Source organism: Zingiber officinale, chromosome 2B (assembly GCF_018446385.1).
Source record: "Zingiber officinale cultivar Zhangliang chromosome 2B, Zo_v1.1, whole genome shotgun sequence".
Classification (NCBI taxonomy): Eukaryota; Viridiplantae; Streptophyta; class Magnoliopsida; order Zingiberales; family Zingiberaceae; genus Zingiber; species Zingiber officinale.
The window spans coordinates 107,067,992-107,212,170 of NC_055989.1; the positions used below are offsets into that span (position 1 = coordinate 107,067,992).

Sequence of the window (144,179 nt, forward strand, 5' to 3'; positions counted from 1 at the left end):
TATCTAACTTTTATATTTATCAAAAAAACATAAAAAGAATATATTGATGGTGAAGAATAAATGATCTGTTCAGTGGATGCCAATTGTAAAAGGTATGACAGTGATGAGAGGGCAGTGGGTGGGCGTTGGGGTCCGCACGCAATTAAGTGGGTTACGGTTCGCTATCGTAAATTTAATTGAGTGGCGAGGCGAATCCAACCCGTAAAGCTTCTCGATCACAGCATGCATTCATGGGTATTCGCGTCGCTCCCCACCAAAACTAACCGAGAATCCAGGTTCTAATTAATATTTTTATTATATTAATATTATAAAAAATAAAATCTATAATTTTAATAATAATAATAATAATAACCATTGAAAAAAATATATATTCTACAATGCATCATAATGGACTCAAGTCATGAATGCTTAATATAAAATAAGTTACATACAATTAATTTTATTTCATAAAATTATCTTATATTTTAATTTCATTATATTTTTTTTACTTTTAGGTTAGTTAAATAATCACCAGAAATAACAACTATCTAACAAATAATACCTACGACTACAATTAAATTGAATATATACTAAAAGAGAATGAAGTTGGATAGATTGACTTTATCAAAGTCAATTGTAAAATAATAATAAGAGGGAGTCAGTGGCTAACTTTTAATCAACAAAGGTGATAAAATAATGATTAATTTTGTTGAAATGTCACACTGATTTCTGAATTAGTCAGATTGTTTTTTAAATAGCAGAAGATATAAAAGAAACAGAGATTGGTCTATCGTTCTGGACTGACTTATGAACAAACAAATGCTGCCAAAATAAACTAAAAAACTAATTTACATTTAAATATACACGCCGCATAAGTCATAGTTCCTAGAAACGTTGTTAATATCCTGAACAAAAGGACAAATAAATAAATAGATAGAGTAGGAGGACTGAAGCACAAACTTAAAACACTGAGACTAAGTTTGAGGTGGAATGCAACTGGATGAGAACTCTGATGAATTTCATATAAGTCGGATTATCTTAGGTCGACTATCAAAATCTCATATTTTATCATGTTATTTGTGACTCGATGGTCTAACGACATGGATAGTTTTATTCTATCCTCATAAAAATAATGTGGAATCATCACATCAGCGGCCCCTTTAGAGTCGGTCCCACGAATATGGAGGGAGGTAAATGCAGGTACACAGGTGGAAAGTGCATGGCGGAGACGTTAACTCCAGGCAGTGACACCCCGGGGATCGATCTCTGGACCTTTCAGCCACAGAACCATATATTCCCCATCTGTGCTACGCCCTGGGGACAATTTATTCTATCCTCATGCTAAGAGGATACCTATTCCGCTGTCTTACCAAGTGCACGAGCCGCTCACATATATCCTCCAAGTCACGTTCGGCTCAGTGTTTTGTACCTCAACGATGAAATCCGCTAAGGCTCGAGTCTTTGTCGTTGTTTAGGTTTGATACTGTATGTCAAACTCATTTACCTCGATGGTCTATTTGATCAGCCGTCTAGATGCTTCTGGATTAAGGAGAACTTTTCCCAACGTGCTGTTAGTTAGCACCATTATAGGATGCGAGAGGAAGTATGGACGAAGCCTCCGGGCGACGAGGACCAGTCCATACACCAATTTTTCAAGACAGGTGTAGCAGAATTCTGCATCTTTCAATATATGACTAAAGAAATATATCAGCTGTTGTTCAACGTCGTTCTGCCGCACCAACGCCGAGTCGACCGCTCGTTCTGTGGACGACAAGTATATCTAGAGTGGCTCATCGGTGATGGGCTTAGCCAGTAAAAGTAAGGAGGTTAGGTATTTCTTAAGCTCTTCTTGTGCCTTATCGCATTCCGCATCTCACTAAACTTTGTCGCTCGACACAAAATCTTGAAGAATGGATAACTCTGATCAAACGACTTAGATATAAATCTTGATAGTGTTATGATCCGTCCGGTCAATCGCTAGGCCTCCATCAAATTACGGAGCGGAGGCATGTCCTGCAACGCCTTCACCTTGCTTGGATTTGTTTCTATCCCCACTCAGTCACAATGTAGCCGAGGAAGTGTCTGCTATTCGCCCCAAACAGACACTTACTCGAGTTAAGCTAAATCCCGTACGTCCTCAAGGTCCGATAGGTCTCTTAAATGTCTACACAAAGGTCAGTTGCTCAGAGCGATTTTATTAATATATCGTCGACGTATACGTCCATATTGTTGGTGCGGGTAGCACTAACGGTCTAACCCAGATTTTGATGAATGACAAATAGGTTAAGTTAGTTGTGTTGTTGTCTGACACTTTGATCAAGTGTGCAGGAAAAGTCCAGCTAGGTCGACGGGCTGACCGGATAGCTGGCGAGAAGTCCAAGCGGGTCGACGGGCTGACCGGACGCTTGGCGAGAAGTCCAGACGGGTCGACGGGCTGACCGGACGTCTGGTAGGTAAGCAAGGTAAGTCACTGGAAGGGAGTGACTGTGAGGACGCGTTCCCGGGAAGGGAACATTAGGCGTCGATCCGGCTTAGATCCATTTCGGATATCTAAGTCGAGATCGTGACTAGATTCCGGTCTCGGAAAGACGGAATCTAAGTCATACTCTTTTTAATTATCTGTTGAACCTTAACTGTGCTGACTCTATTTTCAGGATATACATTTGCCTCGGACTAACTTTGTTTTGCGGGAAAAGGAGTTTTCTGGAACAGGTGCTCGGAAGGCGAATTTTATCCAGCCAAGTCGTCGCCACGTGGAGCATCTTGGTTTGGCGATTCGTCACACTCCGCGTCCGGAAGGAATCCAGCGAAATAGCATATAAAGAAGCGGAGCTTGAAATCAATCAAGCGAGAACTCTTCTCTGCTGGTCTTGCTTTCGGCCTCGGACGCCAACAAAGCTCCGACACTACGCTCCGTTCTTTTCCCTTTTGTCGGTATTTGTTTTTCAGTTTCATTAGCATTCCCTGTACGGTTCTTTTGTAATTATTATTCCGAATTGCTAGTGATTGCCCAACGAAAGTGGTCAAGGACCACGGGCCTTCGAGTAGGAGTCGTCACAGGCTCCGAACGAAGTAAAACCATTGTGTCTATTTTACTTTTCCGCTGCGCTTAATCTCTTATTTTTTCGAATCGATATTCACCCCCCCTCTATCGAATCTAACGGTCCTACAAGTGGTATCAGAGCAGGTACCGCTCTGATTTGGTGCAACCACCAATCAGGCAAAGAGGGGATTTTTTTAAAGAAAAATTAGGTATCGTTTGTCTTTTGAATAAAACGGTTTTTGAAAACGGTTTTTGAAAAATACATCGCCATCTTTTCACCATTGTTTAGTATTTAAAAAATATTACATTTTCAAAATTTTGAAATAATATTTTTTTAAAATATTTTAATAATATTTTATTATTTTTTCCGAAAATAGTGAAATATTATTTTTTCAGCACTGCTAATCCAAGACCAAGTCTTGGGATTTTTTTTTCTGTTTCTGTGTGTGCAAGAATAATGACTCTTCAAGAAGGACGGAACCCCCACGAACCACCACCATACGATCAAGATTTCAACTATTGGAAGCGATTAATGGAATGCTTCTTAGGAAGCGTAAACTTTGATTATTGGCTGATATTGAGAAAACCTTCTCAGAACTCAGAACTAAACACAAATGTAAGTAAAATCATTTGTAATGTTTTACCAAACAATGTTTTATGCGGAGTAAAAAAGTACAAAGATGCACATGAGCTTTGGACCCAATTGATCAAACTTCACGAGGAGCCGATTGAGCTTGAGGATCAAGTAAAAATCGAATCTGAACTCGGGTTAGATCCAATCGAAAAGCCTACTGAATTAGGGGTTGCGCTCAAGATTAGTGATATTTACCAAAATACCCCTGCTAATAGTAGTTTAGAAAATATGAGCATTAATCTGGTTATTTCTGAAAATATATGTGAAAATAATGTAGTTGACAATAATTACAAAAATACCCCTAGGATATTATCTGATAAAACAAATCCAATTAATTTAAAAAATTCAAACTTAAACCTAAATAAATCTGAAAACTCAAATGATAGAGATGACAAGGTCAATATTGATCTAGATGAAATTAATAAATTATTTAATAATCTAGACAATATTAATCTGGAAAATCCTATCCAAACCCAAGATAATTTAATTAATAAAAAATTAAATTTTAATGATAAGAATAATCTAATAAATTCCACTAATTATATCAACTTAAAAAATAAAGAAAATATAAGAATAAAATCAAACACTTTGATGAAATCAAAACTAAATTTAACAAAATTAAAATTAAATGTTAAAAATAACATATTAAATAAAGATAATCCGAAAAATTTAAAATTAACAATTAATAAAAGGTTAAAAGATAAACCTTTAAGGAAACATAATTCAAACAATTTAATTAATTCAAATTTAAAAATGAATAAAAACTTAAACTTTAAAAATAAGCTAGTAAAGAAAGATAATTCAATTAACCTAATAAAAGTGAAATTGAAAGAAAATTTAAATATTAAATACATTCCCCTAAAGAAAGATAATTTGACTAATTTAATTAATTCAAAATTAAAAACTTGAATCTAAATTACAAATTAAACATTAGATTTTAACCAAAACTTAACTATAATAAACCCAGAACTAAAAACTAAATTAATGACCAATAATTCAAGGGGAGGTTCCAGAATAGCTGGCACCTCCAAAACTAACCTACCCGACAGGGTAACCCAAATAAACTAACCCAGCAGGGTAATTAGGACTAGTTATAGAGGGTTCAAGTTTAACTTGAATCATGGTACTGGTGAAGTTTTTTGATGATAGTACGTTGGGGAAGCTTGGGCATCGCATGTCTAGAAAGATATGGCTTCAATCTGGTGCATTTGGCCAAGTGGAACCGACCGAAGCTACCTTTAAATGAATCCTAACTAGTTAGACCAAGGTTTAGTACTAAGCTCCGTGGATAGGACTATTCGGAAATTCTCGAAAGGTTGGTTACTTCTAATGATGTCCAGGTGACTCACCAAGCTTAGAAGTTTATCCGAAGAATGCCTATTTGTTGAGACCAAAGCTAAACCTGAATCTAACACAAGTTAAACCAAACTCTGTAATTAAATCTAATTCATCTCACAAAATTATAGAATTCCCTGATTGATAATCTAGATCGAGTGAGATGAATAAGGATCAAATTAATTTTCAAATTAAATTAAAATTAATTAAAATTAAATTTCAAATTTTAAATTGAATTACAAATTGAATTTCAAATTAAAATTAAATTTCGAATTAATTAAAAATTAAATTTTGAATTAAAACTAAATTAATTTTTTTTTTTAAAAAAATTAAATTAACTTTAAAAATTATTTTAAAAATTAAATTAACTTTAAAAATTATTTTAAAAATTAAATTAACTTTAAAAAATTATTTTAAAACAAAAATTAACTTTAAAAAATATTTTTAAATTTAACTTTAAAATTTTTAACTTAAAAATTTTATTCTAAACTTAAAAATTATTTTCAAATTTTTTAAAAATTTATTTTAAAAATAATTTTAAAAACTTTAAAAATTCTTTTGAAAATTATTTAAAAAACTCTTTTAAAAATCATTTTAAAAACTTTTAAAAATTCTTTTAAAATTTATTTTAAAAACTCTTTTAAAAATAATTTTAAAAACTTTAAAAAATTCTTTTAAAAATTATTTTAAAATCTCTTTTAAAAAATCATTTTAAAAACTTTAAAAAATTCTTTTAAAAACTCTTTTAAAAATCATTTTAAAAACTTTAAAAAATTCTTTTAAAAAATGCTTTTAAAAATTCTTTTAAAAATCATTTTAAAAACTTAAAAAAAATTCTTTTAAAAATTATTTTAAAAACACTTTTAAAAAATCATTTTAAAAAACTTTAAAACATTATTTTAAAAAATCTTTTAAAAATCATTTTAAAAACTTTAAAAAATTCTTTTAAAAACTCTTTTAAAAATCATTTTAAAAACTTTAAAAAAATTCTTTTAAAAATTATTTTAAAAACACTTTTAAAAAATCATTTTAGAAAAACTTTAAAAAATTCTTTTAAAAATTATTTTAAAAAATCCTTTAAAAATCATTTTAAAAACTTTAAAAAATTCTTTTAAAAAATCTTTTAAAAATCATTTTAAAAACTTTAAAAAATTCTTTTAAAAAATCATTTTAAAAACTTTAAAAAGTTATTTTAAAAACTCTTTTAAAATTTATTTTAAAAACTCTTTTAAAAATCATTTTAAAAACTTTAAAAATTCTTTTAAAACCTTTTAAAAATTATTGTTATTTTAAAAATTATTTTAACATAAAAATTATTTTAACTTAAAAATTATTTCAAAAATTATTTTAAAAACTTTTAAAAATAATTTAAAAACTATTTTAAAAATCATTTTAAAACTATTTTAAAAATTATTCTTATGTTTTCACTATAATAAAATTCTTTTAACTTAAAAAAATAGTAATAATAATAAATTATTTCTATAGACTATTTTCACTTTAAAAATTATTATTTTGACTTTAAACTCATTTTTAATCTTAAACATCAGTTTAACCTTAAAACTATTTTTTAATTTAACTTAACTGAAAATTAAAACTTAAATTAAAACTTAAAAATTTAACTTAAACTTAAAACTTAAACCTAAATTAATCACTGATATTAATTTTAATCTAAAATCAAAACTTAATTGAACGTATATTAATTGTCATTAAATAATTATAAAAATCATTTTAATATCATGTTAGAAATCCCTTAAAAATAATAATAATTATAATTCTTTTAAATTCATTTAAAACTTAGACACCTAACTTAAAAACTTAAATTCCGTTAACTTTAACTTTAAACTTAATTATGTAATTAATAAGTAGAACTTAACTATTTAAGTTTAACATTATTTGAGAACTAAGCTTGATTTGATTAGAACCTAGGTTTAACCTTAGTAAAAATATTAAAATTACTCTTGTCATTTTTTTTAATCAACCTTTAAAATATTAATTATTTTTATTAAAACATAATTAAAGTTTGACTTAAATTGAACCTTACTTAATCTTGTTTAATAACGAGTTTAACTTCAACTTTAAACTAAGTTAATCCAACTTAAAAGGAAGTAAATGAAAAGTTAAATTATAACTAACACCTTCATCAATTAATACAAAATTTCGATTATATTAAATTATTGAATCAAGCAAAATTCAATCAATAAATTGTTAATATTGATCAATTATTGAATTAATAACAACTTATCTTACTTAACATTACACTTATTTCAACTGAATCTAATGTTGGTATAAAACATTGACTTAAATTACGTTTTAAGTCAAATTTAAATGAACAATTTTATAAAGATAATTATACAATCGTCTAAAACACTTAGGTACGAAAATATGTTACCGTAGTAAAATTTTATATTAAGGGGGAGTAGTAAATAAGGAGGATTAATACATTAAAGGAGTATAAAATTCAGGGGGAGGTTTATTTTTTTATCTCCTTAAGCGTTATTTTTTTTAATCTTCTCTTTAAAAATCTCTCTAGAAAATTCTACCTTATTTTTTTTTTAAAAAAAAAATTTACTTTGAATATTTTTAGCAAATATTTTCAAAATTTTATGTTAGGTTCAGGGGGAGGGATTAATTAAAATTTTTTCCTTTATTTAGAATATTTTAAAATTTGTGTTTGAAAATTATTTTCTTAAATATTTCTTAAACCTATTTTTGAAAACTAACTCTTATAAAACTAAGTTGTTTTTAAGAATTGGGTTTTACTTTTGATTGAAAATTGATTTTGAAAATTAGATTTAACTTAGTTTTGAAAATTGAATTTAAAAATCTAGTTCTTAAAAATTTAATTTTACTTAATTTTGACAATTTGACTTGAACGTTAAATTTTACAAAACTTAGTTTTAAAAATTGCTTTGTTATTGAAAGTTGTGGAAATTAGATTTTTCAAAACTTAAGTTTACAAACTAAGCTTCTCAAAATCATTTTCCTTAATTTTGAAAATAGAATCGTTTACAAACTTAGTGTTGAAAAATAAATTCAAACTCAGTCTTGGAATTTTTAAAAACTTATTTGAAAAGCATTTCAAAATTGAAACTTGTGTTGAAAATTTAAAACTTGATCTTGAAATTTAGAACTTATAAACTTATGTTTGAAAGTTGTTTTTCTAAAAAAGCTAAAAGCTAATGCTTCAAACAAGTTTTCAAAAAGTTTAAACTCCCCCAGATTATCTTAACATTTTTTTTCTTTGTCTGAAGTCTATGCTTACTTAATCCATGCTTATTTTTGTTGGCGTCGCACTGAGCGTCGAGCAGCAAGACCAGCAGTAGAAGAGTTCTCAGCTTGATTCATTGATGTGAAGCTCATGTCTGGGGCTTCTTTTATATGCTGTTCCAGGCGCCTGGATCCCTTCCGGGCGCCTGGAATGTGACGTAGCTGCACAAACCATGATGCTCCACGCGGCGACGACTCGGCTGGATAGAATTCGCCTTCCGGGCGCTCAGATCCCTTCCGGGCGCCCGGACCTCCTTGTTCCAGAAAACTCCCTTTTCCTGCAAAACAAAGTTAGTCCGAGGCAAATGTATATCCTGTAAAACAGATTATCAGCACAGATAAGGTTCAACAGATAATTAAAAAGAGTATGACTTAGATTCCGTCTTTCCGAGACCGGAATCTAGTCACGATCTCGACTTAGACATCCGAAATGGACCTAAGCCGGATCGACGCCTAATGTCCCCTTCCCGGGAACGCGTCCTCACAGTCACTCCCCTCCAGTGACTTACCTCACTTACCTGCCAGACGTCCGGTCAGCCCGTCGACCTGTCTGGACTTCTCGCCAAGCGTCCGGTTAGCCCTTCGACCCGCTTGGACTTCTCGCCAGCTATCCGGTCAGCCCGTCGACCTAGCTGGACTTCTCGCCAAGCGTCCGGTCAGCCCGTCGACCCGCTTGGACTTCTTGCCAGACATCCGGTTAGCCCGTCGACCTGTCTGGACTTCTCCTGCACACTCGATCAAAGTGTCAGACAACAACAAGACTAACTTAACCTATTTGTCATTCATCAAAACCTGGGTTAAATCGTTAGTGCTAACCGCACCAACACATATTACGACCAATCTGCGGCCGGAACACTTTGTTCATTAACCTTTGGTAAGTGGCGCCGACGTTCTTCAATCCGAACGGCATAACGGTGTAGCAGTAGGTCCCATCGGTAGTGATGAAACTGACATTCTCTTGATCCTCCTTGGCGAGCGAAATTTGATGGTTGCCTTGGTGCACATCAAGCATACAAATCAGCTCGCAACCTGCCGTGGAGTCCACCATTTGATCGATGCACGGTAGGAGATAGAAATCCTTCGGGCATGCTTTATTCAAGTCACAAAAATTGATGCAGACCCATCACTTGTTGCCTCGTTTGGAGACTAACACCATGTTGGCCAGCCAACTCAGGAATTGGACTTCGCGAATGTGGCTGGTCTCTAGTAATTTTTCTATATCTACTCGGATGATTTGGTTATGTTCCCAGCTAAAGTCCCTCTTGCTTTGCTTCACCGATCGGGTATCCGGTCGGACATGTAGCTTATGTTGTGCCACGCTTGGCGAGATGTCCGGGAGCTTGTGAGTCGATCAAGCAAATACATCATGGTTTTTCCTAAGGCAGGCCACTAGCTCAGCCTTCCTTGCATCTATCAGATCGGCCACAACGAAAGTCGTGGATTCTGGTTGCCTGGGATGGATATGGACCTCCTCTTTTTCATCGTAGACCAGTGCAGGAGGCTCTTCCATAATCACATTTACCTCTAATCGTTGTGTCTTCCGAGCGGCCTTTGACTCGGACTTGACCATCTCGACGTAGCATCTCCGAGCGATCAGTTGGTTACCTTTGACTTTGCCCACCGCATTGTCCACCGAAAACTTGATCTTCTGGCAGAATGTGACACTACTGCCCGAAATCCGTTTAGTGTCAGTCGACCCAATACAACATTGTAGGCGGACGACACATCTACTACGATAAAATTTATGGTCCTAATCCGCCAAAGCGGCTCCTCTCTGAGTGATATGGCCAATCGAGTATGGACGATTGACAATACTTCGTTGCCCATGCACTCGTACAGTGAAGTCATCATGGGCTGCAAGTTGCTTCGGTCGATTTACAGTTGGCCAAATGCCTTCTTGAAGATGATATTCACCGAGCTACCTGTATCTATAAAAGTTCGATGAATATTGTATTTAGCTATTACCGTTTGTATGATCAAGGCGTCGTCATGAAAAACCTCAACCCCCTCTAAGTCCCGAGGACCAAAACTGATCTCCGATCTCTCGAACTTCTCCCCACTGCACTCGACAGTGTGTATCTCTAATCGTCGGACGTGCGATTTCCTCGCCCTGTTAGAATCATCATTGGTCGGTCCTCCAGCGATCATTCAGATGTCTCCCTGAGCGGCGTTCCTCCTATTCTCCTCCTCCCGAGCTGAAGATCGAGCCCGCTCAGTCGAAACTCGGACGAGACTCGCATTACCTTTTCGTTGAGGCTGGTGTTGACGTTGCTCGGCGGCCAGCCTTTCTTCTTCCCTGTTGTCCACCTGATCGGCGTCGATGATGCTAATCAAGAGAGGGTGACCAATGGCGATATCCTGGAGGAGCTGGTCGACTTGAAACTGTCCTTATGTAGTAGCAGTCCCAGGTATTATGTGTCGCCAAGCGATGGTAGGAGCAGAACAATGGTGCCCACAGCCTGCCTTTCGCAGCCTTCGGCGACCTTGCTTCCACATGCTATACAACATGGGCTTGGGGTTCTTGGTGCGACTGAGTCGCTCCCGCTGGGGGGCCCTTTGGTAGTTGATGGGTCTGAGCCGACCAACGCTCAAGGGTGTATGTCGGCTCGAGAATGGCTTCCTTCTTTCGAGTTACATGGACCTCCTCCACGTTGATGTATTCGCTAGCCCTCCGAAGCAGCTGGTCAAAGCCCTTTAGTGGTTTTCGGATGAGTGAGCAAAAGAACTCATCCTCTGTAAGTCCCTGCGAAAAGACACTTACCAAGATTCCTGGGTGGGCGATGGGATGCCCATGACCACCTGGTTGAACCTCTTGATGTAAGCCCTCAATACTTCCTTGGACCCTTGCATCACAGCAAACAAGTTAGCGTTCGACTTCTGGTAACGACAACTACTAGCAAAATGGTATAGAAACACCGCTCCGAAGTCCTTGAAGCTATAGATTGATCTGATCGGCAGACGTTTGAACCACCTCTGCGCTGATCCAGAAAGAGTGGTGAGGAAGACTCAACACTTCACTCCATCGGTGTATTGATGGAGTATGACCATGTTGTCGAACTTGATCAGGTGGTTTTCTGGATCGATAGTCCCATTATACTCTCCGATTGCCAATGACGTGTAATGTTGTGGTATTGGGTCATCCAAGATCTCTTGCGAGAACTATCTATGTATCCCTTCAGGGGAGTCAACAAGCCTAGGTGCTTTACCCTTCCATCCGTCCCGAATAGGCACGTCGTCCGAGGAGGATCCTTGTTCTCTATCCGCTCGACCTTGTTCCTCAGAAAGGGTATGGAATGACGCTCAGTGAAAGGGGATCGACACATTTGGTGCATCTCCAAATGTGTTGGTCGCCTTGTTGTTTGGCCTGTGAGCGGCGGTGTTTTCCACTCAGCCTTGATGGTCGGCCTATCATTCGATTGCTGACACCGCGGGTTCATTTACTTGGCTATCGATTATCGCCTACAGCTGCTCCAACATCTTGGCCGCTCGTGCTTGTATCAGCATGTCAAATTCTTCTTACGTCAACATCACGATCATAAGTCGTTCAACGTCTTCCATCTTTACGTCTCAAATACAGATTAGTTTCCCACAGACGGCGCCAATATGATCCTGTTTGAAAACGGTGAAGACAGCTGGCTGGGAATGTGGCCCTGCGATTAAACGTGTGAAGACTCCGCTCCGCCTTGCAAAACCAAGAACGTCAATGCCGGGCCAGGGAAGGGGTCCTGGCGTTGGCCCTCTGATGCTCATGTCAGTCACCGATAACAATGAAGAGTAAAGAAAACTATAGCAGCAACAAGAGCGTAATCACAAATAACGCATATATCCTTCGGTGTATGAACTCCCTTTATATAGTGGTCCTGTAGTGTACATACACGCTTCTCAAAGCGCGTGCACATTTCCCAATTGTCATATAAAAGGACAAGTTAGGAAAATATCTCTAACACCTTTTCTTAATAGGGGCGTACAAATCCGTGACATAACAATGACAACTTCTGCCGTACGATTTGGCTATTGACCATGCCCTGCTGTTAGCGACATTAACTCCCAAAATGATATGATAAGCTAAGCAAGGGGTCCCGCTGTTTGGCCGAGCGAGGGAGCAGCTCGGCCAGGATCCCTCACCCCGACCGCTCAAGGTTTTTCTCCACGATCGCTCTGCTAATGGGTTGTTTCTTGTACGGTCAGACAGACGATCCGGTCGAACTAGCCCTTATATGGTCGTCACAATTACGAACATCTGTTCTCCTCTCTTTAGTCGTCCGACAATCGGATCGCTGCCTATCATCGGACCGAACGAGTGATATGGTCGAGCAAGCCTCCAGGCGGCACCCTGATACTGGGCCCTCCTTCTGCTAAGTGGGTGGCCATGCTCGATCGGATCCTTTAGGCCCGATTGGTCCGTTACCACCCGCTCGGTTAACTTTGGTGACCCGATGATTCCATACCTTTGATCATTTTGACGTTAATCTTCATATCGACTGATTTTTCCACCTTTAATTTACCTTGTCGGGCTCCTTTTACCACCGCATCAACCATCTTATATGCAACACAGCTATGACAAGGATTGTTGAAAATCATTTGACTTGGGAGAAGAGCAAATCAGAATAACCATCTGAGATGCAACACGGATGAGATAATTATCCATAATCTATTTGTCTTAACATAGAACAACCAGATGAAGTAACAAATTACAGGGAAAAACAGAGCAGCTTGTGACATGAAACACTGAGCAGGATGTAAAATATGAAATGTGGCGTTCAAGCAATAAGTGGGAATAGATTAACTACAAGGTTAAACATCTAAATAAAATATAAAGGTCTCTAGGCTGTCAAAAGTGGACTCTCTACATATATTACACATATCTCTAGGCTGTCAAAAGTTGACTCTCTCCATATATTACACATAAATCACAGCCGACCATTCTTACCACTAAAAAATGATTTCAGCAGCTACTCCAAAATAATTTCAGAATGTAATATACTAATATATAGACAAGCCCACTATCAAGTTAGTGTTTACCACCACAAAACCTTGGCTTTAAATAAATTTCGATCCGGTTCGCACTGATTGGCCCATATTCATAACTCTCTCACACACACACACACGCGCGCGCGCGCACACACACGCGCGCGCGCGCACACACACACACAAAGCGTAGCAAATAACTTGGTTGAATATTTTCTCATGTCTAGGCATTGATGATATATATTTTTGCCCAGATTCATGCTCACACACACACACACACAAACACACAAAGAGTAGCAAATAACTTGGTTGAATATTTTCTCATGTCTAGGCATTGATGATATATATTTTGCCCAGATTCATGCTATTTTGAGACCAGAGCAAACCTTGCATTGAATAGCCAAATTGATGGCATCAGAAGCTCGCAAATCAAAGATATGAATCTCTGTACATTCCCGACCTGCATATGAGGATGATGTTACTTCAGAGCTCATTAGCTGCAAAGTGGATGGCAGGTACCTTATTATGAGATTGACCTTCGAGAGATGTAGCTGAGCAAAGTAAACATGATCCACTCTCTTGGTGATCCTAACAAAGAACCTGAAACGAGGAATATCTTCTTATATATATGGTTCCAAAGAAACAGAAGCTTACAACTACCATTATCAAAATTGGTTGATCAAATAACTTGTTCAATCTCAGCAACTGAATAAACGAGGGGGGAAAACTTTGGTTAAAAGCAAAGGGAACACACATATATGACGTTCTATAAATAGCCCAAGGAACGTTACAGTATGTTCTATGAAGATCTCCTAGAGCAACTTTTCATACTCACAGAAAAGATGAAGGATTTCAAATTCCCTCCCACCCCAGCTCTTCAATCATCACTTTGGTTACTTGATAAATTGTTGGGCTTTCCTGACAAACAAGCATAGATCAGGTATTCATCTATTAGACGATACCAAATAATAATAATGAGAATAATGGTTATTAACAGAGTATGCAATCTTACTATTGGAACATTCCGAATTGTAGCCATCGACAGCAAACTTGGCATTTGCACTGAATATGAAGAATGTCAGATCACTTTGCGGAAGAAAAGACTAGCAGCCGTATAAAGCAAAGATGGAAAAACAAACAAACAACAATAGGAAGCAGAAGACCACTTCTATCTTCCATCTTCAGCACAATTGCAGGGTGAGGAGAATTATCTGAATTTTTCTCTCCTTTGGGATTATTCTGAATGCATCTTAAAGAACTTCCATCAAGCATCTTTATCATAAAAAACCGTCTGACTCACTTATAACCTGAACTTCTTGTACGAGACAAATATCATGTGATCTATTAATCTTACAGTAAATCAGAAGATTACATGATGATCACCATAAAATGTAAAAGAAATTAACTCCACCAACATGTATGATTTACAGAAAAAAAATATAACTTATGACTAGTTTCATCACAACCAAAACAAGATTGCAGGTGGTCATTTAACTACAAATACCATATTCTTTCTGAAAAAATGCATATCAGAAAGGTCATCCACTCTCTTTCTTCTCAGATCAGATGGTTAATTATAACACAAACCTGCAATTGCAGGGTGAGGAGCATAACCTGATAATTTCCTCCTTGAGGTTTACTATGAAACATGCATCTTAAACATCTTGCATCACACATCTTTATCATAAAACGATCTAGTCACTTCTATTTGGAACTGCTTGTACGAGACAAATGTCATGTAATCAATGGATCGTACAATAAATCAGAAGACTATATGATGATTATTATATCAATGTAAAAGAAATCAACTGTGCCAACATGTATGATTTACAGTAAAAAAAATATAATCTATGACTAGTTTCATCACAGCCAAAACAAGATTGCAGGTGGTCTTCTAACTTCTAATACGCTATTCTTTCTGAAGAAAACATATCAGCAGGTCATCCACTCTCGTTCTCCTCAGTTCAGATGGTTGATTATAACGTGAACCTATAAAAGCTTAGATTTGAGCCTGAACTGAAGCTAACACATTAAAAGTGAACAGGAGAATTGTATAATTTAATTATCATATTAACATAGAGATAGGCTACACAGTGACTATGGTAATTGTTATGTTGAGAGAAAATGTAAAAAAATAATACAATATATACATTCAAAAAGTTATGCCAGGTCTAGAACATCAGAAAGGATCGTAGATTCAAAGATATTACTAGCTTCAATTACAGTGGAGTTTACATAGTCCTCATCATTTGCATTGAATTGCCAGCCATGCTTCCATTACCATCAGAAGAGGAATTGAAACTACAATGAACACACCATTGTTTCTTACGATAAGGTTGCGGAGATATGTCACCAAACTGAACGCCAACTTAAAGTATGCTTTTGCATCTATGTTTGTATCCCCATCCTTCACTTTGTAGGCACAAGGTCTTTGTAATGTTATGAGTGATAACTGGAGCAGAAACTCCAATATATTTTGCACAAGTGTCAGGGTGGTAGATACTTGCTCCCTTTAGAATTTCCATCTTAGTTTCCTGGTGAACCTGTATCGTAAATTTTAAGCATAACTTCGAGACTATTCTTCAAAAAGTAAATTTAATAGCCTTAAAAAATGAGAAACAAAAGAAACATGTATATCATTATAAATCAAGAAATGATATCTAATAGGCTGCGACACAGTTTTGTGGCAAGTTGATTTTTGCATTTTAGGCACACGACATTTGGCATTCACATACTAGAGATTTTGAAGAACTTGCGACAGCCTGCTTTAGATGAGAGATTGAGCTTATAGAGCTCCTCTACTAGTTGACAATTCACATGGAGAGACTAAATTGGGGAGCTACAAGTTGAGTATAAATTCAATATCAAACAATTCTTACAAAAAATATATAAGAGTTCCTCAAAATGTGTAACTTGGATCAACATCTCTAAAATCCTCGATCAATGCAAAGAGCAATGAGCAACTTTGATAGACCAAATTTCACGCAGAAAATTCTTTTCTCATTGATTTGTCTAATTTTCTTTAGGATCAAGTTCACTCACTTGTAATTTTTAGCAATCAAACATGTAGCTCATGACTAATGCGACCAGACACCGCATGTCCAGAATGAAAAACAAAAAAAAAACATCGAACAATTGCAACAAGAAGAGCAATGATCGCACTATCTAATAAGAAAACGGAGCCTCTTCATCTTTTCCAAAAATAAACGGGAATGACTGAGAACCCAGCCAAAAGGTTGCCGATTTCGAACAAATCCAGATAACCACATAGAAGAAACTAAACAAATCAGCAGAATCTCAATAGATGACCAGATAAAACAGCGCAAAGAGGTTTTTTCGATCGATGATCAAAGATTTTATACCTGCAATTCCTGCGCCGGACAGACCTTGATCCGAACGATCAAAAAGCTCCTCGCCTCACAAGAATCTGCTTAATCCCAAGACAATAACAAAAACGGAAACAAAATAATGATACTCTATCGAACAACGCAAGAATCTGAATCCCGACTCCTCCATTCCCAATTCTTATCGTTTGCAAGTTGCAATCCGAAGATCCGAAACTACAGCGGTATCGAAATACGATATTACGGATAGACCCTTCTCCTTCCTCCTAATCACGGCTGAATTCTCCGAACTGACCATCTAGACGAGGGCAGTATTGTACTTTCATACTTTTTAGTTTCCGCAGTAGTCATAAATGCATATGCCCTCACAATCTTCCCAAAATTACAAATTTACCTCGAACCAAACTTGCTGTTAGGGAAGTATGGCAGGGGCTGTTTGGTCATTCGATATGGTACGGAAACCCGAAATATTATTTTGCCTAATTATTAATTATTAATTTCAAAGCATGAATTAAATAATTGATTCAGCATCGATGAAATTACAAGCATCAGCAAAATTTGCCTCCAAAAAAAAATCGATAAATTCATAATAAAACTTAAATAGAAGGAACAGTCTGATTTTATGATTTGATTATAAAATAAATAAATAGGGGGAAAATTGAAACAATTTAGTGTTTCTTCTTCATGAAACAGAGTTCAATCCTTGCAGAGGAGATTGATCGGTGGAATCGCCGATCAGTCGGAGCCGTTCCTGACCTCGAAGTCCACCGACAAGGCGAGGCTGTTGCTGATGAGCTTCTTGAGGATGCTGGTGACGTCGGCCACCGGCGAGACCAGGCCGGGGTTCTCGCTGAATCCGTCGTTGCACTTGCCGACTTCGACGACGGCGTTGGCGATCAAGGCGGTGGCCTCGTGGTGCTGCGGCGTCGCCCCCAGCTCCTCGTGCTTCTGCGCCGCGTCCTTCAGGCTCGCCGCCGCGCCGCTGAAGGCCTCCGCGCAGACGCCGAGGTTGTGCTTCAGCCGGTCGTCGAGGTTCTGCGTCTCCTCGACGCGCGACACCGTGTCGTGCGCCGACTGCGCGGTGCTCGCGGCCTCCAGGATGGAGGCCTTGGTGAGCTCGCCCAGCGTGGTGGCGCCCGACTTGGATATGACGTTGGCGCACAGCTGCGGCACCGTGACGCTCTCGCAGTAGCTGCTCAGAGACTGCGTGGCGGCGGCGCGGGGGACCAAGAGGGCGGCGGCGAGGACCAGGGCGGCGGCGACGAGATGTCTGGACGTCGTCATCATGGCTGACGGTATTGATTTAGTTGACCAAGTTGCCTTAAATTTACTTGACCGTGGCTTTCTCGTTTATTGAGCAGAAGAGGGAGAGAGACAGATATAAGACTGAGATTAGGAGACAATTAGAGATAATGAGGTAATTAGGGAGCCTGCCCTTAAATAGGATGGTAGGAAAAGTAATGTGTTTGGTTGTGGTTAATTTGTTGAGCATTTCTTCCGGGATGGATCGATTGGCAGTGTTGAAGTGTTCGTTACAATGTAAGTTTCGTCGAGAGGCAATTCGATATCGAGGGTTAGAAGAAGTATCGATAAGATTAAAGGTGTCAAACGAGTCAAAATTGTATAATTATCGTATGTCATTTTTAAAATATCAATGTTTTAGTGGTTAATTATTATCATAAATTAATACTTTTATGCATTTTATATTAAAGATTATTCGAATGGATGGTAAATGCTAGATTTTTTTTTTATTTGTTTACAATTTATAGTTAAAATTATATATATAGTGTATGAACAATGCTAACCCTAATATCATATGTTCGCATTTGGAAGGTATGCATTAGCGAATTATGTAAGAGGATTATGATTTTACACATCATGATTCGGATAGTAGAATTGTATGATCTTAGGATCCGGAAACAATAAATTGATTCGGAATTAATTAAGATCGGATTTTTCAGTGGAATCGGAGTAGGATCATATAGGATTGACAGGTACAATTTCATTATCCTACAATTTTACATTTTGAGATGTTATAATTTTTTATTCGGATTGAACCACAAGATGATCTACATTTATTACGAGATGTGTCCTACAACCAACCAATTTTATGTCTAAAAATATCATTTAAAGTATTCTCGGGGTTCCGTACAATTTTTGTCATTGTGTTAGAGTTATTTTCATCTTTTGTATTATTAGGGGTTTGATGCTATTTAAAAGATTTGTTTAGTTGATGTGGCATTTTTTATCATCACTCATATTTTTTTTAGTTCCTTTCAAATTCTGGATATTTAATTTTTGATATTCTACTAAAGCAATATGTATTTAGAAGATTATTTTTGATATTCGTATTCGAATCAATCCATTCAAATCTTATGTAGAATCACAATTCTACAAATTATAGATCAAACTATAATTTTACATGTGCAGAGAGATGTCTATTTATAGGAGGATGTTCAAAGTCTTCAAGAGACGTTAGAGAGGAAATCATGGCTCAGGAAGGGTCGACATTTGACAGTTTCATCCAGGATTCATCATATGCTACATGTATATTGAGAGAATGAGATTTGACATAGAGAGAGTGGTTAGATTGATACAACTACATGTATATTGATCCCTAAACATTTATTCTAATCTGATAATTATCATATATAAACACGTTCATTTATCCAATATCAGCTAGAATCAATATGATTTACATTTACAAACTTCTCAAGTTAAGTTTTTGTTCTTGAACTGTCTCAGCAGCCTTTCATTTATCCATTCACTGCCTAGCAACTTGTGAGCCAATTGCTTGAATGAAGCATGCCAAAGAGAAGAAAAAGTCACAAAAAAATTACATATATAAAATCTTAATATGTAATTACTTGAATTAGGTAAATGATCACAAGGGGAAAAGCATATGAAGGCATGTTTAGTTTAATCACGGCCACTGAAATGTTTGTGTATGTACTCGAGAAAGAGCAAATCTTATAAATATAGAACTATTGCAGTAGTTACAGACTGTTGTTGTTGATATATGAATTGGATCCTTCTCTCTTCTCCCCCATGAATGATAAAAGGATGAAATTGTGTACCTCACCTCGAGATTACAAGCTTTACTTATAGTCACACAAGCAACATTTAATAGCTCAACCGAATTCTAGAATCCGGTCCATCCAGAAGGCTGGTTTGTCTCCATTGATTTCACTGCGCCAGCACCATTGAACCGCTGCGAAGTGTTGCCTCCTGATGCTTTTGGCACTTCGGAGGTAAAAGAATCTACCTTGAAATTACTTTGATTGAAGCCCCAGGGCTCAGTGGTAGAACCTGAACTGGGCTGCTTTGTAGTGTTGTTGTTGTGGTTGCTTCCTCGAATCATCCTAACTGATTTTGGATGGATGTTCTTGGGAGTAGTCTGGACTTTCACCTCACCAAAAGCAGACCAGTGAGTAGGATCTGAACTAGGCGTGGCAGGACTATTTGGAAATGCAGCTTGCTGGAGTTCATGCAAGTTTCCCTCTATCTTCTCCTTAGGCTGCAAAATTCATTAATCATATTGAAAGAATCTTGATTTACTTCAAGTAATGATGTTTTTTTTAATAAACAAAAATAGCATGGTACGAGGAAAATAGTACCAGAGTATCTGAAAATGAGCTTCCAGGAGATGACTGAGACATAGGCTCTTTGATTGCAGCAGAGGAGCTTGCAGCAGCAATAGTTCGCTTGAGCTCCTGGATCTCCTGCCGCTGAGAGCGGCAGATGGCAGTCAATTTCTCATATTTAGCAGTCATTTCTTGCTTCTCCAAGTTAACTTGCTTCAGCTCCTGCTTCAACCTACTCAACTCTGATTCCAGGTCCTTATCACTTGCACCAACAACAGCATTGCTGGAGTTGAACTTATTCGTATCAAACTCTGCCACAAATGCATTGAATGCCTGGTCTTGGAAGACAGCTTTACTTTGAGAATTGGATGGTTTATTTTTTTCCGGACCATATTCAGATCCATTTGGAGAAAATCTTATTTCAAAATCCTCACTCGAACCAGCTTCGTAACTTTTGACAGAGTGCCTAGGTGGACTTACAGTTTGTTGATCCCTGGAATTGTTTGCTGGATTGCGCTTGGGCTTTGGTTGGTGGATAGGCTCTTCATCGAACACAGGCCCCTTGTCCCCCGTCGCTTGTGAACTGACTGAATCCTGAGAATGTTGGGTCGACCAAAATGTACCCAAAGGATTCCCGTTTCTGCTCTGGGTAGACCTGGAATTTTCAGTGTCCATGGATGAGACATTTTGGGCAAGTTCTTTAGATGGTGGAGGAGGAGGGCTTCGACGGGGCATCAAATGAGTTTTCCTTTGAGCTGTCAACCATTTCAAATTGTTAGATTATGCAAATGCTTCTTCTATAGTATTTAAGATTACTAATCATAAATTAAATAAACAATATATAGCGAGAACCATATTTGCATTGTTTCTCAAATATAAATCTTTTACCATTGTCTTGTGGACCTGATGAGCTAGATTGCGTTCCTACTATTGAGCTATCAGGTAAATCCTTCTGCAACTCCACAGGCAATAGTTCATTCACCCTGAACCACACCTATCCTCGGAAAATTATCCAACCAGGGTATAAGAGAGTCAGTTTAATTGCATCAAAGCTGTGGTCCGAGCTATATCGAAGATTAATATATATTCATAGAGATAATAGACCAAAAATCAATGTCCTTACCTGAGTTATGTCAGGCCTAGAATCTGGAGGCGCTTGAAGCATATCCTGAATAAGTTTTGTGATAGAACTCCTATACTTTGGTAATTCAGGGATCCTATAATTTCCATTAAGAATCTGAAGTTTTGATTCGCCGTCAAATGCAGATTTGAAATAGCAGATTCTGTACAAAAGGCATCCCAGTGCCTGCAAAATCAGAAACAATTTCAGCTCTAACATCTGAAAGGAAGACATGGAATAACTTATAACATTATTACATGATAATGACGATACACCTTGGTGATATTGTAGCATTAAGTCTCACCGACAGTGAAATTTAAGAAAGTAAAAAAGGTTGATTGTGTTGGCTCACATACCCAAATATCTACTTTCTCACTGATAACTTCCTTTCTGTACAGATCCCACATCTGCAAGAACAACAATGCAGGGAAATTAGTACTTCTTCAAGAAACAAAGAAGACTTTTGTGACAACAAAAAGTAGATCTCGTATCTGCAAGAAGGATAGTTAGAATTGTAGCGATAACATCCATAGATTACCTCCGGTGCTCTATAAGCTGGAGTAGTGTACTTCCGTATATTGTCTTCTTCGATACCCATCTCCTCTGGCCTGTCAAAGCACTTGTGATTTGTTGAAGTGCTGCCAAAGTCACACAACTTCCAAGCTCCATCTGCTCCAAGCAGAACATTTTCAGCTTTTATATCTCTGGAAGTGAAAAACAAAAAACAAAGAGTAAATGATGATGCCAAATCAGGAAGAAAAAACCAAGATTTCAATTAATGTTATTATATTATACTCATAAGTTTCAAAGATGAACTAATAACTCATAAACTTAAAAGTGCAAATTGAGCACTGGCTGGCTAAATCACACTAGATTTAAGGGGAATGAACATAAGAATTCCATGTTGTCTTACCTATGAGCAATAGGTGGCATCTGAGAATGCAAGGCAAAGACAGCATTGCATACATCCCGGAACATCAGAAGGATTTGCTTCTCCTCATAGTAGCCAGCTCCTCTGTTCTCCAACACTGTGGGCAGTGACTTCTCACAGAAATCCATCACAAGAAACACCTCATTCACCCGGCCCATGTCAAAGATAGCATGTGCAACTAGTGCAACCACATTTGGATGTCCTTTTAGCGTTTTCATCACAGATATCTCTTTTTTTGCTAAATTGAGTGACTCCTCGTCTTGACAAATCATGTGCTTCAGAGCATATTGCTTTGTGAGGTTCACAACATCACGAGCTAGGTAAACGCAAGAGAAGCCTCCTTCCGCAATTACATTGCGGACTTGTATCCTTACATTACCAACTTCAATCATGCGGCCTTCTAAGCCATTTGTCTCTTTTGGCATGAACTGCTTCAATTTCCACATGATTGACACAGGCAAATGGTAACCCCAGGAAATGAGACTTGAAAGTTGAAATTACCTACTTGGCTCTACTAGTGCATGAACAAGCCATTCATCTTCCAATACTCTATTCTTATTTCAATGGAATTCTAACGATCTAGATCACTGTTTTCCTCAAAACAAGGCAAACAACCACTTCACAGAAACTACGATACAGGAGGAGGGGGGAGGGGGATTGAAACTGAATAAAAGAAGATTTTTCAGCAATCAGCGAAGAGCAAATATCTTGCTCCCCTAGATTCTAACGATCGAAACTCAAGAGACTATTTTGAAGTAGGATCTCCCGCTGGATCTTAAGCTCAACAGAATCGCAACTTATAAGACTACCCTTGAATCTTTAATCAACGAGGACGAAGCATCTAATCCGGGACAGTGTTAAATAAACCAGCAAAATACTACTTTTTTCAGGTGAAAAGCAAGGAGACTCTTTGAGTATAATAACCACCTTCTTATTCAAGTCCCAGGATTAATCTTCGAAGCAGCTCGATTAGAATAGATCTCCAGTCCTGAGCTCCTGCGGATCTCAACTGGAAGGATCAAAAGGCCCAGAGGAGGCGCCGCTCCCTGAGATCTAAGGCTGCCCCAGGCAGTCAAGGACAGATTACGAGCACAGAGAAGGAACCCGAGGCGGATCTTGGGGCGAGAGCTCTTCAGATCTGAGAGAGCAAAAACGTGAGATTCGAGCAGGAGAATGGAAAGCAAGAGGGAAGATGAAGAAGCAAAGCGCGTTTTTTTTTTTTTTGTGGTTATTTGCGGCAAAAGTGGGCCGACAAATTTCTCATCGATAAAAATAGCCGACCGGATTTATCATTTTTTTAAACAAGAAGCCCCTCAAAAATTAGAAATTTGCAATTTTACTACCCTACCAACTTTGCTTGCGGAAACAAAATTATTGGTAAGGCGACAAATTTCAATTCTAGTAAATCGTCGCTATCGTTTTTTGTCCTTTTTTCGCGATGTCGTTTGTCAAGTAAGCCCAATTAAATATTCATTTACAATTAAATTAACCCTGTCCTATGATTCCTAATACTTTCTTTAACTTTATTATCATACAAATTTTTATTTTTATTTACTTCAACTTTCTATACGTATATTTATCTAATTATTTTTATTTTTTTAAATATCAAAAATAAATTATAATTTATCTAAGTACCAATATATTTAAATTAAAATATAATATATTTTCTATTAAATTGAGTATATTCTTTTTCTATCTAATTAATCAATTAATATACTCGATTCTAATTAAATGATATTAAATTTAAAAAAATTATATCTGATTTTAAATTCTTTATATTTATTAAAAATACCATGAAATTTTCATCTAAAAATAATGGCATAGTTTTTCTTAAATTCAACAATTGCATGTGAAAAAAAAATCATTTTTAATTTAATAGAAATTATATTAGATCCTAATTTAAATATACTAAATTTAGAAATAATTATATCTTATTTTAAATTTTTTTTATTTTTAAAAATAAAGATAATTAATAAAAATTTATATACAGTGAGAGAATAAATTTTTTTATGATTAAAAAACAGAAGTTAAGTTTGTATACAAGAAATTTAGGATAATTTACCCTCAACTTAAGGGTAAACAAGTGCCCAAACTCAGATTTCGAAGGGACATGATTTTCAGAGCTGTGATGGTAGTCCGTGGAAAATTCATCATCTATCATCAGGCAGATCTTAGCGCATTAAAAAAAAAAATCAGTATAATCCAACCCAAACCCAAACTGAGTTACGATTAAACTGATCAATTAATGATGAATTTAAAAACATCGAATCTGGACCATCGATCCAATTTTATAAAAATTTCTCATTAGTTGTTATAGTTGGATTTTCAGTTACAATATATTTATAAAGATTTTTTCTTCAAACGAAACATATAATCATAGATTCATAGGATGTTAGATTTTAAATAGTCTATCGTGGAAGCTTTCCAATTTATTCTAGTGGTCAGTGGAAAATTTTTATGGGTCAGATCGATCGTCCCAGGTTTGGTCCCAACTATGTCATATTTATAGAAATTTTTCTTCTAAATGGACGCACAATCACGGGATGCTCAATTCTTGAGTTGCCCGCTGCGAGCGCTTTTTGATTTACACTAGCGGCTGGTTAGTGGAAAACTTCTGTGGGGCAGGGACAGATTGTTCCCGAGGATACTGTACAATAGAAGATGTCAAGCGATCACTCAGGCATCTACGGTTCGATCCTCACTTATAGTACATTTATATCCAAATGGAATGCACAACCATCAGATGTTAAGCTTCTGGACCGTCCACCGTAAGCACTTCTCAATTTATCCTAGTGATCGATGAAAAATTTATGTGGGACAGGCCAATAGCCCTAAGTTTACTATTATCTAATTCATATTTTATATTAATTAGACTTTGAAAAAAAAATAAGAATTGTAAATTAGGCGGCCAGCCATTGAGTTGTCTCTTTAGTTTAAGTTTTGGATTTTTTTTTCCCTTCTCAGCCCAAGTAAATCATTCATAGACAGATCCTTTAGATAGATCTGGCCATGGTTTAAAATTAATGATTCAACCATTTAGAACTATCAATTTGTCAGTCTAGAATCATCAGTTCGACAATTCTTGATAGGTTGACTTTTGTCCCCTTGAATGGGTCTAGTGGCTAGCACATGAGGTATTACCATCAATGAGGTATGGGGTTTGAATCTCGACAAAGTCGAGGTAAATGCCTCCCTTATGTGCTAGTCACTATTCCAAAGGCTAGTAGTCGCCCGTGATTTACCTCCTCTGTGTTGGTCATGGGACAGGTTTGCGGGGGCGCTAGGGGCGAGCGTATTCGTCTTTTGCCATCAATTGATGGGTCGACCTTTAACCTTAACCATCCAAGATGATTACGATTCACAGTTTAGAGCCCTCATTTTACAATTCGTCGCGGTTCAAGATTATTATATTATAAAATTTAAAACTTAAAATTTATTAAAAAAATAGCTTGTATTTATTTAAGTTGTCTACATATCCCCTTATGATATAAGAGAATCAAATATCAAGTAGTTCTTTTATAATTTTACCCTTTTACATTAGGAAGTGACGTTGTTATTCATTTCTATTTCCCATTCCCGTTGTATTGGTTCTTTCGGTATCAAATTCTTCGACTTCGCCATTAGAAAGTTGCATTCCTTGATATTTTTTTTCGGCTCTGGTCTAATCGTTGAATAATGCTTGAACTTCCTGTTGGGCCGCGTTGGCCGGCTAGAAGGGGGGTTGAATAGTCCTAAAAAACACAAACACAAACACAAACACAAAATACCCTTCTCGAACTTATAACTTAAATACTTGCATAAAATTGAAAGCAATAAACTAAAAGAAGAGGCTCACAGACTTTACTTGGTTACAACCGGGGAGGTTGTTAATCCAAGGAATGAATAGCATACTAAAAAGATCTCCTTCAGGCGGAGAAGCCTCTTACAGCAGTGAAAGCGCAAAAAAGAGAAGATAAACTAGAAATGGAAGCTCACAAGTGTTGTATTGTTAATTCTTGTTCTATTGAAAAGCTTCTGGACCAAAGTTGTATTTATAGCCTTGGTCGGGGCGTCTGGATGGTTCCATGTGCAAACACGGTCAAAAGGAAAATTTAAAAGTTGTAATAAAATTTAAAAGTTGTTTTAAGTGTTGTATTTAAAAGTTGTAATAAAATTTTATCTTTTCGCAATGGATCGCGGTCAAATGCGATCCGATCAAAATCAGGTTCCAGGCACCCGGAATCGCTCTGGGCGCCTGGAATGGGTCCGGGTGCTCGGACCACTAAAGTCGACTTAGTTGACTTTTGATCCGGGCCCTCTGCTACGGTGTTGCTCGCCTCAGTCTGGGTCTTCCGCTCCGACTCTACTTGCTTGGGTGATTTCATCCAACCGAAATAAGGTTCACTCGAACCCAATTTCAGCCTTCTCGAGCAACCTTTCGCTCCGGATTCTCGTCCCTCGGAAACGTCGCGCGCTTCCTTCTCGTCCGCCCATGTACTCTTCCGCAGCACCTCGTCCCTCAGACTCACCGAGCCCGTCGGTTCTCTCCCGTGTCGTCCTTCTCGCTAGCTGCGTCCTTTGCTCAACTCGTTGTGCTCCTAAGCTCCTACACACTTAGACATAAAGTTAAAACACCACAGGACTTAACTTAACTTTGTTGATCACATCAAAATAATCTTAGGGTTTCAACAATTTCTCCTTTTTGATGTGAGCAACCTAAGTTAAGGTAGGGTAAATAGACATAAAGGTAAAACAAATAATATTGCAATAAAGTGCAAAAATAAAAAAATAAAAGATTGTAATCTACCTCCCCTTAGACTTAACCTTTTTCTTCTTTCCCTTTCATCACATAAAAATGGGGTACTAAGAGAAAATCTAAAGATAATAATTTTGAAAACTTTGAAAATTTTGAAACTTATTTCAATACTTTTTAGATAAAAAAAATTCTAAGTACAAGAAAATTTTAAGCAGAGAAAAATATATTTTTTAAGTAAAAAAATTATAAGTTAGACAATTTTGTAAAAAAAAACAAAAATATTCTTGAGAAAATTTTCTAAATTTTTGCAAGCATAAATATTTTTGAGAATTTACAAAAGAATTGAATAACCCTTTAAAGCATTATTTAATTTCAATTTAATGCTTTTTCAGTTAGTAAATTAGACTTTTTATTTCAATACTTGGCTTCCAAGCAGTGGCGAGACATTAGACCTTCTTGGTTATTGGACTAATAACCACTTTCTAGACAAAGCCTCATAAAGAAATTAAATGTTTAATTTTCTCGCTGAAAGCGCTAAGTCTAATTAAAGTTTAAGTTAGACAAGATTTTGGAACTCAATATAGGTCCCAACCAAATGGATTAACTAAGAACTTTTTGGGGACATATTTATTTGAAATATTCCTAATTTGCCCCTTGTGATATTTATAATACTAATTTAAATTAGTGAATTTTCTAAAGCTTGTATTTGATGAACATGTATGATTTTTCAAGTTATCTACTTGTCTTTTCAAATTTTTATTTTCTAATTTTACTTTGTCTAACTCTTCTAATGGACAAGATTTAGCTAGAATTAATTTTAATTTTTTAATCTCTTTTTCAAATTTGCAGTAATCTTAGTTAATAATTTAACAAACTTAAATAATTTATCGGGAGGAAGAGATCGTACCTGACTTACCCATGTCGATCTCGTTATCCGTGTCTCCTCCTAAACTGATGCTTTCTTCCAACGTTGCTCCCCCTTCATTGATGCTCTTGATGCTCATTTCGGACAAGCTTGAATCGTAGTCATCGTCTTGATGACTTGCCATTAATGCAAGTTCGGAAAAAACCTCGACTTCCGATTCGGACGATGTATCGTCTCACGTCGCTTTTAGTGTCTTGAATTTGTTCAATTGGACATGCTTCTTTCCTTTGTCCTTGTTTCTTAGCTTGGGGCAGTTGTCCTTGACGTGCCTACTTCATTGCAGTGGTAGCATCGGATCATCCTTTTTTTTCTACCCTGCGGATGGTTAGTTTTTCTAGATTTACATAATTTCTTAAAGCGCCTTACCATCATTACCAGTTCCTCATCGTCGAGAGAAGACTCTGACTCAGGTTCGTCTCTCGATGCTTTGAGGGCGACGTTGTGCTTCGTCTCCTTCGTACCTGCACATCTCGATTCATGCACTTCAAATGTGGAAAATAATTCTTCTACGGAAATAGTTTCTAAGTCTTTAGATATATAAAAAACATCTACTAGTGATGCTCATTTTGTGTTCCTAGGGAAGGCATTAAGAGCGTACCTTAGCGAATCTCGGTCACTTACCTTTTCTCGGAGATTCGAGAGTCCGATGATGAGCTCCTTAATCCTCGAGTAATAGAGATGCGCAATGGTTTCGTCCTCTCCGAATTGCAGGTTGGTGAGCTGGCTATGAAGTAAATCCCATCTCGCGAGCTTGGCTTCGGACGTCCCTTCGTGTAACTCAAGGAAGTTCTCCCAAAGTTCCTTTGCTGAGTTGTAAGTGTTGGTCCCTTTGGAGGCCGGCAAGAGGGGAGGGGTGAATTGCCCTACAAAATAAAACTTGAACCTTTCTCGGATTTCAACTATATAATGAACACTTGTAATAAATAAATAAAAGAGACTAAGTAAAGAAAAGCAGACACCAGAGTTTTACTTGGTTTGCAATCAGGGGATTGCTAATCCAAAGAATGTAAGCGCACTATCTGATTCTCCTTTGGGCGGAGTAGCCTCTTTACAACGTTGACAGCACAAATGAAAAGAACAGAATTGAAAGTACAGAAGGAATTGATTACAAGTTAGTTGTATTGAATGTACGGATCAGTACTTTATTTATAGTATTGGTCCGGGCGCCTGGAAGGGGTTCCGGGCGCCCCCGGGGGGATAAATTTTATCCCCCAATGGTAAGCTCGCGATCAGCTTCGATCTGGTCAAATATGAACCCCCGGGCGCCCGGACCTGTCAAGTCAACAAAGTTGACTCTGGTCCAGGCTCTCTGCTCCGGTACAGCTCGTCTCAGTTCGCCTCGTCTTGGTCCGGGTCTGTTCGCTCCGGCTCCGCTAGTTTGGGTGATCTCGGCCTTCCGGAATGGGGCTCACCCGAACCCATGTTTCGGCCTTCTCCTCGAGCAGCCTTCCTTCCCGGTTTCTCGTCCCTCGAGCATCGCGCACGCTCTTCTCATCCACCGGTGTACTCTTCCGCGGACACCTCGTCCCTCGGACGCACCGAGCCCGTCGGCTCTCTCCCCGTGCCGTCCTTCTCGCTAGCCGCGTCTTCCGCTCGACTTCCTGTGTTCCTAAGCTCCTGCACGCTTAGACACAAGGGTTAAACAAACGCAGGACCTAACTTAGCTTGTTTGATCACATCAAAACACCTTGGGGTTCCAACAATCTCCCCCTTTTTGATGTGAGCAACCCAAGTTAAGTTAGGGTAACCATATGCAATAAAAACAATTTATATTCAAATAAGTCCAAGTATTTTTCAAATGAAAAAGTATATAACCTCCCCCTAGACTTAACATACTTCTCCCCCTTTGATCACATAAAAATTGGGGTTATAAACAAGTCTAAGGTAAATTCAAAAAAAAAATTTGAGTGTAAAAAATGTCTAAGGAAAGACACTCTTCAGAAATTTTCTTTCGAGAAAAATTTAAGTAAAACATTTTTCAGAAAAAAAACAGTCATAATTGTTAATAAAATTTAAGTTTGAAACTTATTTTAACATTCCCAAAAAAAACTTTTCTAACAAAAAAAATTCTAAGTTAATATTCATAAGAAAAAAATCAATTTTAAGAAAAAATTATAAGGCAATATTATCATAAAAAAAATTCTAAGATTTCTAAGTCAATTTTCATAAAAATTTCTAAGATAAAAAATTTCCAATTTTTTTTTTTTAATATTTTCTAACACAAATTGAATAACTCTTTTAAAGCATAAAGTAATTTAAATTAATGCTTTTTCAGTTAGTCAATTAAACTTTTCATTTCGATACTTGGCTTCCAGGTCGTGGCGAGGCACTAGGCCTTCTTGGTTATTGGAGAAACAACCACTTCCTTAGACAAAGCCTCATAAAGAAATTAGTTGTTTAATGTCCTTACTGAAAATGCTAAGTCTGACTTTAATTTTAAATTAAACATGTTTTTGGAACCCAGTAGAGGTTCCTACCTACAGGATTAACCAAGTATTTCCTAGGTATATAGATTTTTGATATATTTCTAATTTGACTTTGATGAAATCTATAATACCAATTTAAACCTCTATAATTCCTAAAAGTAGAAATATTTGAACCATTAGATTTTTTCAATCTTTCTATTTCTTCTTTTAGTTTTTCATTTTCAATTTTCAATTTTTCAAAATCCTCTATAAGACATGATTTTGCCAAAATTCTCTTTGTTTCTAAAATTTCATTTTCTAATTTGACATTTTTATTTTCTAATTTGTACATGGATTTAGTCATAGCTTTGATACCAAAGTAAAGTTCATCAGGGGGTAAGAGGCATACCTCACTTACCATATCAGACTTGAAGCCTGAATCTCCCCCTGCTTCGCTACTTCCATCTGAGGTCGCTCCCCCTTCATCGATGCTGGGTTCTGATGTACTTTGTCCTTCGTAGCTTGCCATCAGTGCTATCCCGACATATTCTTGAGCTTCTGATTCGGTTGAAGAGGTGTCGTCCCAAGTTGCTTTTAGGTTGTGTTTCTTAGGTGCCTTCATTTTGACCTTCTTGAGTTCTGGGCAGTCTTCCCTTAGGTGTCCCTCCTTCTGACATTGGTAGCACCGTACCTTTCTTCTACCTTTTTGATTCTTTTTATTCTGCATTTTAAGTTTATTAGATCTAAAAAACTTTTTAAAGTTTCTTACCATGTACGCTTCTTGATCGTCTTCGGAGTCTGACTCGGGTTCATCCTTGTTGGTTGCGTTCAGCGCCATAGTCTGGGTTGTGTCCTTTGATATCTCTGCATATCTAGTTTCGTGTAATTCAAGGGTAGAAAACTGTTGGTGCGGTTAGCACTAACGGTCTAACTCAGGTTTTGATGAATGACAAATCAGGTTAAGTTAGGTTTGTTGTTGTCTGACACTTTTATCAAGTGTGCAGGAAAAGTCCAGCTAGGTCGACGGGCTGATCGGATAGCTGGCGAGAAGTCCAAGCGGGTCGACGGGCTGACCGGACGCTTGGCAAGAAGTCCAGTTAGGTCGACGGGCTGACCGGATAGCTGGCGAGAAGTCCAAGCGGGTCGACGGGCTGACCGACAGGAGAAGTCCAGACGGTCAACGGGCCGACCGGACGTCCGCGTGTAGTGAGGTAAGTCACCAAGGGAGGACCGTGAGGACGCTGCCCGGAAGGGACATTAGCGTCGATCCGCTTAGATCCATTTCGGATGTCTAAGTCGAGATCGTGACTAGATTCCGGTCTCGAAAGACGGAATCTAAGTCATACTCTTTCTTATCCATCTATTGAACTTTAATCGTGCTAACACTGTTTTACAGGATACATATTTGCCTCGGACTAACCCCGCTTTGCGGGAAAAAGGAGCTCAAACAAGGTGGTCCCGGGCGCGGAGGTCCGGCGCTAGGATCCGGCGCCCAAGGCAAATTTCATCCACCGAGTCGTCGCCACGTGGAGCATCATGGTTCGTGGCTACGTCACGTTCCGTGCGCCGGAAGGGATCCAGCGCCGGACAAGATATAAAAGAAGCCCCGGTAGGAGCTTCAAATATATCAAGTCTTCACTGAGAACTTACCGCTTGCTCTGCTGCTCTACACTCCTGCGACGCCACGAGGCTATTCCGACAAAGCGCTTTCTTAAAGTCTAACTCTTCTTCTCTTGTCGGTATTTTATTTCTGTCAATTCTTGTACTTATTTGTAATCTTCATTCGAATTGATAGTGATTGCCCAACGAAAGTACTCACGGAGTACGGGCCTTCGAGTAGGAGTCGTCACAGGCTCCGAACGAAGTAAAAAACACCTGTGTCTATTTTAGTTTTTCGCTGCGTTTATACTCATCTTTATCGAATCGATATTCACCCCCCCCCCCCTCTATCGAATCCAACGGTCTTACAAGTGGTATCAGAGCAGGTACCGCTCTGATTTGGTGCAACCACCAATCAGACAAAGAGGGGGTCTTTTTAAAGAAAAATTATATATCGTTCGTTTTTAAAATAAAACCTTACGCCTTTCATTTTTTCCCTCCAAAACTGTTTTTGAAAAATACATCGTCATCTTTTCACTATTATTTAGTATCGACAAAATATTACATTTTCAAAATTTTGAGATAATATTTTTTTTATTAATATTTTAATAATATTTTATTATTTTTTTTTAAAAAAAAAATTAGTGAAATATTATTTTTTCCAGCACTGCTAATCCAAGACCAAGTCTTGGGATTTTGTCTTTGTTTCATTGTGTGCAAGAACAATGTCTTTTCAAGAAGGATGGAACCCCAATGAACCACCACCGTACGATGAAGATTTCAACTATTGGAGGCGAAGAATGGAATGCTTCTTAGGAAGCGTAGATATCGATTATATGCTAATATTGAAAAAACCTTCTCAGAACTCGGAACTGAATAAAAACGTAAGTAAAATTATTTGTAATATTTTACCTAACAATATCATATGCAGACTAGAAAAATACAAGAATGCATATGAGCTGTGGACCCAGTTGATCAAGCTTCACGAGACGCCAATGGAGCTAGAAGATCAAGTTAAAGTCGAATCCGGACTCGAGTCAGATACAACGGAGAAGCCTGCTGAATTAGGGGTTGCGCTCAAGGTTAGTAATATTTACCAAAACACCCTTGCTAGTAGTAGTTTAAAATATGTGCATGTTAATTTGGATATATCTGAAAGTATATGTGAAAATAGTGTACATGACAATACTTGCGAAAATACCCCTAGGACATTTTCTGATAAAACAAATATAATTAATTCAGAAAATACAGAAAATACCCCTAGGATATTTTCTGATAAAACAAATATAATTAATTTAGAAAATACAGAAAATCTGAAAATAATTAATAAATCTAAAAATTCGAATTTAAACCTAAACAAATTTGAAAATTCAAACAAAAAGAATGACAAGGTCAATATCAAATTGTTTAATAATCTAGACAATATCAATCTAGAAAATTCTATCCAAGATAATTTAATTAACAAAAAATTAAATTTTAATGATAAGACTTATTTAATAAATTCCACTAATTATATCAACTTAAAAGGTAAAGAAAATATAAGGATAAAATCAAACACTTTGATAAAATCAAAACGGAAGTTAACAAACTTAAAATTAAATGTTAAAGATAACATATTAAACAAAAATAATCTAGAAAATTCAAAATTAACAATTAATAAAAAGTTAAAAGATAAACCCTTAAAGAAATATAATTCAAACAATTTAATTAACTCAAAAATAAATAAAAACCTAAACTTTAAAAATAAGCTACTAAAGAAAGATAAGTCAATTAACCCAATAAAATTAAAATTGAAAGAAAATTTAAATATTAAATATACTCTTTTAAAGAAAGATAATTTGACCAATTTAATTAATTCAAAATTAAAAACTTAAATTTAAATTACAAATTAAACATTAAAACTTAACTAAAACTAACTTTAATTATACAAGAAATCTTAAAAATAAAAATCAACAATTTAGGGGAAGGCTCCAGAATAGCTGGCACCTCCAAAAATAATTTACCCGACAGGGTAACCAAAACAAACTTACCCGGTAGGGTACCCAAAAACCAACCTACCTGGCAGGGTAGTTAGGAATAGAATAAACTGGGACAAAAGTTTAACCTGACAAGTAGTACTGGTGAAGTTTTGGATGATAGTACGTTGGGGAAGCTTGGGCATCGCATGTCTAGAAAGATATGGCTTCGATCTGGTGCATTTGGCCAAGTGGAACTGACCGAAGCTACCCCTTACGGATCCTAACTAGGTAGACCAAGGTTTAGTACTAAGCTCCGTGGATAGGACTATTCGGAAAACCTCGAAGGGTTGGTTACTTCTAATGATGTCCAGGTGACTCACCAAGCTTAGAAGTTTATCCGAAGAATGCCTATTTGTTGAGACCAAAGCTAAACCTTAATCTAACACAAGTTAAACCAAACTTTGTAATTAAATCTAATTCATCTCACAAAATTATAGAATTCCCTGATTGATAATCTAGATCGGGTGAGATGAATAAGGAACAATTAACTTTCAAATTAAATTAAAATTAATTTTCAAATTTCAAATTAAATTAAAATTGATTAAAATTAAATTTCGAATTTCAAATTGAATTTCAAATTCAAATTATAATAACTTTAAAAACCATTTTAAAAATTCTTTAAAAATCATTTTAAAAACTTTTAAAAATTCTTTAAAAATTATTTTAAAAACTCTTTTAAAAATCATTTTAAAAACTTTAAAAAATTCTTTTAAAAATTCTTTTAAAACATTTTAAAAAATTATTTTAAAAACTCTTTTAAAAATCATTTTAAAAACTTTTAAATTCTTTAAAAATTATTTTAAAAACTCTTTTAAAACATTTTAAAAAATTATTTTAAAAACTCTTTTAAAAATCATTTTAAAAACTTTTAAAAATTCTTTAAAATTTATTTTAAAAACTCTTTTAAAAATCATTTTAAAAACTTTTAAAAATTATTTTAAAAACTCTTTTAAAAATCATTTTAAAAACTTTTAAAAATTCTTTAAAAATTATTTTAAAAACTCTTTTAAAAATCATTTTAAACTTTTAAAAATTCTTTAAAAATTATTTTAAAAACTTTTAAAAATCATTTAAAAAATATTTTAAAAATCATTTTAAAACTATCTAAAAATTCTGTATCATTTTGAAAAATTCTTCTTATTTTTTTCACTATAATGAAATAGTAATAATAAATTGTTTCTATAGATTATTTTCACTTTAAAAATTATTATTTTGACTTTAAACTCATTTTTAATCTTAAACATCATTTTAACCTTAAAATTAATTTTTAATTTGACTTAACTAAAAATTAAATCTTAAAATAAAACTTAATATTGAAATTACAATTAAAATTAAAATTTTTTAACTTAAACTTAAAATTAAACTTAAACTTAAATTAACCACTAATATTAATTTAAATCTAAAATCAAAACTGAATCAAACATATGTTAATTGACATAAAACATATTATAAAAATTATTTTAAATTCCTTTTAAATGCTGTTTTAGAAATCCCTTTAAAAATTTTTTTAATAATAATAATAATTATAACTAACACTTTCATTGACCAGCTCAATCAAGTAATATGAAATTTAAATTATTTCACTAAGTATTAAATTATTAAATCAAGTAAAAACTAATCAATAAATTATTGATAATGCTTAACTGTTATTGAATTAATAAAATCTTATCTTATTTAACCTTAAACTAAAGTTAAGCACCTGAATCTAAAATTAATTAATTAATCAAATTCAAATAAACAGTTATACCAAGGATACAGAGATAATAATATATGTATTAGACAAATGTGTTAGGGCGTTGAAATTTAACACAACCAAACCTTAGTATTAAAGGGGAGATATTAAATTAAGGGGAGTAACCAATTCAGGGGGAGGTTCAATTTCTTTTAAATCCCCTAGAAAAATTAATAAATAAGGAGGATTAATAAATTAAAGGAAGGAATATCAAATTCAGGGGGAGGTTTATTTTTTAATTATCTCCTTAAGCGTTATTTTTTAATCTTCTCTTTAGAAAATTCTACCTCATTAAAAAAAAAAATTACTTTGAACATTTTTAGCAAATATTTTCAAACTTTTAAGTATCAAGTTCAGGGGGAGAAATAAAACTAATTCAGTTTTTCAAATCGAATTTTAAACTTAATTTTGAAAATCAAAGTTTAAAAACAACTTGTTTAAAATTGTGAATTTTTTTACAAAAATTTGAAAGTTTGAAAGGTTTTGAATCTAATACTTTTAAACTTTGAAAATTTGATTTTGAAAAACAAATTTTACAAAAACATTCTAAAAATACGATCTTACTTTTACCAAACTCCTTTGAAAACTAAAAGTAAAGATTTAAATTTAATTTAACTTTACTTTGAAAATTGTCCTGCATCTAGTTCTTAAAATTTGATTTTACTTAGTTTTGACAATTTGATTTGAAGGTTAAAATTTTACAAAAATTATTTTACTAACTAAGCTTCTCATTTTCCTTGATTTTGAAAATTGAATCTTTTACAAACTTCGTGTTGAAAAATAAATTTCAATTAGTTTTGAAAAATAGATTTTTCAAACTTAGCTTTGAAATTTTGGTTTTGAAAACTTATGTTTGAAAAGCGTTTCAAAGTTGAAACCTGTTTCAAAGCGTTTCAAAGTTGAAATTTAATCTTGAAATTTAGACCTTATACACTTATGTTTGAAAATTAAACTTAAAAGTTTTCAAATCTTTATACTCCCCCCAGTCAATTTGATCTTTTCTTGGATTTAAAAACTCAGTTATTTTTCAAGGTCTTATTGTTTTCAGTAATTCTCACTATGTTTGTTTACCCTCGTTTTTTTGATGTATGCCAAAGGGGGAGGGTTAGGTTGGTTAAGTTAGAGCAACTTAATGCAAACTTGAAAAACTAACTTAAACCTTAAAAACCTCAATAATCATGCTTGATTCTTGCATATTTTTTTATCACTAACTTAACCAGGTTGTCATTCCATCAAAAAGGGGGAGATTGTTGGTGCGGTTAGCACTAACGGTCTAACTCAGGTTTTGATGAATGACAAATCAGGTTAAGTTAGGTTTGTTGTTGTCTGACACTTTTATCAAGTGTGCAGGAAAAGTCCAGCTAGGTCGACGGGCTGACCGGATAGCTGGCGAGAAGTCCAAGCGGGTCGACGGGCTGACCGGACGCTTGGCAAGAAGTCCAGTTAGGTCGACGGGCTGACCGGATAGCTGGCGAGAAGTCCAAGCGGGTCGACGGGCTGACCGGACGCTTGGCGAGAAGTCCAGACGGGTCGACGGGCTGACCGGACGTCTGGCAGGTAAGTGAGGTAAGTCACTGGAAGGGAGTGACTGTGAGGACGCGTTCCCGGGAAGGGGACATTAGGCGTCGATCCGCTTAGATCCATTTCGGATGTCTAAGTCGAGATCGTGACTAGATTCCGGTCTCGAAGACGTAATCTAAGTCATACTCTTTCTTATCCATCTATTGAACTTTAACTGTGCTAACTGTTTTACAGGATACATATTTGCCTCGGACTAACCCCTGCTTTTGCGGGAAAAGGAGCTCGAACAGGTGGTCCGGCGCGCTGGAGGTCCGGCGCCGGGATCCGGCGCCCGAAGGCAAATTTCATCCAGCCGAGTCGCCGCCACGTGGAGCATCATGGTTCGTGCAGCTACGTCCGGCGCCCGGAAGGGATCCAGCGCCCGGACAGCATAAAAGAAGCCCCAGGTAGGAGCTTCAAATATATCAAGTCTTCACTGAGAACTTACTGCTTGCTCTGCTGCTCTACGCTCCTGCGACGCCACGAGGCTATTCCGACAAAGCGCTTTCTTAAAGTCTAACTCTTCTTCTCTTGTCGGTATTTTATTTCTGTCAATTCTTGTACTTATTTGTAATCTTCATTCGAATTGATAGTGATTGCCCAACGAAAGTACTCACGGAGTACGGGCCTTCGAGTAGGAGTCGTCACAGGCTCCGAACGAAGTAAAAAACACCTGTGTCTATTTTAGTTTTTCGCTGCGTTTATACTCATCTTTATCGAATCGATATTCACCCCCCCCCTCTATCGAATCCAACGGTCTTACAAAAACAACTCTTCTAAAGTACTTACCTCCAGGTCTTTTGAGATGTAGTAAGCATCGACGATTGATGTCCACTCCGGAGTTCTTGGAAATGCGTTGAGCGCGTAGCGTATAGTGTCCCGGTTTGTTACCGTTTCACCAAGGTTTTCGAGACCAGTAACTAGTTCTTTTACCTTTGCATGTAGACCGGCTACTTTCTCACCTTTCTCCAGACGGATGTTCATCAGTTTGTTGCGGAGGATGTCCCTTCTAGCGAGCTTCGCTTCGGACGTGCCTTCGTGGAGTTCCAAGAACTTCTCCCAAAGTTCTTTAGCAGATAAATAGTTTCCGATGCGGTTGACCTCTTGAGGCGGTAACACGCTCAGCAGGTGATGTTTCGCACGACTGTTTGCTACCGACTCATTATGCTCCTTCTTTGTCCAATCGCTCTCTTCTTTTTCTTTTCCATCTTTATCTATTAGAGCTACAAAATCATATTTCATAATAAACCGAATTTCAAAATCTGTTTTTAGGAATACCTCCATACGACGCTTCCAGTCTGCGAAGTTCCCCTCGAATTTTGGTGGAACAATGCTTGGTCCGATCATCTTTGTTGCTTCGATCGGCGGTTAGTCCTCCTGAAGCGCCTTGCTTTGATACCACTTGTTGGTCCCTTTGGAGGTCGGCAAGAGGGGAGGGGTGAATTGCCCTACAAAATAAAACTTGAACCTTTCTCGGATTTCAACTATATAATGAACACTTGTAATAAATAAATAAAAGAGACTAAGTAAAGAAAAGAAGACACCAGAATTTTACTTGGTTTGCAATCAGGGGATTGCTAATCCAAGGAATGTAAGCGCACTATCTGATTCTCCTTTGGGCGGAGTAGCCTCTTTACAACGTTGACAGCACAAATGAAAAGAACAGAATTGAAAGTACAGAAGGAATTGATTACAAGTTAGTTATATTGAATGTACGGATCAGTACTTTATTTATAGTACTGGTCCGGGCGCCTGGAAGGGGTTCCGGGCGCCCCCGGGGGGATAAATTTTATCCCCCAACGGTCAGCTAGCGATCAGCTTCGATCTGGTCAAATATGAACCCCTGGGCGCCCGGAGGTCCGGTCGCCCCGTCTCAGTTCGCCTCGTCTTGGTCCGGGTCTGTTCGCTCCGGCTCCGCTAGTTTGGGTGATCTCGGCCTTCCGGAATAGGGCTCACTCGAACCCATGTTCCGGCCTTCTCCTCGAGCAGCCTTCCTTCCCGGTTTCTCGTCCCTCGAGCGTCGCGCACGCTCTTCTCGTCCACCGGTGTACTCTTCCGCGGACACCTCGTCCCTCGGACGCACCGAGCCCGTCGACTCTCTCCCCGTGCCGTCCTTCTCTCTTGCCGCATCTTCCGCTCGACTTCCTGTGTTCCTAAGCTCTTGCACGCTTAGACACAAGGGTTAAACAAACGCAGGACCTAACTTAGCTTGTTTGATCACATCAAAACACCTTGGGGTTCCAACAGTAGGTGCCGATTCGGTTGACTTCTTCTGGTGGAAGGACGCTTAACAGATGAAATTCTGCTTTATCGTTTGCCACGTAGTCGGCCTGTTCCTTTTTCGTCCACTGGTATTCCTCCTTACCTTCGGGTGCTACAGAACCGAATTTCATTATTAAAAATAATTCAAAGTCGGGTTTAAAAAATACCTGCATTCGCTTTTTCCAGCTAGAGAATTCCCTTTCGAACTTCGACAGGTATATGCTTGGCCCGACCATTGATTCAGTGCTTCGATCGACGGTTAGCTCTCCTGAAGCGTCCTCACTCTGATACCACTTGTTGGGCCGCATTGGCCAGCTAGAAGGGGGTTGAATAACCCTAAAAAATACAAACACAAAATATCCTTCTCGAACTTATAACTTAAATACTTGTATAAAATTGAAAGCAATAAACTAAAAGAAGAGGCTCACAGACTTGACTTGGTTACAATCGGGGAGGTTGTTAATCTAAGGAATGAATCGCACACTAAAAAGATCTCCTTCAGACGGAGAAGCCTCTTACAGCAGTGAAAGCGCAAAAAGAGAAGCTAAACTAGAAATGGAAGTTCACAAGTGTTGTATTACTAATTCTTGTTTTGTTGAAAAAGCTTCTGGACTAAGACTGTATTTATAGCCTTGGTTGGGGTGCCTGGAGGGTTCTCAGCGCTTGGAAGGGGAATAAAATTTTATCCCCTTCGCAACGGATCGCAATCAAACGCGATCCTGTCAAAATCAGGTTCCGGGCACCCAGACCACTAAAGTCAACTTAGTTGACTTTTGGTCCGGGCCCTCTACTCCGGTGCTGCTCGCCTCGGTCCGGGCCTTCCGCTCCGGCTCCACTCGCTTGGGTGATTTCAACCAACCGAAATAAGGCTCACCCGAACCCAATTTCGACCTTCTTGAGCTAACCTTCCACTCCGGCTTCTCGTCCCTCGGAAATGCCGCGCGCTTTCTTCTCGTCCGCCAGCGTACTCTTTTGCAGTACCTCGTCCCTCGGACGCACCGAGCCCGTCAACTCTCTCCCGTGTCGACCTTCTCGCTAGCTGCGTCTTTTGCTCGACTATCTGTGCTCCTAAGCTCTTGTACACTTAGATACAAGGTTAAAATACCACATGACCTAACTTAACTTTGTTGATCACATCAAAATAACATTGGGGTTCCAACACTTTAAATAAGTCAGGAGACAAATTTGATAGTCGTTCATATAATATGTTGTCGTTGGTACTAAACGTCTGCTCCACAAAACAATTGATACTGGATAAGCTAAAATTTCTTTGGCGATCATAGAGAGAATGAGAAAACTTTGAGCCTTCTGTGACCATCATTTTAGGAAGTGATGTAGTTCTTTTATATTCTTACCCTTTTACATTAGGAAGTGACATTGTTATTAACTTCCATTTCCCATTCCCGTTATATTGGTTCCTTTGGTATCAAATTCTTCGACTTCGTCATTAGAAAGTTGCATTCCTTCCATTCTTTTCTCGGCTCTGGTCTAATCGTCGAGTAATGCTTGAACTTCCAATGAGTCGGGAGACAGTTGACCGTTGATCATCTAATATGTTGACGTCAGCACTGAATGTCAGCTCCACAGAAACAATTGACACTAGACAAGCTAAAATTTCTTTGGCAATCACAGAGAGAACGGGAAAACTTTGAGCCTTCTATGCCCCCCATTTTAGGATAACAAAGTTTTCGCTATCTGCTTCATTAAAATCAAAAGAACTCATAAAATAATGTTCAAGTTTCTATGTGGAACTTGAGGATCCTCGTGGATGTTTCGTCTGTTCTTTTAATAAAAGTTGTCTTTTATAAGTTTTAAATTAATACTAGCAGTTTGTTTATTTCAGAAATAATAGGTTAACTCCATATTTTACATAATATTGATTAGATTATATAAATAAATTCTAACATTATATAAAATATTAATTGGATCATGAAAAGAAGAATTTTTAATTGAAATTAAAACATCATAATACAAAATTAATATTTCTAGTAAACTTCTAATTTAAATATAATCTAAAGCAAATGTAATTTCAGGATTAATATAAAAATAATTTTTGCATTTAGTTTTCATAACTAATATGTAAGAAATGGGATAATAAATACAGAATTTTTTTTTATTGAATCGTTAAATATTTTTAAAATTTTACAAATATTACTATAAATATTCTATTATTATGAAAATAAATATATACTAGTATTAGTATGAGTATTTTGTAAAAAAAATAAATATAATAATTCTTTATATTAATTTTTTTTAAATAATCGATATATTGAATTCTAAAGTGTTGATTGCATTTCTGGTAAACGGTTAAATGATCTTAACCGATAAAAAAATACTTAAAAAAACAATCCCACCCTGCTTCAATGACTATGAACTGCTAGTTAACCAGCGGTTCCAATGGCTAGGAACCGTCGATAACACCAGCCCTTATTAAAAAAAAAACTAACGGGCGGAACCAACTGTTAACCAGCGGTTTGCCGATTTTGGTGCCCTGGAATGCCGGGTTGGTTTTGATTCGACCCGACGACCCAACTGAATGAGTAACCAGTCTGTTGACCCGATTATAAGCCCGGTCTAGATCTGAGCTAGACGCGACCCAGGTCAGGTCCACTCTCATACATAGTGTGCACTTTTAAATAAATTGATAAAATTTTCATAATAACCCATTAATAATTTTAAATCATTTGGACTAGACTTTCTTTTATTATCAAACACAACTAAATATTTAAATATTAGGCAAATGAAAAATAATAATTTCTCATATTTTTTTAAAGTAAAAAAATAAATGAAATGTATTATTATTTTTATTAAAAATTAAGTAACGTTTTTTACAACTGGAAAATAACATAGCATTACAATAATATTAAATATTTCTGTCAAATATTGATGATCTTCATGTTTACATCATCAATCAAATATCTCACTTCTTAAATTTTTCAAATTTCACAATTAAATATTCTATCAATCAATATTTATGAGTTCCATCTATTAAATATATTATTCTTAAATATCTCAAATTATATAATAAAATATCTTAATAAAATAATCATTCCTCCTTATGAGCTCCACTTGCATATCATCTATCATGAAATCAGAACATAGTTGGGAGAGAAATATTTAAAAAAAATATCTTACCCAAATATCTCATTAAAGATGTCTTAATATGTTATTTTTCTTCCGTATGCTTGTTGTATACGGTAGTACTCGTCCAAATTCCAATAATCCCAAACAGTCCCATAATCTAATTGATAGACGTCCTTCTCAATTTACCGATCGCATAAATTTAAAACACAATTTATATTTAGGACTACCTCTAAAATAGACTTCTCCGGATACGGCACGGCACAGCAAACATGAGAGAGCTACTACGTCATAAGTCGTACAATGTACACTAACTGTCAGCTTAATCAAAATTACTACGTCATAAATGAGAACACTGAGTTTATATCAAAATACTGTCTAATAATTTGATAAAAATCATCCAATTTAGTCAAAAATCACTTTTAAACTATTAACATTTTAATCATAGCTCCCAACTGTTCGATAATTAAAGTTAGAAAAATGATATACTCAAAAATAAAAATCTAAGGAAATATTCAAAACTAAACATATAAAATAATGCATCCATAAAATGTGAAATAATGGATCATAAATTTATATATCTATTCTTAAATATTTTCTTAAGATTCTTCATTATGCGCATTATTACTCTTAAAGTTAATAGGTATTATAAGTTATAATAGCCATTGATTAAATTGATAAAAAATATTTTAATATAATACTAATTTATGTATACTAATTTTAAATAAATTAAAATAATTTTACTCTACTATATAACAACTACTATCTACATTCCTATAAAATATTAAAATAAAAATATTTTTAATAGAAAAAAGATTTTTCTTAATGTATCAGACCCAACCCGTATCCCAGCGTCCGACGCGGCAAGAGGTGATTGGCCGGGTGGATTATCCTCGCCCTCTTGTTCCACCCCATCCCGTCTCACGCGACCCGCACCAGTATTCACCGCCGGTCTGTCTGCTCCCGCAGCAAAGCGAAGAAATGGCTGTTCTTGAATTCTCCGTCACTTCGACTCCCAGGTACTCCGGTCAATCCCCCTGTGCCATTCTCCCGATTCGTTCTCCCGGTTTAAGCAGAAGAATCGATCTTCCTCTTTCTCATCTATGGATGCTTCGATTCGGTAGGTTCCGGTTTTTGCAACACCGCAAGAGGGCGCCGGCGGCGGTGAGAGGCGAAGTGAGGTACGTGAACGGCGACGAGGCCAAGAAGCTGGTGAGCGAGGAAGGGTTCAAGATTTTGGATGTCCGCGACAGGATCCAGTACGAGAGGGCGCACGTAGCCGGCCCCTGCTACCACGTCCCGCTCTTCATCGAGAACAAGGACAACGACATCGGTACGTGGTGCCCTAATCGGCTCTGCTGCTGCTCCTCCTTTTTTTTCCTTCCCAATTCATCTCCCGTCTCGATTTCATTTTCTGGTCGCATAGATATGTTTCTGCAGCCGTAGGCATAAAAATGCGAGAGCAGAATAGCAGATGATGATAGTAAAATTTTAGGGCAGAAACTAAAGGACCTTAGTTTCTTTATCCAGTTTATATATATATATATATTAAAAAGGGTGAAATATTATTATTTTAATAATATTATAATAATTTTGGCCAACACTTTTAATTAAATTGAAATAATTTTAAGTAGATTAAAATTGCTTAAAATAATTTTCGATTAAAAATATTTTGTGGATGGAAAAAATAGAAGGGCAAAAATATGAAGGAGTTACATTTTTTTTAAATCATGTATTACTTACATTGTTTTTTCAAATAAAAACGGTGTCTCCTCCTACTATCAACTCATACACAACTATTTAACTGTCTTTCAATATACTATTTTCATTTTTATCTCATGTCTATATCTCTTTCATAAATCATGAATTGGAGGTATGTTGTAATAGCTATAAAATCATAGTATAATAGTTATGATTTCATAGTTACTACAACATGAATGTTAAGTGAATAAGTCGAATCTACGTTGTAGCAGTTATAATTTTAAAATTGTTACAATGTGAATAATAGATAAACAAGGTTGAATTGCGTTATAACAACTATAAAATTGTAACTGCTACAACGTAAATATTTTTGAACAAGTTATGTATTGTAGCAACTAGGATTTCACATATGCTATAACGCGCCCAACCAATTTAAGATTTGGGTAATTGAGTAATTATATATATATTGCTAATAGAGCAGGATACATTTTTTATTAAAAAAATTAAAATGAAACACCCTTGATGATTTCAAGAACTAGTGGTGATGTCTCTGAGTAGCGATATAATGGTTAAATCCTCCAACGGATATCTAAGGGATCTAAGATTTTGATCTATTTTGATAGCCAGTGAGAAATTTTCGTAGGATCAAATTAATCACTTCTAGGATTTGTCGGTTTGAAAAACTAAATATTTAAATTAAAATGATAATAATAATGATGATGATGATGATGATAATGATGTTAGTTTTTACTTCGGCCTAATATAGAATGAGTGCCCTTCTAATATTTTTTTTTTTAAAATGGGATGTTTTTTTTTGTTGGTGATAATAGAAATAAAAGGGTTCTTTTCATTTTACCTAAAATTATACGAAATGCTAAAATAATAATATAAAATTTATTTTATCTCAGATTTTTTTTTCTACTTTTTCATTTTAACTCGTATAGTTTAAAATTTATGTTTTACTTTCCATAATTTGTAAAATCTAAGACCCTTGTTGTTTCATGTAAACCTTATCATATTATTATTATTCCCTTGCATTTCAGATCATGATTTAGCTTTTACTTAAGCTTTGTTGCTCTTGTTTTACCATTAGGCACCATTATAAAGAGGCAAGTGCACAACAATTTCGCCGGCTTGTTCTTCGGGCTCGCGTTCACCAAACCGAACCCGGACTTCATTCAATCAGTAAAGAAACAGCTTCCAGAGGATACTAAACTGTTGGTGGTCTGCCAGGAAGGATTGAGGTTAGCCTCGAAAACTTTCAGAATCAGTGCTAAAACTTAAGGTTTGATGGTATATGAAAATAAGTTTCAATGTTTGTTTAGCACTTTTATTTTAAACTCTCAGGAGCCTAAATTTTCTAACCTGTGAACTTAGTCAGAATTTGAATATATTTAGTTCTTAACAGTGGAATTTTTGTAATTTGATGACAGAAGAGACACTGGTTTCTGAATCAGAGCGGAGATGATTCTTTAACTGATCAAGAAATTACAATCTAAATCTGAATTATAAGAACATACTGTTTAAGCTTTTAACTTTGTTGATTTCATTGAAGGTCAGCAGGAGCAGCCGACAAACTAGATGAGGCAGGCTATGACAATATTGCATGTCTCACATCTGGTCTTCAATCACTAACACCAGGTTCTAATTTTTCTCTCGGATTCAATTAGGGCTCTAAGAACTAACTTTGTGTTAGTTTGATAATGCTCATTTAAATAAGCTTGAATCGATTTGTTAGTAGAGCCTTAATTTGGGTTGGATCCGTTGATTGACCAATCTCATCAAATAATTTAAACAGGTTGAATTAAATTATATAAACTCATTTAAAAATAAGCATAAATTGATCAATCTGCATAACCAATCTCATCAAATAATTTAAACAGGTTGAGTTAAATTATATAAACTCATTTAAAAATAAGCATAAATTGATCAGTCTGCATAACCAACCTCATCAAATAATTTAAACAGATTGAGTTAAATTATATAAACTCATTTAAAAATAAGCATAAATTGATCAGCTTGCATAACCAACTTCATCAAATAATTTAAACAGATTGAGTTAAATTATATAAACTCATTTAAAAATAAGCATAAATTGATCAGCCTGCATGGATTGTTGGTTTAAGCAGGCTAACCCGTGGCGGGTTTGGATTGGCCTACGGGTCGAAAAGAAAAATAAAATAAAATTTAAAATTAAGGTAAAAATTTTAATAGGCTGGTGGACTTACCCACCTAATATGCAACCCACACTTAAAAATTCAAATCTTTTATATATATAATTTTATATTTGTGAGCTCATGGCTGGCCATCTAACCCATAACCTATTTTAGATTGGATTGAAAATTTCCCAACTAGGCTAGTGGGCTTCCCTACCTAACCCCAACCAGCCAGATGATGGATTTTTAACGGGCTAACCCGTCACATCACATGCCAGATTTTTAACAGGCTAACCCATCCCATCTCATGTTGGCCTATTTGACAAACTATTCATTAAGGTTCGTCAATCATGTTTATAAATAATATTTATATACAATATTTTTAAATAATTTATAAATAAAATTTATTTATTAACTTAAATTTAATTATCAAAAATAATATATATGAAAACTATTCGGGAATAATTTCATAAAATTTTTAATGTCCTTTCAGATATAATATTCATAATATATTAAAAATAAAAAATATATAAATTTCATAAATAAAAAAAATTAATGTAAATTATAAGAATAATAAAATTGATAGTTAAGTCCAATTAAAAGCTTGAACAAATGTTTATGAACAATATTCATCAATATACTTGAATTAAACTCAATATATTTTTTATAAACAGACTTCATAAATAAATAAATAAATAAACAAACAAAGTTCGAAAGCAGCTAAGCTTAGCTTGTTTATACCCATAGACTCAATCTAAAACTTCCGGAACAAAGTTTAATTTGCTTCTGATTACTGTGCTCACATCATTGTAGGAACCTTTGAATCTGTTGGTTCCACTGAGCTGCAAAATGCAGGCAAGGCTGGTCTTGTGACCATCCAAGGGAAGATTTCTGCAGTTCTTGGAACTGTGCTAATTTGTAAGCTACCATTTCTCTTAAAAAAAAGAAGAAAACTTAATATGTTACTTTTTCCCCCTATGAACAGTTGGAAATTCAAATGCAGGTGCCTTTCTTTTTATCACATTCTTCCCTGAACAAGCTGAGAAGTTGCTTCAGATGAGCCCTACAAGTTAGGTGCAACAGTTTTGCCATTCAGTTTCTGAATATTGTCTTCATTGTTCAGATACGATAAGTTCTTGAAGGTGGTGCTCTTTTTGGGTAAGGATTCAATGTAACCTCCTAATGTTCTCGAGTCATTACATAACTATGCAGATTAGGGTTTGTGAAAGGATTTGTCTTCCCTTGGTAATGAATGTAGACTACATTGGATCAGCTCGAGTTCGACAAAGTTTTCATCAGCAAATTTGGTGAACAAAATTAACTGATTACTACGAAGATAAACACGGATGAAAAAAAACCACAAATTGCCAAATTAATATTGCATAGAGAGAGAAATTCTCCGGCAGCAAGATGAATGCAGTTAGGTGCCGAATATATCAAAGTTAGATCTACAAGATGAAACCGCACTTGAAACCTATTTCTTTATCTTAGTGCATAGTTTTGCAAGTTTCATCTTTATTTTGTATCTCTAAAATAGCATTCCACATGACTAGATGGTGACTTACTTCAAAGTTGAATGTTAGAACACCCTGATAAACAAGGAATTTTGAACTGATCATGGTACGTGTTGATGAAATTGCTACGATGGTGCGTAACATCCAAGCAATCTTACAGAAGCAGTCGCTTGTTTCCCAACCTAGTAGTATTGTTTTCTCGGATTGTTCTGCATATATGAACAAAAATGTTCACATTTTTAATGCCAACTAATAGTAGATGCATTGCATTCGACGGTTAGCAAGAACCATCCAGAAATTAGAATAAAAAGAGCATGTTACCAGTGGGTTTGGTCTGTGACGATAACCAAGCATCATTCTTTTCTTATACTGCTCGTAGATATCGTCATCCGGGTTAACCTCACCAGGTTTTTGAGCGCCAACACCTAAATTGTCCTTCTTCACTTCTCCTGCCATAACTGGATTTGCACGGCCACGTTTGTCACTGCCGAGACCCTCACCTGCAAGCATCAGAAAGTTCAACAAAGAAATAAAACTTTCTAGCCTGGCAAGAAAAGAAAACTGAAAGAAAAAGGGAAATTCCTACAAATACAGCAGAAAAGAAAAGATTTGGTTAAGAAAATATCGCCATCTCATATTTTGTGCCTGATAAATAAATCATGAACCAGACATTTGATTTTGGCAGTTCCTTTGAAGTTAAAACAAGCAGCCTGGTGATTTTCAAAATGTGAAAGTCTAAGATCAAGGATCATAATTGAAGAGATAGATTAAGGTGTAATCAGTTGATTATAGAATGTGACAATAGGAGGGAGACATGCTAGTCAATATTTTGTTTGGCAATAAGTATAAAATGGAAATCAAAACGATTCAACTGTACCTTCTTTCCAACCCATTTTAGATAAAAGTTTATGACCGATATTGTCAGCCTGAATTTTAGCTTTTTCTGAAGCCTCTCTAGCAGCTTTCGTTACAGCCGCATCATTACAAGAAGACATAAATTTCTCCATCTCTTCTTGCGGAATGAAGTCACCCATGTGATGACCCCTTTTATGAGCTAAAAGACCACACAACAAGAAGAAAGTCATTCGTATTGCCTAAGGTGAAAGAATAGAAGAATAAATATGCGATTCTATAGAACATTAAAGCAAAGACTCGAGTAAATTTTGCTACTGCAGTGAAAATACTGTCAGAAAGAATGACAATTTTCTTAGACAGCCTAGGTAAGAAAACTAATGTATGAGCAGTAGCATAATATAGACTAAATACCTTGAAGAGAAGCCGGTGGTGGCATTTCATCCTTGGATAGTTTTGGCTGCCTCATCCTTTCCTCCTGTGCAGCTTTCTTCATGTAAAACTCCATCATAGTAATAGGATCTGCATCTGAAGCTCCGCTGGATTCTTACAACCAAAATAATAGATTCAGACATATGCTAGAAAAGCTCATGGAAGAATAGCAAACTGCAACGGAAATAGGAAAGTGGGATACAAAATCTATTAGAGAGAGAAAAGTTGTACATAGACTGCAAATGAAAGATGCACCTAAACTAAGAAACAGATTCTAAACTAGTTAGATAGGTAAATGAATGGCCTAGGCTATGAGCAATATAATCAGTGTAACATCTTATTGCTGAGATAAAACAAGCATACCAGATCTCCCATAAGAGCTAGACCCCTCATAAGATCCATATAAAGCCGATGCAGGTGTTTGGTAATTTGGATGCTGTTGGAAAGTGCTTCTTTGAGAACCAGTTGATGTTCTAGAAGTTGAGGTGCTTCCCTTGTCTGCAGAAGTAAAACCTTGGATCTAACATTACTATTCTCACATACAATAGCACATTAATTACCTAGAATTAACGAAAAAGAAACAGGAGAAACTGGTGCACAAATGGCATTTACCAGAATTTGATGTCTTGGACTCCTTCAATTGTGCAAGAGTTTTTTCCTCTTCAAAGAGTCTATGCTCATAGTATTTGTAATCTGAACAATTATGATCAAACAAAAACCTACAAACATTCACATATATCTTAGGCCTGGCTTGCTAAGATATGCAACTATCACATAAAAAACTTCATTTTACTCTGCTCATATATTTATTAGAGAAGGAACATGCCAGTGATAAAATAGAAAGAACACCCCTTATTATTGTTTTCGTTAAAAGGGCAACCTCTTTTCAAAAACCATTATAAGGACGTCCCAACATATTTTCATCCCAAAAATACACTTACTCCAACATTGTTGTAGCAACAATGACAGTAATTGCTACAACATAGAGAAAATTGATCCAATTGGTCAAACTTTATCAAAATCAATTTAACTTGGTCAAAATCAAGCGAATATTATTGTAATGTAACTGCTACACGTCATAGTAGTTATGGTAGTAGCTGCTATAAAAGCGCTGGAATAAGGAATAAGAGTATTTTTGGAATGAGAAATATGCTAAGACACTTTTGAAAAGGCGCACCCTTTTGATTTTTGCCCAAATAAAAAAGTATTTGCATGCACGTGAAACAAAAATAATAGGCACAATAATATTTTTTTGCATTTAAGAGAATAGTTGTGTGCTCGTTATCTGCATATTGAAAGGTCATTTCAATTATTTGGACATGAAAATGATTAAGTTAACCCTTGTGGACATTTACAACATAAAAACATATACATCTTGAAAATGAAAATTCAAGGACACATACTTGTAAGGCGTGTCACCAGGATTCCTTTGGCATGTGACATGCTCGAATTGTCTTCCATTTTTGGCGACAAAACTTGCTAGCTTATCTGCAACTTTCCTGACTGCTGGATCACTAGGAGAAGATGGTGCTGCATGTCACTTAAAGAACTGATTAATACCCAGTGCATGAACAAGTGAATGCAAATTACTGTTGTAGCGGGCCTGCCACATTTTGATTCTTTCAAACAATTCATTCCACCAATGCAGATTGAAGATATTTAAAAGACACAGGCTGCATTAATGACAGAAAACTTTTCAAGAATTTCTAGCAGAAATCATGCATGAGGTAGGAGCACAGTAAGAGTTAGGCATGATACTTATAAACATGCAAGTGAAGCAAAAATTAGTTATTTTTTCTCCTTGCAAACGCTTTAACAATTCCAAATGATTAGATATTTGTTTAACATTAAGAAGTTTCACATAAGTCCATTTACATGGGATAATCTTTATGAAGGTGGAAGCTAAATGATTAAACAGGGGTGTGAAGCACATAGACGAATAACAATTGGACCTACATAAACTCACTTCCTGGGAGATAAAACATGAAGAAATCAATATCTTGATACCCAGAAGAGAATGCAACCAACCCAAATAGAATCATGGCTAGTATGAGAAACATGAGATTTGTTGGGGACTCTGAGCAGTCAGAATCATATTGCATTATCAACAAGAACTGATGGAGTATGCTGTATTGATGATAGATTTGTTTACTGCATCAGTTCATCTCTGTTTCTAAACAAAAATAACCTTATTCTTCAGATATAAGTAGTCTATATAAGCTGCATGATGACGAACCATATGTGATTAAACCTATTGCCTAAGAATATGCAAACATCAAAAAACTATGTTTCACTGCCTTCATGTCCTAGATAATCAATTTGTTGATCAAAAAGTTTGGTCTCGTTCTTCTATATTAGGGGTATGACAATTTACTTGATCATTACAATGAAAGATCCAACCATCAGCTATACAACAAAAAAGAGTTGACATCAAGGGTACAAATTCTACTTAACACAGTGAGAAATTTCAATAAAAGCAACAACATAAGGAAATTTTGTATTAAATATACTCCAATTCTTCTATGTTTGCCAGTAGTTGGTGTAACTAGTAAATCATGGTATATTTCATATTAAAGTTTTCCATGTGAAGCGTGTGCTTGGTGAAAGGTAGAAAAATTGGCATTTTTTTTTCTACGACAAATAACAAAATTCGTATAGTTTACATTTATTAAGAAGAAAAATTGGTATAGATGAAGGTAGCAATACAAAGTAAAAAGAAGGACAAATTACCAACATCCTCCAGTTGTGAGGATGAATGGTGAGTATCACCCTGACCCAACTTCTGACGCTTAATATGTTCATCTCTGGATACAACTGTATCTTCAGCATCTTCTTCCTCATCTGCGATGAATTTAACTGGTGCCAATGCAACTTTTGTCTTCTGCTTCAAGCTAAAAGCAAGCTTGCCACCGGAAGTCTGGGGGGTTCCCTTCTTGATATCATTGAATTTCACTTCTAATGGCCTTTTGCTAACTATCGTTGTAGGTTTCAAGGCAACAGAAGAGCTGGATGAAGTAGTAGATTTAGGCTGATCAGTGGCTGCTGCAACAACTCCTTTCTCTTGCTGGAGTCGCTTGATCCTTTCCATGAAATATCCATCGTTTACAAACAGATCCTTTTCCTTATCCATGGTAGGGCTCTCTTTAAATACTCAATAACAACTTCGAAACCAAAAGCTGCAACCTTTAAGTATCAATTAGAAGGAGACTTGTATGCAGAGCATCATCACATCAAATTTTAAGCGATCGGAAATTCAATCGAGGAAATAAGGAGAAAGTAGAACTACATATAGGATTTTGATTTCTCCTACAGACGCAGAGATAAAGCTCCTGCCTTTTGTGAGAATACAACTTAGATAAGGAAACTCCAATAGAAACCCTATGTCAAAACCGCATGCCAATCGAAGAAAAGACGCAGGTGGAATTCATGATTACGAGAATATCGATCGACACAAGGAGACTCAAACCGAAACCCTAAATCAAAACCGAATGAAAACTTAAGGGAATAATTCCAAAGAGAGGCTCGATCTATTTTGCCCAGAATGATCTAAATACCGGATAATGGGAAAACTAGAGGAAACCAAAAAAGCTAGAAAACGAATAAATACCAGTCGAAAAAAAACATCCTCATACCTCCGATTCGTATTGCCGACAGTCTCCAATCAGAGATGAATCGGGAACGCCGATCGAAATCCAGATCAATGCAGTTTGAGGAAAGAAAGGGCGTGACAATGGCGACCTAGAGGTAGAGAGAGAGGAGAGCATGCTCCTACAAGTAAATTAACATTAATTAATTAGTTAATATAAAATTATTTTTTAGGAAATCCAAATTTAATTTTTTTATATTTAATTATTTATTTTTTTGCCGTTTCTCTTGAGTAAAATAAAGCATAATCTCTGGAGCAAAATGTAAAATGTTATCTTTAAAGATATTGGATGAAAGTATAATTTACCAAAATATGAGCGGTGAAGTGAAAACTAGTAATTCCAGGGATGCGTAAGTAGTATTGGTCCTCTTCTTCGTCTCGCCTCCGGACGAATCAATGTCCGCCGCCGCTCACGTTGCGTCCGCTCCGGCGTGTCCCTTTCTCATTCCGACACAACTCGGCCGCCGCGCGCCTATTGGATTGCAGGCTCCGGGCCAAACCCACCGTGTCCACCGGCTACGGGTGCAGCACTCTGCCCTCGCCTGCCGCCAACTCCGCCTTCACCGCCCTAATTCCCGCATCTTCCTCCTTTCCTGCGCCGCGGGTGATGCTGCTGCCTCCGAGTCACTTCCTGGTTCTTCCTCGTCTCAGGTAGGCTCCGCCCCTAATTTCGTCTTCCCGAGCTCAGTCGGTTGTTCTTATCATCTGTATAACCTACCTCGTACTTGCAAATAGCTTTATTGAGTAAGAAGAAGATTGAGAAGAAATATAATGTGAAGTTTGTAGGACTAGTTGATGGATTGGAGGTGCCCAATTCATCAAGATGAACCCTAACGGATGTGTCGGGAGATCCATCGAAACCCTAACAATTTATAATTAAACACATATCGCAAGAAGAAATTAACGGGAACTCAAGTAAACACCGATGATTACCCGATGTCGCATGAAATACTGATTACTCTACTGATTCGCTAGGTATTACTGAGAAATCGTCACAGTTGCATCATCAATCCTCAAAACTTCTCCCCCAACGTGCTCTGCTTTCATCTCTGGTGCACCACTCTCAGCTTTATCCTACTCACAACACTTTCGGTCTTCATCTTCATTCAAGTGATTCACAACCTCCATCCTGACCATTTACAGAGTCTACATCTCTAAGAAAGGGGAAAGTCTGCTTGCAACAAAGAGGAAATGTGCAGATACTTCTTGAAAACTATTGAATCCTGTATTCTGCAAGATAAATTTTCTATAAAGATGCCCTTTACTAGGAAATGTTTTATATAATTCCTATATCTCTATATTGTTAACAGGCAAGCTACATCAGTATGGGGATTGTAGGTGATGAAATGTTTGGTTATGGAGAGATAGGATTATTAATATCGGAGAGCAATTTGGTGTTCAGTATATTAAGATGATATCAATATATAAGATCACCAAATTCCATAGTTAGATATGCAAAGTAATTAAAGATGTGAAGGGAAGAGGCATGCCAAAAACCTAATTTATACATATCTGGGTAATGTCAACAATAGTGTTGCACGCAAATGGACTTTGTTGTTTGTGTTCAATGCGCTAGTTCAGCATATAGAACCAATATGAGGTTTCATAAATCCTTTCATGTTTGATTGGCAACTGAACTACTGCAATTCTCATTATTCTGTTTTCTTTGTTACCACTACTGACATATTTCCTCAAGGAAATAAAACTTCCTAGGAGGAATTTGCTGGTCGAATTCACATGTGACTCATGCGGTGAAAGAACCAGGAGGCTCATCAATAGAGTTGCATATGAAAAAGGAACAATATTTTTACAGGTATGTACAACAACTATGCTAATCCATCTAGCTTGAGAGAAATGCATTTATATTTTCTTGTTGCAAGGATATGAATGTTTTCTGAAAGTAATTTCTGTTGGGAATGTTATTTATCTAGTTTCTATTGGTATATTGCAGTTCTTATCTAATCTTACCCTATCTGGTACATCTTTAATCAACTTGTCTCCTTTCCACTCTACGAAAGACTAGTTAATATAATTAAAAGAATTTATCTATTGTGATATAGCATCGGATAGAGTTCTGTGGGGGATAAGATCCATGTATTTAGCAACATGATTGTTAGATGTTATTTCTCTACATCTATTACCCTATGAGAAGTTCCAACGAGGAAAGGCTTTGGTAACTATTGTAATATATGCCAACGTAATACCATTACTTGTCTGTCTAGTTCATTTTTGAATAACTTTGCTCCCAAAAGCAATAATCATGCTTTTTTTTTTCGCTACGAACAATCAAAGTTCATTTTAGTTAAAGACGCAACTCTGTGACTACCATCCATCTATCCATACATACAACAACCTTTGCGATACTGGCATAGTGATTGTATTTCAAGTGATCATATATACAATGTATGTGCTCACAATATAACTTGAACAGTGTGGAGGGTGTCTGGTATATCACAAATTTGTTGATAACCTTGGTCTTGTGGTTGAGTACGATATGCGTGAGGATTCAGGTTCAGATTCTGATCAGTAGGCGGAGAATGGCTACAAATTCAGGCATTTAATCTCGGAATCCAAAGGTGGTAGTTTTGCAGCGGCAATGTACAAACACAACCTCATATGTTCATCCAATCTACTTTTATACATTGTCTGCCCATGCCAATCTGTACATTTGGGGACAAGAAGCAAACTTGTATGAGAATTGTAATTTTATTGGGTTTCATAGATTTTTCGTGAAGACAGCTTAGCGAGCTTAGCAAGTTGTAGTTTCTTCTTAATCCTGCCTGGGATGTCAATGTAACCATTGCGGAGGAATTTTTTGTGAAAAAGAACACTGGTTAAATCCTTTTAGAACCTCATGATATAAAATGAAAAGTGAGTGGAATTTATACGACACTTTTCTATGTACTACTTGAGAGCTTTTTTCATAAGTTATTTCTATAATAAGCAAGCATTTCTTATTTTATTTTGTTAAATATTTTTAAAATTATAATTGAAGTTATGAAAAGATTATTTTATTTTCAGGCTTTATGAAGAGTCTTCATACGTATTTATTTATTTATACTTTAATAGTCAATGTTTCTTAATAGAAAGCACTTGAATCTATTACACATTTGCTTTGGAAGTATATACAAAAGGTTCATATTCCACCGACTTTATTCTCCGAGTAATTTTGTTTCTCAAGTTTAAATTTATCATATTGTTCTTTATTAACATTTTAACAGATTTTATTTTACTATCAAAATTTGTGCATTTGATACACCAAGCTGTCGCCAACGCTAAATCTCCAAGAAAAAGATTAAACCATATTGAATCTAATCCGTCGTACATAGTCTATCTTATCTTATATTGTAAAAGATTATTTTCATAAGTCGAAACTCGTAATCACATGGTAATAATAATTACCATTGTGTCAAAACTCTCCATATAAAGAAAAACAAAACCTCAAACTAGTATTTGCAGAGTCAAAATGCAAGTAGCTATTTCTGAAATTTGCTTAATTGATCCAACAAAAGGAATCAGTAATAAATAAATAAGCTGTCAAATCCTAAAAGCAGATAAGATATCAGACTCATCCCGTACAAAGGATTCTGTGAATGTATCTAACGATTATCAAAATTTACATGTTTGGAGAAAGTTGATTCATGAGACCAAACTCACTTTCATGATATCACTCTTCCCATACAAAGTCCATTCTCACCAGCAAACTTCTCAGATACATGCAAGGGATCCTTGACATTCTTCGTTGATGATTTATGATTTCATATTAGTAAACAGCAGCTTAACCGTGTACTGTAACTGCTGAAAAGAAGAGAGAAAAAAAAGTCGAAGATATCAACAATAACCTCAAAGATTAATCTTGTATTTGCGATTACATCAAAAAAAGATATTTAATAACTACCATTATAATAAAAATAATAATAAGTTAGTTGGATTTAGATATAGGTTAGCTTTGCAGAAAGCTCAATGGATGAAAAATATATAAAAAAAAAAAACTAGCACTGCGAAATATCTATTTACACATCAGACTGGTGGTCGTAGGCTCACTCGAGATGAGACGTGAGTGTAATGGCTTGGAATCGATTGTCAACAATAAGACATCTGATTTTTTGAAATTGTGTGTGTGTTTTTCTTTTCTTTTTTTATAGATATGATACCTGTTATGAATTGAGATAGCACATCGCTTGTGCCTGAAGATAAAAGGAGTCCTTGTATTTCCTTCCACTCCCTGGGTGAACTCCATTTTTTATCCAATCCTCTCTATGTATCCAAGCATCACGAGTAACGTCCAGGATACCAAGAATCTGAAATCCAAAAAGAAGAAGTCATGCATTAATATCCTTTAAAGTTCCTATATAGGCTGCCAAATATTCTCCACAAATTAAACAGAACATAAATAAGTGCCTTCAGGGTTCAGATATATTTTAGTTTAATGCACAAACTGATCTATCAATCTACAAAAACATTTCTATTCAAATATGAACCATATTCCATTCCAAATAAAACAATTTTTGCAGCAAAAAATTGAGAATCAGACATCCATAGTATGGAAAGGAATATCAACATGAAATGGTTAGAAATCTAGACTTGCAATACTCTTCCCCAAATTAAAATTATGGGATTGAAATGCCTGACTTTTGCACAAAATATGACCATGCAAACACCTGTATACGCCTATACATGCATCTAGATCTGTTTGTCTTTCTGCATGAAACAAATGTCTTATGTATTAAGTAATGAAAATTTTGTTGCTTGCTTTACATGGAGGATGCAATGCACGGGTTTCCCATTCAACGCATGGTCTAGTAAGCAATAGCATACTAAACCTTACCATTATGTGTAGAAACTGTTTTTATGACAAAAATTCATGTATCCCAAGTTGCTCCAATAAATCAGGACCCGGTCCAATTTTGTAATAATCTTAAGAGACTATTTTCTGCTATTGAGTGATACATGAAATAGAAATTCCCCGTCATCTTCTCCCTTAGCTTCCTTCGCATAATTTTTTGCATACTAATGGGGTGGGGCCCATTCAGGATGGTGGCAGGCACCAGAAAAGGTGAAGGATGGAGAGGAGGGATGGTTGTGGAGGATGGCAAGCAGAGGGGAGGCTGCAAACCGTGGAAGATGGGGGGAAGGGGGCACTTTTTCCATTGACTACAAGAAAGTTTTTCATCAACTGCTCTTTTATCTCGCGCCAAAAACACCCTAAAAAATATTTTCCGGGAAAACATTTTATATGAGACAAGCCGACTCTTATTACAATTTTTGTTACTAAGCACATTTGACCATTAATTACCTAGAAGAAATGCATTACCGATGTTTAATCTACATTTAACTTTAATGAATTCAATAGAAAGACCTAAGTCATGCTAAGCACAACGTAGAATAAGCTTATCCAACATCGCTATTCCACTTGTGACCCAGGTATGTGCAATTAACTAGAAAATCCATCTTTGTTCCAAGCACTCTAGGGAAATCCAAGAAGGATATTACTTGGTAAAAAGACTAATACATCATCATTCGAATATGAGCACCAGGATTAGTTTGGCACCCAGCAATCCAGCCTATAATTGTCATTATTGCATAAGCATTTTTAGATGTGGCAGATAGATCCAACATGAAGGAAATTACTTCGTAAAAAGACTAATCCATCATCATTCGAATATGAGCACCAGGATTAGTTTGGCACCCAGCAATCCAGCCTATAATTGTCATTATTGCATAAGCATTTTTAGATGTGGCAAATAGATCCAACATGACATGATGTGTAAAAGTATGGAATATTCCCAAATTAATAGAAATAAATAAATAATCTGAAAAAGACTATTTTTCAAAGAAATGGTTGGGAAGCTTACCGCACCGCCTTTCCATGATACAAATATAGGGTTTGTTCTGGATTGGAGTACCTATTCACATTTATGTTGAAACTAGTCATTTGGACAAAGAATTAAGATAAACAAGAAACGAAGGTAAAAATATCATTACACCACATCAATTGTTTGCAAAGAGCTTTGTACGAAATTACAATAATATATCAACAAAATAGGCCTGCAGATCAGTGTTAATGTGAACCTACATATCTGTAATTAAAAAAAAATATCACTTTAACAAGCAATTCCAGCAATAGAAAAATCAGGAGTTAGCAATCATAACATCAATATGCAAGCTACCACATAGCACTTTGTGTTGAAATAATATGTAGGCAGACATAATAGGATGCAAGCCAACAGCCCAAGAAAATCAGCTCATTTAAACGTTAAGTTATTGATTAAAAAAAAAATCCTCAAACGAAAACTGCCCAACCATTTGCCTTTGTAGCAGATCAAGGCAAACTTACTAAATGCAACATGTCATTGGATGAATGGGTCCGTACCATATGCCTTCCCTATTGGAAGGATATGTCAGATACCCTTCCAGTAGTTGGGAATTAAGAATAGATGAAAATTATTTTAACCTACTATACTCTGAATTAGTCAAATACTTATAAAATCAAAATATCTTTAACTAGAAACCCTCATTATAGCAATTAGTGATTTAGGAAATATTGTGGCTGATGAAAATGAACTGCTTTGACTCTCTTTCATAAAGTAGATCTTGTAGTAGAGGAAAAAATATATCTCATTATCTTTTCTATTGAATACACCAATATTTATATACATAAGACTTCTTATCATTATGCCTATCAATTGCTAATTACAAATCAATCACAATCAAGCTAATTAATCACAATCCCTAAATTAAGCTATAGCTAATCAATCACAATTTCTATAATTAAGCTGATGTATTCAACTCAAGCTTGGAGCATATATGACAATCATATCTAGCTTGTCACAAAATTAGGAGAATCGTTTTTCTCCTAATGCTTTAGTGAAGGCGTCAACAACTTGCTTGAATGACGATGTGAATGGCGTAGCAATCTTTTGGCTCATTACACACTCACGAATAAAGTGACAGTTAACCTCAATATGTTTAGTCCTCTCATAAAAAACTGGGTTACTTGCGATGTAAATAATCGCTTGATTATCACATTACATAGGCAGTAAGTAGTTCATTGTAGGTGAATCCTAATTCTTCAAGCAAATTCTCTATCCATAACATCTCAATTACAGTGTGAGTCATGGCTCTATACTCAACTTTGGCAATTGACCTAGCAACGGTAGTTTGTTTCTTACTTCGCCATGTTACTAGATTTCCCCATACATAAGTGCAATATCTAGAAGTGGATTGTCTGTCAGTTTTTGATCTAGCATAGTCGGCATTAGAATAGGCTTCGATCTTTAGGTGTCCATTTCTCTTAAATGACAACCTTTTCCCTGGAGATTTCTTGATGTACTTAAGAATCTTGATTGCAGCATCCCAGTGAACTTGCTTAGGCTTATCCATAAAACGACTAACCATTCCCACTGCAAAGGAGAAGTGAGTTTCCAACAAGCTATCTATATTTTGCCTTATCCTCAAAGAATTTCCAAGTATCATCCCAAATACTTGGATTGATATCCATAGGAGTATCAACTGACTTCATTCCAAGCAATCCAGTTTCTTTGAGTAAATTTGTAGTATATTTACGTGGCTTAATGAAACTCCAAACTTATTGTGAGCAATTTCAATTCCCAAGAAATACGTAGGACGTCCCAAATCCTTAGTAACAAAGTGTTGCTACAAATATTTCTTAGTTTCGTCAATCTCACGTATATCACTGGGATGTAATAAACACAAACGATAAGAATGATAATCACATTCGTGCTATGTCGGACAAACACTAAAGCCAACAACTCTAATTATACTACTGAATTTATCAAACCAAGCTCTAGGACTTTGTTTAAGACCATAAATAGTCTTTTTAAGTCTGCAAACCGTCAAAGCATTCTCCCCCTGAGCAACATACACTGGAGGTTGCTCCATAAAAATGGTCTCATGCAAATCACCATAAAGGAATGCATTGTTCTCATCTATATGGAATATTGGCCAAGATTGATTGACAGACAAGGAGAATGGAACTCTAATAGAATTTAGACAGGAGAGAACGTCTCAAAGTAGTTAACATCATAAGTTTGTGTAAATCCTTTGGCTACCCGACGAACTTTGTATCGATCAATAGTACTTTCAACTCTATACTTTAGAGTAAACCCCCAACGATAAGGCAATATAAACCGCGCACGGTGGTGCAGTTACTAGCTCCCAAGTACCATGAAAGATAAGAGCGGACATTTTTCATCCATTGCAGTCCGCCATGCAGAGTGTTGATAAGACTCAGAGTAGGAAGTCAGAACTTTTGTAGATGAGAGAGAAACAACACAAGCACAGAAAGCAGGACCCAAGTAATCAAACGAGATATGGTTAGAAAAAGGATGGGTAGTGCAAGAACGAATACCTTTACGAACAACAATTGACATATCAACATCGGAGGGGCAAGGAGCTGCAGGAAGAGGAGGCATGGGACATGAGACAGATTCTGGCCGAGAATGCCTCGTACACTTGCAATGGTTTGGGAGACGGGGTATTTGTAGTGGGAGACATAGATGATGGGATTAGTAATGGAGGAGCTAATGTATCCCATAACCAAGCAAGATGGGGCAAAAAGTATGATTGTGACTCAAAAAACGTAACATCAGCACAACTATAACTGCATTTTGTGAGTGGATCAAGACAAAGATATCCTTTTCATGTACGAGAGTATCCAAGCAAGATGCATTTAATGGAGCGAGGAGACAATTTATCCAAGTCAGGAGTAAATCATGAACAAAACAAACACAACCAAATACACGAGGGGGCACAGACAAAATAGAGACATGAGAATGGGATATCTCCATGTAACACACTAGATGATATCCTATTTATGAGGAAACAAGTTGTGAGAACAGCATCACCCCACAAATACTTAGGGACATGTGACATATACGAACTACGTCTAAAATATGACAATGTTTGGGTTCAGCAACACCATTTTGTTGGGAAGTAGAAGAACGAAGCAATTTCTCATATTTAGTACGAGAAACAGAGACCATATCATCATTTGGTGACGGTTCAGTAGAAGCACTATTAGCCCAATCAGGCTTACCAAACTTTGCCCAGCATTTCTCAGAGGCATGGTTGGAACAACTACACCTGGTGGCATCAAATTCGTGACCCCAACCGTGACCACCATTATGGCCCCGAGAGGAACGATGAGTAACCATAGCCGAAGTGTCAAAAGATGGAGAATAACCGGCGTCAGAACATGAAGTATATGAGACAGAGCATTCGATAACATGGGAATGTTATCACTTGCTAGTAGATTATCCTTAACTGATCGTAGCGTGGAATCTAAAACGGATAGGAACTTGGTGACCAAGAATTCTTCCTACAGTTTCTTTTGAGTCTGAACGTCACAAGAGAGAGGATGGTATAACATAATTTCATCGGCAACCCCCCCTTAAGAGCAGCAAAGTAGTTATTACCAGATTGACCGTCTTGGCGAAGAGCAAAGAGTTTTTCATATAAACACGAGAAACATTCTTGTCATTCGAATATATGCCCCGTACGACATCCCACATCTCTTTGGCAGTTTCCACAAACATAACATTAGTGCTCACGGACTCCTCCATGTTGTTGAGGAGCCAAGCTATAACAAAACAGTCGTCCGGAACCTAATATGAATATTTCTGTTGGATCGTGAAAACGCTAGAGGGGGAGGGTGAATAGCGTTTGAAAAATTCGTAATTAAATCGAGTCGAGTATGCAGTGGAAATACGAAAGACACAATGCTAACACAAATCAATTTTACTTAGTTCGGAGCCTTCGTCGACTCCTACTCCAAGGCCCGTACTTGTTAAGTGCTTTCGTTGGGCAATCACTAATAATTCGAAAAAATGTTTACAAAATGAGTACAAGAACTTGCAAAATGAAATTACCGACAACAAGAAAGTAAAGACTAAATCATTGGTTGTTGGAGAAGCTTTGCAGCGTAGCAAAAGCGTTTTGGAAGCAACGCGCACGAGAGCAATCGTAGCAGAAGTTGTTGTGCTTTGCTCCAGGTGATGGCCTCCATATATAGGAAGCTCCGGGCGCCCGGATCCCTTCCGAGCGCCTAGAGCGTGATGTCGGCCCAGCCAATCAGTGCACTCCACGTTGCGTCCGAGGCAAATGCAAATTATACTACCCTGCAAAATAAAGTACTAGCACAATTATAGAGTAGTAATTAGATTCCGTCTCACCGAGACTGAAATCTAGTCACGATCTCAACTTAGATTCCCGAAATAGTTCTAAGTTGGATTGACGCCTAAATTCCCTAACTGGGAACTCGTCCTCACCAAGTAACTCTCCTCCAGTGACTTACCTTAACTTACTTGTCAGACATCCGGTCAGCCTGTCGACTTGTCTGGACTTCGTGCCAGCTATCAGGTCAGGTCGTCGACCTAGTTGGATTTCGTGTTAGACATCCGGTCAGCCCGTCGACCTATCTGGACTTTGTGTCAGCAATCAGGTCAGCCCGTCAACCTAGCTGGACTTCGTGCTAGACATCCGGTCAGCCCGTCGACCTATCTGGACTTCGTGCCAGCTATCAGGTCAGTCCATCGACCTAGCTAGACTTCGCCTGTACACTCAATCAAAGTGTTAAATCACTACGAAACTAACTTAACCTACTTTGTCATTCATCAAAATCTGAGTAAGACCATTAGTGCTAACCGCACCAACAATTTCAAATCTTTAAGGTTGAGAGAGCTGGATAGAATATGTTCCTTCTTCTTGTGAGACCCCGGAATAGTTCAAACGAACCTTCTCGGCAACCCACAAGAGAAAGTTGGTCCCATTCAATTTAAGAGTGGTAGCCAAATTGGGTTTAAAATATGAAAACTTCATCACAAGAGGAATTCAGGAACAGAAACCTGAGTAGTAGTAGATTAGAACAACGTCGGTTGATCCCCTCCTCCGGCGATCCAACAACACTTGAGATCTAGCCGGTTGAAATTTGGTCAAAGAAGGATTAACCTTGCTCTGATACCATGTAGTATAGGAAAAATATATCTCATTGTCTTTTCTATCAAATACACCAGTATTTATATACATAAGACTCCTGTAATTATGCCTATCAATCACAATCAAGCTAATCAATCACAATTCCTATAATTAAGCAAGGGAGCTAATCAATCACAATTCCTATAATTAAGCAAGGGCTAATCAATCACAATCCATATAATTAAGCTATCATATTCAACAGATCTAATCAAGAAGAGGGCGGGATAGCATTTAATAAAATCTGAAGTCTGAACACTATAATACCTTCAGGATCTGAAAAGTACGGAGTATAAAATGAGTTAACAACAATAGCAATCAGCAACAAGCTATGCTTCAAATATTAGGAGCAAGATATAAGGATCTTATGTAAGGTCAAATGCTTGGAAATACAATAAGATTTGTTTAACCTTCCACTCACTTATCCAACTTGCCTTGAGTATAGAATGTAGAAAAGAAAAATAGAAAAGGAAAAGATGACATTCATTGGAGTGAGGACCAATCTAACATCCTACAACTTCAATCTACAACCCATGTGCCTATATCATCCCAAAACAAAATTGCAACATGGTAAGTTATTAACTGCTCAATGGTAGAACCAAACATCTATTATAAGTATAATTTTGACAAAGTAAAAACAATCCGGAAGAGTATCAAAGTAATTCCTGCTCCTGCAGATCTTGGAAATTTCTATACAGTACAATTATAGTTCCATTAGTGTAATTCCAATAGAATACTGTAAAATGGGATGAATATGATATTTGTATTTGATGTTATTGTGTAAAGAAACATGTTAGTATAATAGGACTCAACCTAAAACCCTAAACCTAAACATTTTAATGTGGAACTAAACCTAATACAAATGACTCAATATCTAATCTCTAATGCCCCATCAAGATAGAGCATAGATGTTATCTATGCCCCACTTGTTACAAGACCTAAAAACAAAATTGAACAATAGTGAAACTATACATGCATGCAAGCGAAAAAGCTTAGGAGGTAGTTGACAGGACACAAGCATTCGTGTCTTGATGTCAAATTGACAAGTCAACAAGGAGAAAGTGAAATGAGACCCCAAGAACAAGTCTCTCAAGTGGACTTTTCCTTGTGGTGGAGCACACAACTATATGCAACAAACAAATAAAAAGAGAGGAAATCAGTCGATGAGGGTCCTGGGGGCACCTGAGGTATGAAGCAAGACACCAGAAGACAAGTTTCTTAAGTTTGCTACTCCTGACAACAGCACATACAATAGCACACAGCAGACCAAAGAAACCAGAGAAGTAAAGCACTCAATATAGTCTCCAAGTTGGGTGAGAGGATATCAGTCAACAAATAGATGTTGCAAGAAGAGGAAGGATGACCATTGTTGCTGAAGGTAGAGAGAGTAGGATAGGAAGATCTTCATAGCTACTTAGGTGGCAGCAAGAGATGTCTAGCATGATTGGAAGAGAAAGACTTGAAGTTGTGTCGGGCCAGTGTTAATGACACAGAAACAAGGAGTCATCTTAAAATGCTGATGAAAAATACTGATTTATATGCTGAAATCCAAAATACTTTGTCAATGAATAACAAACTTTGGTGTCGTCCTCTCCCTCTGTATTTAGACCAGGAATCAGATCTGGTGGTAGATGAGAAGCAGTGAACAAAAGTCCAACAAGACCTTATTCATGGTAGAGAATAATAGGGAAGAGGTCCTAGATGAGGCTGGATCTAGCCTCTTCTGAAGATAGGATGCAAAGGTTGGAAGAAGAGAACACAAAGGTACAAGCACGAGCTGGAGCAGGGATGATGAGATGAAGAAGGCTACAGATCTGCCAGATTTGGTGCAGAGTTAGTTCAGCAACTTCTAGGCAAAAGGTCGTTGTTGAGATTCAGACATACCAGAGAAGCTGATAAGGAGCCAAGCACTAGAAAAGAGCTGCACAGATGCTGAACAGTCTTCGCAATATGAGGTGGTGCCAAAGAAGGTGACACAAAGAGGGCTTTACATTGCTGGGTTGCTAGAGCGGCACTATTTTTGGTAAATTTGCACAGCAACTGGAGAAGTCATTGGAGATTTCGGAGGAATGGTTCGCTAGTAAAAATAATCAAAGGAGATGAAAAGATCGAAACAAAACCCAAAATAAAGAGTGGGGACAGAAGATAGATACTGTAAAATAGATGAATAGTAGCCATCCCTTAGCTGATATTGATGGCCTCCCTGATCATCAAAATTGATGATCTCCCCCTAAAGGGATGTCTTTTGGAAAACCTAAACCTAGGAGAAAAGGGTTCTGATACCATGTGATATGGGATGAAAATGATACTGTAGTGATGTTATTGTGTAATGAAATACCTGTTATATAGTATTATACTATTATGACACAACATAAAATCTGAAACCTAAAATATTCAATGTGGAACTAAAATCATTATACATGTCCCATAATATCTAATTCTCTTTAACAAAACTTTGCACAATCAGACCAAGGTATCAAATTCAAGTGCTAGCATCTGAAACAATTTAATTTGACTATAACATTTTTCTATCAACGGATAGTGTTGGAAGTGATGAACATCAAAGTGGCACAAGCATATAACTACAAAGTTAAAAGACACTGAGATTTACAGAAAAGACTAGGCTAACCAAATACATATTCATATGATTACCTCTACAGTATCAATTGCTTCATTTGACGGAATGGCTTGCAACACCCTGAAAGAAGTAAAAACTTAATACATCAATATGAATAATTCAAGAATGATAAAATGCTAGAACTACTAATCATTCATCAATATGAATAATTCAAGTATGATAAATGCAATTTTTTGCAATTTCATGAAGAAAACAATCAAGGGATTACATTTCATCTGGTATTTAATTACTAATATGAAAATTCAATTCAAAAATTTCCATGACAGAGACCATGTTCCTATGATGGAGGATTCAGATGTTGCCAGGAACCTGGGAGATAAATGTGGAGATGATACTGATCTCACACTATAAGTGAAGTGTAATGATTAAATACAAGGTGAAATGTATATCACTAAGGGCAATCACTCTGCTCAAAAAGCAAGGCATGGTAGATATAAAATATAGATAAACATTAAGCTCCCTTATGATGTATATAAAAAAGGAAAAGGAAAAGGAAAATGACTAGGTTCAATAAGCTCTGAATTTTTCCAGTTTTCTCACAAGCCAGTGGTTTCAACTGCAAGTTAACTGTATTTTTGTTATTTAAAAATAATGTACATTGTGTGATTCAATATTCCCTCAAGACAATTTTTGTTATAAGCTCAGATTGTATTGTCTGCCTTTGGGTTCTTCCTTTCTAATGATGTTCGGGGTTAACCTAGTTTGTCCACCAGAAATAAGGAGAGCCTAGTATTGAGACCCTTTTCTAGGCATTACATATCCATAAATTAGCCAGAGAGATGGCAACAGAGAAGTCAATCAGGTTCTACTTTCTTGCTCCCCTATTATTGAATCCAACAGTAGGTCCCTTTCTTTTCTTCTTCCTAGAATTGGACTAATTATCCATAAATTAGCCAGAGAGATGCCAACAGAGAAGTCAATCAGGTTCTACTTTCTTGCTTCCCTCTTATTGAATCCAACAGTAGGTCCCTTCCTTTTCTTCTTACTAGACTCACCTTTGTTGACAGTTGTTATTATTTTCCTGCCTGACACTTTCACACAAGAGGCATGGAGTTATCTGAGATTTTCCCCTCAGGTGTCAGATCCTTTCTTTTAATTCCTTCCATCCACATACAGGATGTTGATTCCTTTTACACCCTTGTCATGACAAAATATAAACTCATCCAAATGAATGGGTAAAGATATCTCACCTGATGTATTTGGCTGTTTTTGGAACCTTCCAAATGAAAGCACTCCCATCTCAGTGCTTCCATGAAATACACTAAGGCACTAGGCTCTGAACATTAAGCACCTTTAATAGTTGAGGTGAGGCAACTTTATCCAATGGTAAGTGATGCGGCAATGGAGGGAGGCCTACCTGGCACGGGGTCAATTGCCAGGGGAGGTCAAAGTCAAGATGGTCAACGCCCGGGTGTCAGAGGGCTAAACGGAGGACAATGACAATGGTCGGTCGGACAGTCAGGCCTCGACCGACGGGAGACAGGTCTGAGCAAACCACCAGTCTAGCTCGGAATGATGTGTAAGACAGTCGACGCTCACTACGGAGCAGCAGGACATCGAGGGAGACAGGGTAGCTTGTCCGAACGGGGAGAAGGCAGGTGCTACAAAGACATCACATAGAAGAGCCACCAAGGTGTGACTGTGTGGTTTCGTGGTTGAATTTCTTTTAGAATGGTTTTAGAATTTAAGTGTTGTACCAGTGTGACTTTTTGTTATATCAATTTTGTGTATGTGTGACTGTGTTATATCAGTGTACAATTTTGTGTGTGTGTACCATAGTGTTTGTCAGTGTGACTTAGTGCTATGTCACATGTATTTGACAGTACGTGTGTTATATCACATACAGTACTTGAATGTATGTGTGAATGGCTGCGTGCACTCTTGTGTTCTATCAGTGGTGTGTTATCTCACATGTATTTTTTGTGTGTGCATTTGTTGGTATCCGTAAATTCTGTCTTCACTTTCACATGTGAGCACAAGATCAAAACTATATATATTTGTTTGGATAAGAAGAAAGACAATATCAACCTAAATGATATATTGAAATATCATTAATGTCCTAGCAAATTAAACAATCAAATAAACAAGCAATAGGGACTAGGGAGCATTTGCCCCTTTGAGTTTATCATTATCTTGCAAAATACATCCTAGAAGTCATAATTAAAATGCCTCTCAAATTTTAATTATGCCCAAATGCATCCAGAACTTAAGTTTTCCTAAGATACCCTAGGAATTTCAGTATTAAAAAAGGAAAAAAAAAAAAAAAACTGGATGTGATTTGTAAGGTTCAAGGCATTTTGACAATTGAAATTCTGGGAGTTCATGGTTTTAGTAAAACCAAAGTGTTAAGACTGGGCGTATTTTGCATAAACAGGGAAATTTTGAGGGGCTAAGTGTGATAAAAAAAGGTAGAAATTATACATCAAAAAATTATATAGTGAAATATCTCAGCATTTGTTCCTAATAAAGTCAGGAGGAGAGATGCTACGCGATGCGTGACAAAAGGAAAAAGATAAACAGCACATCATAAGCACCGAAAGAACAATATTATTAAACTATTAAATATTTACTGCTCTGTTACTGTCCATGTTAATCAAAGAATTAGTTGGTATAGGTTCAAAATAAGTTCGCATGAGAACAAAATTTATCCTCATCAGTGATAATTTGATTCTATTTAGAAAGATGATAATACTACCATGAGCATATAAGGGAATAGGGGTGCAAATGAGCCGAGCCGCTCAGTCAAAGCTCGACTCGAGCTCAAATTTGACTGAGCTCGAGCAGAGCTTGAGCCGGCTCGTTTAACATTCGAGCCGAGCTCAAGCTCATATAACACTGGCTCGAGGGCTCGTCGAGCCTATTCGAGCCAGGCTAAAATTCAATATTCTAATATTTAAAATAATTATTACTTTAAAACAATCTAATAAGTTGACGAGGAGTTTGTGGCTAGAGTGCTCTATTGGGTTGCTAGAGGTTGAAGGTTCAAATCTCAATTTCCACAACTTGTTTTTCCATTAAAATTCATTTTCAAGCCAAGCTCGAGCCAATCATTATATTGGTCGAGCCGAGCCTCTTCAATTTTCTCGAGCTCAAGCTCGGCTCGGCTCATTTGCAGCCCTATAAGGGAAGATGGAACTATAATATCAATTGGATTTATTATTCAACATAGAAATATGGATGGAAATATCATTGATGATAAAGAGTGGGTGATTACATGAAGATGGGCATTTGGAGTCTTATCTGATCGTCATATGCCCATTCAAAATTTTTATAATATTTTAGTATGATTCACCATATTTTATGGACCAAAATGTCAGAATTCTTAGGAAGTAACACATAAAAAATTAAGATATCAAAGATGAAAACACTAAGATGGATGTATAGCATTACTGAAAAAAAAAATAGTAATTACCAAAACGAATTAGTTGTTCTACTAAATGATAAAAGCAAGAAAATAGATTACGATGGTATGCATATGCTAGTGAAATAATCTTGCATAAAGCCGAATGAAGTATAAGATCCATGTAGCGAATGCCAAATGGAAGGAAGACACACAACGTGTTGGTTATGCCTTATGAGCAAAAGAGATCTTAACCAAATTATACAAGGGTTAACACCCTAAAATACTACACAAATTATGGCGTCTATTCAAGTTTTATACATTTTTTTTTCTTTTACATTGAATACATGAACTATTTAAATGGGGATTTAGGTTATCCTGTCAGTTTAATTTGTTGGCAACAGATGAAACGATGATTTAGACTACCAAGCAGCATGATAAGCCAACTTTTTATGTTACAAGAAAGTTGGTTTAGAGAAATTATTCAAAAAAAATGTGGACAACGAACCTCTCTTCAACAGCTACAACAAGGCCCGATGTCAAAGATACCCCTCCTATCTGTAACAAATTAAACACACTGCACAACAAGAATCATGGATGTACTCAACTAAGAGCTCAGGACCTCACCAGTTGTATGCTACAAAACAGCTTTCTTTTGAGGTCAAGCCGCCCTGCAAACTCAGTATTGAAACCGAGAGTTAGCTACTCCAATGAACAAATTTAAAGCTTTCAACAAAAGGCAAAACTCTACCAGTTGAAAGTATACTGCTAGTAATTGCTTCAGCGAGTCCAAGATTATCATCCTTTTTAGGTCTGGATGGAATTACAGGGTAACTATCCCACATGTTCAGACCATTATTAGCACCCAGATACAGATTATCAGCCATGTCAGGTCTCCTAGATAACTCCATATGCCATGTATCTTCCAGCATGTCCTCATAGTCATTGAACCTAGTAAAAATGACCACGTGGAAAATATAGTACTGAACTATACAACATCAAGGTGACTGTTACAAAGATCTCACCATGGGCGAGGAGGTTGCGGATACTCTTCTGTAACAAGAAGTGTGGGATAGAAAAGACCCATAGGAGGAACCTAAAGTATTTGTCATCATGTTAATTGTAATTACACAACTACTTTTTGAAACTAAAACAAGGTGAACCTAAAGTATTTCTTCTCATCACAATGTCAATTGTAATTATACCACTACTTTTAGAAACTAAAAATCACACACTTCTTAGCAAATTTTTATGTCAATTGTCAATTGTCAATCAAGATGGAATGACTTAGTCGAACAAATCCTAGCTGCTTTTTGTCTGTATAGCCATAGAATAGAGAGCCCTACTTGTGAATCATGAAACATAACAAGTGAATAACTGTATTGCTTAAAATTAATACAATAGAAGAACCAGAGAAGGTATTCGTAGATATGGTTCCAATCCTGACTGTTGTGAGAAGCAAGGGTAGATAAGTCTTTTTATCTTTTGTAAATAAGTTGATGCTTAGGGTTGTGTGGTTATATAAACATATGTATTTCTCCTGAAAGATTAATGAATTCCAAAATCTCTTTATTTCAACATGGTATCAGAGCCAGGCTTTGATCCCTAACCCTAACCCTAGCCGCCGGCGCATCTTCTTCCTCTCTGCCCTAGCGCCGACCAAGCTTTCCTCTTCCCTTCTTCATCGCTGCCCACTGGCCGCGTTTGGCTTCTGGTTTCCTGCTGCCGACCACAAGAGGCGCCTCTTGCTTCGCCGATTGCCTGCCGGTGGTCCTATCTTTGCTTCGCCGATCGCCTGCCGGTGGAACTGGAGAAGGCGAGAGAGAGGAACGACGTCCTCTCTGCTCGCGCACGCCGCCGTCGCTGCCGAGGACGCCTCCACCCAACGCCGTCGCTGCCGTGGACGCCTCCACCCAACGCGACGGATTCCCCTGCCATCGGCCAAAGTCCATCAGTAGCCTCCAGCAGTGTCGATATTCTGCTCCTGTCACAAGAAGGAGAGTCCAGCAGTAGCCTCCAACAGTGTCGATATTCTGCTCCTGCACTTCACCTTCTCTTGAAATTTTTTTTTTTTCTTCTTTGGCCCAGCCTGCTGCCGCTACACCTTCCAGAATTTTTTTTTGTGTGATTTTTAATGACGGACAACGCTAGCGAAACCTCTGGGATTTTTGCAAACCCTATGTCTTCTTCAGGACAGGTACAACCGGTTTTCACAATGGCAGGCACTGGTCTTCAGATAGTAATTATGCATCTTGGGCAGTTGCTGTTGAACTTTATGTCGAAGGCCATGATAAACTTGATATTCTTCATGGCACTAAAGTGAAACCAGATGAGAAGGATCCTAGCTTTCGCACTTGGCGGCGTGACAATATTCAATTAATGACTTGGATGCTTAACTCTGTTAATTCTGGCATCAAACAAGTCATTCTTCATAACAAAACAGCATACGACATGTGGAAGACACTAGAGCAGATGTATGGATGTCGACATGATATGCTGCGTACTTATCAGATCAGCAGTCAAATTTTCAAACTTGAACAAGGTTCTATGTCAGTCACCAATTATTTTGCTACTCTGAAGGGGTTGTGGGATGAGTTTGACTACTACCGGATGGAAAATTGGAGTTCCACTGATGATCATCAGAGATATTTAAAGCTTCTGGAAAAAGACAGAATTATTAAATTTTTAGATGGACTTACTGCAGAGTTCAAAAATTTAAAAGGCCAAATCCTTGGTCTTGATCCTACTCCCTCTCTAGAACAGGTTTACTATAAAATTCTAAGTGAAGAAGGTAGAAAAAGGACCATGAACAACAAGGGGATTTCCGCTATAGGCCCTTCGATCGGGGAGACCTCTGTCTTTATTGGTTCTGCAAACAAGTTTCGACCTGGGGGAACTAAAAGACAAGGGGACAGATTTTGTCGGCACTGCAAGAGGACTAATCATGATTCAGATTTCTGTTGGGAAAAATATCCAGAAAAGAAACCTGAAAAATTTAAGCACAATGCTAAGAAGGCTCCTAATAGTAGTAATATTGCTGTCCAAAAGATAGAAAATGAAGAGAGTATTGGTTCCTCTGTGCCTTCTACCACTGGACTGTCTTCTACTGATATTGTTAATCTCTAGCATCTTCTCTCTCGGCTTCAGGCTTCATCTTCGGCCTCTACTCCTGCAGACTCTACTCCCTTTCAAGCGCACACAGGTATCCATGGCCTGGGATTAAGTGTTGCTGGTCCCAGCTTTTACACCCCTGGGTCATTGATTCAGGAGCTACGAATCACATGACAAATGCTGCTAACTCCATTATTTCTTACTCTTTATCCTCTGGGCAGGAGAAAGTGATCATTGCAGATGGAACCAAAGCCACTGTTGCTGGCAAAGGTTCCATAAAACTTACAGATCATTTTTTCCTATCCTCTGCACTTCACGTTCCTTCCGTCTCTATTAATTTACTTTATGTTAGTAGCATTACTAAACAACTACACTGCTCTGTAACATTTTTCCCTGATCATTGTGTCTTCTAGGATCTCGAGACCAAGCAGACGATTGGGACTGGCCGTGAAGTAGGGGGTCTTTATTATTATCAGCTTGAAACAACATCTGCTTTGAAATCTGCGGCCAAGTGTTTGGAAACTAAGCATCAAGAAATTCTTTTGTGGCATTCTCGGTTGGGACATTTGTCTTTTCAGTCTTTAAAAATTTTATTTCCTAATCTTTTCTTTTCTGTTTCTCTTCAGTCGTTTCAATGTGAAATCTGTCAGTTATCCAAACATTGTAGAACACATTTTTCTGAGTCTTTAAAGAAGAGTTTATCTCCATTTGATCTTGTTCATTCGGATGTGTGGGGGCCCTCTCCTGTGACTTCTTTGAATGGCTATCGATATTTTCTCTCCTTTATTGATGACTACACCCATTGTACATGGCTTTATTTGATGAAAACCAGGGACGAAGTTCCTCGTCTTATTCAAAATTTTTGTAGAATGGTTGAAACCCAATTTAACTCAAAGGTGAAGGTTCTTCGTTCTGACAATGCCCGTGAGTACTTTGCCCAGTCTCTAAATACTTTTCTTGAGGATTCAGGAATTCTTCATGAGTCGTCCTGTCCCTACACACCACAACAAAATGGAGTGGCCGAGAGAAAGAATCGTCATATTCTTGAAACAGCCCGTGCACTTTTATTTCAACGTCACTTACCCAAATATTTCTGGGTTGATGCTGTTCTTGCAGCCGCTTATCTCATCAATCGATTTCCATCTAAAGGTCTCGGGAACCGGTGCCCTCTCACTATTCTTCTTCCTGGTGTAGAGTTGTTCTCCCTTACACCTCGGGTTTTTTGGTTCTCTTTGTTTTATTCATGTTCTTGGTCCCAAATCCTCTAAACTTGATCCTCGTTCTATACGAGGAGTTTTTATAGGGTATTCTACTTGCCAGAAAGGCTACAAGTGCTTTGACCCTATTGCTAGGACGAGATATATCTTGAAGGATGTTACTTTTTTTGAGTCTGAGTCCTATTATTCTCCTCGGTCTCATCCTCAGGGGGAGAATATTACCTCTTCCTTTGTACCTCAAGTGATTTCTTCTCCTATTCCACTGGATGTCATAGAAAATAGAAATGATGCCCCATCACTAGGAAAAGATGATCCATCACTGGGAAAAGATGCTCCATCATTGGGAGCACAGTCTTCACCAGATATTATTACTTACAAACGACGAAGACACAAGCAAGAACCTACTATTGATCGACTAGTTGAATCGGATGCTCTGGCTTATGATCCTGTGAAGCAGTTATCCTCATCAGTTGAGTCAACCGCACCTCTAAATATGAATGAGCTGAACCTTCCGGTTGCTATTAGAAAAGGTGTCAGGTCATGTACTCAACATCCTATCTCCAACTACGTTTCATATTCTCGTTTGTCTCCTTCATATCATGCATTTGTTTCACAGTTATCAAATCATGCTATACCTTCTTCCTATTATGAGGCTGTAAGGGATTCAAGATGGCAGGAAGCAATGAACGAAGAAATGGAGGCTCTTAACAGAAATGGTACTTGGGAGTTAGTTGATCCCCCAAAGGGGAAGAACTTGGTTGGTTCTAAATGGGTCTATGCTATCAAGTATAACTCAGAGGGTGAAGTGATTAGATATAAAGCCAGACTTGTTGCCAAGGGATTCACCCAAACATATGGGGTAGATTACTTGGAGACTTTCGCACCAGTTGCAAAGCTAAACTCGGTCAGGGTAATTCTTTCTCTTGCTGCTCAATATGATTGGCCTCTATTTCAGTTAGATGTTAAAAATGCCTTCTTGAATGGTGACCTTATGAAGAAGTATACATGTTGCCACCTCCTGGAATTGAAACAAAAGGAAAGGTTTGCAAGCTAAGAAAAGCTTTGTATGGGCTTAAACAATCTCCCAGAGCATGGTTTGATAGGTTTTGCAAAGTCATGATATTGTTTGGCTTTAAACAAGGGAATGCTGATCATACACTCTTTATAAAAAGGAAAGGGAACAACACTACCATTCTTTTGGTTTATGTTGATGATATGATAGTTACAGGTGATGACGAGGTAGAAATCCAGGCTCTTAAGTCCAAGTTAACATCAGAATTTGAAATTAAAGACCTTGGATCATTGAAGTACTTCCTAGGCATTGAAGTCGCTCGATCAAAAAAAGGAATCTATGTATGTCAGAGAAAATATGTGTTGGATTTACTTAAGGAGACAAGGAAGCTGGGTTCTCGGCCAGCGTCTACTCCTATAAAAGTAAATCATGATCTTACTAGTTCTAGTGGGGAAGATCTTACAAGTCTGGAAAAGGGAACGTATCAAAGGCTAGTTGGAAAATTACTCTATTTATCTATGACTAGGCCTGACATCACCTATGTTGTTAGTGTAGTAAGTCAGTACATGCATGCTCCTAAGACTATCCACATGAAGGCCGTTGACAGGATTTTAAGGTACTTGAAATCATGTCCTGGAAAAGGCTTGCTGTTTAAAGGAGGTGGTGATCTGAAGGTGGAATGCTATTCTGATGCAGACTGGGCTGGTTCTCGAGATGATAGAAGGTCCACTTCTGGCTATTGCACTTTTTTGGGAGGAAACTTGGTAACTTGGAGGAGTAAGAAACAAAACGTTTGTGCACGATCCAGTGCTGAAGCAGAATATCGAGCCATGGCACATGGTCTTGCAGAGATGCTGTGGTTGAGTTTTCTGTTGACAGACATAGGATTAAAGGTTGAATTACCTCTCAGGCTGTATTGCGACAACAAGGCAGCAATCAATATTGCAAATAATCCGGTACAGCATGACTGGACTAAACACATTGAGATTGATCGTCACTTTATTCGGGAGAGACTTGATTCTGGAGAGCTATGTCTGCCTTATGTTAAGTCTAAGGACCAACTTGCTGATATGTTTACAAAAGTCATACCCAAGCTGTGTTCGACTCTTCTCTTAGCAAGTTAAACATGTTTGATATATATGTTCAACTTGAGGGGGAGTGTTGTGAGAAGCAAGGGTAGATAAGTCTTTTTATCTTTTGTAAATAAGTTGATGCTTAGGGTTGTGTGGTTATATAAACATATGTATTTCTCCTAAAAGATTAATGAATTCCAAAATCTCTTTATTTCAACACTGACAAACATTTTTTATCCCAATTGGTTTCAATACTGATTTCTGAAAATGTTAAATGAAGCAAATATATCCAAGCAAGTTGGTAAACTAGACTAGAACATCCAGGTTATGCCACATGTCAACACAATTTTATCTGTGTACATTGGTTATCTTTGAAATAAATAACCAGCAACTAAATGCAGGAACAGCATCTATAAGCACTAAAAGAAGTAATGGTAAATCCAGTTCTGAAGAGAAAATTGAAAAATGTAATAAATTGATGCTTTTCTTTAACTAACTAAATAAAAAAGTTGTAATAGGAGGTGAAGCTGCAGTCTTATCATCCCTCAAATATAATGAAATTATATTCCTCCTTTATAAGATCAAATAGGTAGCGAAAAGATGACTTCATAGACAACAATGTCTACAGTGTTATTGATGTTATCCATACATTCAAACACAAAAACACCATACATTGAGGGCCGATAGTCGTGTCTTGTGTGAACCAACAGGTCTAGTTTCATCGAAGGAATGAACTATGGCCACAGCATCAAACTCTCCTTCCTATCAAAACAGATAGTTCACAATAATAATAAAGAAAAAAAAAGGGGAAATAATGAGCCTAATATTGATATTGCTACCAACCCTAATACAATTCTTAAATAATAATCAAAAGCAACTCCGGTAAAGAAACTTCTCTATAAATGATTATAACTGAAACTAATTTGTATGAGTTTGAGACATTTAAGCCTTCATAAAACACCACAAAAAAAAACATGGATCATCCTCATGAACCAGTTTAGCTGTGTAGTACAAGGATGAATGTTGGTGCCAGAACCAAAATTCTAGACCCGCAAGGAGTCGACAGACAGTTTGCATTTCAAAAATAGAAAGATCCAAAGAAATAGAGCAGAATCTCTCTCCCCAAATATGAATTACAAATGTTACATATAAGCATGGGAATCTGGTGCAATTTATTCAGATATATCAACTAACATATTATCGCCAAAATATCATTAAAGCTGCTTTAAAAATTGGTACACATATGCCAGATGCCAAGCTTAATTTCATTGGAATATGATTGAGTTAAATCAAGAAGTTGATTAATTTATTTTTAACACCCTACTTTAACCCCACATGAAATAGAGCTTAGATGAATGAGCTATTATTTTTTTGAGCTAGCTATTGAGCTAACAAGATTAATGGTTCTCTTTCATTTGAGTGGAAATGATTGCTAGTGTACTGTGAGTTAGACTTTGGGCCTTCAGGGGCACATCAAAGCCTTAAGTAGGAGATCGTGTGAGACCGTAATTAAGTCTCATGTATAGAGTTGTGGAATAAGTGTGATCATCAGCTTAAATGAGTGAATTACTATTAACTATGACTTAAATATTTTAAATCATTGATAGAATCCAACAAGTTTATGGGTTAGTTACATATGGGCTATATGTTACAATGAATAACAGAGATGGTCTAATCTTAGCAATGATAAGACGATTGGAAAGGGCTGTTCATATGATGCCAAATCCTCAACTAGGACACACATGTTGATTATGTTTGAATTTGCACTATAAGTAAGAGTTTTGAGTCTTGACCGAGACTTCACCGGAGACTCTAACGCCCTACTTTTGTCTCACACAGAGAATTGTGGGCTAAATGATGATATTTTTAAGATTAGACTAGTAACCTATTATTAACTTCAACTAACGGATTTGAACCATAGATTGAAATTTCATTTCTTATCAGTTGACACGGATAAAATTTCATGTCCTACCAACCAACACTCGAAATTGACATGAAATGACACTTTCACCTCAACAACAATCGGCAATGACAAGTCCATGCAAAATCTATCACCTTCGTGTATTCGTGAGATAGTAATGACTTTTGTTAGGTCCAGAGACAATAAGGGCCTCACACGTGATCCACGATGATGCTAATTCCTAAGGGCTTCACTCGTGGTTAATGACGACACTGAAGGCTTTGCTCATGATCCGCAATGATGCCAAAGAGTTTGCTTGTAACCCATGATGATGTTACAGCATTGATCGTGCTGTGTGACAATGGCAATTTGATAAAACCTTAGCTCTTGGTGTATGATGCTCCAGTGAAGGTCTCACCATCTTATACCTCCATTCTTTCCCTCTTCTTCTCTGCCTGCTCGGCACACCCCGGCACCAGTACTCGGCAGGTTCCACACATATTGAGTTGACCAGGCACTAAGACACCGATTAAGGTCAAAATTTCAAACCCAATTATTGGTCCTAACAAAGTTAATTATATTCCCTAATTATATTCCCTCATCTGAATGTATAGTTACTATCTTATATTAGCTTGCCCGCAATCATCATTAAAAATGTAACTGACGACAACAATAACATACAAGAACACAATCCACACAATGTAGAAAACTCACTCTAATCTGACAGTAAGACTCCTTGATTTTGTTAAGCATTAACATGTCAATTGGCTTTGTCAACGGATTGGTTTGAATAGGTGGCCAAGTCTGATAGTAATGTTGTACCCATAAGAGGCACCTTGAGATGTCCTGTGTAAAATATTATAGCCAAAAGTTAGATGTAACGCCAAACAGTGAGTAATGAAGTAACAAGAAAAATATATTATATTTGTTCAAGATGAGTAATTAATAATACTTAACTACTTTCTACTCGGACCTTCATATTTAAATGAAAAATGTGAAGTCTACAGTTCAGTAATTGATTTCCGAAAATTCCAAGCCTCCGAATGTTCGATAAAATTTTGATTTAATAAACTCCTCATATTGATGATAGACCAAAATCAATAAAATTTTGATTTAATAAATCCCTCATATTGATGATAGACCAAAGGGAAATTATCCTTCGTCAAGAAAATATCCTGCATATTCATTCAATATGATTGAGTTGCCCTGGATGTCATTAAGACAGACCTATGGTTGAACAATGAGGATTCAGTTGTTGCCATATAAAATACCATTTTGGGAATTTGATGCACCCTAGCAAAACTCAATGCATGAAATCCTAGGTTAGGGAGAGAGGTTTAAAACATTGCTCCTAATATGAGTAGTTGGTTTATTACTGGTGGGTTTGGCTATTTTTGAAATTGCAAGCTGAACCAAGTCTGAAGTGCAGATGCAACAATTATGGTTTGAAATATTGAGTCGTGCCGCGCAAAACGTAAGTATTTCCCGTCGTTACAATTTCACGAGGTTGCGGAGGATGTCGCGACCCCGCGGCAGTCCTCTGCAGAGGCATGAAAGGTGACACGACCCTCCGCGAGGTCGCAACACTTGCGGTTGCTGTCGTGATTCAACCATGATTTTTTTTAGATTATTATTTTTTTAAATAGGTATTAATTATTATATAACTATTAATTATATATAATAATTATAAACATAATATATTATTAATAATAGTTATAAAATATTAAAAATTATTTTAAATAATTTTAAAAATTAATAAAATAATTTAAAATTTTTAATATATATTGATCCTTCCCCGGGACTCGGCATGGCAGGAGCTTTGTGCATCGGACTGTCTTTTTTTTTTATTGAAAATTGAATGTGAATTTAAAATAATCTTAAAAAATTCAAAATATAATTCTTAAACATTTCAAATAAATTTTAAAAAATTAAATTGTATTGGCACGACAAGATACAGGACTGAAACTGTATCGTTCCGGTCCGGGATCGAAACTTCAACACGGTTTGAAATTTTGCTACTATGCAAGAACCAAAAATGATGTGGAGAAAAATGTCATATCAACTAAGACAAATCACTCTCTGAAAGTTAAAATGTCAAGGAAAATAAAGATGTGTGATTTAAAAGAAACCAAAGCAAAAAAACTCAAACCTCTCCGCCATAAGGCAAAGTCATGACTGTAGTTGGCAAAGCTACACCATCCTGAAATTAGCAGTGGTAGGTCAAATAATCCACCATGAATTACAATCTTTAATTCATGAACAAAGCTTAATGCAATAGCGCAAGGTATAAATTTTGCCTACAGCTTGTATCAAATTTGTTAAATGCTTAATTCTATAAACAATAAGGGAACTGGACACTTATCTGAAGTTTAAGAGGCAAGTAAAGCAGTTGCTACCTCAATACAGATTACTGATGTCACTTGGGCACCAATGTTAACAATACATGCCGTTGATAATCCATTCCCAAAGGCAGCAGCAAGACCTTCCTGGAAAAGGAAAGCACAAGGGATATATAAATCCAGCACAATCTAGTAGCAAACATAGAAAACCTTCAACAATTTTGTTTGAAGGTGCTGGAACATGAAAAAGAAAATCAATTAACTCTGTGGGCAATTAAAATAAGAAGATTAAAAAAGGAAAAAAATACAAAAATTAAACAACAACAACAACAACCAAGCCTTTTCCCACTATGTGGGGTCGGCTATATGAATCCTTTTACGCCATTGAGCTCTATCTCCTATTGTATCATCATCTATATTTAAATAAATTTTATCTTGTTTTATTGTTGCTAACCAAGTCTTTATTGGTCTTCCTCTTCCTCATTTGATATGCATGTTTATCATAATTTTACATCGCCTAACTGGAGCATTTATTGGTCGTCTTACATGTCCGTACCAAATTAAACAATGAACAAAAATTTTGAAAAACAAAAACATTGTAAAACAGGAAGATTATGTGATCAACTAAAGAAATCAAAGGTAATTTGTGTGGTTTATCTCAATGCATTAAGTAAACCATTGGCTACTTCATGGAAGTGGATCTTGGTACAAACAATTAATATCTGAAATGCTGTGAATTGCTAAAATCTGACTGGAAAATTACATATGAAGGTGCGTTTATAATTCAGATGCAACCATGTTCACAGGTGCATCGGCTAAAGCATGATTCAACATGGTCAGATAAAAAAGTGAATGTAGGCAGAATATTCATATCAACACTGCAGTTAGTAAATTCCAAAGTAACTTTGAACAATTCTTAACTATGTATTCCAGCGGTTTAGAGCTACAAAACATTTTGCAAGGTATATGTTGTCACTTTTGAGAAATTGCCCAAAAATGGCATTTGCACATTAAGATATGTACCATTTATTTAGAATACAGTGCAGTTCAGCAACTATTATTATCAAATTTAAATAAGATGAGCCCATCAAAAGTCAGTTTAGAACAATAATTTCAGCCAAATTATACAATATGGAGTTTCATTGATCAATAATTTTCTCAAAAGAATTGTTATGTAATTCTCAGTCATGTTACGAACCAGTGGCTCCACATCCAAAGAGTAATGTCATCCATTCATATTTGCAATTTCTAAACGGATACTCTAAGATGACATTATGATAGGATTATAGTTTAATCCATCCACAAAAAGTATTAGCTGACATTTCATTGAATACAGAGGGATGCCACATGATGATTGGAACAGTGCAATAATTTTAAAGAGATAACAGAGGGAAGTCCAAATCTTCTACAGATAAGCTACAACATCAACCAAAAAACATTTATCTCCAGAAGAAGATCCTAAAAAAAACTACTGACAAGAGCAACAGGATTCAACAACAACAAGACTATAGCAAAACAATAACGAATCAACAAACACAAAGAAAAACTTCTGATAAAATTAAGAGAATGATAATTGGGAAACAAATAGAAATTGCATCCTTTACCAAAAAAGAATGAAGCCTATTTCATTTATATGAACACAATATTTTAATGGCTGATATTTCTACTCCACTAAAGAAGAGCACAATATCTCTCATTAGTAGCCCATGTACAGGTGATTTGTACAGCTGTAGCCGACAAGTATATCATTGACACACCTGATGTACGACCGCCATGCTAAAATTCAGTTCACCCAAAACAATAGACAACATCTCTTTGATTTCTGCAGAAAAAACGAGCAGTATATCAGAGTTTTATGAGTGAGGACAGGAAGCAAAGACTAAAATGTACGATATAAGATTTTTTTCCAAACATGAAAATTCGTTATGAACCATTTAAATTTACTTCAGTCACTAGTAAATTCATGCAATTTCCAAACATGAAAACTCACGTAAGAAACACAGTCTATAAATGCATAGTAATTAACATCTACCTTGAGATACCTTGTTTTAGTTTGATGACTCTACTACCAACTTGGGAATTAACCATTTCTGGTTATATGACCAAAACCTATTGAATAGGTGAATCATTGATTTTAAGGGGAAACAAAAGGAAAGGGCTGTAGATAGATGGAGAACATCATCAGATTAGCATGATGCATGTAGCTGTTTTTATAAGACTTCAGTTAATTCTAGGCTACAAAATGAAGTTTCAGCCTTCACAAAGATGTCAAACTTTAAATAGAAGGCATTGACATGATGAACATGAGACAGGACAAAACAATTATCATTGGAATTTGAAAATACCAAGTCTTTAAAGTTTGAAGAAAAAAATCATGTATATGTTGCAAGACAAGTGAAGCTATAAAGAAATTTATCTCATGCAACAGTTTGCCAGATAACATGGGCAATTCCAATGCACAACTAGAGTATTGAAACGGCCCAAATAATGGCATGCAATTTTTAATTAGCCTTTAACACAATTCAACCATCAACTAGTTGTTGTAAAGTAAGAAAACATCTCTAAACTCAGGCAAACTTCGTAATCTCTAGGGAAAAGACCAAAAAGCAACAAGCCATAGACAGAAATTTCTAATCATATCAATGGAGCCAACAAGCTAATTTAGCCATAAGCCATTTACAAAAAAACTCCAGATAGGCTTCATGAAAAAGATGAATCAATCCAAAGCATCGAGCAGATTGTAATGACGGATTTAAATATCATTTAGTATTGATCAACACATGCAAAATTTACTGGTCCATCTGTCGATCAACAAATGATAACCTCCGAAACACAGGAATTTCCTCATAAACTCCAAAGCATCTCCCAACTCCGTGATTTTCCCTTTGTGAATGACAAACGTAGCAATGACACTGAGCTACTCTGCAACGACAATGATGAGTTACTAGGCAACAACAATGACAACAAGTTCCTTTCCTCCCTCCAAAACTTTGACTTCAGCCCCGATTTACTTTGCAACAAATCCTGACTCCGGACTGTACTTCATTGGTGAAAGTGAGAGTGACAAAGGCCAAGGTTTCAAATGTTTTGTCTCATTTCACATCAGCGAATAGAGATCAATGAAGGCCTGGGTGTTGAAACGATTCCTCTTGTTTCCTCATTGGTGAACCCAAGAGTGACGAAGGCTAGGTCTCGAACGTAAATCGCTTCCTTCTCTACTTAGAGCCTACAATATTAGACAACCTGACACGACCCACATGATTAAGAGAGACAAATCACGAAGTTGACATCACATGAATTGACTTGTTTAGAAAAACAATTTATTTAGTTAATCTTACCTTATAGAATTGTTTTTTTAATAAGTATATAATTGGTCTACATTATTTTATATGGTTTTTGGTTGACCCAAATGACAAGATCCATTTATAACACTATTAACATGACACAAATTACCACCCCTAGAGACCCCTTTCCTCTTCTTCCCATGTTCCTGCCCTCCCCCTCGGTGTCTATGACACCGCATGTTGGCACGTTTCATACAGCACGAGCATATCTAGTTAGGCACATTTGATACTGTTAGTATTAGCCCTAGTACCAATTATGAGATGATTGTAAAGGGCACATTTTGTATCATATATCACTATTGATAAAAGGCAAAGGTTTTGGTTATTATATTTATTTCAGTTCAGTGTCAATTGAATAAGTATAATGATGTCCTTGGGTAGTAAGTTCTTATCTATACTATATCAATTGGTTGAATTGATAGTGAGATATTGTAGAGAACACTACTCTTAACTATTCCTAGTCGAGCATTAATATACAAGGACAATATTAATGCGTTGAAACTAGCATGTAGGTCAACGGATGACTTGATCTCACAAGTCATGGATATGAGATAATTGATTGACACATGGATATATATTAGAGAATATATACTGAATGACCCGCCATGAGAATGTTTCATGAATCGTCGTATGAGTGTCATGAACATTCTCATGTGACTATTGGTATGAATAGTCCTTAGACCTGAAGTTACTACGGTTCCCTACATAAGGAGTTGTATACTTTGGTATCGTCAAACGTCACCCGTAACAGGGTGGACTATAAAGTCGATCACTGGGTATGCAATGAATTATGCGGAGGGATGTGAGTGATGTAGCTGGGATCTATCCCTTCCATATGATGGAAGCGATATCTGTAGGTCCCTTGATTAGTAGGACACAAGAAAGCATGGTCATGCGTAAATGAGTCAATATGAGATATTGAGCTTATTTGATAAGTGTGTCTACTTGGAGATCAAGAAACACAAAGATTGATAAGAGGATGACACGGTCTATGCCTCATTGATCAATCTAGATATCAAGGATAGAGGGACCAAGTCATACATGATGATAGCCACGGACAGGTTTGGTCGAATCTCGACTTTCTCGTCACTTGGGTAGCAATGATGTCTTACTAGATGTCACTCATTGTTTATGTATCACAAATGTTAATTTGGGTACATTGCCAACGTTACGAGAGCCTATAGGATCACACACAAAGAACAAGTTGATATGGAGATGAGTTCATGTGATGAATCAATGGATTAAGTGTAATCCGAATTTGACTCATTGAGTTAAGACTCAAAGGGATCCAATTGTTGGATTGAGTTCAATTGCATGGGAATCAATGGGTTAGACTCATTGGATGAACTTGAGTTCACAAAGGAAGTTGAATGGTCAAAATTCAACCATTGGATTGAATGATTGATTTTGAGCTATTGGATTAGAAGATGAAAGGGTGGAGACTCTTGGTATACCATGGGATGGTTATATAAATCATTTTGGAAGTGATTTTCATTAGTTGTGAATGTGAAGAGACCCTTGGCATTCTTCTTCTTCCTTCTTCCTCCTTCCTCCTCTTGGCTGAAATCACCATTGTGGTTGCTAGCACAACCTTGTGATTTCTTCTCCATCTTGTTTTGTTTGTGAGACAAGCAAAGACAAGGCTTGTTAGTGTGGATATCGTAGAGGCGCGGACGCTTGAACGCGCTGAGATCTACACCGAAGAAAGGTTGCTGTCGGGATTGCGAAGGGCACGCAACGAAGGTATAATCCTATCATGTAGCTTAGTATAGATTATGAATAGAAAATATTTTTTCCCTTCGCATGGATTTGCTGGATAAGAGGATCTAGTAATTTTTCCGCTGCGTTTCCGCGTCTTTGGCGCGCTAGATCCCAACAGATACAACATGAGCATGTCTTATTTCGACCTAAGACAAAAACCCCGGTTCAAAGAAAGAGATTTAATTGTAATATAGCTAAAACAAAAAGTAATTTATCTGGCAAAAAAACAATTGAGAAAGATTCAGTTGTAATCTATGATAATAAAAAGATTAGCATGATAAATGTCAAACAAAAAAAAACAAGATTTGGCATATCTTATGTAGAAATATACCTGTTGATGTATTGTTATCCCTACCTACCCACCAAGTTTTATAGGATATGAAGAATTCGGAATGCTAGTTGTTTTAAATTGGAATAGGGTGCATAGGCCCACTTTTTTTCCCAATCACCAATGCAAAGGAAACAGGCATTCTAAAGCAAGAAAAATATGGATAAAAAGTATGTTTGTACACACATCTTCACTACCCATTGTTTACATTCTATCTACAAATTATTGAATGGTACAAATAGTTCAGCCTTACAAAGAGCTCAATGATGGGATACTATCCATGCATTCCGGCACAAATAATTAGGACACACACTACAGAAGCTTGATCTTTTTGAAATACTTTAAACATCTCATCAACATTATCTAAAAGTAAAGAAAATATGCAATCAGAAAGCATACCACGGTTGTCAAATGATTCTGGCAAAACAAGAATGGCAGCATATAAGTTTCTATCTCGAGGAGGAAGATGGAGCTTTTCAGTTAATATCCAATCCCATATATCATGTAAATCTTGCACGACCTGCAGAAAAAAAAATGGGCATTTATCAAAATTAACACTATGAACCATACAGAATACTTTGAAAAGAATAACTCCAAGAACTTAAGAAATAAACATTACAATTGAAGGAAACAATTGTAATAATCTTTCACATGGCTTAATAGGAAGAGTTTTTCCACAATTGGTTTATCTTTTTATTTTTAAATTTTATTAAGGCTAAGGACAATAATGGCCCCTGGTCTTTAGTAGGAAGATGCTTCTAGGTTTCTTAGTACCATGTTTTTGCCAGTTTCACTTCCTTTGTAACAACATAGTTCTGCATCTTTATAGATTGAAAATGTCATGGGAGTGTTGGACGCAATGTTCATAAAGTATAAATAAAGCACATGTCCAATTCAACTATTATTGCAACCATTTTAAATTATATTTCTGTAAAAATGTACAACATAGTAGGCATAATAGTCATAGTTACACAGACAATTGTCAAATGTAATAGGGCGGCTACCTGTTGTAGAGGATAATGATGTGAAATATTCAGATGCCCACGCCTTATAGGATGACTCAAACAATATGGCTCGACAGGAGATATTTTTAAAGCTTCTTCTCCACAAATAAACTCCTTGAAGATAAACTCTTCCCCATCCAAAACAGAATCAGAATCCTTTGGTTTAGACTCAGCACCCTTTTCCATTTCTTCTAAACAAAACATACAGTATAACCAAATAAAAAGAATATGGAATCGCAGCCTTGAATGGATAAAAAAAATGACAACAAAAAAGCGATGGACAAGATTAGTAGCATCATCAGTAAAAAAATATGAATATTTTATTTAATCAGTTTATCATAACAACTCATACCACAGTAAAAAGTTTACATGATTACTAAAAAACAAAAAATATCCAAAAGTTCTATTTGCAATTTTCATAAGATAATTAAAAACATAATAAGCAACCAAGCACCAGCAAACTTTTTTTAAAAAAAAAAGCAAGCAGTGATCGCAAAGATATAGTTACTCCACTAGAGACAGGATCCTAAATCTCACAATGGAAAATAAAAAGTGAAACAACAAATGGGAAATGTTAAACTTGTTTATATTTGATATTCCAAAGCTCAAAGGATAAATGATTGTATAAGCAAAGGTGCACTCAATTTTGTGACAAGAAGCGTATCCATACTAATCTTGAAGAATAAAAATAAAAGATACTGAATGATTGAATAAAAACATCATTGTTGCACAGAGATCTGTTTGCTTAGTTTACCAATAATCCATAGTTAAAACTAATTAACACAATAAGAGAACAGATCCATGTTAGCCAGCATTTCTAAATGAAAAATGTGCTCTATGCAATTTAGATCAAATGTTTCTGTTAGTCCTAGCAATAAATTCCACTTCCTATGTCTAAGATTTAATTCCTTGTGAAAAAAAATACTGACTACCTTAGCAAATGTGACTTCATTAAACCTTGAACAGGAGCAACCACGCAAATAAAAATTAGTATAATTTGTTTCTTCATTTCATAATCAAAGGCCTAGTAATTTGATATAAAGACACCATAGTTCATCCTTACCAAGGGCAAGACAAATAAAGTGAGGTTGGCTCTTAGTGAAATTAGAAAGGAACCAGTTTAATCTGATCATCTTTGCAATGCTACCATACCGATATATTGCCAAAAACAAGAAATTTGTAAGGATGTAAGGATAGATAAACTCTTAAATGTTATGATCTAGCATGATTACAGAAAACATGGCATGTAAGCTGATGTTACTTGTACTGCTGCAATATAATTTATTGATATACCAAAATAAAACCATTAGGATGCATACTAGGTCTCAATGGAAGCATAAGCAACTACTAAATAACAAAGAAACAATGAAATTGATATATTAAGAAAATGTTCAATTTTGGAAGAAAAAAAAATGAAATTAGTAGCATTTGATCTTTCACACAAATTTGAGAATGAAACAAATATACCAGAAAGTATGGCTTGGGAAGTGTCTACTTCAAAAGATGATTTTGGTTTTTTCTCCACTACAGTTGTCCAGGTAAAAGAAGTATCACTTCTGTTCTGATGAGAAGCATATCCTTCAACTGTTCCCATCTGTGAAAAAAAGGAACACACATATTTATACAATAATAGTAGGTGCAGGTTTGAAATGGAAAAATAAAATTCTTCTTTCACAGGCCTATACACAAAAATATCTGAAGATAAATAACATTCTGATTCAGCACCAGCTCTCACCTTAAGGAAGACATGTAATGAATTGAATCAGCATACACTTGAAACACTGTGTATCATATTTCATATTCATCTATAATGTAAGAGATTTTCACCCTCCACAGAAAGATTATCCCTTGCAACGGTAAAGTTGTTGCCGTGTGACCTGGAGGTCACGGGTTCAAATCACGGAAATAGCCTCTTGCAAAGCTAGGTAAGGCTGGGTACAATCAATCCTTCCCCATCACCCCACATTGACGGGAGCTTTGTGCACCAAGTTATCCTTTTTACAAAGTACCGCGCCTGCATAGAGCTCAATCCATATACTACAAAGACCATCCCTCTACAGAACTTAGCAATTTGGCACTGAAGAGTTGTGTCAAATTAGAATGATTATTGATTAAGGATTTAATAATTATTTATATTATACTGGAATAACAATAAATCATCTCAAACTCTTTTAATAAGAACCATAATTTATTAAGTATGCTCCACCTCCTGTACGAAGACTATGCAATGACACAATTGCATGCCACTAACCTACTTGCTCTGAAATATCACTGACATGTGAACCATGACTTGTTACATAAACCAACATGAAGCTTTATGAGCAAATGCAGTCTGTTCGCTGATCAGTATTCCTCCATATCATGTAATTCAAGAGAACAAGCAGTTGTAAATTTGTCCACATCACTAGGTGATGAAGTTAGCAATGGATGTTATCTCTTGTACTAGTAGGTTTTAGATAGAAAGAAATTATTGATCTTCATTTGTTTGCTTTGAACATCTGATTTACTCAAGTCTTAAAAATAAATCATGACAACAGTTACAAAATTCACAATTAAGGGTAAAATACCTTACGAGGAACAGAGTTACTTGCCACTTCATCTAGGTACGGAATCTTAAGCAGTGATGCAATCTGCAGCAACAGATAACCTCAATTAAAAGTTATACAAACATTCTCGAAAGGGAGAAGACCAGGAAGGAGGTGGTCAGGAGTTGTTACACTGTCATAAGCTCTCTCTCGATCCAGTTCTTGGACTGGAGTAGCTTGCTTGTTAAGCATCTGGAGCCAAACACAAAAGACAAGAGTATGGAAGAGATACAATTAACCATAGCACACCGTCAACCAACTAAGACATTGTTACCTGATCCTGCACAGTTCCCTTCAGTCCATCATTAGATCCCTTCTTCACATGCCGTGCTATGCAGTTGGGAATGTTGAATGGTACATGATGGTTAGCACATCCTATTCTAACATTTGCAGATCCTTCCATAAATAGGGCACACACAAGTATAAGTCAATCGTACAAAAAAAGGAAACCAACGAAACCTAAATCCACCATAATCAGTCGCATCAGTCTGTAAAACAAACACTTCTCGCGACATTATATTTGTAGTATCTTAAAAAGGTGAAAATCTCTCAATTGAAGGATACGTCGTTAGTTTAGAGCGGGATTACAACCCGGGTTTTCAAGCTTTTTACGGAATTATAACGCAAAGAAGCAGTCATTTAAAGACTATTTACCCCCTAAATTTGATCGGAAGATATAACCATTCCAGGAAATGAACTAAATGAACATCAATTAGGGTTTTTCACCTGGATTGATAACGACGAGATTGGAACCGCGCTCGTTGATTAGCTGGGAAGGCACGACGGATTTGAAATAATCCTGGAGGGGCGAAAGCCAAAATGAAATAGAATCATAAGTCGAAAGAATGAAGAAAACAACTCTGCAAGTCGCGGCGATGGACGAAGAAAAAGGAAGGCGCGATGGAGGAAGGAAGCGCTCACCATGAGGGACAGAGGGAGGAGGACGAGGGCGACGAGCGAGGTAACAGGACGCTGCTTGTGTCGAGGGACTACACCGTGTAAACCGGCTGAATTTAATTAAAAATTATTAAAGAATGTTATATCAAAATATTTTTTCCAATTTAATTATAATTATTTTAAGTTAATTAAAGTTATTTTAAAAACTATTGTAATTACTACAACAACATAATAATTCGTGTTTTACATTATACCAATCGATTAATTTTTTTTCTTTAATAATTAAAAAATTAATTTATATTTTAAAAAATTATTATTCTAATTATAATATATCAAATTAATATTTAAGAATGAAAATATAATCAGGATAACTAAATAAACATATATGATTTAATTTCGTATTATTTCAAGTTTTTTATATTTATCAGTCGATTTTAGCATAATACGATTAATGGACCTAGAAAATTCATGCTACCTAAAAAGCTCATGCTCTCAAATGTCAGTCCGACCTCTTTAAATTTAATAGTCAATTTTAACCTAATACAACTAATTGATATAAAAAATTTTGAATGATATGGAGCATAATCCTATATGTTTATATAGTTTCTTTGATTATATTCATACTCTCAAATATTAATTTAACAGAATAATAATTTTTTTTATCATAAAAGATTTTAAATCTTTTAAAATCAAATTATGCCCGAATTTAATAAAACAGTAAATTTTTATCATAAAATATTTGTAAATCTTTTAAAAACAAATTATGCCCGAGTAACAACCGATTCGATAAAGGAACATAGAGGTAAAATGGATATTAAGTAAAAGATTTAGTAATTTTAAAATTATGATACATGATTTAGATATTTTTTTAAATTTTTAATACACACATTCAGTAATTTATCGAAAAAAATAAACTTAAACAAATTGTTTTAATATTATTATAATAGTTATAAATATAATTACTATTACTAGTAAGTTATAACATAAAATTTATTAGAGTAACTAGGAGAAAAATCCCTAATTTTTCCAAATTATTATGGCATATAACAGTCAAAATTGAAATTTGTAACAACTACTATTAAAATTGCTATGAAATATGAATTTTTTTTGGATGAAAATTATGAGTTATTTCTTTGAGATGATCCTAAAAGATAAGTTAAAGGAAAAATCTCAATGAAATGCTAAGGATAAACACATAAATTTATGGCTTATCATTTTACATTTTATGTGTCTATCCTTGAGCATTTCATTGAGATTCTTTTCTTGAGCATATTATTTTTCTAAAACTAAATGAAAAAAAAATCATGTTGCAAAGTTGTGATAATGCCCACTTAAGATGGCCCTCATGCCTATGAGGCCTATGAAAGAATAGTAAATTACAATATCAAATTATCTCCTAGATATAGAGTTGTACCTATGTTTTGGTCTCCTAGATGTAGAGTTGTACCTGTGTTTGATAAGGCCTAATGTGAATAATAAAATATGACCTTTTATTATGGTTAATAATTATAAAATTCAGTTTACAAAAAACAAATATACTAAATATATAAATAAACCAAAAATAATATATTACATTAATCAATATTAAAATAATTACATAAATACTACCCACTAGTTGTTTTAGAGGTAAAATATTTATCAAATCTGTATAATCCAATTGTTAGATTATTTCTTTCTCAAATAACAATATTGCTGGCTCATTTAGTCTATCATACGACATTGTTGATCGAAGATAATTCTTTATTAACTTCAACTTTAAGAAACTTCTTTCTGCTGATGCAACTATTACTGATATGGTTAAGAAAATCTTATAGACAATATAAGTATTTGAGAATAAATCGTTCAGATTTGCCAAACATTGTAGCATATTAATTGTTATTTTTTTCATTTGTTAAATAGCATCTCACAACCATCAATTTTGAACACAACTCAACACTATTAATATCTGAATATTCATCGTGACTCAAAAATTGTTAAAGCTTCATACAAGACTTTATCAAGTTGTTGGTGCAGGTTGCACTAACGGTCTGATTTTGATGTATGACAAATAGGTTAAAGTTAGATGGATTGTTTGTCTAACGCTTTTACCAAGTGTGCAGGAGTTGACTGGTCTGAAGAACCTGACACCGGGTTGAAATCCAGCTAGGTCCACGAGACCCGATAGCTGGTGGGAAATCCAGCTAAGTCTATGAGGCCCGATAGCTGATGCGAAGTTCAGATAAGTTCGCGGGGCCCGATATCTAGCGGGAAGTCTGGTTGGGTCCGCGAGACCTAACAATCAGCCAAAATCTAGTTGGATCTGTGGATCTGACAACTGGGAGAAAGACTTGGTAAGTCAAAGGCAAGTTGAGTGACTGCAAGTGGTAAGTAAAGGTAAGTAACTGGAGGAGAAATCCAATGAGGGCGCGTTCTCCGTTGAGGGAATTATAGGCGTCAGTCCAGCTTAGGTCCATTTAGGAAACCTAAGCTGAGACCTTGACTAGATCTTGGTCTCGGGAAGACAGGATCTAATTACTACTCATAATCTATTATGTTGTGCTAACTATATTTTATAGGGTAAAATATATTTTTGATTGTCTGGACTAACCTTTTCTTGCAAGTGGAAAGGCTGAAGAAAAGGGGTTCGGGCGCCCGGACTCGATCCAAGAACCCAGACTGTCACACCCCCAGGGGGTCCCAGTCGGTGAAAATTCGGCAGCATCTCCCCTATACTGGTGACAATATGAATCCGGAAACACATAGCCCTCACAGCCTCACAATCCTCAGCCAACATAGTCAGAACATATACCATAAAGTAAATAACACACTCCACGCAGTTTATTATAATACAGCCTCCGACTGACTATACATCAAATCACAACCACGTAATTTAATAAAGACAGTCTCTCGCTATCAACATAAAACATAAAGAACACAACGATATTTAAAACATCACAGATATAAAAAAATACCTACTCCACTACAACGAGGAAAACCAATCCACCTAGAAAACCTTCGCAGCGGAAAACGAGGGTAACATATCCAAAACTCGATATAAAAATCCACGAGTGTAAGAACTACACATCACAAGTCTGTAGATCACATGACAAGGAAACAAAAGATCAAAAATAGAAACCGTTGTGACATGGAGAGAGGACTAGCAGCTGGAACCTCCTAACGGCTTCAACTTGAAATAGATATAAATCAACAGAGTGAGTTTAATGAACTCAGCGGGTATCTAGCAGACATGCATAGTAATATAACTATCAGTAATAATCATGCAGTACAGTCCTCTGAACAATAATAGATAAAGTATGTTGGTGCAATATTCCCTAGGTCAAGGTTGGCCTGGTTGACTGAGCTTGAATTGATTCAGGCTCGAGTTTTGATTTTTGGGTTTCGATGTTTGACAATACATGGAGACAAGACATGGAGATTGCAGGTGCAATTGTTCATGTGGTGAGATTGTGAAGGAGAGTCAAGTAGGTCAAGGTTGACTGGATACTTGACTGGAAAGTCCTGGTAAGTGAAGCCAGACAGCTGGAAAGTCCTGGTGAGTGAAGTCAGGTGAAAGACCTAGTGAGTGAAGCTAAGTAGTTGAAAGTCCTGGTGAGTGAAGCCATGTGAAAGACCTAGTGAGTGAAGCTAGGTAGTTGAAAGTCCTGGTGAGTGAAGCTAGGCACGAGGAAATCCAGATGGATCAAGGATGATCGGACATCTGGTGTTGGAAAGACCAAGTAGGTCAAAGGGATTGACCGGATACTTGGCACAAGGAGGAAAGTCCAAGTAGGTCATAGGGATTGACCGGATACTTGGCACGAGGAGGAAAGTCCAAGTGGGTCAAAGGGATTAACCGAACACTTGGTGAGCGAGTCCTAGCAGGTCAAGGGTGGTCGGATGCTAGGCACGATGAGCCAACAGATCATGGTTGACCGGATGTTGGTTTAGGGGACTTTAGACTTGATTTTGGGAGAAATCATGAGCTGGATCGATCAGCCGATCGATTGGCTCATGCCAAATCGATCGGCTGATCGATTAGGCGAGTCTTCGCGACAAGCCTCCTCCCAATCGATCAATGGACCGATTGGGAGAAGTGTGCGATCGCACAGAACAGCTCTGGATCGATCAGCCGGTCGATCCAGAGCCCCCAATCGATCAGTGGATCGATTGGGAGGCGCGATTTCGTGCGATGGGACCTGGATCGATTGACCGATTGATCCAGGCGATTCCCAGGAGCACAGAGGCGCTCTGGATCGATCGGTCGATCGATCCAAAGCCTCCCCAATCGATTGGGAGCAATCCGATTGATTGGGATCCGACCGTTGGCGCTGGATAAAGACGTTGGCGTGCGATTTCGTCGAAAGCTCTCTCAGCCTTCTTCTCCACGAGCACAGCAATCCTCTAGGTTTTTTCTCCAGAGCTGACCGCCAGTCTTGAAGCTTCTTGGAGCAGCGTTTCCAAGGTCAAGAGGCATCCCAAGCAAGAGGAAGAAGCTAGCTAGGGCTTATTGTACACAATCTTGTAAGATTTACTTGTATTTGCTTCTTCTTCTCTTCTTGTTTGTTGTGTGAGTTTGTAAAGACTTCTCCACCTTCGGTAGTCATCGTAAAGGAGTATTTTCATAGTGGAGAGTGCTCGTGTGTGTGGATCCTTGTATTAGTCACCTCATCTTGAGGTGGATACCAAGTAAATCCTTTGTGTTAGAGTTGTATGTATTGTTTCTTGTATTTCCGCTGCATATCACTGAAGAAACAAGCAACGAAGAGCACGAGATCGCACCGAGTTATTCACCCTCCCTCTTGCTACATAATCGGTCCCAACAAAGTAAACTAAACAACGGAAGAAACTGTACTCACCAGGACCTCCTATTCTAACATAAGAGTGTGAACCATACAAACAGATGCAGAATCGTCAGACCAAATACATAATGTCTCCTGTATGCATGTCAATCATATGCAGCCACCAAAATGCAGCATCCAAAATGTAGCAATTACGCACAAATAAATGCAATTCATGCATATGGTGCAAATGATATGGTCACCCCTGACGCCAGTCAGCCACCGTCATCATGATGATGAGGTTGAGTGGGGAGGGTTATGACAACTGTGCACTCTGCCGTCACTACTCCTGAGTGACCAAATTGATAGGATGCTGTCGGAGTACACCTATCCTCTTATCCCAACTAAATGGAGGAGCAGAAGCTCTCATCTCCCTGTGTCATAGTCAAGAGGAGGGATCCCTGCCCACTACCACGTTACGTCACCACTACCCATGAGCGGCCGAGCGGAGCCTTAACAGAGCAACTGCACACCCTGTCTGATGTACCACTAACCCATGAGTGGTTGTGTGTGCAGATCATGTAATTGACGATGTGCTCAACTACAAAGGAGCTAATTGCACAGCATGTAATCATGCAAGATGGTGCATGACACTAAGCATGTAACACCTGACAATATGCGCCTCCATCCGATATGTACCAAAAAGAACAATGAATCCATAACGATAAACTAGGTATCATAATGTCTAGGTATACATGCCAGGTATAACTAGTAGCTAGTCCTGTACCTAGTAATACATTGTATGTCACTACTTCTATGAACATAAGTACATAGGGCAATAATCAAGATGATATAAGCCTAAACGCATATCAGATAAAATAAAGGCATACCACATGTATCAAGTAGTGACATACCAAGGCAGATATAAATATAACAATTATTACTAGCTATAACATACTATGCATATCATAATGATCATATCAAAAGAAGATAAGTCAAAGGTACTCGCCTTAATCAGTAGTTCGTATCAGAACAAATCCCATGTCGAGACCCTTGTCTCAAATCAAAGTCCTGTATCAGAATATACAATTTAGCTATGTTATACTTAAACAATTAGCTAACCCTAATCCTATTCCGATAAGGAAAACATGTTTAATTTCATCTAATAAACCAACACTTCCTTCACATTTAGTAATCAAATTTCATTATCGTTTATCACCATAATTGATTATCCTACGAATTCACTTACTTAATAATCAACAAATCATGAATTCAATCCCATCACCACTAATCATCACACTAATCCAATCTAATGTAGAAACGAAATCAACTTTAGAACTCACCCAAGTATGAAGCCTCAACCGATGATTCACAATCAAAGATAACTACTGTCGGTATTGTTAGTTTGAGTAAGTAAAATCACTGCCCTTCAATTTAAACATCCCAATTCACCATCAATACATCCACATCTAATAATCAATTCTAATCTATAATCCACAACCTTTAGCTAACAACTTACCCCTAGGTCAGATCCACACCCGCTTGAAGGAGAAATCCAATTGCAACAACATTAGAAGTGGAGCTCTCCCTTAGATCCAGTGAATAGATGGTGTCACAGCAACAGTCAACCTCCCCAAAACGTCAACCTCCCCAAAACTGAAACCCAATTGACAACTTAGGCGAGCAAGGAAACTGCTCCCGTCATCCACGCAGCACGACAATGAACTCAGAGGTTAGATCTTCTATAAGTAATAACAATGGATAAAGGTCTAGAGCACAATTGTGTCCCTAATTGTACCTGCTAGTTGCCAGTTCAGAGTAGATCTAGGGTGATTGGTGGAAGAGATGAGAAACTTGGCCGACAGGAGCAATGGATGTTGTTGGCCGCTTGAAATGTCGGCTACAGCTGAGATTCGACACCGATAGCCGTAATCCAATTCCAACGAAGAAACAGTGCGGCAGTGGCGTGAGCAAAGCCACACGACAGCACTAGGGCACGACCAGTGCCCTGCTCAGGTCTGAAATGGAGAGGGAGAGGGAGAGGGAGAAAGTGTTCGGGTGAAGGTCGGAATTGACGTTGCCAGTCAGATCCCTCGCGAGGAGCCGATGGTCGTGGCAGGACCTAACGACGATGGCTGGAATCCACTTAATGAAGTGGTCAGCCGGTCGGGGACGATGCCACTAGGGGTCGACGATCAGCGACAACGATGGAGCTGCGACAACGATAAAAATGAGAAGATGGTCGGCATCTGATCGGGATCGAGCGATGACAGTGAGAAGTCGAGGAGAAAAGGATTGGAGCTAGGGCACGACCTCAACGATGGAGGGGATCTGTGACTCTTGCGACAACTGATAGTGTCACCGACTGGTCTCGCGCGAATGGACGATGACGGGCGACGACAACTGGCGTCAAGCCGTGGTGGCCAGTAGCGACACAAAGGGAAGAAGGGAGAGCGACGTTTGATCGAGGAAGGAAGAGATGGAGGAGGAAAGCTTTTATACTAGGTATACACTTAGGTCTAATTTAATTAAACCCTAAGTTGTTCCTCAATCAACTCCCAACTTAATGGGGATATCCAAACAAGTTTTCTCTAAGTCTAATAAGCTAATCCCATTAAAAACATATCATACGAACTTGGATTAAATCTCAGAAAATTTATTAAAATTCCTGAAAAATTCAATAAAATTATTTCTTAAATAATCTTATTATTTGATTATTATTTAGGTGCCGTATTTTACATTCTCAAAACTTGGCAGAGCCACAAGCTTATGTGGAGTGTGTCGATTGGCCGAGCCACGTGGTCCAAGCGCCTGGAGGGATTCCAATCACCCAAAATTGACCTATTTAAAGGCCTTCGACTTGAAGCTTCATAACGAGAACTACAACAACTTTCTCTTCTACTCGGTGCTCCGAAAAATCTCTTGCGACGTTGTGAAGCTCCTTTGACAACCAGCGATCAAGATTCTTTTCTTTTTTCATTGTCGGTAACACTATTTTATAGTTCTTATACTTGCAATTTGTAACCATTTCGAACTATTCATAGATTGTCCAACGAAAGCACTCGACGAGTGCGGGCCTTAGAGTAGGAGTCGTCAAAGGCCCTGAACCAAGTAAAAACTTGGTCGTGTTAGCATTGCTTCTTAATCTTCCGCTGCGTATCTGTTTTAAATTGAATTTTCGATGATCGCTATTCACCCCTCCTCTAGCGTTCTTTCCGATTCTACTAGTGGTATCAAAGCAGGTACTGCTCTGAATTGGTGCAACCACCAATCAGGCAAATGTGACTCTTTTTAAAGTGACCTTTCATTTTTTCCCTCCAATTTTTTTTGAAAAATTCACTTTCATTTTTTTAATATTAGTTAGAATTGGTGAAATAACTCATTTAACAAAATTTGTCATAATATTTTTTAAAATTTTTATTATTATTTTATTATCATTTTTGAAATTGGTGAAATGCTCTTATTTCTTTATCTCCCGCGCTACTTACCCTAAGACAAAGTCTTGGAAATTTCTTCTTGTTTATATTTTTTTTGCAAGTATACCATTGTCTCGTCAAGAAGGATGGAGCATCCACGAATCACCACCATATGGGATGTATAAGAGGCATGAATTCAATCTGTGGAGAATGCAAATGAAATACTTCATCTTTATAAACGACTTCGATGGCGGCATGGCACTGAGGCGATCATCCCAAAATGTAGAAGCCAATAGAAAGGTAATAAATTTAATTATAAAACTATTACCTAATGAAATTACATGCAGAATTGGAGAACACCGAGATGTCTACGAGTTCTGGACTCGGCTAACCAAGCTTCACGAGAAGTCGATGGAGCTAGAGGATCAATTCAAAAGTGAATCTAGACTCGAGTCAAATCTAACGAAGAAACCTACTGAATTAGGGGATGCACTTAAGGTTAGCATAATTTATCGAAATACCCCTATCAGTAATAGTTTAAATAATCTGCATGATAATTTAGATAAATATGAAATTATCCCAAATATAGTCCATGATAATCTAGATTTATATGATTCAAATTCAGAACTACAAAATAATATAAATTCTGATGAAGTCAATCAAGATTTAGATTTTGATCAAATCGGTATTTGGTCAAACAGAACATTGACCAAATCAATTCAAATAAATTAATTGACTTAGAAAATTTAAAATAAAATACAAATTCAAAAATAATTAATTCAAACATTAAAATGAATTTGAATTTAAAATTTAAAAAATGAGAAAATAGATTTAGATAAAACTAATAAATATCTTAATAAAATATTTAATAATTTAGATAATATCAATTTAGAAAATTCTATCCAAAACCAAGATAATTTAATTAACAAAAAAATAAATCTTAAAGATAGAATATAGATAAAACTAATCTAATAAATTCAACTAATAATATAAACTTAAAAGACAAAGAAAATATAAGGATAAAATCAAACACTTTTGATAAAATTAAAATCAAATTTAACAAATTCGAAATTAAATATTAAAGATAACATTCTAAACAAAGATAATCTAGCAAATTTAAAATTAAAAATTAATAGAAATTTAAGCATTAAAAATAATCTCTTAAAGAGAGATAATTCAAGTAACTTAATAAAATTAAAATTGAAAGAAAATTTAAATATTAAGTACACTCTTTTAAGAAGGACAATTTAATCAATTTAATTAATTCAAAATTAAAAATGTAAATTTAACCTAAACTACAATTAATTAAACCTTAACTAAAACTTAATTAAATTAAACTTAAAGAAATGGTTCCTAAAGTTTGTCTAACCAAGCAAGAAGAACCAAATCAAATCCACATAAAACTAAAAGTTCAATAATTCAGGGAGGACTTCAAATTAGCTGGCATATCTAAAATAATAGTTTATCCGGTTGGGTAATTAGGATTAGTCAATAAGGGATAAAAGTTTAACTTGATCAACGGTACTGGTGAAGTTTTGGATGATAGTAGATTAGAGAAACTCTGTCTATGCATGTCTAGGAAGATTTGGCTTCGATCTGGTGCATTTGACTTAGTGAAACTAATTGAAGTTATCCCTTATGAATCCTAACTAGTTAGACCAAAGTTTTATACAAAGTTTAATTGATAGCACTATTTGGAAAATCTCAAAGATATGGTTACTCTAATGATATCCAAGTGACTCACCATAACCCAAAAGTGTATCTAAAGAATACCTATTTATTGAATCCAAAGCTAAACTTAAATGTAACATAAAGTTAAACCCAACCCTAAAATTAAATTTAACTCATCTTACAAAACTATAGGATTCCCTAATTAAAAATATAGATCGGGTGAGATGATTAAAGATTTAAAATTAAATTAAAATTAAAATAAATTGAATTTAAATTAAATTAAATTAAAAGTAAACTAAATTAAAATTAAATTAAATTAAAAGTAAAATAAATTAAAATTAAATTAGTTTAAATTAAATTAAATTAAATACCAATATTAATTTAATTAAATACCAAAATCAAAATTGAATTAAACATATTTTAATTAAAGTATCATATATTAATTATTTTAAAAAATATATTTAAAAAAATCCTTTAATTTAAAAAAAAACACTTAACTTAAAACTTAAATCTTGATTAACAAACGATGAAAATTCAATTAATTTAAACTTTAAACTCAATTAAACAATTAATAAGTAAATAATTAAAATTTAATTGTTCAGACTAACCTTATTTAATTAAGACTTAACTTAACTTGATTAGTGCCCTAGTTTAATCAAATTTAAACATTAACTTTACACTAATGCACTTTAAATCAAACTTGAATTTACAAGTTAATTAATGCTTAACTTTTATTTAACTTAAACAACTTTAATTTCAATGTTAATCAAAAAATTCTTAACTTTACTTTAATTAAATTATAATTTATATTAATTAAATATTGACTCAAATTGAACCCTAACTTGTTTACTAACTTATCAAATTTAACTCTGAATTAATTTAAGCTTACAACTTAGTTAATCCTAACTTAATTTAATCAATAATTTGTTTAAGTTAAACATAATCAAAACTTAAAATTAAAACCAATACTTTCGTTCATTAGTCAATTAACTCAATTAGTCAATATAAAATGTAAGTTGTTTTAATCAAATAAATATCAAATTATTGAATTGAGTTAATCAATAAATCATTGATAATGATTAAGTATAATTGAATTAATAACAAATTATTTCATTTAACCTAAACTTAATTTTAACTTAATACACCTAAATCTAAGGTTATTTTTTATTAATGATTAATTAAAAAGTGAACAATTATAATAAGGTGTAAATAATATATTTGATGAACATTTGTATTACGAACAGTAAATTCCCTAGGCACTAAGATAAAAATCCTTGTTGCTAACAAAGATAACTAGAAGGTGTTCAATTTAATATGTCTAAACCTTAGTACAATTTAAGAGGGAGTATTAACTTAAGGGAAGAAAGAGTTCAATTATTTTAAAATATATTAAAACATTGATGTGAATTTTTTTTTAAAATAATTTTTTTTTGCAACTTACAGAAAATTATTTGCTTTAAAAAAGTTTTTGAAAAATCAAATCATTTTTTTTAAAAAAATTTCTTCCACTTTGAAAATATTTCTTAAATCTTTTCTGTAAAATTATCTTGAATTTATTTTCAAACTTACATTGAAAATTTTTCTTAGAAAACTTTTCTTCAAAATTATTTTGAAAAATATTTTTATTTTATTCTAAAATATATTTTGACAATATTTTCAAAATTAATTTGTTGAATTTCTTTGAAATATTGATTTGAAAAAACTCTTCTAAAATTTGCCTAAAAATATATAATAATCCTTATAACATGCTTTGTTAAATCTGGTTTGAAAAATATGAAATGTTTCAAAACTAACTTTCTTTTCTTTGAAAATGTTTTTCAAAATTATTGCAAAGTTTCCAAATTTAAAAATTTAAAGAGACTAAACTTTTTAAAAATTACAAAATTATTTTGAAAATGGATTAATTAGAAACTGTTTTTGAAAGCTGCTTTAATTTATCCTTTGAAAATCTCTTATTAAATTATGCATTCAAACATGATTTTAACACTTTTTTAAAACTCTTTTGAAAATATTTAAGAACATTTTGAAAAGTTATTCTATCTAAAAAATTACTCGTAATATATTAGAAAAATTAATTTAAAGAACTTTTTTATTATCTTTTACCTTAAAAATCTTTATTAGAAAATTTTATTTGCAATTACTTTGAAATTACTTTTAGAAAAGTTTTTTTGAAATTACTTTAAAATTGTTACTTAGAAAATTTTGTTTAACATTATTTTGCCAAAGTTATTTTGAAAAAATTTTAAACTTAAAGAAGTTTTTACAAAGCTTTACTTCAACAATATAATGCTCTTATATCCATAACTCATAAGATTTGCGTTAAACTTCCTTTGAAAATATTACTTATACATTTCTCTCCAAACCATTTCTTTTTAAGTCTTACTTAGAAAACATTAAATTTTTAAAAATCATTTTGAAAAATAGCTTTACCTTATTTTAAAAAGTTATTACTTTTAAAATATTTGAAAATCTTACTTGCAAAATTTCTCAAATATTTATTCCTCCCTCAAATGAACCTAAACTTTTGTCTTGTTACAAAGTTATTTAAAGTAATTTGAATTAAAAATTCCTTACATTGTCATAATTCTTTGAAACTTGTTTGATGATCTTAGCTTATAATATTTTCTTACTTATTTTTGATGCATTATGTCTTTATTTTTTTTTATGTATGCCAAAGGGGGAGGATAGTGAGTTAAGTTAGAAAATTGAACTCACTTTAAAACACTTTAAACATTTTATGCTTTATTGCTTTATTGCACTTTTTCCTTTGCATTTTTTTCTAACTTTAACACAGGTTGTCATTGTTGGAGCAATCCCGATGGTCCGCGAGACCATGTGTTTTGGCGTTTAGGCAAAGAGTTTAAGTTAGGTTCACCCTTGTATTTGATATGTGTATTTGAGTTGTGCAGGTTTGTAGGATACACATGTGACTCAGTTTGATGGCTTCGGGTCCGGTGAAGGATGGAGCATCCGAGGGACCGTGAACAAGGCAGCGAGGACAAGGGTCGAGGGAAGCAACTTCGAGGCATACGCGAAGGATGGCATTGGGGACGAGCCGCGGGCTTGAATGCATCCGAGGGACGAGAGCCAAAGGAAGTAGGCTTGAAGGCAAGATGTCAAAGCTGCAAATGAAGCGTCAAATGAGTCATAAGGGTGAGGGTACGAGTGCATGAGAGATTGTACTCGGAGTAAAATCCTAATTTTAGGGTTTTACTGTAGCAGTACTGTAGCGCGACTATAGCAGTACTGTAGCAGTCGACTGTATGTTTTAGCAGTCGATTGGTGCAGTCGACTGGGGCAGTCGACTGGCAGTGAACAGAATGTCTTTGTTCGCTCGGTTAGTGTGGAATCGAGCCGTTGAGATGTAACGGTCGAATTTCCACATAGGGCAGTCGACTGCATGTTTTAGCAGTAGACTGGTAGGCGGGGTTTTTCAACCCGTGGCCTATATAACCAAGCCTTGGAAGCTTGGTTGAAGTTGACGAAATTAGTGGTGGATAACCTCTAATTAGTAGTCAACTAGTGCCCTAACAATCCAAGCGCTCTTGATCGAGTTGTGGCGAGGTTTCTCCACCGACAAGGAGGATTGTGCTAGCCGGAGTTTCCGGGGATTAATCCACCGACGGATTGAGGGATCGTCCACCTTACGGACACGCCGTGGAGTAGGAGCAAGTTATCTCCGAACCACGTAAACGAACATGTCAATTGGTTTGCTTGTCTTTCTCATTCTTAGTCTTTAGCTTTCGTATTTGTATTTGTATTGTTTGTATTCCGCTGTGCTAATAAATACGTAGGAAGCGAGTATTTGGGGGTGCCGTCTATCCAACCCCCCTTCAAGCCGGCCACCGATCCTCCAACAGTCATTATATCAAAAAGGAAATTGTTAGTGTAGGTTACACTAACAGTCTGTTTTTGATGTATGATAAATAGATTAAAGTTAGATGGATTGTTTATCTAACGCTTCTACCAATTGTGCAGGAGTTGACTGGTTTGAAGGACCTGACATCAGGTTGAAATCCAGCTAGGTTCGCGAGGCCCGATAGCTGGTGGGAAATCCAACTAGGTCTGTGAGGCTCGATAGTTGGTGTGAAGTCCAGATAAATCCACGAGGCCCGATATTTGGCGGGAAGTCCAGTTCGGCTCACTATTTAACTTCTTCAAATTCAATAAAAATCCAAAAATCTCTTGATATTGTTTAAATTGTTCAAACTGAAGTTGAAGAAAAGATCGAGCTTAATCAATAATAAATAGAAAATATTCAACTCTAAAAAATTCTTCACCTGATTGTATCATATCATCATTGTCACTTTCATCAAATTGTTTCTTTCTTCGAATGATGCATTTTTTAAAAAAATTTAGGTCCAATCCTCATTTCACTTACCATTTGTATAGCTTCATTCATGGAACTAGCAAACCGTCTTCTCTAAACTCATCAAGAAATTGATCAAGTCCTTATAAGAGGTTGATTGCAATATCAATATTCATATCTTCAGATTGAATAAACTTACTCATAGTATTTATTACTTGTAACAAGTTAAACCAGATTATCATTCCAAGCAAGAACTCAAAACTCTCAAGATTATATAGGTCTCATCATCACTCTTTGTTTTAGAATCTTCAGCAATTTCTACCAAGTCAAGTGAAACATCTCTTATATGTACAATTTACTCTTTTATGACTTTCACACTTTCAACATAATTTTCCCAACGGGCCAGGTATGTGACAATATAATGGCTTAACAGTCAAACCAAACACTTTATCTTTAAAAAAATTTCATCTCTCTGTAGACGAAGAAAATAATGTATATAGATAGGACTGTAAATGAACAAAGCGTTTGTGAACAAGTTTGGTGTTCAGTTTGGTAAGAACTTATTTATGTTCGTTCAATATATATAAGATTATTTACACAAACAAGGTTGAACAGCTCGTTGAGCTAAATAAACAAGCTTAAACACATATGTGCTCAGCTCGTTAACGTTCGTAAATAACGTTTATGAACAATGTTCATGAACACTGTTCACGAACCATATTCATTAATAAAACTCTTTTTAGTATGCTAAATAAACATAAAATAAAATAAATAAATTTAAATTATCAAGCTCAATAATCAATCAAACAACTAAAAGTTTTAAACAATCAAGCAAGCTTAAATTGAGAACTTGATAACATCTAAACGAACCAAGCTCAAGCCAAGCTTTAATTGAGAGTTTGATAACATCTAAATGAACCAAGCTCAAGCCAAGCTTTAAACAAGCTCAAGATCATAAAAAATAAACCAAGTTAAGCTTGAACACTCATTTCAAAAGCTTAGTTCATTTTAAGCTCGGCTCAGCTAGGCTTGGTTACCTTATCAAACAAGCTTGAGCACCCTAAGCTCGGCTCAGTTCGGCTTATTTACAACCCTATACATAGATGAGTTTCACCACTCTAAAGAAGGATTTGGCTTTAGGACAACATTCCACCATATCAACTAAGGCCAAATTAAAACTATGACAATCACATGGTGTATAAAAAACTCTATGATTTATTTTAAGCAATCTTTTTTATACATCTTTGTGTCTTCTACTCATGTTAGACCCATTGTCGTACCTCTATCCTCTTATGTCACTAATGTTAAGCTCAGCTCTAGTTAACACATTCAGAAGTTTACTTGATAACTCAAGACTTGATGTGTCATCCACTTTCAAAAACTCAACCCAATATTCTTATACTTTTGATCTATCTATAAAATCATTGAAGCATCGTAGTACTAGAGACATTTGTTCTTAAGGACTCACACCTGAAGTATAATCAAGTATTATTGAAAAATATTTTACATGTTTAACTTTTGCAATGATTGCCCTTTTCACTTCATTTGCCAAAGTTTCTATCAATTTATTCTGAATTTTAGGACTAAAATATATATACTGAGATTCCCTTGCTTCACAACATCGAACATTCTCCTCCATCACTAGATCAAACTCAGCAACCATTTCTATCATTTAAAAAAATTGCTCATTGTTCTCTATATAAAATTTCCCATCATCCCCTCAAAAAGCCAAAGTATTTTTTGTAAGTATTTTTATAATAGAGATTATTCTGGTTAACACTTACCTCTAATATTGACTTTCTTTATTGATTTGAAGTTGTATAATGTAATCAATTGTTTGATTTTTTCAGCCTATTTTCTAATTCAATCCAAACAATCATGCAATCCATATGGTCTCTACTAGCTTTATGTTGTTCAAGACTTATATGCATATATGTCAGTCTTTGTATCCATCATTACCTAAATTCCCCATTCTACTCATCATTTTGTTCAGTCTTGAACAACTTACAATAGAAGCAAAATGTTTACCCAATGAAATAGAATATACAAGTCATCCTCTATCTAATGTTTGTCCATTTGTCATTACCCATGTATAATGTGATAAATCAAAATGTCTATTGTTACTATCCTTAGGAAATAAAAAAATATCTAATTTTTTGGGACCAATTTCTATTAAGTAATCTCTCAATTTTTGACCGATGTTATTTTAATTTCAAGGATCCTCCAAATTCAAAGTTAAATTTAATTTTTCAAGTTGAAAATCTTTTTCTAAGTTTTCATTCAACTCAACCCAATTGGTAGCCTCAATTAATTCTTCATTTTCATTGTGACTTTGTTTTTCAATCATCAAATTATCTTCTAATTCTTCTCTTTCTATTCTGCTATTTCTAATAAAATATTTTTTAATATCACTGGCCAAACTTTGAATTAATGTCTCCTCCTTTTGTTTCATTTTTCTCTTTTGATTTCTAGAAAGATATTTAGGAGGCATTTTCAATGTTCTTTTATTATGCATGCAAGTCATTAAAAGTGAATATATAACTCAATAACTCATAATTAAATTAATTCAAAGTTTACGATTGTAAAATATAAATTGACTTGACCAAGTCCTTGATATATATTATCTTTTTGATGTCACATTCAACTATGATTTGTAAACATATTTTCTACATTTTTAGATAATATACCAACATTTTTCATAATCCAAATAAGAGTTAATCATTCTCTGAAAATATATATGATATTCAATGACTAATTGGGATGAAGCTATATCAGGAACCTAGACAATCAAGTTTTAGCTAGGGTTCTAAGTTGCATCAAATTTTTGATGTTGTTCTTGGCGGTTCATCATAGGTGCTAATAAGAATGTGGACTTACATTATGTTTTGATCAGCAAGAGGAGCAGAAGGTTCCATTTTATCAATATTAATTTGTAGTTGGACTTCAAAGATATGACCTCTAGCACAAGTCAGGGAAAGAACAAAAGATGGGGATGTTGTGAATTTGGAGAGTGGCATGAGTTTAGTGATGCACAAACAGAAAGGAGCAAAAGATGTGACCTCTAGCACAAGTCAGGGAAAGAATGCATGTATAAGGGATCAAATGATTCAAAAAGCGAACAAGTTCCAAATAGAATGGCCATTCATGTCGAGCTTCCTATTACAAATGCAAAAAATTTATTCGACATGAGGGATGGAGAAGAAAGGGAGAGTTTGTTGAAATTGGGAACTGATTTGATTAGGTCATAGTTGTTCACACGAACGACTAGCATAGCATGCAACAACCATCGCATGATTGGGCCACATGAGCAAACGCTAATTGCTGGCCCGTGTCGCGTGCATCGGGCGATAACCACCACGAGAATCAACATGATTAGGTCATGCAAACGATCGTCGTTCATCGATTAGAACACAATTAGTGCTACGTGTTGCAACCTTGCAAGATGAAGAAGAATGTTGAAGAAGAAGATTAGGATTACCTTTTGTTTGGTGGATCCGTGCCTTAATGAAAAGAATGCCGGAAAAGAGATCACATGCAAAGAAAGTAGTGCATCGCAATGTGCTTCGAAGTCGTGAGAATAGGGTTTAGTGTTGGTGCGTGCCTTTCATGTTTTGGGTATAATTAAAAAGAATTGGGCCCTTTCCTGGGCCAGCAGGCTCTAAGACGTTCGCCTCACTGGCCTCATGGAAGGTCTGAACCTACCTAGACGAGAGAAACTTATTCTTTAAGGGAATAAACTCAGAGGATTCAAATCTTGCTCATATGGTGTAATTCTACCATTGAAGTACCAACTTGACTAATATACATCATGGGAGGAAGACGTCGCATACCAATGACACCCTCAACCACGACATGCCACAGTCAACCGCCCGTAGCACTGCCAGAGCCGAACGGGCAACAACCAACGCCTCTGCCACCCAAAGGTGGAGCACCCACGTTGAGTCCCATAGGCTCATCACTGCAAACAAAGTAGCAGGTGTTAGGACCCTTGGCGACCGACTAGAGGGGGGTGAATAGCCCTTGCACAAAAATAAAACAAAAGAACACCTTTCTCGAACTTTAAAAGAATACTTGCAGAAAAATGAATAATAAACTAAAAGACTGAGACACTGAGAATTTACTTGGTTACAACTGGAGAGGTTGTTAATCCAAGGAAGTAAAGCGCATTACTTTCTCCTTTAGGCGGAGAAGTCTCTTTACAGCAATGAAAACACAGAAACAGAAAGTTAAAACAGAATAGTGAATGTGTACAAGTGTTGTATTGATCTTTCTTGTTGTTATTTAGCTTTGGGAGCAGGGCTGCTTATATAGCCCTGCTCGAGGCGCCTGGAAGGGTTTCAGGCGCCTGGAGGGGGATAAAATGTTATCCCCTTTGCAATAGATCGCGGTCAAATGAGATCCGGATAAAATCTGATTCCGGGCGCCCGGACTAGGACAGTCAACCAAGTTGACTTTTTTCCGGTTCGGGCCTTCCGCTCCGGTTTCGCTCACCTCGGTCCAGATTTTTCGCTCCAATTCCTCTTGCTTTGGTGATCTCGGCCATTCGAAATAGGATTCACCCAACTTCCGGCCTTCTTGAGTAACCTTCTACTCCAGCTTCTCGTCCCTCGGAAACGCCACGCACCTTCTTTTCGTCCACTCGCGTACTCTTCCGCAGCACCTCGTCCCTCAGACGCACCGAGCCCGTCAGCTTTCTCCTGTCCCGTCCTTCTCGCTAGCTGCATCTTTTCCTCGACGTCCTGTGCTCATAAGTTCTTGTACACTTAGACATAAGGTTAAACACAACATGACCTAACTTAACTTGTTTAATCACATCAAAACTACCTTGGGGTACCAATAATTTCCCCCTTTTTGATGTGAACAACCCAAGTTAAGTTAGGGTAAACCAACATGAAGTAAAAACAATAAATTTGCAATATTTTAAAAAAGTTAAAACTACCTTCCCCTAGACTTATTCTTCCCTTCTCCTCCTTTGATCACATAAAAATGGGGTACCAAAAGAAATCTAAGGGTAAATTTTTCAAAAAAAAAGGAAAATTTTTAGTTAAAAAAAATGGTTTTCAACATTTTGAAAAATTCATCAAGTTTTTGAAAATAATTTTGATAGCACTTAAAAAAAATACAATAATCACTATAAGAAAACAGAGTTTCAGAAATGGATTTTTAAAATGAAAATAAAATCTGTTTCAGATTTTATGTAAATCAGAGACAGATTTAATACAGAATTACTAATCCGTTTTAATTAAATAAAATATAATATACAAAAATAAATTTGAAACAGAATTTAAAATGAATTTGAGATGAAATTGTCAATAAATGTTTATAAACAAAAATAAATACAGATTATAAATGAATATTTGAAACAGAAATAAAATCTGTTTCAGATTTTTATAAATCAAAGATTGATTTTCTACTGAATCACTAATTTATTTTACTTTAATAAAATATAATATAAAAAATAGAACCAGAATTTAAAACCAATTGAAGACAAAATAAAATATAAATTTTTATTAAAAAAAATAAATATGGATTATAAATAGAATTTAAAACCATATTTCTGTAAAAAAATTATTTAAAATTTAACGAAGATAAATTTATTTTATTTTTAAAAATATAATGTATAAAATGAAATTTGAGATGAAATATGAAATAGATTTGAAATAAAATTTTATATATATATTTTTTAAAAAATATTAAGTATAAATAGATTTTTTTAAAAAATGTTAAAAATATCATTTAAAATATAAACAATTGAGATAAAAAATTAGTTTCTAAATTAATAAAATTTGTGATGAAATAAACTAGCATTTATAAATTTATCTCATTATTCACAAATATTATAGACTATTTTTTCTCTAAAATTTATTAGCCCGTATTATTTTTTTCTTAATATGTTTTTTTTTTGCCTGAGCCCTCTTCGTAACCTAAATCAACCCTTCCCTTTCTTTCTCTAGTCGCAGCAATTTCGTCATTCTTGGGGATTTCCTCGCTCGACCGCCTCTTGCTGGTGCGAGGTCGCCCACCTCTTGCAGTCGCGAGGTCGTCGCAGTTGCGCTTGGCTGCGGTTGCGCTTGGCCGCCTATGGTTGCGAGGTCGTTGCGGTTTCCATCAATGTCCTCTCGGCTTGCTTTTATTAATGGCGAACGCAGAAGCCATGTAGCGGCCTGGTAAGATCGAGAAGTGAAATAAAGAGACACCTCCATTCAATATGCATCTCCTCCTCCTGCCATTTCAATGATCTCTTTGTTTTGCTCTAAGTTTTTTTCTTCTTTTTCTCTCAGACAAGTTTTTGTCGATCGAACTGTACCGGAGATGGTGAGTAACTGGAGGTCGAGGCTATTTTCGACGATCAAGAAGGTGTTTGTGTTCGGGACGGGCAAGAGGACTGCAGCAACAAAGGCCTGCAAGTCATTTGAGGAATCACAGGTCGATAATTATTTCCCAACAATACTTTTTCTTCTTCTTAATTCTTCTTCTTCTTTAATTTGCTTATATATATGATCTATCTTGATGTTGCAGGAGGAGATCACCAAGGAGTTTGAGGAGAGGAAGATTAAACTCGAAGCTAAGGTTCTAGAGATCTATCAGGCCTCAGACGCCGATATCAAGGTCTGCATTACTTGGCAAAGTTAAATTTGATCGGAATTCCATAAAGAACAAGGTTCGTGGCTTCCTGGTGTACCCTAGTATGCTGTAATGCCTCAGCACATATCTTGCTCTATTGCCTCGTATCGTTGCATGAACATTACAGTGGTGATAGAAATGCTTCTCTCTTATTTTCTAATATTCACTACATTACATGATTCAGCTATAATTTATGGCTAATGTTTAGTTCAGTTTCATATTACTTGAATCAATCATTGCAGGTATGTTGCTGACAAATTTGTACATAACAATGTGGGTTCTTAATCAAGAAACTACTTTTCATTAAATAAAATGCGGCTGACATTCCGTGTTGAATCATTAAATTGGTTTAGTGGTTCCTCTCCTATCAAGGCTAGACAATTGCAATACAAGGTAAATACTAAATGATGTCTTTTAAACTTGTTAGATTGCTTTACTGAGATACAATATATCCATGATTCTAAATTTTGTAAATTGTATTAGTATCAAGGTCAATGACTTGGTCGGTGTTCCATATGTAATTTCATATATTTTGATTGGAAAATCTTAGTGAATAAGACAGTAGTTTTCTAAACTTGGTTTTTAAGAATCTGGTGACTCATTGCTAATGTGAAATATCTGTCAAAGTAATTTATATATGCTTGGTTCAAAATTCAAACTCCTAGAATTTCTTTTTCTAGTGTAAATATAATTGGCAAAAGAAATTTATTATTTAGTCTGATATGATCTCGTTTCTATGAGTGTAGCATTTCAAGAGGACCAGAAAACAATGGTGAAGAAAGTTTGGTTGTGCATCAATCGACCAAGGCGTAGCTGTTGGAAAATTTTGTAGCTTTCTACTAAAATTAAGTGTATACATGTTCATGAGTTATTTTGGACTCTCGGGATGAAAAGTGCTTCCCCTTTTGTTGAGGGGCTTTGAAGATTGCAAAGATGGCAGATAAGTCAAGACTTTAAAAATCAGTTAGGATAATGAACTTGATATCAATTAAAAATATAATTGGTTGATCAGAATGTTGTTGATGACATATTTGCGAGAATATAAGAATTATGACCTAGACTCAAGTATAGATTTCTAAACAAATAATGTCATTGCATGTTAATTGTCCTAAGTTTAATTATCTCATTTCTCTTCTAGGTTGTGGTCCAAATCTGAATGGAGATAATATAAATTTGTACTGTTGGTAAGTAGTCATTTTTTTTTCTAATATAGGTTATTTCATTGCATGCTTATTTTTATATTTATTAAACTTACTCATTTCATGTTTTGATTTTGCTAGATTGTCTCAACAAACTTGATTGGTTCATTAATTCATATGAAGTAATTCATCTCATGAAGTTTGAGACAAAGGAGGGCAAAGGAAAGAAATCATAGACATGCATGCTACTGGCAAGAGGATAGATGAAGAAATTGTTGAAAGTAAAGTATTGAACTTCTTATCACAGAAAATAGATAGAGGGAAGAAATGTTTATCAAACAAGGTAGGCAAAACAAAGAAAAGGAGAAGGTTTGTAAAATGATTCAAGAGGTGAAATATTCAAATCATTTATATCTTGGAGAATCTGATCCCTGTGATCATGAGCCTCGTGATAGAATGTAAAGATTAGATTACTTAAGGTGAGATTTAAAAATCTATACATTTGCTTAGATGATGTAAATATTTATTTATCCCAATGTTAATTCTATGATACTTTTGGATTAGAAATTAGTTATTTTAAATATTTATTTGAAATGTGTGTGTGTTTCTTAGAGTAGATAAGAATATGGAAATATAATATAATAAAAAATAGTAATAAATTTTTAAAAAATTATATATAGATTTATATATAATTATAAACTGATTTAAAATCAGATTAAAATTATTTTTTATATGTTATTTAAAACAAAATTTAGAGACAAATTTTGTATTTGAAATTTATTTTATTTGGTTAATTTAAAAACGGATTTATAAATGACTTTTTAATCTATTTATAAATTAGAGACGGAATATTTCTGTCTCTTGAATTAGCAACGGGGCTTTCTCAAACTTTTTTTAGAAACGGAAAAGTGACTTTCAGAAATTGTTTTTTTCGTCTCTGAAGCGTTGTTTTCTTGTAGTGAATTAAAAAAAAATCTAAGTAAAAAATATTTTTGATATCACCAAAAAAATTTGTAACATCAGTAATTTCCTAAGTTAAATAAATTTGTAAAAACTAATTTTGGTAAAGTAAAGCTGATACTTCAAAAAAAACTTTAAGTGTTTTTTAAAAAAAAAACTAAGTTAAAAACACCAAAAAAATGTTTGAGTAACTATTTAAAGCATTATTTAATTATAATTAAATGCTTTATCAATTAGTCAATTAAACATTTTATTTTATTAATTGGCTTTCAGATGGTGGCGAGATATTAGGCCTTCTTGGTTATTGGAGCAACAATCACTTTCTAGACAAAGCCTCTTAAGGAAATTCAAATATTTAATTTTCTTGCTAAAAGCCCTAAGTCTAATTAAAGTTCAATTTAGAAAGACTTTGGAACCCAATATAGGTTCCAACCAACTGGGTTAATTAAAAATCTCTTAAGAATATATTTCTGAAAATTTTTCCTAATTTGTCCCTTGTGGTAATTAAAATACCAGTTTAAATTATTATATTTCCTAATATTTTGATTTTTAACATTTAAGTATGCACGATTTTTCAAGTCTTCTACTTGTATTTTCAATTTATCATTTTCCAATTTTAATTTTTCAAAATCTTCTAATAGGCAAGATTTGGCTAGAATTAACTTTAATTCTTTATTTTCTTTTTCTAGTTTGCAACAGTCTTTAGATAATAATTTAACAAATTTAAATAACTTATCAGGAGAAAGAGATCGTACCTGACTTACCTTATCGATCTCGTTATCCATGGCTCCCCCTGAACTGCTGCTCTTTTCCAATGTCGCTTCCCCTTCATCGATGCTCATTTCGGACGAGCTTACTTCTTTTTCGTCTTCTTGATGACTTGCCATTAACGCAAGTTCAGCAACAGATTCAACTCCTGATTCGTATGATGTTTTATCCCATGCCGCCTTTACTGTCTTGTACTTGTTAAATTGGGCAGACTTCTTATTCATTCATTTATCCTTGTCCTTGATCTTTAACTTAGGGCAGTTGTCTTTAACATGTCCTTCTTCATTGTAGTAGTAGCATCTGATTGTTCTTTTCTTTCTACCCCGCAGATGGTTAGGTTTTCTAGTTTTAAATCATTTTAAAATTATTTTACCATTAATGTCATTTCGTTGTCATCGAGAGATGATTCTGAATCCTGTTCATCCATCTTTTCCTTAAGGGCAATGTTATGCTTCGGCTCCTTCTTCATATCTGCACATCTCATTTCATGGGCTTCAAATGTTGAAAATATTTCTTCTAAGGTAACTGATCCGGCGGTAAGAATGGGGGAACCACTTCCTGAAGGGTTCCGGCCTAAGAACGGATGGAGGGCTGGCCAAGCGGGTAATGGCCGCGCTAAGCTGGTCCGAGCGGAGCCAGAGATAACCCAGCCATGAGCTTGGGTTTCCGACGCCAAGGCGGGAGAACTGAATGGCCGAGCGGGTGTCTACCCGGCTGGAACCGAAGGGCCGAGCGGGTGGTCCGTTCGGCCAGGATAAGGGCGAGGATACAAAGGTTAGCCGAGCGGCCTATTCTTTCGGCTCGGGATATGGGATGTCAGCAAAGGCGTGTCTGATGACTATGTCGTACACAAGTTTGCACGAGGGAGGATCTCGCCGTCACATCATGGAGAGGTTGGTACAGTAGCGGTATGGCCTTATGGATGTCCTTCTGACAGACCCATACCTGGGCATGGTCGAAAGCAGGTGATTGCTTTGATTGGCGCGCCCAGGCTCCTTCGAGAGGTCTATATAAGGTCTCCATTTCTTCACCAGAGGTACGCTAGTTTTGAATCTCTGAAGCCACCTCTTTGTTATTCCTCGCCTGACTTGAGCGTCGGAGGGCCGTCGCCGGGACACCCCTCCCGGCTCGGTTTTGTTGCAGGTTCGCCGGAGCACTCGAGGATCCAGCAGGGAGCGCCACGTCCCCAGCGTCCTTTGACTTCTAGTTCGGACAGGATCAATTTGGCGCCGTCTGTGGGAACGCACCTGCATCCGAGCAGAAGCAATGGACGAGGCTGGAAGACTACATACCGTGGCACTCTCACAAGAAGAGTTTGACGCTGTAGTTGAGGCGAGGGCAGCCAAGATAGTGGCGCAGCAAAAGGAGAAAGCACAAGCTGAGCGAGCGCAACAGCAAACAACCTCGGCTTCAGCAGGGCGGGCGGCGCAAGCAGACCGCCCGGAATATGTTTCAACAGGAGGGTTCCCTCGGGCTCTCTTCCGTACTCCCCCAGAAATCGCGCCCGCCCACGGGGAGCAAGGATCTTCATCCGATGAGCCTCCCATTCGGGATCATAGGAAGGGCAAAGCTCCCCGAGCGGACGCACCACCCGAGCAGGTTCACCGACAATTCTCTGAAGCCATACATCGGGATCCGTTACCAAAATACTATACACCACCGCCGATCGGAGCTTACAATGGAACGACCGACCCCGACGATCATTTGGGGAAGTTCGACAGCATCGCCACCTTGCATCAGTACTCTGATGGCGTAAAGTGCCGGGTATTTCTCACCACTCTATCGGAATCTGCACATAGGTGGTTTCGGAGGCTGCCGGACGGCTCTATCACTAGCTTCCAGGAGTTCCGAACGGCATTCCTTCATCACTTTGCGAGCAGCCGACGTTATCAAAGGACAAGCGTCAGCCTGTTCACCATCAAACAAGAACCAAGAGAATCTCTCCGGGCGTATATACAGCGGTTTAATCAAATAGCGATGGACATCCCCACAGCCACCTCGGAGACGATGGTAAACGCATTCACGCAAGGCCTCGCGGAAGGGGATTTCTTCCGCACGCTCATTCGCAAACCGCCCAGAGACTACGACCACATGCTACACCGGGCGAATGAGTATATAAATGTGGAAGAGGCGGAGGCTGCCCGACGGAAGGGAACTCATGCCGAACGTCCGGCCCAAGCCGAACGGAAGCAGCCCGCTGCCCATCAGCCACCAAGAGGACCAAGAGTTGAGGCATCCCGGGCACATCATGCGAAGTTCCCGGTGGTCCAAGAGGTAGCGGCCGAGCGGTCAAAGATGAAGAAAAAGAGGGTATGGACCCCCAATGTTTTGCTCTTTCCATAATACTGACTCCCACAACACCCGCGACTGTTGGGGCCTGCCTTCAATCACCCATCCCGTACGACGGGGTGGCCCCCGTCGATCGCCTTCACCCGACCGCCGGCAGCGGCATCAAGAGTCCGATCGGCGAACATATAGGAGATCTCCCGAACAGCGTTTCCATCTAAGGCATGAAGATCGCTCTCGAAGGTCAAATGAGCGACCTAGGCAGTCCGCTCGGGAAGAGGAGAATAGAAACAACATCTCCCGGGGAGAAATCAATATTATTGCGGGTGGGCCGACCGGAGGAGATTCACACAGGGCGAGAAAGGCAAGCGCCCGGCAGCTCAGAATCCATGAGGTGGGTTGCAGCCAAGAAAAGGCGAGCGAACCCGAGATCAGTTTCGGGCCCAAGGATCTTGAGGGAGTTGAAGTGCCGCATGATGATGCCCTTATCATCAAAGCGGTGATAGCCAACTACACCATCCACCGTATCTTCATTGACACTGGCAGCTCGATCAACATCATCTTCAGAAAAGCCTTTGATCAACTACAAATCGATCAAGCCGAGCTGCTGCCCATGACAACCCCCCTCTACGGGTTTACGGGCAATGAGGTTCTTCCGGTCGGACAGGTAAGACTGGCTATCTCCTTAGGGGAAGAACCGCTCCGGAGAACGAGGACGACAAACTTTGTGGTGGTCGACTCCCCTTCATCCTACAACGTGATACTGGGGCGACCGGCGTTAAGCGAATTCCGAGCTGCTGTGTCGACGTTCTATCAGAAGATCAAATTCCCGGTCGAGGACAAAATCGGTGAAGTACGAGGAGACCAGTTAGCCGCTCGGAAATGCTATATGGAAATGGTCCGAGCCGAATCCAGCGCTGCGCGAAAGGCTCCACGGATCGAGGTAAACGCCATAACCGAGAAACCTCCTGCTTTAATTTATGATGAAAATGAGGAGGTTCAGATCCATCTGAGCCGATCGGAGGCTACAACCTTTATTGCCGCCGACTTGGAGGACGAACAGAAAGAAGAAGTGGTAAAATGCCTCCAGATGAATCATGACGTCTTCGCTTGGTCGACGCATGAGCTGCCCGGTGTCTCCCCCAGCATAGCCCAACATAAGCTCCACGTCTGGCCGGACGCTCGGCCAGTAAAACAAAGGAGAAGAGATTTCAGCGCCGAGCAGAATATTATCATTCGAGCGGAGGTAGAAAGGCTCTTAGAGGCCGGCCACATACGGGAGGTTCAATTCCCAAGCTGGTTAGCAAATGTGGTGCTCGTCTCCAAGCCGGGCAACAAATGGAGGGTGTGCATCGACTTCAGAGATCTGAACAAAGCCTGCCTGAAGGATTTCTACCTGATCCGGCGGTAAGAATGGGGGAACCACTTCCTGAAGGGTTCCGGCCTAAGAACGGATGGAGGGATGGTCAAGCGGGTAATGGCCGCGCTAAGCTGGTCCGAGCGGAGCCAGAGATAACCCAGCCATGGGCTTGGGTTTCCGACGCCAAGGCGGGAGAACCGAATGGCCGAGCGGGTGTCTACCCGGCTGGATCCGAAGGCCCCCGAGCCGCTCGGCCGGGAGGTTTATATATGCAAGCTCAGTTAAAGATCGGGAGATGGTCCGGCGTCTATAAACCCTCCGGCCGGGAAACCGGGAGACGGTCCGGCGTCTATAAACCCTCCGGCCGGGAAACCGGGAGCCGCGCCGACCGGCTATAAATATCCGCGTCGACGAGCTCCGTCGTTAAAGATCGAGAGCCACGCCGACCGGCTATAAATATCCGCGCCGACGAGCTCCATCGTTAAAGATCGAGAGTCGCGCCGACCGGCTATAAATATCCGCGCCGACGAGCTCCGTCGTTAAAGATCGAGAGCCGCGCCGACCGGTTATAAATATCCGCGCCGACGAGCTCCGTCGTTAAAGATCGAGAGCCGCGCCGACCGGCTATAAATATCCGCGCCGACGAGCTCCGTCGTTAAAGATCGAGAGCCGCGCCGACCGGCTATAAATATCCGCGCCGACGAGCTCCGTCGTTAAAGATCGAGAGCCGCGCCGACCGGCCATAAATATCCGCCGAGCTCCGTCGTTAAAGATCGAAACGCCGACCGGCTATAAATATCCGCTGCCGACGAGCTCGTCGTTAAAGATCGAGAGCCGACCGGCTATAAATATTCGCCGACGAGCTCCGTCGTTAAAGATCGAGCCTCGCCGACCGGCTATAAATATCCGCCGACGAGCTCCGTCGTTAAAGATCGAGAGCCGACCGGCTATAAATCATCTACCGACGAGCTCCGTCGTTAAAGATCGAAAGCCGCGCCGACCGGCTATAAATATCCGAGCGGAAGACCGTCTAGCCCAGGTGTTAAACCGTAGAGACGAGTCGGCGTCTATAAATCCCCGAGCAGAAGACCGACGAGCTCCGTCGTTAAAAATCTAGAGTCGGTCCGGCGACTATAAATACCCCGGGCGGACGAACGAATATCAGAGAATAAGAAACCGCGGAAACCACAAGTATTAAAACATTTAGGCTCGCTCAGGCGTTGGTCCTTCGATACTTGGCGTTTGTTGAGTTCACACTGGCTAGATACGAGTAGAGCGAGTAGGCCCTCCTGCTCGGACTTTGTTTAATGGGTTAAGCTGACCGACCGTGTGACGGAGAACGCTTAAGAGCATGACTAACTCTAAGCATAAACGTTAAGCAAACAGAAGAATATTATGGATAGGAAGACACAAGCAAAGACATAATTACATTAAAAGGAAAGCATGCCGAACGGCGAGTACAAAAAGTTACGCTGGGCTTAGGAAACGTAAAAACAAGGTACAGACAAGGAACACTCCTCACTCAGGGTCTTCGAAGTTGAAGAAGCCGTCCGGAATGTCGTCTATCATGACCGCCAGATCGGAGGCGGGAATGTGCATTCCCGCAGGAAGGTGGCCACCCTTCTTCAAGTAGGCCACAGTGACCTTAACGGCCTCGGCAAAGGTCGAAGAGACGCTGCCGCCAAATTTCGTGCCAAACCTCTCCGAGCGGAGGTAATCTTGACGTGCAGCAGCCAGACAACTCGGCTCCCCTTCCTTGTAGTTTCTGAGCGCCGCCCGGGAGGCAATCAGTGAATCGTGGAGGACTTTCTGATCCACCTCCGCTTTCGTGCGTTCAGCTGAGCACCCATCCCGTTCGGCAGTTAGTTGGGCTTCCAGATCCTTAGATCGCTGATCTAGGGCTCGGACTTCAACTTTCATTTTGTCCATATCAGCGATCGCCCGCTTCTTCCGGCTGCTGGCACGCTTCATGTCTTCGTCGCGCTTCTTCACCAGGCCTTCAAGTCGAGCCACCTCTGTAGCCAGGTCGGCGGCCTTCTTCTGTTCGGCCTCACGGGCTTGTTTCTCCCGCTCGGCCGATGGACCCCCCGAGACTCAGAGTTTTTCCATAAGATCCTCCAGCTCGGCCAACCGATGGCTAGTGGCGATTTGCTCAGCCCAATGCTAGAAGGGAAATAATAAAATCAGGAATCGAACAGTAGCATGACACAGGAAGAAAAATGAACCTACCTGAGTGGCCTGCTGCATGTGGTTATCGCCGAGCTGCTTGGGCGTCATGAGGGCCACCCGAATCTGGGCGTCTTCGAAAAGTTTGGCGAGCGGACCCGTCAATGTTATTTCATGAACGGGGCTCGATGGCCGATCGGCAGACAATAAATATTCTTCCGATGGGAATCGAAGGATAGTCTTGATGGTCGGGTGGCCGTCCGGCACTTCTTCAGCCGCAGTCGCCTGGCCCGAGGACTCCCCTATGGTTGAAGTTTCGCCCAACCGTCGTAAGCGACGGCGAGTCCGTGGAGGAGAGCCAAAGGGCTGTGCGATGGGCGAGGCCACGGAGGTCCTGATCTGCGACAACGTGTGATCTGGAGAAGCGATCTCGATCGACGCCTGTGGTTCACCCTCTTGAGTCGGCGGAAGGCTGGAGTCTCTTCGACGTTTCCGCCGAACTTCCAGTGGTGAATCCCTGGCCTGGGGGACTCCCAGCTCGGCTGGAGCAGAGGAAACAGGATCCGCCTCAACCTCCGTTGAAGCGGATGGGGCAACTTCTGTTTCAGGGGCGGACTGCGCCCCCCCCTCTCCTGTAGATGAGACCCCGCTCGGCGAGTTCTTTTTTGGTAGCCGCCTCAATTTCCACGGCTTTCAATTTCAGCTGATCAGTAGCCTTGGAGTGCCACATGACTTCAGCTGCAGTAGAAAAAATTAAAATCAGTTAGATAAAAAAGGCGAAGGGAGTAAAGAGTCCTTACCCATACGGTAGGGGAGATTGGCCCGAACGGGAGATAATCCAAAAATGTACAACACCCCCTTGAGAAGCAACTGGTCGATTTGTACCGCTGATCGGACAACCAGTTTGCCGCATGAAGGTAGGCTGGATTGCTTCTGAATTTGCCGAGCTCCGGCTGGGTCGGCACAGCGGTCTGCCATTTGGTTCTGAATGCTGGCCGCTCGGGAAGTCGTATATAGAAGAAGGACTCCTTCCAGTGCTTGTTGGAGGTCGGCATATTCTCAAAAAATTTGAAGCCTATTCTACTTTGGAAAATAAAAGTACCCAACTCGGATTGTTTGGGGTAGAAGAAGTAGTGGAATATTTTGGGGTCGAGTGGGATACTGTGCAGCCTAAAGAGGACGACCACCCCGCTCAGCAGCCTAAAGGAATTCGGCACAAGTTGGCCGAGCGGGATGCGAAAATAATTACAAACTTCCAAAACAAAAGGATGGGTAGGAAATCTAAGGCCGCCCTGGAATTGGTCCAGAAAAAAACAAATGGTACCGATCGGCGGGTTATGGGGCCGGTCGGTCGGGTCGGCTACAACTATTTCATGGTCGTCCGGGATCCCGTACGTCCGAACAAGACGCCGAGCGCCCTCTTCATCAAACCGACTCTCCATGGTCGCATACCATGGACCGTGAACGTTGGTGGCGGGTTCGAAGGAGCTTGCCATCTCGGAGAGGCAAAAGGATAGCAAGAAATCGAAGGAATGGGAACGAAAGAGGCAAAATGAGCAGGGAAGACCTAGTAAATGAAGGAAGAAGACTCACTGAGAAGGAAACGGGCGGAAAGGATCACCGGTGAGATGATAGCCGCCTAAAAATAGAAACTGGATCGCCGGAGGCCGCGGCAACAGAAGAAGCAGAAGGACGAAGCGCGAGCAAGCGTGCGGCCAAGGAGGGGGACTGAGGCTTTATACGGCCGAGGCCGGTTGGCCTCCGCCGTCCGATCCAGGTCACGATAAACAAGGACGCCATCGGGCCGTCCATTTCAAACGATGGCGTCCCATCAGAAGAAACGCCGTCGCCACGCAATGGTCGACACGTGGCGCTGAGCGATTCGGCGCATTTAATGTGCACCATGCCACGCACGCGCAGCCTTAATGGAATGGATTGCCACCGTTCCCGAGGGGATTTAGACAGGAGGCAACGACGATAGGCCGCATGAGTCACATCTGAGCGAGCGCCGAACGGCTGGATTCGGCGCACACGCCGAGCGACCTGTGGAATACTTTTAAAACAAAAGGTGACGAGCACCCGCTCGGACACATAGTCCAGTCAATCGGACTCACTGCCTCCTTCGACTAGACTTGAAGGGGAGGCAAATGATACGGTGGTAAGAATGGGGGAACCACTTTCTGAAGGGTTCCGGCCTAAGAACGGATGGAGGGCTGGCCAAGCGGGTAATGGCCGCGCTAAGCTGGTCCGAGCGGAGCCAGAGATAACCCAGCCATGGGCTTGGGTTTCCGACGCCAAGGCGGGAGAACTGAATGGCCGAGCGGGTGTCTACCCGGCTGGAACCGAAGGGCCGAGCGGGTGGTCCGTTCGGCCAGGATAAGGGCGAGGATACAAAGGTTAGCCGAGCGGCCTATTCTTTCGGCTCGGGATATGGGATGTCAGCAAAGGCGTGTCTGATGATTATGTCGTACACAAGTTTGCACGAGGGAGGATCTCGCCGTCACATCATGGAGAGGTTGGTACAGTAGCGGTATGGCCTTATGGATGTCCTTCTGACAGACCCATACCTGGGCATGGTCGAAAGCAGGTGATTGCTTTGATTGGCGCGCCCAGGCTCCTTCGAGAGGTCTATATAAGGTCTCCATTTCTTCACCAGAGGTACGCTGGTTTGAATCTCTGAAGCCACCTCTTTGTTATTCCTCGCCTGACTTAAGCGTCGGAGGGCCGTCGCCGGGACACCCCTCCCGGCTCGGTTTTGTTGCAGGTTCGCCGGAGCACTCGAGGATCCAGCAGGGAGCGCCACGTCCCCAGCGTCCTTTGACTTCTGGTTCGGACAGGATCAGTAACAAATTCTAAATTTTAGATATATAGTAAGCATCTACTAATGATGTCCACTCGGTAGTTCTAGGAAATGCATTAAGTTAGCAAATCCCTGTTGCTTACCTTTTCTCCGAGATTCGTGAGTTCGGTGATTAGTTCATTCATTCTTGAGTGAAGATGTGCAACGGTTTCTTCTGCTTCCATTTTTATGTTGCTTAACTGATTCCTTAGGATATCCCATCTCGCGAGTTTGGCTTCGGACATCTCTTCGTGTAGCTCAAGGAACTTCTCCTAAAACTCCTTTGCTGAGTCATAGGTGCCAATCCGGTTGACTTCTTGTGGTGGTAGGACACTCAGCAGATGGAACTCTACTTGTCGTTTGCCACAAGTCGGCCTGCTCCTTCTTCATCCACTGGTATTCTTCCTTGCCTTCGGGTGCTGCAAAATCGAATTTTATTATTAAAAATAATTCAAAGTCAGTTTTAAAGAATACCTCCATTTTCTTTTTCCAGCTCGTGAACTCTCCCTCGAACTTTGGTGGACAGATGCTTGGTCCGGCCATCTCATGTTCTTCGTTCAGCGGTTAGTCCTCCTGAAGCATTTTGGCTCTGATACCACTTGTTAGGACCCTTGGCGACCGACTAGAGGGGGTGAATAGCACCTGCACAAAAATAAAACAAAAGAACACCTTTTTCGAACTTTAAAAGAACACTTGCATAAAAATGAATAATAAACTAAAAGGCAAAGACACCGAGAATTTACTTGGTTACAACCGGGAAGGTTGTTAATCTAAGGAAATAAAGTGCGCTACTTTCTCCTTCAAGCGGAGAAGCCTCTTTACAGCAATGAAAGCATAAAAATAGAAAGCTAAAATAGAAGAGTGAATGTGTACAAGTGTTGTATTGATCTTTCTTATTGTTCTTTAGCTTTGGGAGCAGGGCTACTTATATAGCCTTACTCGGGGCGCCTAGAAGGCTTCCAGGTGCCTGGAGGGGGATAAAATTTTATCCCCTTCACAAGTCACAACGGATCGCGATCAAATGTGATCCGGATAAAATCCGATTTCAGGTTCCCAGAAGGGTTCCGGGCGCCCCGACCAGGAAAGTCAACGAAGTTGACTTTTTCTAATCCGGGCCTTCCGCTTCGGTTTTGCTCACCTCAGTTCGGGTTTTCTGCTCAAGTTCCTCTTGTTTGGGTGATCTCAGTCATCCAAAATAGGGCTCACCTGAACCCAACTTCCGGCCTTCTCGAGCAAGCTTCCGCTCCCGCTTCTCGTCCCTCAGAAACACCACGACCTCCTTCTCGTCCGCCCGTGTACTTTTCCACAGTACCTCGTCCCTCAGATGCACCGAGCCCGTCGGCTCTCTTGCATGTCGTCCTTCTCGCTAGTTGCGTCTTTTGCTCAATGGCTTATGCTCCTAAGTTCATATACACTTAGACACAAGGTTACACACAACATGACATAACTTAATTTGTTTGATCACATCAAAACTACCTTGGGGTACCAGCAGCAGGGACCTTACTGCGATGGCACCGACTATGAATGAAGAGGGGACAACAAGTAAAGTGTTAGTTGTGAGGGGTTAGGAGAGGAGAGTGGAAAAGTTGGCAGGGAGGAACTCGATGGCCAAAGGGAGGAAGATTCATTCGTAGAGGGCGGCAATAGCATGTGGGGGGCAGTGTTGGATGGTGTTGGAGGAGGAGAGCGGGAGGCAATGGGCGTGGACAAGGTGCACGAGGAGGACGGGGGAGTGGAACCGAGCGTAGGTGAGGCAACTGGTGAAGAGGTTGTGGAGTAAGGACTAAGGTGGGCTGCTAGAATGGAGTGTCATGCTCAAAGTCGCGCTCAGGATAACCATATATATACGGGAATAATATGATGCTCACCTCCCATGTTCGACTAAGGTGTACTGTCATAATGGAGTTTTGGACTAGGAGAGGGGGAAGTGATGGGCATGGACGAGGTGTGCGAGGAGAGTGGGGAGCGGAATCGAGCATAGGTGAGGCAGCTGATGAAGAGGTTGATAAAGGAAGGGCAAAGAAAGAAAGTTGTATTAAACAAATAAAAATTATTGAGGTGGACTACTAGAATGGAGTGTCGCTCATGGGTCGCGCACAAAGTGGTGCTTAGGATAATTGTATATATACAAGAATGATATGGTGCTCATCTCCCATGCCTGAGTTAGAGGATCAACCCATGTAGGCACCTGAAAGTGAACTGGACGCTTAAAAGTATTCACACACACACACACACACACACACACACACACGGAAATGCTCGCCGACAGTTTGGTGCGGCGAGGATGACCTGGACACCATGTCAAGCGCGTTAACGCGCGAAGGAAACCAGCTACGTCAAAAATGCCGCACGCTGCAACACTTAACTCTCCCAAAAAAACCCTAGCGCTCGCCTCTCCCACCGAACAAATTTTCTCTCGCCGCGATCTCCCCGCCGCACCTCTCTCTCTTGCCTACGAACATTGCGGCGGCCTCCCTCCCTCGCTCGCTCGCCTCTCTCGCCGCGATAAGCCCGTAGAACACTGCGGCGGCCTCACTCCCTCGCTCGCTTGCCTCTCTCGCCGCGATCAGCCCACAGAACACTGCGGCGGCCTCCCTTCCTCGCTCGCTCGCCTCTCTCGCCACGATCAGCCCGCATCACCTCCCTTCCTCGTTGTCGCCTACCTCTCAACAGACGAGATCCCTAGCTTCTCTCTCCCCACGCCTGGGTTCCTCGCCACCATGAAGCCTCACAGGCGCCCTTCCATCCCTGCTCGATAAGATCTTTGCAAGACTGTTATAATAAATTTACTGATCTTTTACTATGATGCTTACAACCATGGTGCTTACAACTATGGTTTCACTAAAGCACAAGTTCAAGATAAACAGAGAAGAGTTATTTCACTAAACCCAAAATAGTTGGAGTCATCCCCAAACAAAGGTTATTTGGAAGGTATGTTTTCACTTATGTTTTGATTCATTTATACATGATGCATGTGTTAATAGTTTTATTTACACGATGCTTAAATGATCTAGTATATTTAACTTAGATAGTTTTGTATGTCTAAATAAAAGGATTAAATTAATATTATATAAATGATTCACGTGATAATTTATCTTTGTTATGTTTCAAAGATCCTACTTAAATGGTTAGATTGTAATGCGTACTTAGATTAAAGATCATGCTCATATTTATTTTTTAAAAAATTCATATAATGCACCTTTGATTTAATTATTAAATCATAAAATAAATTTTAAATTTTCACTGTACATAGAAGTGTAGAAACACAATACCTAAAAAAGTAATTTTGGCATCAGAACTTTAGGCCAAAGCATTAAAAAAAACTTACATGTTGTGTGCATTAGAGCATGTAAGATAAGACTCTTTTGATGGAAGATAAGACTTCTTCCTAAGGGAGGGATTGCCAAATTCTTCAAGAAAAGAAAGAGTCTACTGCCAACAATTCCGAGGGAGAAGGGGAATAGATTGTCTACACAATTTTCTCTAATGATGGTTACTTATAACTCTCTAACGGGAAGATCAAGAAGTTGTCTTTTCAACTTTTCCAAAGGAAGATCAAGATGTTGTCTTTTCAACTTCTCTAAAGGAAATAAAGAGAGGTGACTACCATAAACCTAAAGGGAAGTCCAAGAGTTGGCGAATGAGATGGAAAAGGAACAATAATTTTTCTTTCTCTTCTTTTGATACATTGAATCTAACCATTTTCTTTCTTCCATCTTGGCCCATTGGATATTAGAATTGTTCTAAAACCAAATAATGTGAGTCCATCATAATCATGTTATTGTTAATATTTAATCATATTAAACTTTAGTTGTTAATTCACTATTTGATCACATCAAATTTTATTCGTCAAATTCAACTACATAAATTTAACTTTCTCGATGGGAAATAAGGAAACCAATACTTGTGTGACCCTCAATAGTTCAGAGATATAGTTAGCCGTGAGTTCACAACTCTTTATAATTCAGGACGATGCTCATTCTTTATTTGGGCATACCATTAATAGCCTAATCCTATGATCAACTGCTTGATTATAGAATGTCAGAAGTAATAATTCTAATTAGCACCCAACAAATCATGGTAAGAGCATCTAGTAGCACTACCCCATGATTCTTTAGGTATCACTAAATAGTGTCTGCAAGAACCAGTCGATTAACGTACGGTTCAGTCTCTTCATCTCATATATCCCACTCGTATTTATAACCATTGGTACATCGAGGGTTATATATTGATTCGATAACCATGCGTTGTATCTTATAATGGCATCGCATGTGTTGGTCCCTTGGTGGCCGGCAAGAGGGGAGGGGTGAATTACCTTACAAAAACAAATCAACCCTTTCTTGACTTATAGCTGGAATAGGAACACTTGTAATTAAAAATAAAGAGACTAATTAAAAGGAAATACGCACAAGAGGAATTACTTGGTTTGCAATTAGAAGATTGCTAATCCAAGGAGAATGAAGTGTACTTTTCTGAAGATCTCATTCGGGCGGAGTAGCCTCTTACAACGTTAACAGTTCACAAATAAAAATAGAATAGAAAGAATGGAATTACAAGTTGTTATTCTAACTGTTGAAATTAGCGCTATATTTATAGCACTGTTCCGTACGCCTGGAAGGGTTTCGGGCGCCTGAAGTGGGATAGAATTTTATCCCCGGCGCGTCAGTCAATGCCCACGTCACTTGTGATAAACTTTGAGTTCCGGGTGCCCAAAGGGTTCCGGGCGCCCGAACTCTATAGGCTTCGGGCGCCCGAAATGGCTCTGAGCACCCGAGCCACAAAAGTCAACAAGGTTGACTTTTTGTAGTCCGTTTCTCTGCTCCGGTTCTACTCGTCTCGGTCTGGGTCTTCCACTCTGGCTCCGCTAGCTTGGGTGATCTCGACCATCCGGAATAGGGCTCACCTGAACTCAACTTCCGGCCTTCTTCTCGAGCAGCCTTCCTCCCCAGTTTCTCATCCCTTGAATGTCGCGTACATTCTTCTTGTCCACCGATGTACTCTTCTGCAACACCTCGTCCCTCGGACGCATTGAGTCTGTCGGCTCTCTCCCATGTCGTCCTTCTCGCTAGCCGCGTCTTCCGCTCGACTTCCTGTGTTCCTAAGCTCCTGCACACTTAGACACAAGGGTTAAATCAAACAGAACCTAACTTAACTTGTTCGATCACATCAAAATAATCTTGGGGTTCCAACAACATGTGCAACTAGGAAACTCCTTTCTTAAAGTGCATCTTATAGCTCTAATCGAAGACTTTATACACTATAAAACAATACATTATATATGATATTCACACCTGCAGGTGTGTGATAAATCCTCGACTAAATGCACTGACTCCTATATGTTTCATTTCTACGCTCAATCTCACTACCTGATAACCCTAAATAGAGTTAGTAAATGAGTCAAAGTATAACTCTAATATATAGAGCCTTAGTGTTGTCCCAGGCTATAAGGACTACTAGTGTATAATCACAACTAATGACTTATCCACTCGATAAATGATAACCACTTGGAAAGCCCATGTGAGGGTTGTTTGATGAACTCATCGTATAAGCGTTTATATGTATTCTTGAACATCTCTTTGTCTTTACCAATGAAATATGGTACACTATGTTACAGATGCTAATCTCAAACACAAGTGACCTTTTATTCTTGTTTATTAGGTAGCTCAATTGATTAAGAACATGTTTAGAATATCTAGTGTATATTGATTTATTTCATGATAGTCATCATATGTACCACCACATTTCACTATAGTATATTCAGAGGCGGATTTATGTTTGGGCCCGAGGGGGCCACGACCCCCCTAATATATATTTTAATATATATATTATTTGGCCCCATTAATTTTAGTTGTGTATGGTTAATCTAATGGTAAGATTATATTTTGTTCAAACATACTTCTCAAGTTCAAATCCTTGTTGGATTGAATTTTAATTTTTTTTCTCCTTTATATTTCACATTCTAACTAAATATATATATTTTTACTTTATATTTCCATTCTAACTAAATATATAGTAAGTTTGGAAAGATCATTATAATATAATATATTTAACTAAATATATAATATTTGTAAAAATTTGAAGAGATCATTATAATATAATATGTTTAATAATTATTTTCGTTATTTAATATTCAACCTCGTCATTTAATATATGACCTCCCCAGATCTAAAATCATGGATCCACCCCTTAGTATATTCAAAAACTTTATCTATGCATCTAGCATGAGTATAAAAATAAAATAAATATCATATTGCATTGAATTATATTAAAATAAAGAATATTTATTTATAAGAGTTAATAAAATCCTAACCTATAGTTGACCTGCAGGACACCTACTCTAACACATTGTGGCCAAATTTTCTTTTTTCGAAACCATCCGACTGGGTTCAAAAAATTGAACTCAGGATTTTATCAAATGGTGGATCTTATTTTTTAAAAAATATAATTTTTTGGATGGAATTAGTCGTTATTTTTTATTTTTTCCCTACTTTCCTTCGTTTTTTCCTTCATTTTTTTTCTTTTTTGTTCAGCCAGTTTTTATTCCTACTTTTATTTTCAAATCATTTTGTTTTTTTTCCCTTTGCAGCAGCTAACTTCGAAACTTATATATATCTATCCTCTCTTTTAAATTTTTCTAATTCATCCTACACTCAATTAAATCATTTTTATTTTTTCTAATATATTTCATCATTTTTCTTCCAAAATGGATCCAAATTATAGTAGATCTTTTCCTATTCTAAAAATATAACTTTGCATAGTTCACATATTCATCCCGACATTCAATATTCTTAATTTTTCATTTTCTATTAACAAATAATTTTTTTTTTTTTTAAGATATATGAATTACTGAATATGGAGCCTATAAAAAAGTTATAGGTAAATTTTTTTCATAGTGAAGAAAACAGTGAGATTTTTACTTTGATATGGTAATGACACAACACCTAAAAAAATAAAAGAAAACCCTTATTTTTAGGATTTTCCCTTTAGAGATGCCGTAAAATCCAGCATTTTCGCCTATGTAATGTAAAGCTACCTACGCCGTCCACCTGTCATAACTTGGAATTTTGATTGATATCAATGGCTGTGATTCAAATCAGTTGAATCGGACGACTTAGAAGAGTCCGTGCCAATTAATGCCCGAAACCAAAAATCCACGATAAAAGTCGCTACGATAATCCTCCCAGTTATGGAGCACCTAATTTTTCTCCGCCGGCGGGGACCAGCTTTCTAGCTAATCAAACGCTGGTAAAAAAACGAGTAAACAAAAAAAATGGGTTGAAAAAAAGCACTTCATTACTGGGGATGGAAACTCAGTGTCTTCATCAGTTGCCGTCCCCTCCCGATCTAACGGCTTGCGTGCCATAACTAGAAGTCAAAACGAGGGGCACGAGAGAGTCGACACGTGTCCGATTTGACGGTTTGCTGCTGCGCCGTGACGACAGAGAACGAACGATCGAGCGAGAGGGACCTCCGGTTCGTTGACGGCCAACGCATCTATGGACGCGTAGAGGAGAGGAAGAGAAGAAAGGGAGACGACTGTTGCGAAGTTTATCGGAGAAGTATCGGTTTCGCGTTAAAGGTGATCGATATTTATATATTTTAGTCATGTTGTTTTAGATCGCTTGACCTGGCCTAACTTTGATCTGGTTTGCATGATTCCAGTTGAAACCTGTCGATCTTGTGCCTTTCGTTCCAGCAGTTGGGAGTGTCGATCGCTTTTGAAGCTGGTTGCACAGGTATGGTTTTACCTCTGTTCGGTTTTGGATGGGATTTGTGATCCGCAGTTAGGGTTGCCATTTTTATTAGATTTAAGGTTACTCAACTCTTCAACTTTTTGAATTTTAAACCTCTGTATGGTAGCTGATTCCTGTTGTATCCGGATCTGGATGGGGTGGATGTTGTCGGTAGTAATTTCGTACCATTTGGGGCTATCTGAAGCTCGAAATACCACTTTTGGGGAAACAGGAAGAATAAAGCTTAGGTTTTACCTGCCTATCACTTTTCAAGGGGCCTGTACTCAAAACTAGGTTAGGCTTGGCTACTTTTGCACGCACTGTTAGATCTCCTCACTAGTCACTAGGTCATTTATCCTGCTTATTGTCCTCCTTTCTTTTCATGATCGTGGGATGAACTTGATAGAGGCGCTAATTTGACATTATTCTGGTTCTGGTTGGTGGTGATTGATCTTATTGAGTGGAAGAAACACATTGATGGCCACCGACGCGAGTTGTTTCTTTACCAGGGATACCTATACCAACTGGAATTTACTGCTAATTAAATGTTATTTCTTTGTGTCATAGCCCTTTTCAATTTGTTCCCGTATTTTTTTGAAACTGAGCCTGTTATTATAGAAAAGTCCCTGATCTCTGGAGTTGACTTTTAACGGTAGGTATAGGTAAGTTGGAATTTAGACAAATTTCGTGACAATTTATAGGGTTTGAAAAATTACTTTATGGATATCATTAAAATTATTTCACAGCATTAAAATGTTCCCAGATGAGAGAACTAACCTATTAATTTATTTGGCATTACTACTAACCCAAAGTAATTAAGTTCAAATTAGTAGCAATTTACTTATCTAATTATACAAATCTCCTTCATGACTCCATATCTGATATGGGGCTAAACTAGGGTGCCAAGTCTCCCTTAGTCATGCTTGGTGTTCTGTCAAGATCTGAAGCCCAATTCATAGTCCAAAATATCCATAATTGGAGGCATGTACTGATAGTGGTCTCCATCATTATATTGGCAGCCCTTCCAAATTCCTCACCATGCAAACTATCACAACATTCCTAGATGAGAGAATTAACCGTAAAATTGTTAACCCCAGTCAAAATAAGTAGTAACTCGTTCATTTGAGCTTTGGAACCACTTTTATAAGTTATTGTCTGCATAGATTTCATATTACAATGATCTGTTCAATAGTATGTATAGAGCTTTAATATTTTTATCACTCCTGATACCAGTTGAAGTATTTTGAGATGACACAATAAATGTCAATACAATGTCCACAGATAGTATTTGGGTTCTAAAGTAATCTGAGCAATTACTATGGTAGGAACTATATCAAATGTGCATTCATATATGATCCCCTTCTCTCAACATAACAATTTAATTTTCTTATTTTAGTAGGCTACAGAATATAAGAATAAATATTCTAACTTGATCCTGTGCCATTCTAAATTGTCTCGTAGGTATGAGATGTTGAAACAATATCCATCTTTGAATTCCCTTATTCTGCTACTTGATTACATGGATTATTCTTTTCCATATGTTTTTCATAAAATAGTGACAAATGCATCGTTTTATGCCTTTCTCAAGTATTGTGTTGGCTCATATCAATTAGGTCTCTCAGGGCCAATAACTTGAATCAGGTAACAATACTATGGGACCTATCACTGGTGTGAACAACCCTAATAATTTAGCTTCAAGACAGCGTTTAAGGTGGACAACTGATCTGCATGACCGTTTTGTGGATGCTGTGACACAACTTGGTGGTCCAGATAGTAAGTGCTTTCTAGACATTTTTAGAAGATTATATTGGTAATTTACAGTTCAGAAATTACTTGATTTTGGATTTCTATATCAATGTTCTTAATTAATTTCTTTTTGCATAGGCATTGTAAAGTGCTAAATGTGGCGAATGAACAAATCAAGTAAAAAAAATCCATCTGCATAATATATCAACATACAAAACAAAAGCTTTCGCATTGTGACTTTAATGTTTCCATATTTTAACCTTTAGTGGAAACAAAAATAACTATACAGGTTATAGTTTCTTATTTTTGTTAAACTGTTCTCTAGGGTTACCTATCTCCGTGATATATTTCTTCCTGAACATACACTTCTTGCCAAGTGCAAAACTTTTATGAGGAAAATAGATAACTTTATTGATCTTATGTGATTAAAGGGATTGCTTGACTTTGATACTATGCAACTATCACTATGATCAACCTGACAATAGCAACCGATTGATTGGAGTAACAGTTTATTAGTATTTATTCAAGTGAATTAGTTAATATTCTTATCTATCTAAATTTTTTACTAACCTATGGGAAATAATATACATTTGACCACTGGCAAGTTGGATTCCTGACAGGAGCAACTCCTAAGGGAGTTCTTAGAATCATGGGTGTTCAAGGGCTAACAATATACCATGTGAAGAGTCATCTACAGGTACCTGTTTATGAGATGTTTCATTTTTTTTAAGATTTTATATGCTCCACTATGTACATATATATTTAATTTGGTTATTATTGTATGCATAGAAATATCGGCTTGCAAAGTATGTACCTGAGGCTTCAGATGATGGTAGGGAGCTGATTTTTTACTATATTCAGCTGAGTATTTAGCATATTGTTCTGGAAGTTGTAGCGAGTATTTAGCTTATTGTTCTGGAAGTTGTAGTGTTGTTCTGTTTACGAGGTGATAGACACTAAAAATGTTTTTGCTTAATTTTATGCAGGTATAAAGTCTGAAAAGAAAGATGATGAAAATTCAATTCCAGGCCTTGAAAACTCTTCGTATGTATAATGATCAACTATTCTTTATATTAATATGCATGAATAAAACAATTATTTTCTGATTTTTCAAAATTCGAATTGATAGATTTCACTTCAATCATTGTTGATAATCAGATTCAATGTGCAACTGAGCTGTAAGTTACAAGCAAAAGACACTATCAGGCTGTGAAATAGCAGTAATTCCTACTTATTTGTAATCCAGGAAATATATAACCTTACACTTTCACCAAGCAGTGTCCACATGAGTTTGAGAATTGTTGTTCTTATAATGCATACTTCTTCCTGTGCCGAACCATTGTTTTTGTTTCCTACCTCTTCTGTTTTTTTTTTCAGTCCATTGAATGCTTTTCATGTATAACAATCACTTATAACCTTAATTTCATGAAGTATGGTGGCACATCAGTGGTTGAAGGAATGTGGTCAAGTGTTTGGGTTATAATCATATGCAGGTTGCATAGGGAGAAGGGAAACATTTGAGAATCGGTTGTCTTGGTACCTGAGCTTCTTGACAATTGAACTACTAAAATTGTACATGATTTCATTGTGCAAAATTTTGAGTCCGTAGTCTACTTGCTAAGAAAAAACTAGTTTGATTCCCCTTTCTTGAACTTTCCAGTGTTTTTAGTCTTTCAATAATTTCTTTATATTCTCTTTTTAGTAAATAATAAATCAACCTAATCTGTGCACTTTTGTGGCTTCATTTGGTAGATGCTTGTTGCTAACTAGTTTGATCTTATTTTTATGTCCGGTCTTTTTCACTTAGCTTGCTATGTAGGGATGAGAATATGTGAGATAGGCTGAAAACTAATTTTCTTCAGGGGAATTCAAATAACAGAAGCACTGAAATTGCAGATGGAGGTGCAGAAACGACTTCAGGAACAACTAGAGGCAAGTTAATATGGAGGATATTTAGTAAATGATTCCACTATTTGAGTTCAATCCTTATTATGACTTTTCCAAATTATGTTTTCCTGGTTTCAAATCTTGATGCTGTATAGTTTCTTTGAAGGTATATAGTCGAGAAATACATAAAAAAATGGCCCATGCAAGATAATTGTTGCATTGACTATTGTAACAGCCCCTCTAAGTCAGAGAAAATTAGAGCACAGATATTGGTATTGCCTACCTGGAACTGAAAGTAGAAAAATGTGCTAGACTGTTTAGCAAAGAAAACAACAACTTGTACAGGACTAGTAAAAATGGGCCGCAAACTCTTAATCATCTTGATCTCTCACAATTTCTGTAATGAAGCAACAATCAGCTTCAATAGGCAACTTTTGGTCATTACGATTTCTGTAATAAAGTAACAATCAACTTCCATATGCCTAGTTTTGTGCATGAAAGATCAAATTACCAGCAATGTAGACAACAACTAACTTATCACAATATGCCTAGTTTTGCACATGAAAGATCAAATTACCAGCAATATAGACAACAACTTGTCACAACTTATTATAATAGAACCTATATGCCTAGACACAAGCTCCTCCAAAAGTGAACACTACACATTGTTACTTATTTCTGTCTTAGTTACCAAGTTGAAGTGGAAAATTTTGATTTTTTTTTCATTTTTCTTCAAATATTTAGAATTTTGGTAACGTATTGTTCGTAACTTTTTATTTTAATTTTATAGCTCAAATACAACTTTGAGCTAATCTGCTACCTGAGAGATGGCCACAATGAATGTTAGTCTCATTGCCGTAAAACTGGTAACAGGTGCAAAGGCAACTGCAGCTAAGAATAGAAGCCCAAGGGAAGTATCTTAAGAAGATTATCGATGAGCAGCACCGCCTTAGTGGTGTACTAGCTGAACTACCTGGATCGGGCAATCCTGCACTCACTTCTGGTGATCACTTCCTGGAGTCTGAAAAGACTGATCCTTCAACCCCAGCACCAACTTCTGAATCCCCGGACCAAGATAAGGCTATTGGTAGGGGACAAGGAGACACTTATGGATTCTACAAAAGCATTTCATGTGATGATTCTTTCTCCTCTCGCCGTGAACCTCTCACACCTGACTCCACCTTCCATGTTAGCTCCCCTTCAGCAAGCCCGAAGCCCGAGAGCCAATCCAAAAGGTTTCAAGTTGGCAGCATCACAGGCCATGGCAAGTCGGAGTTGATGATCCCTCACATATTAGAGTCAAGTTCAGGTTCAGATTTCCACCAATGATGCACGGCATGCAGTTCGATTCATGTAAGATTACAGCTTCCTAAATCATTTAGCTCGTCATCTATTAAAGATAATCCTAGAGACCCATGGATGAATCATGTATGACTATCTCATTGAAGACTGTATTATGCCGGGGTAGACGAATATTGTTGGGAGTAACTTGGTTATGCTTATTTAATGGCATTGACACTTCGAATTTAGATCATTCTCATATTTATTGATTTGGGTGCAAGAAAGCTCAGAAAAGTGTTTGCTGTAACATGCCATTTGAATGCAGATCAGAGAGGAGTCAGAGGACCTCAAATTCATGTAAGAAACTTTAAATTCACACCATTATCTAATTTAATCCATTTGCTATCATACTAGCATCAGGCTTTATGTTTCTTCTATTTGCTTTGCAGTGGAAGTTTTCCAGGGAAGGAGGAGTTCTTTGCAGGTCGGAGAATCAACCCATTAATTTTGTAAGTGAAATCATTATCTCATTCGTCTCAAGGCACGAGTCAGTTTTCCATTGATTTGAAGTATCAAAAAAATTGAAACCTAAAACTAAAAGCATATAACTATCCCATTCTGATCTTTTCGGTTTACCTGAAATCCAAAAATAAAGCTTGGCCTCATTCAAGTACTTCTAATCATTCAATTCAATGTACAAGTGAAGAAAAGATTGTGATTTGTTCTTTCATATATTATATTTAACCTTTAAGTCAAAACAAATAACAATTTCCAGATGTTCCAACAGCAAGTTTATCATAATGATAGCAGTAGTGTTTACATCTCTGCTGCACCTGCTGCTTCATTAACTTTTACGTTTGAGTAGTTTATGGCTATACAAAGCTTGACTTTTTAAGAGCTAGTAATGTGATTAGTTGATTCAACTTTCAAGCACATGTATTAATAAAAAAAATTAACTTAGTCGATTCATTTTTTGTTGCAGTATAAAAAATTGTTTAGTGAAACTTGTGTATTTTGTTTCCCAAAAATTCAATTGTTTTTTTCCTAAAAAATAGGTAAAGCATTGAATTATAGTTTTTCAAACATTTTGACCTAATTTTTGATGTCATGTCACTATTTATTCATGTTGTCAATCATTCATGAGAGGGACAAGAGATGGAACTAATTGGAACATATTATAGTGTGTGTGTGGGGGGGGGGGGGGGGGCTTTGGGACCTTCATGAAGCAACCATTGGCCAGCTTTGCAGTCGGTTGGAATAGTGCGTTAATTATTGTACTTGGACTCAACTACAGAATTTTATAATTATGCTTGATGCAATTAATAGTTTTGATAAATAAGTAAAAAAAACTACGGTAAAAATGAAAACGTCTTTTATTTTTATTAATTTAAATATACTATTTTTACAACTTAATTGGCCATCTATGCATCTCCATCACCTTCCAACTCCTCAATTAAAATTATATATATATATATATATATATATACTTTTTAAGGTGAAACATTTATCAGTTAAATAAAAATATTAAGGATATTTGAATATTAAATCTTGGATGATATTTGTTTATTTATTTAGAATTGTATGGCAGAAGGAGAGGATAGAATTATTGTTCTGAAATTACGATTTAAATAATGAAAATAGTCTTTTGTAATGTTTGACTGTGTATAATAGATTTAATATGATCGGTTGAGAATTGATGGAGTAAACATCTATATAAAGGACTGCTGTGTCCAATGTGATTTATTGAATTGCCAGTATGATTGGGTTCTTTGATGAGGCTCTGTATTAACGAATGTGGTCCGATTTGTTTTGGAAAAAAAAAGGACAAACCAAGTAATATCGAACCTGGACGATCGATTTTCATTAGTCGTCGGGTTAATTGCGAAGCATGTGTGGTGGATGGTCTATTATGTGGTTATGTATTTAGTTCAAAAAATTTGATAAATGCGTTGTCGACTTGTCGTTGGGCATAAAACAGATTCGTTTTGTGATTCATATCGTCGAGAATTTCGTGCCCAGAACAATCTTTCATTTAAATTTGCATGACAGAAAGTTCAGACTAAAACTTGACTTTTGACCGTTCTCACCGTACCCTTTTCACACTTGCCATGGGCGGTAGATTTAGGTCTTCTATCTCTTGAAACAGGGCAGGGCGCCTAGGAAACGGACAAGGAGGCAGCTCGGGCGGCAGTGGGGCTCCTCGCCCTTCTGCGGAGCGCAATACGAAGCTGCAGAGTAAAGCAACCACCACAGGGAGGCTCAAATCGAGTCGCGGAGATATCAAAAGGGAGCGGTGCAGCTTTGCTCCCCGGCGGCTGTCGTGTCCATGGGCGGAGGCGCTTCGAGGTGGAGGAGAGCGGCGAAGCGGATCGGCTTCCCCTGCGGCGCTTCCTTCTCCAATGACATTCCTCCAAGAACAGTACGCCTTCTTCCCTTCCTTTTTCCCCCCATTTCCCACAAGAAATTAGGTTTCGTGTGCATTTCTTCCGAAAAAAGATTTGGATTTTCGGTCGGGAAAAAGGGTGCATTGACTTCGATCATCTCTTTGTTTAATCTACAATTTTATCCTAATCAACCTATCTTAGGCATTGTTCCTTTCATCGTCTTCTTCCTTCTCTTCCGTGGTACTTTATCTCTTGTGTTCACAGCTCATCTACTTACTGTTGCATAAAAAGTAGAAATTTGATTGTCTTCAGATTTACATATTGATCTGTTAATTAAAAAAAAAAAAGCGTTTTCGATCACTTTCCCCTGCTCATCTATTCCATGTTTCCTCTTCCAACCACCGCTGTATAATTTTCCGTTATGGTGTCAGATCTCAAGCTCGGCCGTCGGTTTGAAAACGGAGGATGAAGAAGGAAAGCCTGGGGAAGGGGGAACAGGATTAAAAGGTGCTTATGATAAGGTACTACCCAATCTCTTCTCTTCTCTTCTCTTCTCTTTTCTTTTCTTCTGCAATCTTATTGTGGTCCAGCAATGCCTTTCTTTACCAACCAGGATATATATATATATATATATTAAAATATGTTTAAAATATTTTTAACATGTTTTTTAAAATATTTTTTCTCTTATCAAGATAATGATCAGGACATGGGCTGACTGGCTTAACCAAATTGTCGAGCCTGATAATTCGTTTAGGTTTGACTCAAACTGATTGGCCTAAACAGATTAACCACCCCAGACTAACTGACCCAATTGGATTGTTTGATTTGATAGAGATCGATGATTGGCTTGGTTAGTTGGACCAACTCAATTGACCTGATTGGACAAACTAAATTGTTAAATGTTCTAACCTGCCCAAATCTACCAGCTTGCCTAGGCCTATCGCACTTAAGCCAATCAGCTCAACTGACACGCTGGATTGCCTAAATTGATCAACTTTGAACAAGGATGAAAGGTTGATAGAGTGAATGATCGAGGGTTTACATCCTCCGACTAATCCTGGAGGTGGGTGGCTTTCTCCCGATTTGCCCACCGGATAAATTTGGAAGTCCGAGCGGCAATGTCACCCAACAGGCGGCTTTGTCTAGGAATTCGATTACGACGGACACATTCCTTGCCTTCTTACAAATCGAACCCTAGCTACTAGGTTGCTTGCATTGTGTCTTTATCGTTGTACCAAGCCCGAGGGGTTATTATACGTAGTCTTACTCTACATAGGAAGTGTTTATTTTTACGATTTAAATCCGTGATCATAAAATCACACGGTAATAATTTTACTGCCGCAAGAAGGTTTCCTTCAAATAGGATATCAGGGTGAGATAATAAACTCATCATCATTGCTGGGACACCCACTGCCTGTTTGCACGCTTCTGACCACTTGATCATGCCGCTCACTTCGCTTGGTGACCTCAGTGACTCACTGCAGTTGTCCTTGTCTCTTTTTTATTTATTGACTAAAGGCTAAAGCACCAGTTCAAAGATCTGAACCAAGGAAGGATGTTGTCTTTCATCTTTTGGGCCCCATCCGACATCATCACGAGGGGGTCCTGTTTGTTGGGACCACCACCAAACCACCTGAATGTGAGGCTTTCAATACATAGTATAAAGCCATGTATTCTAGTATATAGTGTATATTTATTTATTATTGCATATGTATATACTTCAAAATACTGCATTTGACAGTAGTTTATATTCGGGTAGAATCGCTAAAAGATTCGATTGGGTGAAGCCTCTAAGGGACAGTAGGAGTCTGGAACTCTTCTAGTCAATCTTAGTTCAATCCAACTTCTGCTAGCTTTCATTTTTGTTATCTCAATTGCAGAGATTGTGCCCCATTTGCTTGGAGCCTCTTAGCTGTGGCGATGGAAGTGCAGACCCTGCGAGCAACCAAAAGATCTTCACCGCTCAATGTATGCATGTTTTTCACTTTCCGTGCATTGCATCCAACGTTCGGCACGGCAGTGTCACATGCCCCATCTGTCGGGCACAATGGTCGCAGCTCCCGCGAGAGTTAACCATACCCTCCATCAACAACTCCGATCCCATTCTCCGTATCTTGGATGACTCAATTGCCACTTCCCGCTTCAACCGTCGATCCTTCCTCCATACCACTCGCTACAATGATGATGACCCTGTTGAATTTGAAGCTACCACTGAAGCCGGTAACCGCCGCCTCCGCCTTACCATCATTCCTGCGCTACCACGAACAGGTAACTTCTTTGAGAGTATTTCTACATATTGATGTGTGTATTGTGGAAATTGTGTTACCGAATGACTTGATTGTACTTCTATAGCTTTGTCTCCAAGGCAGAACACTTCGCCGAATAGGCAGAAGAGGGCTTACCTATCGGTAAAACTCTCTTACCAACAGGCAACTGATCTTGTTCTCGTCGCAAGTCCAAACGGTCCTCATCTTAGGTTGCTCAAGCAATACATGGCCCTTGTTGTATTCTCTCTTCGGCCAATTGACAGATTAGCAATTGTCACCTACTCGACCACTGCCACTCGTGCGCTTCCTCTCCGTCGGATGTCTTCTCAAGGGAAGCGGGCAGCACTACAAGTCATCGACCGCATATTCTACCTCGGTGAAGCTGAACCTGCTGAAGGTCTCCGCAAGGGCCTCAAGATACTTGAGGACCGGACGCACCACAATCCACTGGCTAACATCCTCCATCTCTCGGATAGCCCAACCCGAAGCTACGTATGCAGGGATCTGCAATTCCCTATCCCCATTCACAGATTCCATATCGGTTTTGGATTTGGAATGTCCAATGGGTTGGCGATGCACGAGTTTGAGGAGTTCTTAGCTAGGTTGCTTGGAGGCACGATAAGGGAGACCCAATTGAGGATAGGAGCTGAAGGTGGGTGGATATCGTTGGGAGACCTGAGGGGTGGGGAAGAAAAGAGGATTCCACTGGACTTGGCCGATGACTGTGGGTTCCTTTCCGTTAACTATAGCTACGTTGAAGGAGGTGCGGAACAAAGGCTAAGCACAGGAGAAGTGGTGGTTGGAACAGAGAAAAATGACCAAAATGATGGCCGTCAGTCTGAGATTGGAGGGAGCGATCCCGGCATCAGCACAGGAAGTAGTGACTCTATCCAGAGGTGGGGGTACCTTGATCCATTCATGGCTCGAAGATGGGCAAAGCATCTGCACGGATGTAAGGCATGATCATGTTAATATGTGTTTGCAGCTGTAAGAAGGCTCCAGTTCAGATGCCGGATCAGGTTCATCAGTCGAGTTACTTGAAAGACTCATCTCGACTCTCATAGATCGCCATGGTTTTGGACATCGAGATCCTCATCTTTGCGCATCACCGCATGGTCTATCATCGCTGTGTAAGAAGATACTTTGATATTCTTCTATTCTTTTTTCGCCTCTTCCTGACACCATTTTTAACTATCAACAGTGTGGATATTGGTCTGTTTAAACTTGTTTTAAAGCAGTAATGATTTCCTTCCAAGTTGTGGCAGTGTATTTTGAATATATTCAGAAGAAAATTTGTTTCACGAGTTAAGATGACTACTCTTAATTCACTGAATCAACATGAAAGACAAAAAAATGGCGACGATGAATTCGCATTGTAGATTCAACTTTTGATACAAATAATAAGAATAGCAATCAAACTTTTATCTCAATAAGTAAAGTCCATGATTATATGAATCTTTCTCATAAACCAACAGTACCATCACACTTAATTATTAGATTTTTATTGTAATTCTGAAAGCTTTTCAACATCAAGTTATGGTTGCAGGAAAAAGTACGAGAAACCACATCATGAATTAGTGGATGAGAAAAAGATTTGACTTATTTGATTTGTAAGTATATTTTTTAATATATAATTCAAGTATCCATCCCTGGAAGCTGACTAATCTAGACCGATCCTATCCTATGAAATTTTTTATTAGCTATCAAGGTAAATCCGAAAAATACAGATGAATTCTAACAAAGGGCCCAATATCACCTGTAGTTTGAACTCCACAGGTATTCAAAAATACCCATTGTGAGATTCGAATCCCCATTACATGGGAGTGGTCCTACCTCTTACCATCCTCCCATGTCTCGAGGACTTGATTTGTAAATATTAAATCCTTAGTGTAATTATTACGGATATAAATCTCTCACCCATGTCCATGTAATCGAGTCCAGATTCTCTGGACCACTTTTTACGATCCAAAGAATGATCCCTAAACATGCATTGGTGGGAATGAATAGTCCTCACCTATTTTATAAGTGGGGATCATATATTCCATCAATATATATTTAGGGGCCATCTCCTGGATCGCAAAAAGCTGTCCAAAGGAACTGCCCTCTATGTAATTATTACGTGGAGTGGTTCGGCTATAAACTGAAGCCGTCATTTATCTCTTTTCATCTCACTGTGAGACCGACGACGAGAAACACTTGATGCAAGCGTTAGTACGTTCTACATTGCAAGTGCTTCACCAATTCAATCAATTGTCAAGCAGCAGTTTGAAGAATTCAAACATAGAGAAACAAGGAATTCGATGACCAACGTCTGTAAATCACACTAACAGAAACAAATAGCAAGAAAGAACAAGTGAGGGTTTCAGAGAATAGCCGAAGTGGTTATCACATAAACATAATAAGTTTATAAAACTGAACAATGATCGAAGTCCGACAAAAACTGAGAAATTACCCTCCTGACTAGCTTCAATTTCCTGATTTACTCCCTTCCGATAGTATAAAACAGTCGTACGATACAGTGGCCGTCAGGAGGACGAATTTCACGTTTTTACATAGAAGAAAAAATAATGAGGGAATTTTGTCGATCACTCACAATGCAATTGCAGCTGCTCCTTGGTCAAAAAGTAGTAGGCGAGGGGCCACCACTAGTACTAGGGCTCCGGAAGCGCGGGCAGCAAGGCCTTCCTTCCCTTCCTCCCGCGGATGTCGATGAGGAAATTGATAATGTGATTAGGATAAACTAGATCACAAGAAGACCAAATTTCATAGAAGACGACATGATAGATCAAGCAACAAATGGGCACAACAGCTACCAAATTTTATAGAGAATTAGCTCAGAAGCGAAATATTTTCCGCCAGGCCGTTGGCAGCATTGTTCATAATCATACACCCTCGTGATATCCTACAAAACCAACACAGTTTAAAAAAAAAAAAACTGAAAAAAGGATTTCTCTAATTTATTTATTGGCCAAATCAGTTATTAAGCTGCCAGTGCATCAGGCAAATGGATGTTGTCCACTTTTCTTATGACTAGTTTCTTGTGAGGGGGGAGATCTTTGAGAGATTGATCAGCATCCACTATAATGGTGTCATCTTCCTTGAAATCTCCTCGCAGCACGGCAAGTGCAATCTCGTTCTCAACCATCTGCTGGATCACCCTCTTAACAGGTCTGGCACCAAAATTAGGGTCAAAACCGAGGTTTCCGAGAAGCTCAACTGCTGTTGGAGTATATTGTAGGTAGATGTTCTTTTGTTTCATCCTCTCCTTCAAACGGTCCAACTGCAAGATCATAAAGAAGATAATAATTTGTAAGAACGACAGTTAAATGAACCATTAATACTATACACTACTTTCTGGATTTGGAATTTGGAATGCGTACCTGCATCTCCACAATGCGACTGATCTGAGTCTTGTCCAGAGGCTTAAATACGATGTATTCATCGATCCGGTTCATGAATTCAGGGCGAAATGTTTGCCTAGCCAATTCAATGACTTGCTTCTTCATCAGTTCATACACAGCCTCCTCCGTGTCATGTGTAGTTCGAAGCGTGTCCAGGATGAAGTGTGAACCAATGTTTGATGTCATAATCACAACTGAATTTGTAAAACTGACAGTCCTTCCCTGTGAATCAGTGATTCTTCCATCATCAAGCAGTTGCAACAGAATGTTGAAGACGTCCTGGTGTGCCTTCTCAATTTCATCAAAAAGCACTACAGAATAAGGTCTCCGTCGTACAATTTCAGTAAGCTGGCCTCCTTCCTCATAACCAACATAACCAGGCGGCGCACCAACTAACCGAGAAACTGCATGCTTTTCCATGTACTCGCTCATATCTATTCTTACAAGTGCATTCTCTGTGTTGAAAAGATAACCAGCCAAAGCTTTTGCGAGCTCAGTTTTGCCAACACCAGTAGGACCCATAAACATGAAACTTGCTATAGGACGATTTGGATCTGATAATCCTGCTCTAGAACGACGAATAGCATCAGCCACGGATTTAACAGCGATATCCTGACCGACCACTCTCTTGTGCAAAACTTCCTCCAAATGAACCAATTTATCTCTCTCTGAATGCTGAAGGTTAGAGATTGGTATACCAGTCCATTTGCTAACAATTTCAGCAATATCAAGATCTGTGACTTCCTCCCGAAGCATTGATTTCCCAGACTGTTGGAATTCAGCAAGCTTCTGCTCAGCCTCTTGGAGCTGTTTTTGCAGGG

General features: G+C 37.4%; 9 protein-coding genes and 1 long non-coding RNA gene across 21 annotated transcripts in view; 4 read left to right on the forward strand and 6 right to left on the reverse strand.

The window, feature by feature from the left end:
- Positions 1 to 13,169: 13,169 nt before the first annotated feature.
- LOC122046698 lies at positions 13,170 to 16,772 on the reverse strand. Of its 3 annotated transcripts, none has more exons than XR_006130360.1 (5): positions 16,589 to 16,772; positions 14,239 to 15,769; positions 14,062 to 14,139; positions 13,746 to 13,826; positions 13,170 to 13,686 (listed from the first exon to the last, which is right to left on the reverse strand). It is a non-coding gene; the product is annotated as an uncharacterized LOC122046698 (long non-coding RNA). The 3 variants fall into 3 exon arrangements; XR_006130358.1 differs by having other exon boundaries at positions 13,171 to 13,686; positions 14,062 to 14,144; XR_006130359.1 differs by having other exon boundaries at positions 13,172 to 13,686; positions 13,763 to 13,826; positions 14,062 to 14,144.
- A 533-nt stretch (positions 16,773 to 17,305) lies between these two features.
- LOC122048548 lies at positions 17,306 to 17,854 on the reverse strand. Its single transcript, XM_042610103.1, has one exon. The coding sequence runs from the start codon at positions 17,852 to 17,854 to the stop codon at positions 17,306 to 17,308; it is 549 nt and encodes a 182-aa protein (XP_042466037.1).
- Positions 17,855 to 19,518: 1,664 nt separating this feature from the next.
- LOC122046699 (probable serine/threonine-protein kinase DDB_G0276461) lies at positions 19,519 to 23,444 on the reverse strand. Its single transcript, XM_042607509.1, has 7 exons — positions 22,188 to 23,444; positions 21,813 to 21,978; positions 21,631 to 21,681; positions 21,278 to 21,460; positions 21,043 to 21,148; positions 20,188 to 20,909; positions 19,519 to 20,087 (listed from the first exon to the last, which is right to left on the reverse strand). Exons 1-7 carry the CDS (start codon positions 22,649 to 22,651, stop codon positions 19,713 to 19,715), a joined length of 2,067 nt encoding a protein of 688 aa, XP_042463443.1. The 5' UTR covers positions 22,652 to 23,444; the 3' UTR covers positions 19,519 to 19,712.
- A 19,941-nt stretch (positions 23,445 to 43,385) lies between these two features.
- Positions 43,386 to 47,651, forward strand: LOC122046701 (rhodanese-like domain-containing protein 9, chloroplastic). The gene is made up of 6 exons (XM_042607512.1): positions 43,386 to 43,541; positions 43,647 to 43,855; positions 45,317 to 45,467; positions 45,779 to 45,864; positions 47,193 to 47,297; positions 47,383 to 47,651. The coding sequence occupies exons 1-6, from the start codon at positions 43,504 to 43,506 to the stop codon at positions 47,451 to 47,453; spliced, it is 660 nt and encodes a 219-aa protein (XP_042463446.1). The 5' UTR covers positions 43,386 to 43,503; the 3' UTR covers positions 47,454 to 47,651.
- A 75-nt stretch (positions 47,652 to 47,726) lies between these two features.
- On the reverse strand, positions 47,727 to 52,945 carry LOC122046700 (SURP and G-patch domain-containing protein 1-like protein). 2 transcript variants are annotated; one of them, XM_042607510.1, is made up of 9 exons: positions 52,810 to 52,945; positions 51,908 to 52,353; positions 50,581 to 50,707; positions 49,790 to 49,896; positions 49,541 to 49,675; positions 49,160 to 49,291; positions 48,771 to 48,947; positions 48,215 to 48,393; positions 47,727 to 48,102 (listed from the first exon to the last, which is right to left on the reverse strand). In XM_042607510.1, the coding sequence occupies exons 2-9, from the start codon at positions 52,305 to 52,307 to the stop codon at positions 48,076 to 48,078; spliced, it is 1,284 nt and encodes a 427-aa protein (XP_042463444.1). In that variant the 5' UTR covers positions 52,308 to 52,353; positions 52,810 to 52,945; the 3' UTR covers positions 47,727 to 48,075. The 2 variants fall into 2 exon arrangements, with proteins under 2 accessions (XP_042463444.1, XP_042463445.1); XM_042607511.1 differs by having other exon boundaries at positions 51,908 to 52,360.
- A 212-nt stretch (positions 52,946 to 53,157) lies between these two features.
- Positions 53,158 to 55,715, forward strand: LOC122046703 (DNL-type zinc finger protein-like). The gene is made up of 3 exons (XM_042607513.1): positions 53,158 to 53,474; positions 54,520 to 54,636; positions 55,255 to 55,715. Exons 1-3 carry the CDS (start codon positions 53,220 to 53,222, stop codon positions 55,351 to 55,353), a joined length of 471 nt encoding a protein of 156 aa, XP_042463447.1. The 5' UTR covers positions 53,158 to 53,219; the 3' UTR covers positions 55,354 to 55,715.
- Positions 55,716 to 56,302: 587 nt separating this feature from the next.
- Positions 56,303 to 90,491, reverse strand: LOC122046704 (actin-related protein 9-like). 6 transcript variants are annotated; one of them, XM_042607516.1, is made up of 21 exons: positions 90,389 to 90,491; positions 90,194 to 90,266; positions 89,742 to 89,863; positions 89,600 to 89,659; positions 89,450 to 89,512; positions 88,350 to 88,476; positions 86,883 to 87,070; positions 86,278 to 86,398; positions 82,203 to 82,267; positions 80,503 to 80,592; positions 80,256 to 80,306; positions 78,821 to 78,952; positions 76,879 to 76,968; positions 70,819 to 70,889; positions 70,545 to 70,744; positions 70,421 to 70,464; positions 70,302 to 70,351; positions 66,468 to 66,513; positions 58,679 to 58,729; positions 56,978 to 57,124; positions 56,303 to 56,621 (listed from the first exon to the last, which is right to left on the reverse strand). In XM_042607516.1, exons 1-20 carry the CDS (start codon positions 90,389 to 90,391, stop codon positions 56,981 to 56,983), a joined length of 1,791 nt encoding a protein of 596 aa, XP_042463450.1. In that variant the 5' UTR covers positions 90,392 to 90,491; the 3' UTR covers positions 56,303 to 56,621; positions 56,978 to 56,980. The 6 variants fall into 6 exon arrangements, 5 of the variants coding, with proteins under 5 accessions (XP_042463450.1, XP_042463449.1, XP_042463448.1 ...); XM_042607515.1 differs by having other exon boundaries at positions 56,303 to 56,618; positions 86,883 to 87,073; XM_042607514.1 differs by having other exon boundaries at positions 86,883 to 87,073.
- Positions 90,492 to 130,079: 39,588 nt separating this feature from the next.
- Positions 130,080 to 135,554, forward strand: LOC122046706 (myb family transcription factor PHL7-like). 4 transcript variants are annotated; one of them, XM_042607525.1, is made up of 9 exons: positions 130,080 to 130,238; positions 130,322 to 130,395; positions 132,015 to 132,033; positions 132,096 to 132,165; positions 132,759 to 132,835; positions 132,928 to 132,970; positions 133,125 to 133,182; positions 134,001 to 134,070; positions 134,899 to 135,554. In XM_042607525.1, exons 5-9 carry the CDS (start codon positions 132,788 to 132,790, stop codon positions 135,352 to 135,354), a joined length of 675 nt encoding a protein of 224 aa, XP_042463459.1. In that variant the 5' UTR covers positions 130,080 to 130,238; positions 130,322 to 130,395; positions 132,015 to 132,033; positions 132,096 to 132,165; positions 132,759 to 132,787; the 3' UTR covers positions 135,355 to 135,554. The 4 variants fall into 4 exon arrangements, with proteins under 4 accessions (XP_042463459.1, XP_042463457.1, XP_042463456.1 ...); XM_042607523.1 differs by having other exon boundaries at positions 132,006 to 132,165; XM_042607522.1 differs by having other exon boundaries at positions 132,015 to 132,165.
- LOC122046705 (E3 ubiquitin-protein ligase WAV3-like) lies at positions 135,236 to 141,235 on the forward strand. The gene is made up of 7 exons (XM_042607519.1): positions 135,236 to 135,378; positions 135,632 to 135,663; positions 135,756 to 135,815; positions 137,453 to 137,725; positions 138,122 to 138,211; positions 139,571 to 139,958; positions 140,043 to 141,235. Exons 4-7 carry the CDS (start codon positions 137,633 to 137,635, stop codon positions 140,918 to 140,920), a joined length of 1,449 nt encoding a protein of 482 aa, XP_042463453.1. The 5' UTR covers positions 135,236 to 135,378; positions 135,632 to 135,663; positions 135,756 to 135,815; positions 137,453 to 137,632; the 3' UTR covers positions 140,921 to 141,235.
- Positions 141,236 to 142,754: 1,519 nt separating this feature from the next.
- Positions 142,755 to 144,179, reverse strand: part of LOC122046707 (chaperone protein ClpB3, mitochondrial-like) — a 10,913-nt gene continuing 9,488 nt past the window's right edge. The window contains exons 9-10 of the mRNA XM_042607526.1: positions 143,338 to 144,179; positions 142,755 to 143,237 (exon numbers count right to left, since the gene is read on the reverse strand). The exon at positions 143,338 to 144,179 is cut by the window's right edge and continues 88 nt beyond it. Of these exons, the coding sequence (XP_042463460.1) occupies positions 142,938 to 143,237; positions 143,338 to 144,179 (1,142 nt within the window). The 3' untranslated portion in view covers positions 142,755 to 142,937. The remainder of the gene's footprint in view (positions 143,238 to 143,337) is intronic.

Bases quoted from the DNA above. Each gene is read 5' to 3' on its own strand.
- LOC122048548 (XM_042610103.1), bottom strand. From the start codon at position 17,854: ATGACGACGTCCAGACATCTCGTCGCCGCCGCCCTGGTCCTCGCCGCC.
- LOC122046699 (XM_042607509.1), bottom strand. From the start codon at position 22,651: ATGTGGAAATTGAAGCAGTTCATGCCAAAAGAGACAAATGGCTTAGAA. The intron at 21,682-21,812 runs GTAATCTATGGA...TTGTTCTTGCAG, and splicing joins CAGCTTATAGAGCACCGGAG to ATGTGGGATCTGTACAGAAA. The intron at 21,461-21,630 runs GTATGTGAGCCA...CTGATTTTGCAG, and splicing joins GTGAGAAAGTAGATATTTGG to GCACTGGGATGCCTTTTGTA.
- LOC122046701 (XM_042607512.1), top strand. From the start codon at position 43,504: ATGGCTGTTCTTGAATTCTCCGTCACTTCGACTCCCAG. The intron at 43,856-45,316 runs GTACGTGGTGCC...TTTTACCATTAG, and splicing joins GAACAAGGACAACGACATCG to GCACCATTATAAAGAGGCAA. The intron at 47,298-47,382 runs GTAAGCTACCAT...ATTCAAATGCAG, and splicing joins TCTTGGAACTGTGCTAATTT to GTGCCTTTCTTTTTATCACA.
- LOC122046700 (XM_042607510.1), bottom strand. From the start codon at position 52,307: ATGGATAAGGAAAAGGATCTGTTTGTAAACGATGGATATTTCATGGAA. The intron at 48,394-48,770 runs GTACAGTTGAAT...TGATGCTTGCAG, and splicing joins TAAAATGGGTTGGAAAGAAG to GTGAGGGTCTCGGCAGTGAC. The intron at 48,103-48,214 runs GTAACATGCTCT...TCATATATGCAG, and splicing joins GTCACAGACCAAACCCACTG to AACAATCCGAGAAAACAATA.
- LOC122046703 (XM_042607513.1), top strand. From the start codon at position 53,220: ATGTCCGCCGCCGCTCACGTTGCGTCCGCTCCGGCGTGTCCCTTTCTC. The intron at 53,475-54,519 runs GTAGGCTCCGCC...TATTTCCTCAAG, and splicing joins CTGGTTCTTCCTCGTCTCAG to GAAATAAAACTTCCTAGGAG. The intron at 54,637-55,254 runs GTATGTACAACA...TAACTTGAACAG, and splicing joins AAGGAACAATATTTTTACAG to TGTGGAGGGTGTCTGGTATA.
- LOC122046704 (XM_042607515.1), bottom strand. The intron at 89,513-89,599 runs GTAACAACTCCT...CTGTTGCTGCAG, and splicing joins GAGAGAGAGCTTATGACAGT to ATTGCATCACTGCTTAAGAT. The intron at 57,125-58,678 runs GTAAGCTTCCCA...TTTGGATTTCAG, and splicing joins TATCATGGAAAGGCGGTGCG to ATTCTTGGTATCCTGGACGT.
- LOC122046706 (XM_042607523.1), top strand. From the start codon at position 132,045: ATGGGACCTATCACTGGTGTGAACAACCCTAATAATTTAGCTTCAAGA. The intron at 132,836-132,927 runs GTACCTGTTTAT...TTGTATGCATAG, and splicing joins ATGTGAAGAGTCATCTACAG to AAATATCGGCTTGCAAAGTA. The intron at 134,071-134,898 runs GCAAGTTAATAT...AACTGGTAACAG, and splicing joins GACTTCAGGAACAACTAGAG to GTGCAAAGGCAACTGCAGCT.
- LOC122046705 (XM_042607519.1), top strand. From the start codon at position 137,633: ATGGGCGGAGGCGCTTCGAGGTGGAGGAGAGCGGCGAAGCGGATCGGC. The intron at 137,726-138,121 runs GTACGCCTTCTT...TTATGGTGTCAG, and splicing joins ATGACATTCCTCCAAGAACA to ATCTCAAGCTCGGCCGTCGG. The intron at 139,959-140,042 runs GTAACTTCTTTG...GTACTTCTATAG, and splicing joins TCCTGCGCTACCACGAACAG to CTTTGTCTCCAAGGCAGAAC.